Below are 143,871 nucleotides of genomic sequence, written 5' to 3'. Positions count from 1 at the left end.
TCTCTCCACGGGCAATCGGGTTATCTGGAGGGGAAGGAAGCCTGAAAGCTAACTCTGTCCTCCAGGGCCGCTTTCATTCCTCGGCAGCCCCGGGGGACAATTTGGCAGTAAGGAGCATCGCGTAAAGGAATGTCCCGTGATGGATGGGGCTTAACGGGACACCTCCGCATGCACCCCTCAGCAGAGCGGCCGCAGACGCAAACCCCGACCCGTCCCCAGCAGCCTCTCGGTGTGGAGAGATGATGGCGGGGCTGAAGGATGCCGAGGTCGAAGGATGCCCATGCTCACCCTCACGGCAGGGCAGGCACTTTCCCTCCAGACACCTCTGCGCAGGCACTGATACCTCTGGACGCGCGGGCTCTGCAGACTCTAAACATCGAGAAATGTTTGACAGAGCAGCGTACATATTCCAAACATTGTTTGATTCATGTTTTAAAGTCTCACTTGCAAGCGTACTTCCCCAGCTCAGACATCAATCACTGCAAATATGTTCTTATAAACAAAGCAATACAGACTGACTGTCTCTTCCACCCCTACCATATGCAGGTCACCGGGCAGCACCCCAAGGAGAGGCGCTTCCCAGCACATCTGAGCCCCCCCCGCAGGACACCAGCGCAGGTAGCTGGGAAAAAGCAATGGGAAACCTGTCACCAGAGGCACGGTACCAACTAAGGGCATGCATTCCAAAGGAAGGCAGCCGAGTCCTTCATCACTGCGCCGAGGATGAGTCGCTCCTGCTGCACAGCTGGTGCAGAAGGATGGCTGTCCTCAGGGTGACCAGCCGTCCCTTCAGCTCCTCATCTCTACCACTCCGTCCCCCACAAACACACATCCCTGTTGTTAGCGGGATGATGTCCTGCCAGGCAGGGATGGGGGATGCCGCAGTCAGGACAGGGTATTTCCCAGCACCCAGGGTTCCTGTATGCAGCTGCGTGCATACACGGGAAACGAGAGCAGGCACCTAATTTCATTTTATGTTTTAACCCTGACTGCCTGATTACCACGCCTAATACCTGCAAGAGAGCCCCATCCTCAGCATTAGGGACCTGCTGCGCATGGTGTGGGCAGGGGCACATCACAGCTGGATGCTCCCTGCTGTCACTGCACCGTTACCACCAGGGCTTCCCTGCCCGCAGTGCCTGCAGGCATGTGGAGCCGTGCTCCGACACTGAAGTACGTGCTTCCTCCACTGCTGTGGACATCCCAGACCTACAAGCCCCAGCCCTTGCCACCACACAGCAGGGTCCCTGAAGCACACCCAGCTGCGGGGCCACCCCTGCCACTGGCTGAGCACCCCGAGAGTCCTTACAGAAGCTGTGAGACATGACAGGGAGGGGGGTAAAAATGTCTGATCCAGACTCATGGGTTTTGGAGACTTTTTAAAGCAAACTTCCTTTCCTTAGGATGCTCCAGCAAAGTGCAGGATCCTGCCGGTAGGCGACTCTCGCACTCCTCAGCCCTCTGTTTAGGAAAAATAAATAGGAAAGAATCCAGCAGCGGCGCTTTCCTCCTGCTGCATGAGATGGATTGGCGCTCGCCACCGCAGGAAAACTGTCCCACCGTGATCTAACCCAGCACTTTGTCCTGAAATGCTCTGCTACAGCTAAATAAATGACTCCTCTGGAGCAGGGTGACACATTCCAGCCGCAGACAGTGACACTGACGGATGCAATCAGCCTGCAAGTTTTAATGGGAGCATGGCGCTGGCAGAGCTGGCAACGGGAAATTTATGAGGGATTCGGAGAGGATGAGGAAAACCAAGAGCATTTGCTGGTGTGGGAGGGAGGAAGGTCCCCAGCGGGGCAGCAGCCTAGCTATAGCACAGCAGTATTTATTCAGGGCAATTCAGTGGCAGGGGCCTGGCTGTGGGGAGGGGACAGCAGCATGGTGGGACAAAAAAGGGGTCCTGGCTCTTTGTCACCCATGAGAGAGCAAGCGGGAGGTGGTGTTGTGGCCATCTCCTGCATGGGAAATGATTAGCCCTGTAGTCCCACCACGACTCCCGACTTGAGAAAACCCTGTCCTGCCATCGAGCACGCAGCAGTGTTGCATCCCGCCTGGGTTTGAGCAGGCTCAAGCTCTCCCAGGTCAGTGCCGTGCATCAAGCCACGAGCCACGCCTTAGCAGGTGACTTGAGTTCGTACAGCCCAGGGCTGAGCACCAGCCTACTGATGGGAGCCTGCTCACCGCCCAAGATCCCCATTTCAGCCAAAGCACTAAGGCGAGGCAGGCTTTGGACGTGCATACTCCCAGTTTTCCTCCCTCGCTCTTGCCCTGCATCCCTGTTGGTGCTGGGTGGAGGGGCTGTATCAGTCTGCATCTCACCTGAGTCAGCCCGGCACCAGCCGCCATGGCCTGAGATATCAGCAAGTGGTTTGGCCACAGGGCTCCAGGGGGAAGATTAGAGAGGAGACAGCTCCTGCCTGCACCAGCTGCCTTCCTGCACCGCAGGGCAGGGCTCAGGGGCTGCTGGAGCCTGCCGGGATGCTCGGGGAGCTGCACTGCTTTAGGGTATTGCCCCGCAGAGAGGTGAAGAGGGCAGCCCCATTGCGGCTCCTGCAGCCAGCTCCCTCCGAGGCACTGCTGTGAGGGCAGGAGAGGGAAAAAAAAAAAAGTCTCGCTGCTGTAGGGAGATTTACTGGGCTTGTTATCAGCACAGGAAGAGCCGGAGCTTAGGGGCAAATGGGAGATGCTTTGCCTATTGCGGTATTTTTTCCTACCGTGCTCTGACCCTGCCGGCTCGCGCGGCACAGGCAGGCAGCATGTTCAGCTCCGCCGCTCGCTTGCCAGCAAGCTTTGCATGAGCCCCTTCTCCTCCAGCTCTCCACTTGCCAAGGCAAGGGCTGCTCGAGCCCAGAACAACCACATTCATTAAAATAAGCACTTTGTGTTTAAGTGCTGGTGTCCATAAGCCCAGTAGAGCCAGTGGCATGGCCGGCTGGGGGCTGCTCTCCTCATCCAGCGCATTTGGGTCTCAGCAGCTGCTTTTAACTGGGAATGTGGCTTGCAACCACAGCTGGGACGAAGAGATGGGTGGTTCCGGGCTTTTGTGAGTCTTCCCGGTCCCACTGCCCCGCCGCAGCTCGCACCAGCCTCACCACACTACGCCTGGGCTGGGTGCTGGGGCTTATTTCCACGAGATCTCAAGGCTGTGGCCAGCTCGGAAATGAGAGTTTTTCTCCTGTTGAGAAGGGATGCTACCCGAGGGTCATACTTTGTGCTTATTTGAATCCCCTGCAAATACATGGGGGAACACAAGCGTGCTGGGGAGCCAGTGCATTACGGGAGAATATTCACCCACTATGGATGCATGTGAGAGAGAGAGGGAGAAACAACTTCCTCGTCCCCTGTGCTAAATAATAACATCCATACGAAGCAAAACAAGGTCTGAGTGAAGGAAATGCACCCGCAAAGGCCTTTATCTGGCAGAATCAGAGAAAGATCAGCTGCAGCGCGGGAAGCAAGCGCGCTGCACACAGGAGACCCAGCCCAGCTAGGGTTTCGGCTCTGGTTAATGACACTGCAAATTAAGCCTGTCATCTTTAGACATCATGTTTCTTGTCGTTTCGGCTCACGAAAACAACAACCAGCCTCCAAAACTGTGGTTTCACAGCAGCGTGCCCCCTTCTCCCCCCATCCCCTCCCAAGGAAAGGGGGGTGCACCGGCCCTCGGGGCAGTGGGGATGTGGCACTGGGCACTCGCTTCAGAGACCCTCTGCCCTGGGATTTCGGCACCACGCAGAGTGGATGAGGCTGAGACAGCTTCCTCCCGGAGAGCCGCAGTGAGGACGGTCCCAGTTCCCCTTATAGACTGGCAAGTTCTTGCAAACCCATTAGTAATAATTTTTTCCCAATTGCACAGGTGTTGGGCTGAGCACCTCGGCAAGGGTCTCACTGGGCTGGGCTTTCTGCATAAGTGGGGCAGCTGCATGGCAACAATTCATTGCTGAAGACCCTGGGATAGAAATATTTGTGCCTAAATCACAGTCTGATGCTGCTAGCAGAAAAAGCAGCACCATATGTATTTTTAAAATTTTTATTTATATATACGAATAAATATATAATTTTTTATATATATACACATAAAAAATCATATCAGGACTGCCGGTGTGTATATTGCTGGCTTAGGAATTACTGGGATTTTTCTTCTGTGCTTTAGGTGTAACATGGAGTCAGTGGAAAAAAAAAAGACTTTATGAAGGGCCTTGACACCTCACTGCGGAAGGGTTTTCGTTTGTCCTGGGATGAGTTTCCTCATTTTCTGCATGGGATGGGCCCTTTGGAGAGGCCATGGGAGCGCTGGGGCAAGCTCGAAGCGGGGCCAAATGATAATCCAAAACCTTTCCCTGCCAAAACTCGCCCCCTGCAAGCCTTCATCCTGATGGAAAATACACTGTGCTGAAGTCGGAGCTACTCCACTGGCCAGGACAATGGGCCATGAGATGCCGGTGGTGGCCCTCACCTTGCCAGCGCCCGCCGGCTTTGGCCGGCTCCTGCAAAACATCCCCAGAGCTGCTCCACCACCAGTGCCGGTGGGCGGGTTTCACCGCGCTTCCCCGGGAGCTCTTGGGTTTATGGTGTAAAACAAACCTCTTTCTTTTGTCCAAATGAGATGCTTCCTGCAGAAATGGCTATTTTGGGTTGGTGTTTTTTTTATTTTAATGGCTTCTCAAAGGGGAGAACTGGTTTGCACGAAGCTGCTCCAAATGTTTCCAAGCAAAGTTTAAGAGAAAACTGGAGTTTCACTTAAGCATGTTTTAATGGGGAAGGCTTGTTTTTCCTTCATGTTCACTGCTCTTCTTGGAAAACACAGAGCCAAGAGCAGAAATGTCTTCAGCTCAAAGCAAACTATTTTGTTTCAGTTTTGAGAACTGGGGAGGCATCCGCATTTTTATGGGAGAAATTTTTTTCCTTCTAATAAGCTCCATTTCAAACAGTTTTTTTTCTCCAGAGCATGTTAGGAGGAGTCACATATTGACATACAATAAATAAAGTTGTTATTCTCTGCAGGTCTGGATTCACTTTTCACAGCACGTCCCCACCCTGTGACCCCCCAAAAGCAACGCAGCACCACAGACCATGCTGACACGGGACACCCAGCACATCGGGGCATTTCCCCCGGAAACATCCCCACCGTCCCCCTACACCCATGGGTGTCCTGGAGGCATCGGCACGGCTGCGCCAGGTGCTGTGTCCCAGCTCAGGGTGGGGGATAACGAGCCCGGCGGAGGCGAAGGGCTGGCAAAGTGCCACCCTGAACCCCAAAACGGGGGCTGCCTGGATGTTGGGGAGCAGGACAGGTCAGGTTTGAAGATTTCATCAAAAAGATGTTTTCTTGCCCCAAACCACCCGCACTTGGAGCGCTTTGCTGCTGGATAAAAGTACCGAGCGGAGGGTGGCAGGTACTGGGGGGGTGTCCCCCAGCGTGGCGTGGGGCTGGCAGCTCTGCAATGCATTTGCGACGATCGTGTATTTCGGGAGCGCATTCCAGAGCTGGCGGTCGGGCCAGCGCCAGGACGGCAGCGGCTCCCGGTGAAGATCCGGGCGGCCCAACCAGCCCTCCCAGCCCACGCCATCTCCCCCATACAACATAGTCTCGCACAGGCTGTGCTTATAAAAGCTGGTGTGACAAGGCAGAGGGCTGGATACGGCCCGTGGCCGGCTGTGACTTTGCATGTGAAAATGTTTTTAACTAAAGAAGTAGCTGCCTTATGGATCTCCAGATTCCCCCTTCTTCTCCCTGTTTTTTGGGGGGAAAGGCAAAACCTGAGAAAATACACAAATAACTGACCCCCAGCTCCCTGCCATCTCCTCCCCTCAAAACTTGCATCCAAAAAAGGAAACTATTTGCAGCCTGGGTCTGATGCCGGCTTCACTCCTGCTTCTGCTACCTCCCGTTTATAAAACAAGGAAAAAAAGGGTGGAAAAAAGCACTAAAATGATTTAAAATCCCCAACCCCCAAATAATTTTCAGTTGCAAAGAAAGTCTTAACAGATGCTTGTTAATTTTTAAAACCATCCCAATCTGCAGAACACCAACCCAACCTTGAAAAAACCATCTTGCAACTTTTGCCATAACCTGATGGCCGGCCCGGCGGCTGCACAGACCTCTCGGGATGTGGTGGGGGAACTGGGGGAAAACCAGAGCCCCTCTGCTCCCCTGGGAGTGGAGCAGTAACTCCTGCACCTGGAGGAGAGGAGCCCTGGGATTTTGGGAGAGCTGACAATAACCAGGATAAGGCGGCACCACAAATTGTCCTTGTCCTCCTAACCTGGCAGCGCTGGTGTAGCCCGGACCCATCACGAGGCACTGTGTGACGAGAACTGGAATCACCACGAAAAAACTTACAGACAAAAATGAATTAAAAACCCCAGGTGGATCTGCACAGAGAGGAGGGTGGGAAGTACGGATACTGGGAAATGGTCTCACCACAGGGAAACGTGGGTGGGATGCTGCTCCCTGGCTCCGGCTGCTCCCCAGTGCCAGCACACCGCACTGAGCCTGCAGCAGAGCAGAGCCAAGTTAGAGCTTCCCACCCTATTTCGGTGGCCTGTGCTGGTGTCACCAGCCTTCTCCCACCGCAAAACCAAGCACAGCGGCCCCCTTTTACCTGCAATGTCACGCAAACGCAGTGCAAGGCAGGAGGAGCACCCAATGCCCGACTAACCAGCCAGGTGAGTCCCTGCACAAGGTGCGGTGCTGACCGGACAGGAGGGAAGCCCCTCTTTCAAGGAAGGTGGGATGGCGGCGTGACCAGGGACCAGGGAAATCCCTCATGCATGTGGGACATCGTGGTCCCTGGGGTACCTGGGGTGGGAAGGGCCCCGAGCTCAAACCGTGCCTCCTCCTGCCAAACGTCGCAAAGCAAGAGCCGATGGAGCAAAGGGTGTGAGGGCCAGTCCCCACGGTGGCACCGCCAGGACGAGGTGGGGAGCAGAGGGAGAGGGAGAAAAGACACATCTCATGTCATGCCCCACCTCCCTTTTCCCCACCGGCGCGTACGAGATGACCCAAACCTGCAGCCACGTCCGGATGAGGGGAAAGTTGGCAGCAGGGAGCCCAGCTCTACCCCATCCAGATCCAGCAGTTTGTCTCCAGCCATGCCCCAAACCAGATGCTTTGGACGAAGACGCCAGGAGCTGCCTTAATAAGCGCTTATGCAATCCTTCTCGCGCGGAGGAAATGTCTTTCCCAATCCCCAGCCATTAGCAGTTGGCTGATGCCCTGGAGCAGGACATTTTAGAGCCCTTGTAAATTTGCTTCAGGAGAGGAAAGTGGACGGAGGAGGGGAAGGTGCTGGTTTTCGTCAGGGACCTGCATCAGCCGGGAGCTCTTCTCCGCTTCTCCCCGCGAGTGGAGAGGTGCCCCCGTGGGTCAGCACCCAAACCCTGCCCCACGCCAGGGGATCGGGGACAAGGGGTTGATGGTGGCACCTCCTGCCCCGGGGTCAGTACCTGGCCCCGGCGCTTTGGGGGTCTGTGTTGGTCTCAGCAGGGAATTTGAGTGGGGAAAGAAGAGGATTTAGGGCAGAAGCATCACTCCTGCTTCAGTGCCAAAGTTTCTTCTGGATTAAGAGAGGTCAACTGGGGAGCAAGCGGACCAGCTCTGCCTGCACGTGGGTCACCTGGGCTGCCAGTCGGAGCGCGCGGACTCGGGTTTTTTCCATCATCTCCAATTGCGTGTCCATGACGGGTAATGTAATATAAACAGGAATTCCCTTTACGGCAGGTAGAGCCTCCTTCCACTGATTTCCATGGCAATCAGATGGGGGAACAGCACTGTTTTAAGTAAGACTCGGGGCACCCGTGCCAGCCTGGAGTAATGATTTTGGGGCCGGTTCCCGCGGTGAGCTGCGAGGCTGCCGTTACCTTCCCTTTGCCTATTGTTTGCATCCAAACCTAATTGCAAATTGACATGAGCCGTCTTTGGGGAGCGGCTGCTCCGCTCTGCTCCGTCAGCACAATGAGCCGTTGTTGATACGGCCGCAGCAATTTTCCAGGTTAATTTATGGCCGCCACACCCCATTAGCGGCAATAAATGTGGAGCCCGGTTTTGCCGAAATCGTGAGTTACGATTTTTCAAATAAATACATTTTCCTATAAACCAGCACTCTGTTTAGTTTGAATGTTCCTCGCAGACACATCCATCTACATAAAATACACAGGAGAGGAAGCTGAGCTGTGACTTTGCTCTGATGACATAAAAACTTTTGTAAACACAATGTCATTTACAGTACGAGCAAGGAGAGAGGAAAAAAATAAACAGCGAGTGCCTGGCGCATCCCTTCAGGAGCACATGGAAAATGTAATAATCTTTTTTCCATAAAGCTTTGTTTTCCTTTTGATTTATCCAGACAGGGCAGTGGCTGCTTGGCCATAAATAGATTGTATTTCTTGAGAGGCAATGGTTGCAGTCATCCTTTATGTCGCCGGAGGGGCGGTGCGGGAGGTGTGTGTACAGAGAAGATGCCACGGATTGCTGCTGAGAACCGGAGCATCCGGGCTCAGCACAGCACAGCTACCACCGCGGCGGGTGCCCAGCTCACCCCCAATTCCTCCCACTCCTTTGGTGGGGCTTTGACAGCCTGAACCCCACGTGGGGTTGCGTGCGTGATGCTGTTGTAGGATCAAGCAGCCCAGTGATGTAGTTTGGGGGACGCGGGCGGCGTGCGTGCGCAGACAAGCGCTGGCATGCGTGAGCTCCCCTGTGCCCCAGCGCTCCCCCAGCCCCTGCAAGACCCGTGCTGGCACAGCGAGACACGCGTGGCAAACCCTTCTGGGGGGCAGGGGTGCCCTGAGTGGGCTTTCGCAGCTGCGGCACTCATAGCCCGGCCTTGGCCGTGACCCCGCGGCAGGATTCATTGCTGATCAGACTGACTTGATTTCATTCGCTTCCGCAGGTTCTCTCCCTCCTCACATCACCAGGAGGAAAATAATCCCCCCAGAGCAGTGACACGCATGCAGCCAGCCCCACGCACCCCTCCCTGAAGCAGGCTCTGCTCGTGCCTCAGTTTCCCCAAGGCTTTTTGCAACCATTCCCCCAGGCCTCCAGCAGCAGAACTGTTAGCAAGGTGCTGAGTGATTATTGCTGCATTATTTTGGGCGAGTGCTATAAATACCCAGGGGCACCTTCAGACACAACCCAGCTGCCCGGGGGAGCTGGCTCAGCCCCGCTCTGCGCCTGCGGCTGTCAGAGGGGGGGATCGGAGGCAGCGGCTGGGTGCGGAGGTACCTCGGGGCACAACCTGATGGGGGGACACAGGGGGAGGGCTGCAGGGGGTCGGGGCTGGGACCTTCCCGGCTGCGCCGCGGGGCTGCAGCAGAGCCTGGGGCGGGAGGGATGCGGGAGCAGGAAGGTGCCGGGATGCTGCAGGGAGATGCTAGCAGGGAAGACAAGGGGAATATTTTACGTGGCTGCAATGTAAACAGAGCTGGAGCAGAGCCCCTTTTTATGGAGTCCCTGTCCTGCCAGGGCATCTGCCAAGACCCTGATTTACGCTCCTATTTAGATAAGGGAGCCGGAGGGGGGGAGCAGGGCTGGCGTCAAAGTCACAGGACACCCCGGGCTGCCGCTCGCTGGGCGCTGATAAGGAGGTGGCCAAGGGGCCAGGGCCAAAACCGCAGCCCCGGTCCCAGGGCAGGGGACGGGTGCGAAGCTGGGTGGCTCCTGCGGGGGTTGGGGTGCTGGGGGCTGCAGAGACCCGGGATAACCTCACCCCCGACGTGCGGCACCAGCCCTGCCTTGCCATCGCCTGGCTGTGAGGGCAGGAAATCATTCTCTGGGAAGGATTTGAAGGAAAACAGGTGGAGAGAAACGTGGTTCCTCCTGCCATGCCAGCCATAAATCACCTAATCCGAACCGCTCGGCATTTCCCCCCTGCATGAGCGGGGAGACGTGAAATTAAAGAAACTCACCAAAAGTTTGAGAAGTGCTAAATTTGGACGCCATGACAAAGGCAGTCTGGTTTGATTTAGAAGGTGTCGGCGTGAAAAGGGCTCCGGTTTTATTATTTTATTAAAACACGAAAGATTAGAACGATTTTCCAAAGGCAAATCAACCCACCGGACCCACTATTTTCTCAGCTGAGCACTTTCAAAGCGCACAGGGTCCAGGGACCTCCGGCGGGGGGCGGGGGGGTGAAGCAAGATAACGCCGGGGCTTGGGCTGGGCTTACCTGGCTCAGCGGCCGGAGGCTGGACGTGGCTCTGGTGCACGGCTCGAGGCGACGGCTCCGAGCTGGATGTGGCTGTGAGTGGCCTGTGCAATGCAGGACTATGGGGATGGACGGGTTAATTTTTGGGGGGGGTTGTTTTCCAGGGATGGGGTTGGGTGGCACATGCCCCAGCCTGGAGGTTTGCTGGATCAGGGCTTTTACAGGGCTGGGGAGAGGCTCAATGAAGAGTTGGTCGGGGGGAGCAGGGTGCTGCAGGCGATGCTGTGCCAGCATGGGGCGGGGGCAGGCATGAAGCGGGACCCCCACCCCTCTCCAAGGCGGGCACTGGCCCCCGCCGGCTCCGAGCCGGGCAGGGATCCCACCCAGCCACTGGCGTTTTGAAGGAAATCGGGGACATGACGACCTACCCAAGGCCTGACTCTAACGGGAGAGTAATCACTAGCAAATGTTTGCAGGGCGCTCGTTTAAAGGGGGTGGGGAAGGGGGGGCTTTGCAGCAGCTAAGAACAAAGCGGGGGGGAGCGAAGCGGGGCAGATCCGGTACGGCCGTCCCCCCCCAGCCGCCGGGGCCCGGCAGAACTGGAGACCCGCTTGCACCCTGCCCCGGCCCCCCCGGCCTCCTGCCTTTGCAACTCGCCTTGTAACAACTAACGATGGAAAATCCGAGGCATTTAAGTGGCTCCCGAATCCGCCCGGGAACCGTGATTGAGAGAAGTCAAATAAAATTTGTCATCTTTAAAATGCAGGAGGACGTTAATGGTGTGTTAGCCCGGATGATTAATACAAGCGCCTGCAAACAACCCTCCAACGTTTCCACCCTCCACTGCAAGATGAATCGCTGGAAAGCGCCGTTAATCGCTAACATACCTTGGGCCCAAAGCCCCTTCCTGCCCCGCCGCGCCGCGATCGCCACCGCCGTGCCCGGGCTGTCCTCGCTGGGAGGAACTGGAGCAAGAGCAGGGGTCAGCCCCAGCGCCACCCGGTCGGGCTGGGGGCGAAGCGCAGGGTCTGGGAGCCGCTGCCCTGGGGATCTGTCTCGCGTGGGTGCAGAGGCGAGCAGGGACGTACTGTCCACCGCAGGGCCCCACGCTGGCCTTGGGTTTGCGGGCTGCGGTGAAGCACAAGATCCCAGCCCCACGGGATCCCCCCAGCCCTTTCGTGGCCAGACTGGGACAGGGAAACACAGGGCGGGTCCCCACTGCCCTATCGTAAATATCTTTGTGTGTGTGTATAATTTTTATATATTTATGTACGAGTGTGCAGCGTCTGTGCATGGATGTGCAGCATACACGTTTATACACCACACATGCAATGCGTACACATGTATACGCAGTATGCGTGCACAGCACGTGTGTATGTAACATATATGGTGGCATTGTGTGCGTAGCATTTGCGTGCTGCTGGTGCACGTATATGATATACGCGGGTGCAATTAAGTGCGTGTGCGGTATTTGTGGTGTGCACACGTACAGCACAGATAGGCGTGCGGCATGTGGTATATGTAGGCAACGTGTCCGGCGGATTTGCGCGAGCAGCACACGTGCGTGGCGCAACTGCGTACGTACAAAGCGCGCGTGTGCGCAGCGCACGTTTGCGCAACGTGCGTTGCGTGCCGTACACGCGTGCAGCGCACGTCTGCGCGCGGCGTGCAGTCGTGCAACGCACGTGTGTGCGCAGAGCACGCGTGGGCAACGCGCCCCGTGTGCGGGGAGCCCACCCCGCCGCCCCCAGCCCGGGGTCGCCCAGCCCGGGGTCGCCCAGCCCGGCCTCCCTCCAGCGCCTTCGCCTCCCCTCTCCCCACCGCCCGCTGCCCCGGCGGAGGCCGCTCACGCCCCGGCTGCGGCACCGGGCACCCCGCACTGCCCGGCCGGCCCCGCCGCTCCCCGCGCTCCGCTCCCACGGGGCCGAGCCTGCCCCGCGTGGGGACGGGACACGCTGGCCCCGGGGCCGGCCCCCCCCCACCCCGCCAGGGACTCCGGCTCTTGGGGAGCACAAAGCCCCCCCCCCCCGCTCACTGCGCCCCCCGGGGCGCCCCCAGGGCCCGGCCCGGCCCGGCCGTCGGGGGTCCGGGCACCCGCGCCTCCCCCGCACCCGCCGCCTCCGCGGGGCACCGGGCACCCCCGCCCCGGGCGCGGGGAGGCGGTGGGCACCGGAGCGCGACGGGGCGGGGGCCGGGGCCCCCCCTCGGGTCACCCCTCACCCCCTTCTCCCTGCAAGCAAGAAGCAAGCGGGAGGCGAGAGCAAGCGGCGGAGGTGTGAGCCCAAATAAACCGAGGCAGCGGCGCGGCGCACGCCCCCTCCGCCGCCCCGCTCCCCCCGGGGCCCCCAGCACCCTCCCCTGCCCATTGGCTCCGCGGCGGGGGGGGGCCCGGCCCTATATAAAGGCAGGGCTGGGCGGCTCCAGAAGGGGTTAAAAAAAAAAAACCAAACCCAAACCCAAGCAAAGCCAAACCAAAACAACAACCCCCCAAAACCCCCAAGCCCAGCCGCACCAGCCCAAGCCCCAAAGCCAGCCACCACCATCGGCGCCCCACGCCGGAGCCGCGCTCCCCGCCGCCGCTGCCCGCCGCGCCCGCCCGGCGGGGAGCGCTTCCCGGCCGGCCGCCGCGGCCATGGTGCGCTGCTGAGCGCGGCCCCCGGGGCCAGCGGGGCGGACCATGAACCTGGTGGGGGGCTACCAGCACCACCACCACCACCACCACCACCACCACATGCTGCACGACCCCTTCCTCTTCGGGCCGGCGGCGCGGTGCCACCAGGAGCGCGCCTACTTCCCCGGCTGGGTGCTCAACCCGGCCGAGGTGACCCCCGAGCTCGCCGGGCAGAGCCCTAGCTACGGCCCCGCCGAGTACGGCCCGGCCGCCCAGGGCCGGCTGGAGGCTCTCAGCGGCCGCCTGGGCCGGCGGAAAGGGGTCGGGGGACCCAAGAAGGAGCGACGGAGGACGGAGAGCATCAACAGCGCCTTCGCCGAGCTCCGCGAGTGCATCCCCAACGTGCCCGCCGACACCAAGCTCTCCAAGATCAAGACCCTGCGCCTGGCCACCAGCTACATCGCCTACCTGATGGAGGTGCTGGCCAAGGACAGCCAGCCCGGGGACACCGAGGGCTTCAAAGCCGAGCTCAAGAAGGCCGACGGCAGGGAGAACAAGAGGAAACGGGAGACGGTAAGAGGCGGGCCGGGACCCCGCTACCCCCGGGCCGGGAGCGGGCGGGGAAAGCCCCGGGGCTGGGGGAAAAAAAAAAAAAGCAAACCCAAACCAAACCAAACCCTTCCCGGCCCCGCTGGAGCCTTTTTTTTTTTTTTTTTTTTTCCAGCCTAAAAATAAAAAACCACCCGTGGCGGGGTGGACCTCGGTGGAGAAGAGCCCGGCCCCGCTTGCCGGGATGGTTCCCGACGGGCCGGGCGGGCTCCCGGGCGCTTTTCCCGAGGGATGAGCCCCGGGGCCGGCCGCGCCCGCCGTCCCGTCCTTCCCCCCTCCCGGCCGCTTTCCCGGGACGAGCGGGAGCGGGTGCGTTTGGGGGCCAGGGCGGCCGCTTCTCCCCCTGCTGCAGCGGGCGGGGTGAGGGGGGGAACCCCCAAACCCCTCTTTATCCTCGGGCTGATAGAAGCCGCTGGGAGCCGCGGGGCTCGGCTGCAGCCCCGAGGCGGGCGCAAGGGGCGGGCGGCCGTCCCGGCACCGCCGCCCCGCTCCTGACGGCTCCTCTCTCCCCCCGCTCCCCGTCTCCTCCCGCAGCAGCCCGAGGTCTATTCGCAGCCTTTGGGCCACGGCGAGAAGAAGCTGAAGGGCCGGACGGGTTGGCCCCAGCAGGTCTGGGCTCTGGAACTGAACCCCTGAGGGCTGCCCCGACGGCGCTCCCCGCTCGCCCCTCCATGTGCAATGCCCGAGAGAGCCCGGCCCGGCCCCCGGAGCCCATCCAGGCGCAGGATGCGGGCACCGGGCCCGGCTCCCCCCGCCGAGACGGATGCTCCGCGGGAGACAAGCGAAGGGCGCCTTGCGGGGCCGGATCCTGCCCGCCCCGTCGGGGGCCATTTCCCCCCCCTCGCCCCTTCCCCGTTTGCAGTACTCCTTGCTCCTTCCCGTTGCCAGCAGCCATCGGCGGCTCCTGCCCTCCCGGGCCGGGCTGAAACGGTTCGATTCGTTTGCTGTTGTAAATACGAGCCCCGGCCCCGGCCCCGGCCCCGGCCGCTGCCTGACCGATGCGTGGCTGCGGTGAAACTACCTAGAAGTGCATTCGGGAACACTCCTGTGCCGGGTTTTCTACCTCAGATCTGCATGACCACTTCCCGAGGGACCGGGCGCGCCACACCACGTATTTAAAACTGAATAATTAAAAAAAAAAAATTAAATAAAATAAAATTTAAACTTTACGCAAACAGCCTCGGGTCCGACCCCTCCGCCTTCCCCTGCTCCTGAGATCGCGCTGCCGTGAGGGGTGCTGCGGGATTAAGGACTCCCTTTACGTTAGTGCCCTGCCGTGGGGCCGATCCATGCGAGGGAATTCCCTCCCGGGGGGCTTGGGCAGCTCGGTGGGATCCTTTGGGACTTCTTTATGCCGTGCTTGCCCCCCCCAGCAGCCGGCAGGGCTCTGCGAATATGTACCCGCAGTCTACCCCAGGGCACAAACTCTGCCCCTGCCCTACAACCCCTTCCCTCCTGACCCAGGAGACCTGCTAGAGGGACCGGGCTTGGATTTGGCACGGGGCAGGATGGCAGGATCAGGACTTTACGGCAGCTGGGTGGCACGAGCACCGCAGAGCTGTGGAGCCCCAGTTTTAGTGCCGCCACGCAGAGAACCAGGGCTCGGCTCCCCTTCCCTGCCCGGGCAGCTCCCCTGCACGGCTCTGGCACCGGCAGCACTTTCTCAGAGGGATCCCCTCTCAGGCGCTGCCTCGGCCACATTTTGGAAGGAGCAACATCCCCTCCTCACCCCTCACCCTCCGAACCCGACGGGTACCACCAGCCTCAGACACACCAACGCGCAGCAGCCCAAAGTCGTCTCTGCCACCAATCAGGCACGAATCCTTAATAACCCTTAATAACCCTTAATAATTAAAGCCGCGTCCTCGTTCCTTTATTCTGTGCGCCCACAGCTCTGTTACGGACGGGTGGCTTCCAAGATGTGTGCGCACGGGCTCAGGGCCCGATCCTGCATTCCCAGTTTGGCCATGCCGCCATTCCCAGAGACGCCAGGAAAAACCCTAATGCTCAGCTGGGGCAAAGAAAACCGAGCTGGGGAAGAGTTGTACGTTATTGTAGGGTTAATCTGAGGGCTCAGCTGGGAGCATTAAATTTTCTATTTTAAACCAAGCTTTTGCTTGCAACTAAAGGTATAGAAATAATGATGCAACATTCGTAAATCCCTGACATGTCGGTCAATCTGTGCACGTGCAGCCGCACACACCAAAAATCCACCAGCTCACCTGTGGGGAAGCAGCTCGGGTTTTACAGTCACTTTGTGCGCGTGTACAAATACAGACAGACGGACACACCGACACTGGGGGGTATGGCCGGCGTAATTAAAGCTCGCAGAACACTCGGGCTGTGTGAATCAGCCTTCCCTCGCTTCGGAGCCGCTGCACGGCTGCCTTCCCAGCCCCAGATCTGTTTTCTCATCTCTTTGAAAGATGCTGAGATGAAAATTGACTGCCTGAGCAGAGCAATGCCCGCAGCGGTATTGTTTTGTTCAGGCTATAAAAAGTTTAGCACAACATTGAGTCCATGAGTGAAGCTAGAACAGGGCATTTCTAAAATCAAACACATTCAAGGGGAAAAAAAAAAAAAAAAGAAAAAAAGAAAACGTACAGAAAATCAGCCCCAAATATCCTATCCTATGGCTAAGTTTCACAGTCCCCTAAAGGGCTGGTTTTTTACAGAAAAGCTCCGAAGCCACCACTAACGCTGTAATCCAGCGCCCCATAAATGTGTCCAGCCCCAATCCTGTTTCCATGTGCCAGCCCGTATGCCCGGATCCACATCCCCGGATCCACGCAGCATCAGTCGGAGCTGCCCCTCGGCATCGGATGAGCGAAAGGGTTAAGCGGGGCCCTGGGACTTGCTCTGCTGCGTAAGGCGGGGGGACTCTGCACAGGAGTCGGTGCCCTCGGTACACCAGGCTCTACCTGGAACATCGTTTGCAGCCTGGGGACCCTCCCCTACCCCACCAAAAATCTCTGGTGGTTTTTTTCTTACAGGTTTCCAGCTTTGCTCCTGGGAAGCGGGCACCCTGCACTGCCGGGGTGATGCTCTGCCTGCATCCGCAGGATTGTTGCTTTTCTTACCCCAGGTTTCTGGGGGTGGCATCTGCCAGCTGCAAACTTCTAGGAAAGGTGTTCCCAGTGCCAGCCTCCCTTGCTCCTTCGTGATTTTGCAAGTGAAAATGCTCTCCGTTTCCACATTTGCAGAGGGTTTCCCTGCCCAGCATGGGGATTTTTCTGCGAGATTGGCTTAGCATTTTGGGGAAGGGTGGGTGAAAAAAAAGCACTAAACATTTCCTGTACTCCGGGGGCTTCACCGCTCCCCAAAATGCACACTTTGGAAGGGGAGTATTGGGAAGCAGTGAGCTCCATCCCCACCTCAGCACCGCACAGACGGCTCCGCTGCTCCGGGGCTGGGAAGGGGCGTCAATGCTGAGCTCAGCACTGGTTCCAGCCTAGGATGGGGTCACCCCCTTCACCCCCAAAGTGAGAGGAGCCACAGGGGGGGGTGGGAGCCCTGCACAGGGGCTCCTCTTCCTCATGCAGCAAACCTGAGTGGCTGGGAGAGGCGTCCTGGCAGGCAGCGGCCCGGCTCCCGGTGCCGGCTGCACCAAGCCTGGGTGGAAGAAGAACAGTTTGGCCACCAGCTTCGATTTTTTGGCCATCTGACAGCCTAGCTCATCGGCCAGGGGAGGTGGCCCTGCACACACCTACGGCTCGACCCTGCCGTGAACTTGATGCCGTGGGGAAGCGGCATGCTCCCGGCACGCAGGCTTGAGTCTGCAGTTGCCTGGACAGAAGCACACGCACGCAGGGATCGCTTGGCCCCGGGGCAACATCATACGTGCCGTGTCCCCTGCCGCTGGAATCCAGCCATGAGGGGTGGTGGAGGGGACCCGGCTGCCCACCCTGCCTGGCCCCTCGCCCCCCTGCCTGGCCAAGGGGGCAAGTGCTGGGGGCAGAGGGGCTATCGGGCACTTCCCACCCCATGCTCGCACCCCTGGGGTTTGGTGTGCAAAGAATTGGCTCCTTTTTTGCCCTTTTTTTTTTTTCCCCCCCCTCCTGCCAAGCCCAGACCCTGCTTGTTGTTGTTGTAGGTATTTATGGGCCTGTTTATCTGATCTCAGGGGAGCCCGTTCTTATCTCAGAAGCAGCAAGGGAAGGGTTACACTGGACAGCTCGGTAGACAGTATGGAGCCAAATAAAATACCAATCTGACAAAAAAAAAAAGAAAAAAAGAAAAAAAGAAAAAAAAAAAGGGAAAGAAACACTCAGCCCCAACCACCCGTTCACCCAGGAGTGCGAGGGTACCTGGAGCAAACCTGCAAGGCCAGGGGAGCGTCCGATATTTCTGCACAGCTCCACTTCCCTGCTCCCTGGGCTGGATCCTGGAAGGGACCCGGCTCCGTGTGCAGCCGCCACCACCTTCCCCGGCGGGGATGCTCGGGCAGCTGCCCCCAGATGAGCACGGTCCACGCTGCGGGCTGGGACCCAGCTCAGCACCGGTCAGCCCCCAAAACAGCTGCTGGGTTCAGGCGGATGGCACAGCCCTGGGCAAGAAATGCCCCGGCACACAGGAGGGGAGAGCGCGTTTTAATGTTACTGAAAGAGGGGAAGGAAAAGAAGTTTTTTAAGCTTCAGGCCGGTTGTTATGGCAGTTCGGCCGCGATGCTTCTGTTTGCTGTTTCCTTCGGGTGAGCACGGAAATGTCCCCGCTCGGGGTGAGAGGCACCGCCGGTCCCCAGCCCCGCAGGGACTCGCTCAAGGTCGCCCCGAAGGTCACGGCCAGGGCCAGGGCTGCTCCTCCTGTCACGGGGCCTCCCTGGCCTGGCCCCAGCTGGTGACACGGGGCTGGGGGAGGCATGGGGCAGGGGGGAACCCCCCGGACACTGTGCTGGCGGGGGGCAGGGGGGAGCCCCATCTCTGCTCTGGCCTCTCCAGAGCCCAAGGGCGCAGCACGGCTGGGCTGGAGCGGGTAGGGCTGGGTGGGGTGGGATGGGCTGGATGGGATGCCAAGCAGGGGGGTAAGGGCAGCCCCATGCCAGGGGTCCCCCCAGTCCTTGCCCACCTCCCCACCCTGCACCCCACTCTAATTACTTGCTCTTAAGGAAGCGCCTGATAGTTCTGGCCATTTAAGGTAGCCCCAGCCCCTCTCAGTAAGGGTAATTGGGCCATAATTTGTTTTCGGTGTCAAGATGGCGTCAAAGATAAGACAAAAATCTCCAGGTTTGGGGGCTAAAGAGACAGGAGAAATCCTGACCTGGGGCCGACCTCGGAGGAATGGCCACAAGCCCCAGTGAGTAACATGGCAGGTGAAAGATTTACTGCCAGGGGAGCTTTTTGATCCTCTCCCAACACTCGGAGCCTCTCAGCCCAGTTGCTGGTTCCCAAGTCAGACTGTCTCCTGGGAGTACCACTCAGGTGGGAAGGTTTTCTGTCCAACAGAGGCCCCCTGCACTGCAAAGTTCATGACATGCAATAGTTCCTCCTCAAATCTCCATGCCTCTGGAGTCACGTGATTCTGAGACCCATCTAAAAAGAAGATGCATTTCCAATCCATAGCTGTAGAAATGATATCCAAGCATGGGAAGACTGTAGAGCCACAAGGCAGATGAAGGCTCCATTCTTTCATTTTATTTTTTAAAACAAATCCAAACTCTCTGGGTTTTCCCCCCTATGGCTGTCCCTGCTTGGGTCTTCTAGCACTGAGCTGTGCCTGGGGTGTATTTCTCCATGCAGCTGCCTGTGCTGGGGGAAAACCAAGAGCACTGCACCCTGGGCCAACCTTCCCAAGACCATCCTTCAAACAATGGACAAACTCACCATCCACCCCATGCCCCTACCTCTCCAAAGCCAACCTTTGTTGCTCCACTCTGTGAAGGCCCTCTCCGCAGTGTGGGGTGTTGGGAGAAGGGAGTATTTACTCCTCTCACAAGACCCATGTGCTTGGTGTGGGGTTAGCAAAGGTGCTCACCATGGCTTTCTGCAGAATGACCCATCCTTGCCCTGCTTAGTTGTGGAGCAATCCCATTAGCAAGCATCTTCTCTGGCAGCGACGACACTTTGCTGCCAATTTCCCACTGATCTTCTCCCATGACATCTCAGCACAGCCCTCAGGTGAAGCTGGATGGTGTGGGGTGGCACAGCAGCCCACTTGTGTCCCATGCAGCGGCTGGATTTAAGGTCCAGGGTGGAAGCTGGCTGGGAGCTGGGGCTATCTGATGGAGGATCAGTGCTGTACAGCTCAGGGCAGAGGGTAAAAACAGCCGGGCACTTTGCTCAGCAGGGCTCCGTGCCGTTTCCATAGCTGTGTGATGCTGGACAAGCTCCGTCTCTCCTGGTTACTCCAAAGCTAAAGTGCCATAGCAAACCTGGAGCCTTCAGATCAGACGAGCCAAGGAGCCAGATGGACCCGCTGGAGCACATGCGGGAAGCGCAGGCTGGTAGGAGGATATTTACTGTCGAGAGGAGAGTGAGACAGGCAGTTACCCAAGAGGCTTAAGCCAAGGGAGTGCAAGGCAAGAGCACATGCTTGGAGCCTCGCCGATTCCTTGCGATGGATCCTCAAGGTGGGGAAGGTCCTTGCTTGCAAAGTTTCCTTTTTCTCTGCTTGTTCTTTTGCATGAGGAATTCAGGTCCTGACCACCCTGAAAGACTTTACAGTAACCAGAGAAGTAGGGGAATTTATGGCGTCACTAGCGGCTGAAAGCTGAGGAATTGAGAGGAAAAGGGATTTTTTTTCTTTCCCTTAGACTGCAGCTACCTTGACAAAATTCTCATGGCCTGTAACTGACCCGCAGGAGCAGCTGGGGGGAACGTGGGGGCCAGAGCAGGCTGGTTTAATTGCCTCGGCTGGGAGCTCCTTCCCAAACTGAGAAGCTGGAAGGAGTTACGAGTCTGAGCTAGTGCACAAAGCTTGCGTCAACGCCGAAACTCCCTCCTCTGCTCACCTTCATTGTCCAGCTTCCACTATTTTGGTCCTGTGTCTGATGGAGAGTGGAAGGACAGGCTTTGCACTGAAGCTCATCAGCTTGACTCAAACTTGAGCCTGGGCTGCTGTGTTCAACAACTCACCCTACAAAATGTCCAGGAACCAAGCCAGCTGCTTAGGGCTAAACCCACGCAATTCCACACCCAATGCCCTTTTAGGCTCCTTATTTCTTTAGGAGCTCTGATTTCTAGGAACCATAAAGAGGTGGGAAGACCTCTGTTGGCCTGCTTCGGGGAGTACATGAAGGACTTGGAGCAGAGGAGCAGCAGGGAGGAGTGGGGAAAACAGGATCAGGAAAAGGAGAGAAGGGAGGAGGACAAGGAATAACCTGGTGAGGGACAGCAGCTCCCCAGCACTGTAGTTTGTGCTAGTCTAATAGGAAAAGCCCTGTCTGTACCCAGTGCTATCGCGGTGCCAATGAAGAGCCTTCAGCCTGCTTTTTATCCCCAGGAAAATAGAGACACAGAGGGCTGAGGTGAGTCAAGGCCAGCAGCAGTGCACCAAGGGCTCCGCTTTCTGTGTGAGGGTCAGGGTTTATGGCCAGTAAACCATCGGCAATTGCAGGGAAAAATTAAACAACCTGGTTCTGTTGGGAAGGTGGGTGTGGAACAACAAGAGCATCAACTACAGGGGACAGGGTTCCTTCCAGGGCAGACTGGACAGGGAAGAGCTGAACGACTGTTTTGGGACACCTACAGGGATCCTGGTTGCCCTCTGTGGCCGGGCAGAGCTGGGAAGGTGCCAGGCTATTTCCCCCACATCTCCGTGCAGAGGGGCTGGATGTGGCGCCTGCCTTTCCCACCCCAGCCCAATGAAGGGCCTACAATTTGGACGGCAAGCCACCAAACAGGAGATCAGATTGCTCAGGGCTGCCTGCCAGGCCATGGCTGTCGGCCTGCCGTCTGCTCAACAGGCGCGGGAGCTGGCGAAAACCCAGACACCAAACTGAGCTACAAACGAGCTGGCTCCAGGACCACTGGATACAACCCACCACCTTCCCTCTTCTAAAGACCGACTTGCCCACACAGGCGTCAAGACCAGGAAGAGACACAGGCAGCGCTCACACGCCTCTTGGACTCAGAGCCTCCTCTCTGCTTAGCGACCAAAACCTGGGTTAGTGAGCGGTGCCCATCATTGTGCTCTCTGGTCCCTGGCAGACGGTAGGAGAAGCAGAGGAGCCATCTCAGCTGCCCGACACTCATCTCTTCCCCTGTCTTGCAGTCTCTGCTCTTCCCCACAAGCACTTTGGTGCTCCCTGCTAAGGATGCTGCAGCGATCACGGAGTACTTCCTGCAACACGTAAAGGGAACAGATCTTGGAGAAAGTTCCAAAAACAATTAAGTAAAAGCACATTAGAGGGCTTTGAGGTACTTAGGGAAGAAGCCAACACTGCCTGCAAGGATAAGAGATGTGAAATCAGCTCCAGCTCCTGGCAAAGTGAGACTGAGCGCTGGCAGAGCCATGCAGCCATCCCTTATTGCATGCAGGGGAAATAAAAAAAAAGGAAAAAAGAAAAGTAAGCCCTAAGGCTCTCGCCTGCACACTCGGCCTGCTCAACCACAACTCTAAAACATAAAACCATTAAATCCACATTCGCATTTTTCCCCAATCCTCTGGGCTGCCCTTTCTGCTGGGGAGCAGAGAACCGAAGCCTGGTTTCCATCAATGTTGCAAGGAGGCCGTAGGACGGCTCACGCAGAGAATCGGACGTGTTCAATTTCAATGTCCAACCAGGAAAAAAAAAAAAAACCAAAAACCCAAACAAACCATTTTTATGATCTCCACATCCCACTACAGCATAATCCCGCTTCCGGTATCTGACAAGTACAGCCAGCTCCTACCAAGGAGGCATCTTCGGGATGGGAAAATGGCTCTGGTCGCCCCGCCAGCTGCCTGGGCTCAGCGGTGCAGCTGCAGAGCACCCACCGCCCAGGTTACTGAGCTAACACTGCCCTCGCACGGCAGCAGGGAGCGGGGAGAGGGACGTGCGCTTCTAGGCCCATCAGATCAATCTGCTGGCCCCTTAGTTTCTCAGTGTGAATACGTTAAAAAGATCGAGCAGATTCCTCCGTGGTTTTGAGCTTGAGATCTTCTGTGGGTTTCTTGGCAGGGAGCAAACGTGAGATTAAGCAGCATTATTCATTAGCCTGTACAAATAACAGATTAACGAGCAGAGTTTATTTGTGTGATTAACTGGCAGAGTGTATTTGTGTCACCGCAGTTTCCATTATACACTCTCATGCTAAAGACAGCACCTGCACAACAGCTGCCCTCCTTCGGCCCTTCTGCCCTGGGCAGGACACCTCCTCCCTGTGCTGGCAGAAGAGCCCACACTCACCAATTTGGGAATGCAAATGACATGGCTTTTCCCCTTCCACTGGGATGTGCTGCCCTTGTCATCACCTGAAGACTTTTCCCTGATACCTCCATAAAAAAGCTTGACAACACGCAGGTGATGTCCTGTGAAGTGATCCCCCCTTGCTCCTCGTTTCGTGGTGCCCGCCTGGGTCACCTCTGGTCTCGCCTTCTTCAACTGAGAGCTCCCCGAGGCAGGGACAACACTCCTGTAGCATGGCAGCACGCTGCCTCGCACAAAAAGGCCCTGGACCATTGCAAAGGCCTCCAGACAGATCCACAAACGCAGGCACAGAGGACATTGGGATGTGTTTCTGATGGGCCAGCTCAGTCTCCCCCAGCTCTCCCATATATCAAGGTCAGTCTTTAGCTAAGAGAATATTAGGCTGAAATGTAACTACTGATCACTGATTGTTTCTCACAGCTTAGTGAAGCATCAACACGCTCAGCTCTCTAAGGTCTCTTCCCTGCAGTCCCCACTCCCTCGCTACAGGAAGCTGATGCCCTGGGATGTCGGACAGGGGGGAACCAAGTGCCTCCTGCATGCATCGCCGGCAGTACAAATGGGCACGCTCTGCACGGCTGGAAGCCACCATACAGCGGCAACACAACCTGCCGCCCTCCTCCCAGAGGGCATTTCATCCCTTGCCATGAATTGAATGGTGATAAGCAGACAGGTCAGTTGGCTGTGGGACAGCACCACGGAATAAGGATACAGAAGATGTTGTGGGGTTGTTTCAGGGAGAATTATCTGTGCAAATCTTTACGGCACATCAACAGTGCAATTTAATTTGACAGTGATAAATTCAGGTCCTGTATTTTGAGTGTAAAGCTCTCAGTATCCTAGCATCCTCCTTTGTGTGAGCCCAAGTGTCTGAAAAGCTGCACTACAACCTCTTTCCTGGTTAAAAATCAAGGCTAAAGCATGCCTCAGTGCCAGCAGAGCCTTAGGAAATGCCATTCAGGAGAACAAGCGTTCAGGCTCGTTTCTGGCATCACCACTTCCTCACCGCAGCAAAAAAGCGAGGCATCTTTGCCTACACGGCTGATGGTCAGGAGGAAGAGCAATATGGGAAAAAGAAATGAAACAAAGCACTACATGGAAAAGGATCTTGTAGCTTAACTGATTGAACATTGGGATGCTACATGTCAGCATTGCTCTGGAGTAGCACCCACCCTGTCAGCTGGGCATGCAGCTTCGGCTCTGGACAACAGGAGCTACAAGTCATGCTTGAAACATAGCCAAGCGTGTACTTCAGAAGGAAGCAAAGCAGAAGGTTGAACTAGACATAAAGAAGATTAATTAAGAAACATGAATCAAATGAGACACTGCACTTGATTGACACGTTCATGATAGAGGGGGAAAAATATCCCCAGCATAGAAAAGCCCAACACTCTCCAAAATGCAAGGTCACATGGCTCTCCAACAACATCCATCTTGTGAGGTCTTCTTTTTGTTGCATGCAAAAGACTGTGACTTGCATTCATGCAACCCACATAGGTTTGTCACAAAATATCCCATCACCTGAGTTTTCTGCTTCAGGCTTGACATATCCTAGTCAGCAGTGCCATTCTTCCCTCCATGTCTGCAATATTTTCAGCCCTGGGGAGGTGGGTGGGAAATGACAGTGAATCAGAGAAGCCTGGCACAAAACATCCGCGCAAAGCAAAACTCCATTGGCTCTGGAGGCAACAGCGCTAAGGCCAGAAAGGCAAACAGAACAGAGTGTAGGCCTCATTGCTAGATAGATCATTTATTAAAGTGAAATTCAGCATTTTATCTTTGTCAGACAGTACAGAGTTAAAGTCTCATACACAGTGGAAGCAGGACATTTCCTACACCTCAGAGAAATCAGTTCTACAGTTTTTGCTATAAGTTACTAAGTTGCTTTAACAATACACAGCTATATTACACAGTTAAAAATACAAGGTGTCCAAAACATTTGGCATAAGATCAGCACAATACATGGAGGCCAGAAACAGAAGAGGGAACACAGTTTTTCTCTCCCAATAAGCTCGCTAAGGCTCCAAGCCATTCTGCAAGTTACCTGCTATTCCCCTGCCCTGCGCTGTAGCTGCGGAGCTGCGGCTAGGACAGGAGCAAACCCAGCCTTGTCAGGGCTCGGCTAAGTAAGAGGCTCCTGGAGCCTGCCGATGTACACGATGGCCTGCAGAGCTGCTTGCAAGGGAAGTTCAGGTTTAAGGCAGAGCCCCTCTCCCCTCCCCACACTTTCTTCAACCATTTAATTCATTCCAAACATGCGTTCACAGGCAAGTCAAAAACGCGAGACCAGGGATAGCTGTGAAAAGTGCAAGGAGTATCTTACATCCTAACAGTTCATTTGCACTTTGAAAGTGGAAAACTCCCTAACTTGATAAGCTAGAGATGGCTAAAGGGCATCAGTGACAAGAGGAGTCAGGCATCAATAACATTCCTTCACCTTTGGGACTCTTCAGTCAATACTCTGGGCAGTACAAGGGCTCCTTTTGTACAGGAGGCTAGCTTGTATTACCCACTCTTTTAAACTGCAGAGGCAAAGTGACTCTAGTGCTCTGGGGAAGTGTAACGATCCGCAAATTTAAATAAACCGTCCCCCAGCAGACTATTTCTCTGCAGTTACCAATGAAGATCTCCCATTGGTATTTACATTAGGCTCAACCAAAAGACGTAAAGTGCACAGCTCCCCCCTTCTTCCCCTCTCATAAAACATCCATTACAAGAGCTAACACAGAACAAATCTTCCTCTGCGTTCCTAACTGTGGAAGCGTGTTTTGTTCAGTCTCGCTGTGGGCCATGTCCTGTTTCATCTTCTCTGTGCCACCATGACCCGCTTGAAAACTCGCAATTACTGTGGATTATTTTGGCTCTTGATTTCAAAGCCTCTCTGAAGCCAGCTTGCACTTAAGACTAACTGTAAATGCCAGACTTGATATGTTTTGTTCAACTCTTGCACTCCAGGCTATCTGGTGGTTTACAGCCACATTTCTAAGAAAAACTGGGACACCAGAGTACTGGGGACAAGTGGTACAAACCTGCCCGCCCTGCTTTTCTCAGGCTGAGCATCTAAAGTGCCCGGCAAAAGAAAACATTAGCTTTTAATGCAATTGTTTACTTCAGGTTGATATACAATATTCTTTCAGATGCAGAAAGTTTAAGAAAACCTGCATTCTAACACAGCCTCCTTGGGAATATTTGCACTTTTCAGCCATCAGATTGCCACTGACTCAAGTCTTCGCATGCTTCCACCTCCCTTCAGTTGAGCTCAAGCCAATAACTACCAGCAATGATTTCTTCTTCTTCCCTTAAAGTGAGCAGAGGGTCAGCATACAGGATGAAGTTAACCCCGGAAGAGATGTTTCCGCATTATTTGGATTTCATACTAATGGCTTTGGATCTATTCAGAAGTCTAATGAAGTTAATGCAACTCTTCAATGAGAATTGTATTAGGCTATGTAATTGAATTAGGCTATATAATGGCTGGAGGGCTTCAAAGATGATTCCTCTGCCCCAGGGTGAATGTCACCTATGCAGGCTTGTAAGAAATAAGCTTCCACTATTATAAATGGAAGATGACATCTGGTCATCCTCCATGCCCCCAAAGCTTGTGCTCCATGGTTCAAAGCTAGACAGAATTTAAGGCCCATCTGTGAAAAGCAAAATGTAAAAGGCAAAAAAAAAAAAAAAAAAAAAAAATCTTATCATGCCAGCCAAAGCAATTTTGGGTCTTCTACCTTTCCAACAATTCCCATCTAAAAGTGCTGAGAAAATGTCCCACCTCATGGCTTCACAAGTGTGAGGTTCAAACACATTTACTTTGAAGTTTAAAACAAAAAGTTGGAAAGTCTTTTTTAATTGGCATGCAGCATAAGGAATCAAATACACAGAATGGTATTATACAGAATGACAATTGCATTGTTGCGTTTTCTGGTTATTAGACACTAAATGCTTTTCAAGAATCACAGGCACCCTGAACATGGATATTGCTACTGAATTGACGTGTGATTTCAGTTTATAGCATGGGAGCCATAACACGGCTAACCCTTCCAACTAGACATCGGCTTTCTTTTGCTCAAGGCGTTTTGCTCTAGCTAAGTTGAGAACATGATAATAAGGCATTTGCAAGGGTTTACAAGGCCATGGGGTCTGACAGCCAAAGATTCTTCTGTTTCTTTGGTGTCTTGCCTCCAAGCTTTCCACCTTATAAACAACTGCTAATGGCTGGTAAACATCTCTTCATCACACTTCACCAACAATTTTTTCAAAAAAGTATAATTGCTTTAAGAGTGAAACCAACAAGGATCACATTTCACATCAATTGCCTATTTTCAGAAAAAAAAAAAAGTTTCCTGGATACCCTCTGCACAAAAGCATTTCAGTGAATACACCTGAACAGATGGAACCTGCCACCATATTTCCTTGAAAAGAATAATTTTGCTGCTGGCTGCTAACACACCCCAACAGATTTATTTACGCTTAGAAACAAAACAAAACACAACAAAAAAAAAAGTAAACCCCAAACAAACTACATTTTTACAGTTTTGGTCTAGAAGTATACAATGAGGCATAACCCTCTCAACTCAGAAACTCACTTTCCCTTGGTAATATCCTCCAATTACATGAGCACTTTGAAGTCAGAGAACATGCACATGCAGTCAGAGAACGTACCCTTTTAGCTATCTGTTCTGAATGAGAGAAGCCAGATCACGTTGACTGATGTGGGAATTACTCCACCCTTTCAATAAGGAAAGGACCAGCGCAATTAGGAAATTTTTAAACATTCATGAAATACCGACGCAAGACATTCTCCCCTCATTCCTTGAACCTCTCTCCTGGCTGATGCTCTTAAAATCCATACTGAATCAAACAAGGAAATGCCAAAACAACCACACTCCCCAAAACCTCACAAATGGGACGCGTACCATAACAGAGTATTTCTGCCTATGACACAGGACTTAGACATGTTGAAGTTTGTTGAACATGTTTTTGGAGTATTAGCAAACACTTCAGAGCTGATGTGAACAGCTTGCTTTAAATTGTGACTTGATTTTTAAAAAGACCCTGGGATAACTTCAACAAGAGCTTCACTACATGAACCCTTTATGCTTTACGAAACATGATGCAGTACTAAGCTGGGATCGTGATCTGCGTGTTTAGCTCTTCAAGAAAGCTTCATCCAGTTTTGGAATATTAAAACCTGCCATTGACAAAACGCTAGCCAAAGTTTTCTACTGTTTGGTTTGTTGATTAAGGCTCGTTGAGAATATACTCTTTATGTGGAGTCTTGGCATCTTGTAACAGAATGGAGACATTGGTTAGGACACCAAAGAAACAGAGTGGTGCTTTAAATCATGAGATCCCCTTGAATAGAATTTGAGGTCACTGGAGAACAGTCAGTCACAACCAACACTTTTATAGGCTCCTTTTGCCAAAACCACCACTGCGTTACTTGTAAGGACACCTTGGCTTTAAATAACAAAATCAGAGCGATCTCCTCCTACAGCGCCCAGTTAAAGAGCACCAGGATGTCACCCTCCACTCACACAGCTCTTACAAAAGCACATGTAATGCTCACGAAAGGCAAGTGCTTCGATACTTTTTGCCCATTGCAAAGACAGGTGAAATTCATCATGCTCCAGTCAGTTCACTACCCCGGTTATGGTGCTACATCCATCAGCCTAAGTCTGCTTTATACTAAACAGAGACTGCCGAGCCCACTAATCCACACAGCTGTTTTGTGACACCTGCTAAAGACTAGCTTCAGTATAAAATTCACATCACTTGTGATTGATACCTGATCTGACAGAGAGAGATTGAGACAGATGTCTCAAGCCATTGTTTCACCTACCATCACTGAGCCTTGAATACAAGAGAAATACGCGTAAGTGAATTAAACAAGCATTTCAGCCAAGATGATCAAACCCAGCAAATAAACTGTATTTGCCTTAATACCACATTCTGAGCAAATGCAGAAGTTTTAAAATGCTTAGAGACAATTAATTAGTGAGTTCTTAAATAAAAGAAATTAGAAAAAGAGATTGCAGAGAGTTGTTTGGCATCCATGTCAGAAGGAGGTGGGAGGAAAAATGGTTAAAAAAAAAAAATCAATTTCACACTAGTCAACTAGTGTTCACTGGAGCAGATTTGGTGAGCTGGAGCATTTGTAGAAGTTTGGGACTTGAAGCACTGACTCAAGGCAAGACAGAGCATGTGTAGCTGGGGAGCAAGCTTCAGACAAACTTCTGACCCACGCACCTCAATTATGAATTTTATCTCTGCTGCTATTCCAGTCCTGCGTCAAGACAAACTGCACGGTGGTTTGTGATGCAGTCTGAATTCAGTGAAAAAATGCCATCTGTGATCTGAATTGCACTGAGATGCAGATTTCCAGAAATGGTTTAAAACACCGAGTTGACAAACTCCACAGTCCTACAGGTTTACTTGGTTTCCCCATTATCCTCATTTCTTTATTCCAATGTGATTTTGAAATGAGGGGAAGAAGTCTTCAGAAACATGCTGGGCACATGTTTTCAAATACTCCTGATAAGAATGTCTGTATTTTTTTCTGTCATCCAGACTTACTGCATTTAAAAAAAAAAATTTACAATATACTTCAGCAGTTTTTATATACCTAAAATGCACAATACCATCTGTTCCTTCAAGGTGTCTATTATTCCAAGTCTTGTTAATCTTCATTCTAGTTGCTTGCTACCTTCTGATTTCTGGTCGAGCCTGCTCTTGTTGTTCTTCACCATATAGATGAAATACGCAAGCGTCTCTTTCTCATTCACAGGAATATTCCTGAAGTGACGACTGACAGTCTAGAAGGACAACATGTAAAGAGACAGAAATTCTGAAATTAAAAAGTAGAAATAATCAGAACAGGGTTTCTCTTCACTTTCCAAAAACGATTTTATGGCCACTGAGCGTAATATACTTTCAGCCAAACATGCACCAATTCAAACTGTCCGTCCTCATTTACCTCTCTCTCTTTACAGCTGGAATGTGCGTATGAACATAGCACAGTCTTGCTATGTCAGCAGTATTTGCAGCCAACCTACAAGCGGAATTTGGAAGCCAGAACATCCTCCTGCCAAAGCAGCATAGCCTCTCCTAATCTCGGCGTCAGATGCCGCTTATTTGGAGAGCAAGTTTTCCCTGCATCTCAGTATTTTAAAGGAGAGTGTCAGAAATACTGAAACACTTTGCTGTGTGAACCAGATGTAGCAAAGTTTTAGAGTCCAAAGGGAAACACACTGGATAAGTTTTCACTGGAAGGAACACCAGGGGATTTGTAATAGGAGGGTTAGGATTTGGTTAGGGCTACCCCTCTCTGACACTAGCATCAGCCCTGAACCATTAGCTGCTTTTTCCTCAGAAAATGAACGTAGAAAATGTGTTGGAGCAGGATGAGATCTGCTTCTCATATGGAAGAAGCTCTTTTTTGGTATCCAACACAACTCCAGAACTGGATGTTGATGCAGGCTGAGCAATAAGTCACTCCAAGAAGATTTATGGAAGTTTGAGTTTTCCTTACGGTGGGGTAGCAGCAGTAGTCTAAGAGCCTCAGGCAGCAGTGATTCAAGCATGGGAGCTGGACGAGGATCCAGCGTAGGGTCAAAGCTGCTCAGACTTCACAGGAAATCTGGGAAGTGTGTGACAACTTTAAGTTAGGCTCCCTTTATTTTCCGCTTGCATAGTAGTTTTTTTTTTTTTTTTTTTTTTTCCTCCTGGGCACATTCATGGTAAATTGCCTAAGTAAGTAGTCCTTCACGGCAGGAGGTAGCTGAGAGACTACGAACTGGTTAGTTAGAACATGACAAATCAGAACTACTAATGAGGACATACACCCACCCTGCTTCATTCACCTTACTCCTACATGCACTACACTACACTACACATTCGCCGTATTCTTTCCTATATTCGTTCCCTCGTTGACTTTGAAAGAGAGCAAAACAGTCTCTTGCTCTCTTTTTTGGTCTGCCGGTTGTTGTTCTTTAAAGCAAAAGCAAAACAGCCAGTTTTGGGCAGACAGTTGTGAAAGCCTCAGCTTACAAAAACAACCTCGTTACCATTCAGTAACTGCTACAGTTTTTTTCAAGTTTAGAGAAGACTTTTCCCACAGAATGCCTTCAGACCAGGTCAGGAAAGAGAGCAGAGCAGATGCACACCAAGCACAACTAGCCCAAATAACAAAGAGTAACAGAGTTCTTTCTTAACAAGTACCCCATATAGTGAGGAAGCAGCAGTAGAGGCCCTTAAGGAAAGAGCCTTTTATTGACTTAATACAGAATCATAGGACAAGAGAGGGAAATAAGAAATCTGAAGTTGTGGTCAGTGATTTTGCCTTTAATAAGAAGCAATTCCAACCAGTTGAAGTGCTTGTGAGGAAAGAAAAACTAACATGGGCACTTAAGGTGACTAGTAGTGTGTAAGTCTGAGTTTCAGTACAACAGCCATCTTCAGTTAACACCTAAGCTGCTGGAAACTACCTTCTGTTTCTGTTCCCTAAAGGTAACAGATTGTGACTGTGAGCAAGGAGGGAAAGGAAGCAGAGAAAAGCAAGTTACTAAAACATGCTTTCAAGAGCCAGCTTCCATGTATTCCATGACTGTCTCAGGTGAAAGAAAGCACGCAGCTTTCTGTTGGCATCATCCCCCGAAACCTTTTGCAGAGCACATGGTACATACTAGCGAGAGAGTCACTACAGGTATTAGTGTCCAAGAAATGCGCACTTCAGCAGAGGAGATAAAAAGTTTTTTAATAACGGAGACGGGAACTACCTCTGTCGTCACTTACCTCTGCTAGCTGAGCCTTGTTGAGTCCAGGCCTAGTCTGCAACTTATAATGTCTCTTGTAACGTCGCAGAGTGTTTACTTGGAGCTGGAACAAGTCAACCTGGAAGTGATGCAGAGAAGAGGGGATGAGCACTACCTTTAGCTTCTATTAGGCAGAAATGTAGAGTTATCTAAAAATAACTATTTCTTCCTCAACAGCACTGCTCCCTGCCTGCATTCAGAACCACACTGGCTTGCCTTACTGACAAATCTAAGTATATTTTGTATTTGTTAATGCTAAAGGACCAAAATAGCCTCAGGGAAATACAAAATTTTGTTCTGGTTCACATGCTGTCAACAGAATTGCTGGCCAATTTCTGCTCTCAATTACACCTCTGCAACCTCCAAGCAAAAGGGAACCTTTTGTTCCCACAAGGTTTAAAAAGCTCACACATGAAATATCAATTTAGCAGGCACTGAACAAATGGCTTGTGACATAAAACAGAGTACAGAGGCAGAGAAGAAATGAAATTCAAATACTTAAATTGGATGTGCACAGTTTAAAAGCAAGGGGGGTGGTGGGGGAGGTTACAGGAAGGAAGATGAAGATCATGTGGGAAATGCCATGTTTCAAAGACAAAGGGAATCTCTGCTGAAAAGCAAGAAGAAAATTACATTAAAACTGACACACTACAGAGTTCCCTATTCAGTTAGGTGACGTGCATCCCTCGGTTTTTAACCACCAAATACCCTGCATGCTCTACAGCACTAACATTTTTAGATGCCAGCTGGGTCTTCACCAATCATCCGGGCAACTAATGTAAAGCCTGTATAGGAAAGTTTTGACAGAGAACCTTGTAGAATGGAAACACAAACAGCTACAACAAAAGGTCAGGTATCCTTAAAAACAAAACAAACCAAAAACTTGCTACTCTTTCAACACCTCCACACAGGAGGTGTGTGGACACGGCTTTGCAGTCAAGACACAGCTTTGCTGGCAAAACGATTCTTGGTGGCCTTTTTTTCAGAAATAAAATGCTTTTTGCCAATACGGGTGGTATTTCCAGCAGAGGGCTCTGCTGACGTGGCCAGAGCTCAGCTCCTCCATGAACATCACCTCTGCACAACTTTTTGCAGCGTCAACAGTACCAGAAACATCACCAAAGCAAATACAGAACACAATGGCACAGAGAAGAGATTATTCTAGAGTTCTGTAACACAGAGAAAAAAAAAAAACAAACCCAAGAAAAGGCCTATTTCCTGAAAATAAAAAGATGTTACGAATTATTTGAAGGTAGTTTTAAATAGTGCCAAAAGTACCGTAAATGTGAATGTCTGGAGAAGCTTAATATCCCTGGATATCATATAGCCAAACAGAGACTGACCTATTGGATTCTCTAGTGTATTTGCAAAATGATGCATGCTAGGTAACAAAGAACCATCTCAGGGCCTCAGTCACCACTGAAAATAGCTTATTTTTACCTCTGAAAAAGAATTAGTATCAAATACTGTTTTAACAGCTCTCTGTTTGGAAGCAGTACATACATGAAGCTGTGCAGTTACCTTATCACACCCCTTTTTATAGAAAACTTTACATGGGGAAAGAACTCATACAGGGATGAAGAAGAAAATTAGGATACTACACATCAGGAAAAAAAGTCTTCCTGAAAAATGAGAGTAACTCCATAGCAGTTTCAGTGGAGTTGCAATTCAAAATTTAATTATTTCCCAATACGTGAAAACATCCAAGTCAAAATTCAACACATTCAAAATTGATAAAGCATCTTACACCCACTTGGCACCTACTAACCTCCGGGACATCCGTTTCATGCTCAGGAGAGTCACCTCCATCATCACTTGTCTTCCTCTTTCTTTTGTTTCTGACACTTTGAATGAAGTTCTTGTGAAAATCACAAATATACAGATGTCTCACCTAAGAATCAGAAGTGGTGAAAAAGCAATCAAAACAGGTACTGTAGAAACAGCATTCAAGAGCAGCCACTTAGACACCAGTATTAGAGCGCATCCCTCATGACTGGCATGACTGACTGCCTCATGACACTAAGGAATTTCTAATCTTAAACTCCAGGACTGATATTGTACGCTTGCGTTAGAGATAATTTACATTACAAAGACTAAAGGCAAGGAAAATGAAGGACTCGAGAGCTCCAGCTGAATCTGAACCTCTGCAGATAATATATTTCTTTTTTATGGTTGCAATCACACGTCAGAAAAAAATAGGTAATTGTCTGCAGGAAGTGCATTTGCTTCAGGACTTACTACCAGGTAACTACCAAGAAAAACATAATTCTGTTCCACTCTTGTGAGCTTTCTGGTTTAAATAGTACATGAGATTATTAATGCAAGCATTTCAAAATCTAGATCAAATAAAAGTTGGCTAATTACCTCAATTTAAGCAAACCAAAAGCAAAAATCTCTTTCCTATAGCTTATCCTGCCATGGAACGCCCTTCTTAACAGATATTCTCTCACTAGAATTAGCATGCATACGTACAACAAAGGACCACAAATGATCAAAATTATTTGGTACCTGTAAGTAAAAAATGTCTTCAGATAACACAGACACCCTACATTGAAATGAAAGAAACGACTCTACCACTAGACAAATCTGCTGAGGACTACAACCAGGAGAATATACTCTGTTTTTTAAGAATAAGATTGTATTTTAAATTGAGTCACTCTCTTCCCGTGACATGATGTTATTTCGGCTGTGCAGAAGGGACCTGACCAACTGGGGAAGCTGCCAAACAGACTGACTCAAAACTTCACCTTTTTTTTGTTTGTTTGTTTGTTCTTAATGGTTTTAATCTTTAAAGATCAGGTAAGAAAAGCACGCGGAGCAGAATTCTGTTAGAACTGAGTCACTTCTGAGAAATTTCTTCTGCAATCTTGACGGGCTGCTCTACCTATTCCGTTACTCGGCGAACGACCCGCTTCTGTCTTGAGCTGACAGCTGTCACTTAATGCCATTAAGCGGTCAGCAGCAAATTGGGCTGTTTAGTGCCGACCAGCGAACAAGCGTGCCAGTGCCCCGTTTAAGAGGCTGCGCACCTCGCGTTCCGAGTTAGGTGCACGAGTTCATTTTTAAGCAGGCTGCTTCGCTAGAACACGAATTCTTGCCAATTAAGAACGTAGCGCCAGTGACACCTAACTGAGATAGCAACCGGTACCGCTGGTTTCAGCCGGGAGCATCGGCGGTTTTCAATACCCGACTGCAATCACGATGGCACCGTCGCCTCCGGAGCGAAGGCGGCCGGCTCCTTCGCTCCCCCCGAACATCACCTGCTCCCCACCGCATGCGAGCTCTCCCCCCAGGCACGGGTTTTAGCGCTGCTCCATGAAGCCTCACGAGATAATCGGCGCCGAGAGGAAAAGCCGTATCCTCACCCGTATCCTCACCCGGGCGCGTTCTTCCCTCACCCGAGCGCGGAGCACAGGTCCGGAGGCAGGGAGTTTGCGGCGCAAGCCGCCGCACCTCGCCCCCCCCGGCCCCCCCCAGCTCGGAGGGGCTCAGCGCACCCCCCCGCCCGACCGGGAAGCTCAAGTTGCCGGGCGGATGAGCAACTTTCCGCCGGCCGGCCGGGGCGCGGGGAGCGCGGCCTCCCCGGGAGGCACCGCACTGCGGTGCGGGCTGGGGACGGCAAGGCGCGGCCGGCCGGCCCCTCGGGGGGGCTCGGCGGCGGCGGGCGGGACCGGCCGAGGCCGCAACTCACACTTTTGTCGATGTCCAGCTTCAGCTTCTTCTGCGAGATGCTCTTCTGGATCCTCTTGCTGAAGGACGCGTTGCCGGCGGGGCGCACGCAGCGGTCCCCGTCGTCGATGAGGCAGCAGCTCTGGCCGTAAAAGGGGGCGGCGGGAGGCCCATCCCGGCTGTCCTCCTCGGTGCTGAAACCATTCATCGCCCACCTGCCCGCCCCTCACCCCGCCCGGGGAGCCGAGAACCGGCGAAACAGCCGTCGCCGCCGCCGCCGGGCCGCCCCACGCCCTCGGGGGGACCCCGCCGCCCGGCGCCCCCGCGGGGGCCCCCCACTCTTGCAGGGGCCCCCTCAAGGGGGGACCCCCCTCAGCGCCGGCGGAAGGGGCCGCGCCGCCGGGAGGGAGGGAGGGAGGGAGGGAGGGCCGCCCGCCGCCGCCCCTCAGCGGAGGCCGCGGAGGCCGGGCCAGGCCCCCCAAGCGCCGCCGCCCGCGGGGGAGCCGGGACCCCGCAGGCACCGCTCGCGCACACACTCACACACAAAACCGCCTCCCCGGCAGCGGAAGTCCCGCCCCCCGCCATGCAGACGGGGCGCTGGTTGGGCGGCGCGGCTGGCGGGGCGGGGCGCGCCTCCGCCGCTCCGCGCGTCTATTGGCGGGAAGCGCTGGCAGTCTGGCGACACCACCCGGCCCCGGCCCGCCTCCGCGTTCGCACGGCAGCCGGAAGGTCGCCGGGAGAGAGGCGCGGGAGCGCGGCGGGGGGAGGCCGCGCGCCGTTGCCAGGGCACCGCAGCGGCTCCCCCCCCCCCCCCCGCCGTGACCGGCGCTGACGGGGAGCGGCGAGCCCCGGCGCCCCACAGCCGCCCCCGAGCCGGCACTCGCTCTCTTCCCGTGAGGAGGGCGCAGGAAGCTCGCCGTCTCCCTTCGCGCCGGGGCGGGTGCCCGGCCTCGCCCCTCGGAGCCTCCCCGGCCCCGCCGGCCTTCGGCCTTCCGCTCCTCCCCAGGGACCCGCACGGCGAAACGCCCGCCTCGGCCTGCGGACCGCGGGCGCCTGGCCCGGGCCCCTGCAGCCGACCGAAGCTGAACAGCACCGCCCCAACGACAGCGCGAAAGCCAGCGACCGGCCCGCCTGAACCGGCGGCTGAAGCCCGTCCCGGGGCGCGGCTCATGCCGGCACACGCCACAAATGCCCGCTCCTGGCTGCATCGGCACTAAGGCTCCTGCTGTGTAGGTACGAGTTCCTGGCTGAAATATTATTAAAGAAGATGGATTTTTTTACCAATTACAAGGCAGGGATAGTGAAAAGATTGGACCTGGGAAAGTGTTTCCCAAAGCAATCTGACTTGAAGCTTTGCATTTCTGTCATATTCCAGGGGAAAAAAAAATAAAAGGTAAAATTGGAGGGGGGGGGGGCAGGGTAAAGGGGGGAAAAAAGAAATAAATTCCAACTGATCTGTAGAGAAAAGATGTTCCTTCTGGAAATGCTGTCACCTCTGTAATACCAGACAGCATATGCTATTGTCAAAGGTGCGTGGGCAGCTGTAAATGGAAAAGGATTTAATCTTCCTGAAGAAAAGACTTTTTGCACAAACAGAAAAAAAAAGTTCTATAGACTAAAATTACTTCAAAGTCTGAAATCCCACACGTGGAACAATGTGCGTTAGCACGGGATGAACTGTGCTGAATCACACACACAAATACCTTTGGAAGAAAGAGGCTCCTCGAAGCCCTTGGCCATCAGATCGGCCTGCTCACGGTAACGCTGACACAGGCGTCTCGCAGCCTGCTCTGCCTGCGCCACACCAGAAGACTGACAAATGCTAAAATATGTATTTTCCAGGCACTTCTTGCAATACCAATCGTGTCTTAGAATAAATCTGGAGGGCAGGGACTTAATGCTCTTCCTCAACAGTTCTGCCCCTTGTCTTAGTTTTTATTGCTGATGCACTTGGGCAATTACTAATTCCTGTTTGTCCATGTGACTGCTAGAGAACCACAGTGCACTCCCTGGGAACACCGCTCCCAGAAGCCAGCCACTCCAATGGGAAGGTGGTAGAAACAAGTGACTTTACCCGCAGACCAACAAGCAGTTAGTGAAGAGCAAAGAGATTTAAAAAAAGCAAGATGCTGCCGCTTATAAAAGCCCCTTGCCAAATTGCCTGGGATCTGCCTGCCTGAAGTAATACCCTCCTGGCAAAAACCATACAGATATTCCCTTGTTTTGGGCAAAGGGAAAACACCAGAAGGCTGACAGTGATCTTAGCGCTCCCGATAGCAAGCTTTCTAGGTCTATCTCAACATTACAAACGAAAATCAAATGGCAGGCTGAGGAAATGTTGCAGAAGGACATTTGGGAAGCTGATAGCAGACTGTAGGGACAGATGATAATAGCAGCAAGCAAGTAGATAAAAGGGAACACGATCATTACAGGCAGGACTTCCTCCTGTCCCCGTGCGGAGGAGATTCTGCAGGCGCTCCCTGGACTATTCTATGCGAAGCTGGGAGTGGCCGAGGAAACAGGCACCGTCAGTGCCAGAACAGGTTGGTACTTGCCATCAGATTGTATTTCATCTTTGGCTGCGAACCCTCATCCCATGCAACTGAAAAGATTTTTAAGTTGTTTTGTAATGCCTACTAAGAGGAAAAAAACCCCTGCTTTTGTCACTGTCTGTTTGCTAATTCAATGCTAAGTACCTCCAGCTCAGGCTAACACAATGACACCCTTTTTTCAGTTTTTAAAGAAAAAAAAAAGCACATGGAGGTGTTCATATAATCGCAGTTTATTTCAGCATATTTATCCTCATGGGAACCTCAAGATTTCACAGTCTGCTAGTCCGGAACTAGCTTGCTGTGAAATAAACTGCCTCATACAGACATTCTTTATTAGGTATCTATTACTAACCTGATCTAATAATTCTTTGTGGGAGCTGCAATGAAGTGAGAAACAATGTTTCATAAACCCATCAGCACCCAGGCAGCTTTAGTGCCTTTGAAGCTGTAATAGCCTGCCCATCCAAGCCAGCCCTCTAATCAAATTAGGGGAACCTGCACAGGCCTTTAAATCTCAGCTGTAGCAGCACTACCCTCTAAAGATAAGTCTGCAATGTAGCTGTCATCGGGAACTTACTGTTTTAATGGAGCCATTCGGGGTTCTTGGGACAGAAATGGTACTCTCCAAAAGGTCTGTGCTGCCAAAGATGTCCTGGGAAGAAGCCCTTTTTATTTTTTTGTATACCTCAGTCAGAAATCAGACCGTTCCCATTTTCTGTAGCTTGGGGGCCAGTGGAGACTGCCCTAGCGCCTTTCAACAGACTCGCACTCTCCTCAGCATTTTTCTAGGGTGGCACATATTGAATGTGCTAAAATGCTTAAACTGTCACAGCTTTTGGCACATACTCCCCCCAGGAAATGTTCCTGTGGCCAAGAATCACGGCACAGTCTTCCCTTAGGAGCACGCCTCACAGTTATCTGCTGGTCCCCCAAGAAAGAGCCTTTCTATTCCTTCACACATGCAGATTTTCACACATGCTATTGTTTGTCTCCCCTCCGTTTATTTCACTGTTTTTCACCCCATGGAGTTAAGTAAAAAGGAGTGTTGGGAAAGCCACAAAAGAAATGAAGTGGTGACAGTAGAAAGTGCGGAGGGTCCTAAATGGGAACACGGGATAGAGCCCTGAGCAATGCCTATAAACTTATTGTGGGCTGAAAGACTGCTCTCCCTGCCCATGGACTAGAACACAAGAAGGGCAGCGAGCTGTTAAAATCCCCTGGAAAACCAAGGCGTAGGATGGATCTACCAGCGGTTGCTCTCAAGGCAGATACGCAGAGAAAGGAGAGTGACAGCTTCATCCTGCCCTAAGCTGGGCAACAGTTGTGTGACACCGAGCTCCCTCAAACCACGGGAAAAGGTAGTTCAGACAAGATGCATGCATAGCAAGATGTATAGGCTTGGATGATTTTAACATTTTATTCTCACGGCCGTATGTATCTCAGCAGTAAACACACAAACTGCCTTTGAGAAAAGCTTTTTGTGTTGCTTTGAACACGTGGCTGGTGGCAGACTGAGGGAGGGAAGTGTCCCAGGCATGGTGGCTGCTGCCCAGATGTCAGCTCTCAGAGGGCCTCACCCGCAAGGCTCTGTTCTTCAGAGGACAGCAAGGCCCGTGCTCCAAGGAGGACCGCGAAGGGCCACCATCTAGGCATGACAGGAAGGAGGACGGCAGGGGGGTCACCATCCACACATGAGAGCACTGCAGCGTTTGGTCAGGGGGACAAGAGGGGGACAAGAGTCCCACCCCAGCCCCTCTGCCGAAGTACGCACCCACGCAGCGTAGCAGCCAACCGCACTCAAAAGCTCGTCCCTACAGAAGGCCAGCCGTAGCTTGAGCATGAGGCGGTCACTGCAGTAAAGGATGCTCCAATACCGTGTTGTCCGCAACCACATCAACCTGGGGAATTTTTACTCACTTAGTTGCCAGTTAACACAAACTTCTAATCACTGATTTGGGCATTGAGAAAAAAAGATAACACACGCTGAAGTAAACACCTTTCCTTCTCCTTCCTTTGGCTAAATTTCACCCAAACACCTGTCCTCCACTGTTCCTACTTTCACCTCCCCTTTGCCACCGTTCATACGCCATTCTCTCCCAATTCATTCAGTGAGGTGACGGGTGGTGCAGGAGGTCAGGGTCAAGTGCGTAACTGTTTGTCTTCACTTCTCCATGCTGGGTTTTCTCTGCTCCTCTGTGCTTCCCCGTGTGCCCTACTAACAAGGATTGCCCAGGGCCACTATCCCTCAGGGGGTGTCCTACCTTGGCACAAGTCATCCACCACGGCCATGGTCCCTCCAGGATTGCACCCTTGGGCACGGAGCGCTTCCTTGCATGAACACGTCTCCTTCCACGTCTCCTCCAGCTTTGTCCACATCTCCTTATGTTCCTCCTCATGTGTCTCCTCCCCTCGTGGCTGCCGCTCTTCCTTAAACTTGCCTGAGCTGAAGTGCTGCAGGGTGCCCTGATGGGCTGGAGCTTTGGGGCATGGTGGATGTTCCCACTGATTTCAGAGCTGGCTGGAAGCCGCTGTGAGGGGCAGACGGGGGTTCACAGCTCCTGCCCCACAGGCATCTCTGCAGCCCCCAGCTGCCTGAACCTCCCACGAACGCCCAACACAGCGCTCAGGCGTGAGCTTGTCGGCTGCTCGTGCACAAACGCAGTAAACCCTGCAATTTATACCCAGTACCTTCAAAGGGCAGCGGGGAAGGGTGTTTCCCAAAAGGGGCTGGAGGAGAGCAGTGCGTGACGTGGCAGGAAGCCTATGCTGAGGAAACGCCAGACCAGGGTAACTAAACTTAATTCTGATAAGAAACAGAGAGAACGGAAATCAATCACTGGAGCAAAACAGGCAGGGACAGTCATTTCTGCATACACAATTTCAGAAAACACATTAAAAATTTATTTTAAATATATTATAAAAGGAAGTCCATTCAACTTTAAAAACACTAGGCATTCTATCAATGATTCCCAATTTATGAAAGCTACTACATTAAAGTGCTACAAGTCCTTTACCACCCCCAGATATTAGGCTGTTGGTCCTAATATGCACAGAAATAAATATACACTGATTCAAGAGGCACCATCCAGTTTTACAGATAAAATGCATGCAGTACAAGGAATAGACAAACTTAGACCTTATCATCGAGATCCTGGAGAATGCATTTTGAAACCAATTCCCTTCTCCACCCTAGAGGCTAAAGCTATTTGTTATTGTTGTCGTAAGGGCTAACATTTTAGCCTATTAGCTTGATCGGTTTTTATCTTGCTTTGTGGTTGAATTTCACATTTGCTTGCTCACTCATTGGGATTAGCACTTTTTTTCCTAGAGTTGAACTAGTAGATTTAAGACCACATAGATCTAGTGGCTTTATATAAAACTCCCAAATCCCTCACATCTGCTGGAATCATTGAAGCCTTTTGGGTCATACAGAAGCATCAAGAAAGCTCAAATGCAGCGACTAAAGGAGCATACTGAGCTAGCAGAGGCAGAGTCAAAAAACATAGGATTTTTATTAGGATTTCCATTATCTATCATTGTCTAGTTTCACACGCAGATCTCCAAGTTAAAATGTGACATTACAAAGGAGCAATTGGAGCAGGAGGTGGGTTTATTTCAGTTACACTTGAAATTTATAACATGAATAAATCAATCTGACTGGTTAATGAAGAATATGAAATGAATTGACAACTGTGTGTTGAATGCTGATGGAAATTCCAGATCTCAGCTTTCCCATTCTCAGCCCATTGCATCTCTCCCCTCCACTCAAACCAGGTGAGGACTTGCAGCTTGTTTTAAAATACGGACTCAACACTCAGTAGGTCAGCAAATAAAACACTTAAAGCTAAATCTTACACAGGTTGGGCAATTGCAGCGCACAGACTTGTTAAGATCAAGTAATAGGCCACCGGTAGACTGGGAGCAGGACCAGTGCTCCTGACTCCCAGTCCAGCTCCCCTTTTGCTATGCATCCTGTGAAAGAGCTTTTAATCCTGCCCCCACAGACCCTGACATTAACCTAAAGCTACTCACCATTTTGGCAACAGTTTGCTAACTATTTAAGAAGCTTTTCATGCCAAATGATTGTTAAAATGGAAACCTAGATTGCTGCTTGTCGGACAAGGACCGACTTAGGCACTGCCAGGCTCCTTTGTTGCAAGTGGTTAGAAATACAGTAGGTGAGTAGGAACATGAACCACAGGAGCAGGGGAGTGGATGTGGGATGCAAGGTACAGTTGAATCCCTTGTGCTAGCAGAGCCAGACTGTTTCAGACTTTACTAGGGCTCTTTTGACTGAAAGCATGACAGGCTGACTGCTAAAGTCTGTCTGTTCTCTCCAGTCAAAACCATTCGAGTGTCTGTCCATATCTTGAAAGACAATTTAAAACAAAAGCTGCTCCCGTTTTACCCAGCAGTTACACGATTGCCCAGCGTGACTTTCGGGAGATCTCTCTCCTCTCCCCTCGGCAATATAAGCCAGCATAGCTACTATAATGATCCTGCAGTAGCTGTGAGAGCACTGTGTGCGTGCAGTGCTGGTTGCTGGTGGTGCCTGTTTGACTTTCAGCACATTGATGTCTCAGTGCAGCAGGGAGGAGGAAAGTTTGCTGACGGGAACTCTCCAGTAAAGGAAAGCAAAGCCCTGTGCACAGACTACTGTAAAACAAACCAGAAAGAAAGTTAAGCTGAGAAATTGCTTTCTTGCTACTTCTGTATTAGAGATTTGAACACACCCTTTAAAAGTTTCCCAGTGATGGAAGGCATTGACTTTCTGAAAGACACTCCTGCTACAGATTTGATATCCCTTTGGGACTGTTTGTGATTTCTGATTTGGATACTTAGAAAACAAAATGCAGGATCTTGCATGCTGGTGAAATGCATGAGACTTCACCATGAGGTGAAACATCCAACAGCTAACCAAGACATCCTCTGGTCTAGCTTTAGCTGTTACCGCGTACCAAGAGGAAGCTGCCATCCTTTCCAAGTCTTCCTATTAGGGGTGACACCCCCCCACCCCTGAGTCACGAATGATATTGATGATACTGATGAACGATATTGAAAGCCAGGAGCTTCCAAATTACTGTTGTTCACACAAATTTTGCACTTAAATTCAGACTTTTAAAAAACACACACAAACACAAACACTGCACGGGTCAAGCTTTCTCTTACATCCTTATCTCCCAACCCCTTCCCCTCTTCTCTCTTGTCCAGCAAGGCACTAGGAAATGGTTCAAGTTTAAGCATTTGCTGTACATTTACATTTAAAAAGGCACATCTTTATTTTAATGACGCTGCATTCCCCTTTCAGTAAGGCCCACACATTCTTCTATTATAGTGTAGAAAAGAAAGTTAATTTCCCAGGCATGAAAAAAGACATCTTGCACACATAAGAGCCCCAAACCTATTACTCTGTTTGCAGGCCTTAGAGATTAGCACCAGTATAAATCAACAAGAGATTCAAGAGCAAATCAAAGTATTATTATGCAACATAACACACATCCAGGGATCCCCTGTTGTCTGGGATTCTGATACTTAAAAGCAACAGAATTTATGCAGCCTCGGAAAGAAGGGTTGTTTGAATATTTTGGGGGAAAAATATGAAAACATTTATTTTGCATTAGATAATCACTGGTATTTAATCTCCAGTCTTGACTTGCATGCAGATGTGAAGATTTGCTTATGTATTCATGCTTTAGCAATTTTGCTTACAAATAACCGAAAGTAATTGGAATAATTAACCAGATTGCCCAGCAAAGGCTCAATTAAAGATGTAGATGATGAGATACAGCTCCTATTTCTCAGTCAGTGGATGGTTGGCTATATTAAGTCTTCTCATTAGTCAGCAAAGCCTCTAGGGTATTGAAAATTATAATTGATGTAAATAAATTAATAGCTCAAAGCCCAGTGAGCCAGTCAGAAGTGTACAGAATTTGTGGGGCACTTATCACACTCGGATCCCAAACCTTCAGAAAACAGATCAGATCAACCATACTGACAAGGACCCAGTAGGACCACTCACATTAAAGCTCCATTTTCCATGTACTGGTGGTTGGTAGTCAAACAGGAATTGCCTCAACAATTACCTCATCTTTTGGTGCACACTGCACCAAAATTCTCTCCAAATTAAGATCATTAAGTGGTAAAAGACCTGTTCATTACTGCAGTTCTCTCTGAAGCAAGCATCCAGCAAGCCAAGCAGCTAGGACTCTCTTCACAAGGTGAGCCCAAGTACAAAGCAAGCCATGCATATTAGAAACAGAAGCTAATCCTCTCATTAGAAAACTAAGACACACGAAGTTGCAAGCTGCAAGCAGAATGACCTACGGTCCATTTACATAATTTGCTGATTGTGTCCCAATTATAAAAAACTAGCACTGTTCATGGACAAACAGCTTCTTGTTCCACAGGTATTAAAACATTCATAAAGACATCTAGTCAGGCCATCTAGCGATCCACAGTCAGCACTACTAGACTAATGAGAGCATTAATAACTTAAGGAAAGCAACAGTCAGACACAAAGCACTAGAAAGTGGCTCTGCCTCCCACAGAAATGAAAAGGGATCCTAATGACAGACGTATTGCAGTTACTGAGAACATAAGATGTTCAGCTCTGTTTGACACTGGTCTCACTTCCATAGCAATACTGCTGCAAAACTGTCACAAGGAAAGACACCAACACATTTGGCAAGCCTGGTCCCAGCTGCAATGCAGTGCCCGTGTTTCCCTTGCTTCGTGACTGCATGGGCCAGGTAAGTTGGCAGAACAGGTCAGACATGGCCTCAGCTAAGAGGATGAGAGAGGTGGAAATGATTTTGAGTCTCATAGTCAATACATAGAATCACAGAATCATAGAATCGTTTAGGTTGGAAAGACCTTTAAAATCATCGATCCAGTCTAACTGTTAACCTAATGCTACCAAGTCCACCACTAAACCAATTAAGGGTCGAGTGATAATTATGTTCCTGGCTTGGTGGCTGGATTATTTTTTTAATGAAGTAAAACTAGGGATCACTAAGGTTGGAAAGGACCTCTAAGATCATCAGTCCAAACATCAACCCAACACCACCATGCCCACTAAACCATGTCCCAGACTTGAGAGCCTGAGAGGCAGCTAGTTGTGTCCTAGTCTGCTCCCAGTTGACAGACACAGCACTACGTGGCCTCAAAGATATCTGAAACACGGACAATGATCCTACAATCGGCGACATCAGAAAGGGCTTCTTACTTCTGGAGCTCTGCAGAGGGAGCCAGCCTGCTTGTTTCTTGACACCGGGCAAAAATCTCCTTGCCTTCACAGGAAAGACATCCCACAGCAGAGCTTCCCTGCCCCTCCGAGGAGGGGATGTCCATTAACCGTGCTTATCGAGGGTCCCAGAGGGGTGCCCTGCTCCTACCCTGAGTGTTCCAGCCTTTCACGCTCAGAGCTGGCTGCACACTACCTCCTCAGCTGGACAAACTGCGGAGCTGGGCAACTACTGGAAAAGGGCTAGTTTATTGATTTACGCAGCATCTTTGCAAAAGGTTAACTGCACCATCATTCACAGCTTTTACTAGAAAATGCCACTGCTGCCTTCAGTACAAGACCAAGTGGGCTGAACTATTAAATCTGTTTTTGCAACAACTTAATTTTAAACCACTGTGGGTTTTTTTAAAACACTTGCTTCAGATAGACTTGAAACCAATGGCCCTCCATTTATTCTTTAGTGTCAGTACTTTTTTCCAGCACCTGGGATGAGACAATTCTCGTTCAGTGTCTTGCAGATTCTGCAGCCAAACCAGAAGGGTAATACCTTGCACTGCTAACTGACTACACAAGGGACAGGGTACTAGTGAAATTGGCCCATTAATCCCACATCTCTGGTTAAGCAGATTTCCAGTCGCAGCAAAGTGTGCAGTGCTGTGGATGTTGGGAAAGGAGGAGAGGTTAATAGCATGTTCCCACAACGCTAGAACTGACCGCAGAACCCATGACTGCAACAAACTACAGACTGAAGAATAAATGGATAAAGGCCAATGGCTAATCTCAGCCATGACTTAATTATCCTCAATTAATCTGCTCACACCAACTGTGAATTAAGTTAGCCTTCAAACCTCTAGAAGAAAAATGGAAGTTGCCTTCATGTAGTAGATTTAACTCTGACAAACCCTAGACGTGTCTGTGCTAAAAAGATTCTGAAAAAGAGGCAAATTTGGAACCTGATATCCAAAGGCTCTTAGCAAAAATCTTTACCTGTAAGAACTGTGCTTACTTAAAAACCCTCTGCTAATCTTTCACCTTGAAGATTCAACAGTGAGTGACAAACTGACTGCAAAGTGAGTGGACCAGAAATCCAGATTCCCCATCGCTAATAACTAGAGCGATATTCCCAACACTTGGCTGCACTTCCACTAGAGCTCATTCTTTTATGAGAGCTATGATTTGGAAAGTAATAATACTCAACCTGTCCGAAATATATTTTGGTTTAGGGCAAAAAAAAAAAAAAAGTTTTACTTTTTGATGGCTCTTTTTTTATGTCTATGACGTCAGCGGATTAAACCTTGTGTTCAAGATTTTACTTAGATGGACTTTGGAAGATAAAGCACCTATGTGGGAACGCTTCAGCGGGTAGTATAGCAGCTACAAAAAGTCCTGGAGGGTCCTGGGTAACAAAATCATTTAACACCAGACCCAGGTGAGAAATAAAACAAAACAAAACAAAAAAAAGCAAAAAGCAAAGAAAAAGCAGTTTGAATCACATTCAGACTCCTCTAAAAACAGAGTTTCTGTTCAGTCTCAGTACAGAAGTGGCTCTGGCAAAGCCTTTAAAATTCCACCATCCCCAGAAGAGAAGGATGCAGCATCTTCACAATAAAGACTGGCCTGCTAGTTAACCTTCTCCTGAGATTCTCCCTTTTACCTTCATTAACTGTTTAAAAAAAAGTATTCTTAAAAAAATTTTTTGTAACCCTCCCCAGTAAAAACTATAATTGTAAAATATATATATATATATTTTCTCAGTCTTTCAAAGATCAAGATTTCTGTTAAATTTTTCCAAGACGGTTGAGTTTGTATGTTCAAATATCCACTGCTGTGTCGGAGATGAAGGATTGCAGCTACTCATAAAGATCTTTCGGTCACTCTCACTGCAGTCCATACAGCTGCTGCTTACTGGATGGTAGAGGGTCTTGTCCTGCAGAAGAGAAATTTGATGTGAGGTTGCTAAGCAGAGAAACAAAGCTGTTTCAAAGCCAACAGAAAGAAGTCTTAAAAACCAAGGCAAGCTATTTTGTCACTTGGATGTACTGGAAGAAGTTGTTCCATACTTAACCGGTTAGCAAGTGTCAGGGTCCATTCCCACCCCTTGCAGCAGTATCCAGCCCAATCCTCACATCTGCACTGGGAAGCTCTAAAGCTATGTCTGAAGCCAGGTTCTCCAGCCCACAGGCTCACATCCTGCTGCAGTCGCTCCGCGCACTGTGCACGCAAGATTGCAAGGACTAGGACAGGACGTTTAGTGAAGAATTTACTTACCTGTTGGCCACAAAAGCATTGCTTATTAGGAGGATGAATAAATCCTTACCTACTTTTGGCATGATCTTCTACTATTCAGAACAAACCAATAAATACAGCACACCTCTTTGCAAACAGGTTTTGCAAGCGCGTTACATCACCTCACTGCCAGCTATGGACAGAACTGCAAGGAGAGCGTCCTTCTGCTCAGCAAGCCCTGGAAGAAGCAGTCCTCACCATTTCTAAGCAGTGGAACAGGGGAGTCACCTCTTTCTAATCAAGGCTAATTAATGGCACAATGGCAACAGATTGTCTGCAGATTCTCTTATCACAGCTACATGAAGAGAAGGAATAAAACATGTGTGGTGACATTTTAAGTGCCTACAGGCAATTTGACAACTTAAATGAGAATATGGATACGCGCACACACTCACTTTTCGGTATCTCCAGAGCTGGTTCCCCTTCATTCCATGACAGTCATAGAGAGTTACAGGGCTGCTGTGGGAAATGGCATCAAAACAAAACTTCTTGGTATGCTGAGGATCCCCAGGACGGATGTCTTCTCTCCAGCTGAACGTGAACACCTGCCAGGACAAACAGGACCCTCAGGATGGCTGGTACTGGGCACGGTGCTTTCACCAGCAGAACGACGTTCCCTTCTTTGCCCACAGGGTGGGGATGGCTTCAGGGAAAGGACAGTATCTTCCAGAGAAAAACTACTTCCACTTCTGGGGACAGTGACTGCTGACTAGGGGAGGCTGTAACAGCTACCCCGTGGACTGCCACACAGCATGCTAAATGAGACTGTGCTACTGCAAACAGCCATGCTAGTTAGCTTGGGTACTAATAGCAGCTTTGAATGTCTCTGCAATGCAGACATACATCATGGATTAAGTGAGCAGCTGACCAATTACAGCACTTCACAGCTAGCAAAAAAGGCAGAGAGCTACAGGAGCCCAGAGTTAAAGCTGGCAGTAAATACCCGAGTCTGCACAGGCAGCCTGCAGTCACCTTGAGAAAGGTCTGTCCCATGCCTTCTGGGACAAGAGACCAGGAGGCCCGCAGCTCCCTACCCCGCTCCACAGGAGTGTCAGAAGGGCAATCACCAGGGCAATGCTGCCTGGTGCTCTCTTCTACTGACCCTGCAATGATCTCTCAGCACTTTTGGGTGAAATGAAAGGAGGGATACTACAGAAAAGAAGAGAAAGGGTTTTAGTTCTAGTAACTAGGCACAACCTATCAATGCCTGGCAATGCTGTGGCTTTGATGGAAGTTGCTGGACGCCAGCATACGTGGCCTGGAAAGCCCTGAGATTGGACCACAGGAGAACAGTTGGTGGAAGTACCACCACATGCATGCTCTGTTCCTTGCGCTGCCCCTGTGGCATTTGCTTTTGGCCACGGCTTGAGACAGTAACATGGTCAAGCTGCATCTTCAGGCTGATGATCATGGCTTGGCTTATAGACATGTTTTAAGCATCGTAGGACTGAATCCCACAGAAGATAAACTTGTTTAAAGGCAGGCACTGCTGTCAAGCTTTTGCTTTCTGCTTTGACAAGGACAGCATCTCTGGCAAGGGTGCAAGTGTCCTCTATGACCAGCACTAGCCAATGTGGTTCTGCAGGGCTACTAGCCAGCACAGCTCCCTCAGTCCCCAAGGGGAAAGGCTGTTCTGGGGGCTCCTTTTGGAGCCAGGTGGAGGAATGGTCCTCTCTTCAGAGAGATCTCATGGGGCAATAAGAAAGACCAGTAACAAAAGCAGGGTGCTACTTTGAAGCAGTGTGGCCAAACACTTTTGCACAAAGAAGCTACTTTGTTTCTGTCTCCCTTTTAAACCTCTCTTGGGAGAGAAATTACCACAATCATTTAGGCTCAACGCTACACAGTTGTTCAAAACACATTCTCCTCCCAAACATAAGCCAACACTAATTGTTCAAGATCCTCCTGACACAACAGAAGCTTAGTTTTGGACTGTGCCTGCGTAAATTGGTTTCGTGTCTAGTTTTCATGCATCAAAATTGATATGCAACAACCCTCTGTCTCCTACTACTGAAGCCATTCCCCTGAAGAGTTATGCATGGCTCTGTAATAAAGGCATTGTTTTCTTGATCTTTTCGCAGCTCAGCTGCTACAGTTTAGACAAACTAATATTTCCTTCCCTTCTGTTACAATAAAGCTGTCGTTTCTGGCACCTTATATGTTGAGAGGGTGAATCTATAGCCTGGCCGGTTTCATCTCTCTCCAGCAATGGTTGGGTGTTTATAATGCATTTGCCTCCTGTCAGAAGGATGATAGTAAGCGGTTATTGAATGCTCCTGCAGGTTCATTAATATGCATGATGCTCCTCCATCACTTCTTTCAGCACAACCTTTGAAGTTAATATTCACTTTGTTACATATTACAGCTGCCTTGTTACTGGTTTCTTTTATTATTTTGGCATATTGTTTTCTTGTGCTTTCTTTTGTTCACTCTGAGAACTTCAAAGCGGAGGTAAAAGCTCTGCACAAAGTCTGCCAGGCTCCAGACCCCGCCACAAGCACAAGCCACATCCTGCTACAAGCCCATCAAGTATAATTAGCATATGAGCCTTGGGGTGCACAGCACCCTCTGTTCACCTGACAGAGTTCTGCAATGGCTTTCCTTCTCAAACATTTGTTCTTACAACTTCTCCCTCCCCAAATTTATTTAGGGGCCGATGAATTATCAGAGGGACTGTTACCTGCACATTGTTCCATGCTGCCTCTCCTCTGTCCTTCACACAGTTTTCCAGCCTCAGTGGGGATCCCAGGGCTCCATGCTTAGTATCCACACACAGTCCAGTTCCTACATTGCGTATCTGAAATAGTAAATTAGTCACTGAATCGCCTACTCTTACCAAGTGACAGGAAAAAAGGTTTAAATTGCCTCAAATAGTAGCACTATTTGTATGAAGACAGTTTTAAGATTCCTCACTTAACTATTGTCCCGGTTTCAGCTGGGATAGAGTTAATTTTCTTCCTAGTAGCTGGTATAGTGCTGTGTTTCGGATTTAGTATGACAATAATGTTGATAACACACTGACGTTTTACTTGTTGCTAAGCAGTGTTTATACTAGTCAAGGACTTTTCAGCTTCCCATGCTCTGCCAGATGCACAAGAAGCTGGGAGGGGGCACAGCCAGGACAGCTCTGGCCCAAGGGCTATTCCATACCATATGGTGTCATGCTCAGTATAGAAACTGGGGGAGAGTTGGCTGGGGGTGGCAACTGCTGCATGGGAACTGGCTGGGCATTGGTCAGCGGGTGGTGAGCAATTGCATTGTGCAGCATTTGTTTTGTGTATTCTTTTATCATCATCACTATTATTACTACTTTCTCTTCCTCTGCTGTCCTATTAAACTGCCTTCATCTCAACCCACGGGTTTTACTTTTTTTTTTTTTTCTCCGATTCTCTCCCCCATCCCACTGGGGGTGGGGAGGGTAAGTGAGCGGCTGTGTGGTGCTTGGTTGCCGACTGGGGTTAAACCACAACAACTATGTATCTGAGCTGGCAGTAACAGCTAGAAGAAAGCGCAGGAACTCAAAATGGGACACATCTTCAGCTGTAGAATAACCTCCAGGACACAGCAAAAGCCATTAGCCACAGGACTGCAGAGCCCACTATGTTGCTGCATGTAACAATCCACAACTTCAGTCCTGGGGTGATTCTTTTCCCGCAACACAGGTGACTTCCAAAACCAGCGATAGTTTTCCTGGCTTTCAGATGGGAAAGCTAAGGAGCAGAGTAGCTCAACACAGCTGTGTAGCCCTTTGGAAATACAAGATTCCTACTATAGCTCAGCTGCCACCTCCCCCTAAGTTCTCCCTGTTGGCATGTTCTGCTTTCTACTAAATACGCAACATGCAGAACAAGCCAACTCTCTATTCTCTTTGTAGCTGTGCACTAATAGAAATGGCTGCCTAACTGCCTTCTTTGATCAGGCCAACATAATGGTAGAGGAGTTCTGGTCTTTGAAACATATCAAACAGGATCTCTAAACACTCACTTGCCACCTTACTCACAGCAAACTGGTACTGGAGCACATGGGTAAGGCAACTTTAAAAAACCAAACCACAGCCTGTTTTCCCACTGCAGATTTCAGAGCATGAACTTGCCTCTCCCCAAGCAGCTGCTGGAGGCTCCACTGGTGGGTAAAACTTTGGCAAGTCCCATGCGACCTCGTTCATGAACCACTTGAAGCTTTTGCAGTTGAGGTTGTTGCGAAGTTCCTTCTGAGCTGCGACGTCCCCTGCAGAAAGATGCCGGTACTCTGGTCTACGCTGGTATATGAACTCTGCGTATTCATCCATCCACACCTCAGCCACCCGCTTCAAGTTCTGCGTGGGTAACAGCCACGTGTGAAAATGAGAGGGAAAAACACCTGAGAACATTCTGCACAAACTACTGGCATTAGCATTCAGAACAGCTCTCATGGTTTTGCTCAGAAAGGATTTTCATTCACATCCACTCTTTCTCTCCAGCTTCAGAACAAAGATTATTTTTATTATTCTCTAGTTCCAAGGGACTTTTAGAAAGATATTGTCAGCTGAGGTCAAAACAGAATCCTGGCACTTGGCCATTATATCTAGTTCCTTGTGGCTAAGAAAAACAACATTAATCAAAAGTTGGGTTTTTTTTCCCTTTTCTTCTGTAAAGAAGCTAGTCAGAAAGTGATGCCGGTAAATACCCCTGGACATTCAAAGGTCCCTGACAAAAAGCTGCTTTCTTAAATCCTTCTTATTGCATCTTTTATATCCATCTAGGAATGGGATTTGCAGTACTCCCTTCTGGAAAGCTTCAGTTCACAATATTCTTTCTTACCACTATTTTTCCATTTTCTTGGGTAAAAAGCTGTTTAAGAGAAACTCTGAGATACTGCAGGAATGTGGAACTTTCAGGTGATGACCCTTCAGAATAGAAGCAAAGGATTTACCTGCTGGCAGCAGTATATTTCACGTATCGCTGTAAAGTTTAATCCGCTGTGTAATTCCAAGACAGCAATGAACACCACCCTCTCGAGATATCCGCCCTACTGCTTGTCACAACACACTCAAGAAACTGTTGGACCTTGGACTGTCCTCTGGCAACATCAGGTACATTCGTGGTGCCACATAGTAATGTGCCATGGCCAGTCATGATTTCAGTGACCCAGCAGCACTGCCCACCTTGCATGAAGGTGGTCAGTCCAGCAGTTGTCATTTACTACCAAAAAAATTAGGCCTTTAAGAATGATCAGTGTGCCAACCCTGCCCCAAATGCAGCCTATACAAAACAAGAGCAGGTGTTCATCTCAAGGTGTCTGTACGAACTTAGATGCCAAGAAACAGCCTTTCCTACACCTGTCCACCAGCTCATTCCAGCACGGTGGGAGTATGCAAGAGCCAAACACCTAATCAAAAGAAATATAGCTCCTTCCTGAAGAGATGGCACAGACAGGAGAGCACTCTATCGCTCTGACAGGTCATTGCTGGGCTGAGTAATAAATCCAAATCTATAACTAGGGCGATGCTATTAAACTGGGAAACATTTTAACACTGTGCAAGCCATAAGACTGCAGAACAGCAGGGTACCTTTTTGTGGTTTTTTTTAGTTTTGCAGCCTTCCTGCTCCCATGACTTTTTCTCCCACCAGAGGGCAATACAATCCCTTCTCAATTTGGAAATTAACTGGAGAAAGCTAGTGCATGATAGGCAAAAGCTCTTTCCTCTTTGGGCTACACTAGATTAAGAAATAAGATGGCACAGAACGCTCCGTCATGGAAAATTACAGCTTGCCCATTCAGTGGTCTGTGATGCTTGAGGTTGAGAGGTCTTTCAATCACCAAAACACAATCACCACACTGAAGCCTGCTGCTCTTGGAGAGCACAGCTATAAAATGACTGAAGTGTTATACAAATAAAGCCATATCTTGTTTTTATTGGTGATTCCACAGCCACTGCCTGATCACAAATCCCTTCCCAACACCTAGCAATGGCTGATGTCTGGAGCTTGGCAGCTGTCTGCACATGAGCCTGCAGCTCCCCTAGGCTCTCCTCCCTTTGTGCTACACATCTACCACTGCAAAACTGCTCAATTTGACCACAGGACAAGCACAATTTATGGACTACAAAGCCTACATTTGCCTCCCATTGTGGGGTGAGAGGAGACAACAGCACGGTCACATTTCAGTCAGACATCTGTCATGGGGAATGCCACTGCCACTTACTCTTGCCAGGCTGACTCCTGTTGGAACCTTGTATGGAACATATTTTCTGTAGATATGACCAACTCTAGAGCAAGGGATGTCCTCCATGCGACCCCCACACATCCATACCTGTGAAACAGCAGAGGTACAGATTCATTCTTGGTTATATGGAGAAAAATGAAGAAGAAAAAAAAGAAAGGCTTTCAAGCCATGAAAAAGCTTAACCCAGATTTTTTACTTTGAAGTACACTCTCTCCCAAATACCCTCCCCTCCTTGACTTAGTCTCAAATCCTATAACTACCCGCTTAGAGCCATGCAGCAAGCCTTGATTTAGCGCAAGTGCTATCAAGCCCAATGGATAAACAGTTCAGTTTTGCATTCTTTAGAGAAAAGAACAGGAAAAATATCCAAGCACCCAGAGAACAGCACACAGCACACTCTAAATTGATATATGTTATTACAGCAATAGTAACCACAATAGTTAAACTGGACCGCCATATAAAACCTGGGTGTAGGTTGTGTAACGTTGCTGTAGAAGGGAGGCCATCTCTGTAGTACAGGTCATGTATTATGCAAAACACTCCAGGGAATTCACGAGCCTGTTCAAGTGCCAGAAACCAGAAGAAAGTGCTACTTTTTTTCCTGTGGTTATCACTGCTTTCATATGGTTTCATTGCTGACATGCACTCATTGCTTTTGCAGCTTTACAATTAAGTAGAAATCCCTGCCTGGTGAAAACATAATTAGCTTTAAAAAAAGCCCTCAGAAAGTCACTGTAACACACTGCTAGTTGAAGAACACTACCTTGATGATTGGTTAATGTCTAGATTAGGCCCAGAAGTTTCTTTCCCCATCTGGGAAGATTTCACTCTGTGTCAACACTCTGCAACAACTTTCTTTTATTCCTTACTTATAGCATGGATGTAATAATTTTGTCCAAATGAAACCGAAGGAGATGTGTTCTGAACCAGCCAATCTACTTCATTAGGTTTAAGAAATATATTTATATGTGCTTCCCAGAGATATCTGATCAATACTTAAAGAAAAAGTATCCTTCAGTATGTAAAACAAATGACTTTCTTAATTCTTGAAGCACGACACCGTCTTGCCCTTCATTTTGTTGTTAATGCCCCGAAGGCAGCAGTATTTAAGAAGGTCCGCTGGTGCTGCTGGCTGATGCAGTGTTCTTGATCTCTCCATTCACTGTGGCTAATTTGAGCCACCGCAGTTCACTGTACAATGAGCTTAGTCAACAGCTTCACACATAGCAGGCAATTCCATTAATATTCTACAGTGACAATATTAAATACTTAGCTTGGAAGAGAAATATTTGGCCAAGGCTGCTGCATAATTATTAGCTCTGACACTAAAGTCCTCTGGAGTTTCAGCTCTGTCTACTGGCCCTAATAATTACAGTCATTTGCTGACTGCGTATAACTTAATGGAGGTTCATTGCTCTCAGTTAGAAGACTATTTTTCACAGGCAACTTTTAAAGTTCAAGGTACTTAATTACATGTCGTTACAGTGAGAGAGACAAGAAGAAAGTTGACAAACACTCCTTCTACAGAATTTCATTCCTTTTGTCCCTGCTGTGTCTTGAGAGCTGGTACAGAAGAGATGAAGATGAAAAAAGAAACTAGCGCTCAGCTTCTGTGAAGTTTCTAGTGGAATTAGAAATGCTTCTGATTCTGTAGCTGCTGTGCTTTTTGCTGCAGAGGGCCACAGTGAGATTTATCTGCTAGGAAATTAACAGGTAGACTGAGAAAACAAGAATTTGGGGATGTTTTGTGTTTCTATGATAGAAATTGTTTGTGCAAGGCTGTAAGAGCTGCAACAGATCTGGGAACTATAAAAAAACTGCAGGAACAGCTGAAGAAGCCTAGAGCTCAGTTGCACAGACACACACGCTCCTCAACAACCCGTATTCTTACCCTGTGCACTGCACACTGCATCGTGAAAGCCCTATCGGTTCACAAGCAGCTGCATTTTGGTGTAACACAAGCGTGAATGAAAACACCAGCTTGTTATCCTTGCTGCCTGCCCACAGCATGCCTTACCTGCCCTTGATCTCTAAGGAAAGGCGTTCAGTCAGACCACTGTGAATATGCATCTCCTCTGAAAACACGACTTCCCTAAGTAATGTGAGAAACAGACCCCTGCAGTCAGTATGCAGCTAGAGAGGAGAGCACTGTCCTTGCACTGCAGATCTTGTGAAGCAATAATACAGACAGCACTTATTTACCAAGTGGTACGTTGGAGAGGCAGGGGGTACAGGAAGCTAGACAGAACTGATGATATGTTGGGCCAAGAGCTCCAAGCTGGTACAAGACTCCAGGCACAGAAGACAGCATTACATGAGCACATGTAATGACATAAGAAAAGCTGCTTAACTGAGTCACTGAGCAAGTAACGAGTACTGATCAGTTTTACGTGCTCTTTTCCTAATCATGCTTTAAAATATTTACTCCCAAATGACGCTGCGTGGAGGCAATGGAAAGCTTCCTAATTCCTGCTTGAAGAGCTCAGTGACCCTTTCAAGGTACTTTGCCAACCCAGTGCCTTTTTAACATTGTCTCATGCTGCAAGTGACAGTGTGGCACTTGCAGTACAAATCTAATTTTAAAAGCATGCTTTCCATTCATTCATTGCTGCTTTGATTTATTTTATTAGTGAGCTTCTTTGTGTGGTGACAGAACTCATTACAACCTCCATAAAGACAATTACCAGTCCTTATCTATAAAACTGGAAGAAGGGGGAGAGGGAAAGAGCGTGACATGCATTGGTAAAACAGAGCTAACAAAAGCATTAGAAAGCTAGAGTTAAAGGTCAGGGGAATCACGTCCAAGGGTCTGTCAAGGAATAACTGCAAGTGAAGCAAACCCAAAATAGCTGCGTGCTAGCTGAGAGAACGCTTCCAGTTAGCGATATTTGGTTGTCTGTAAACTAGGGTACAGTTCACAGGCGTGACACACCAGAACTTACACTCCTAAAACCACAGCGCTGTCAAACAGCTGAAACAGCGTGGTTCTGTGGAGCAGCACCTTGTGACACTGACTGCCACTTACTGTGTTCTCCTTAGGCCAGGGGAGCCAGTTTCTTCTTCTTCTTGTTTTACAGAAGGGTGAGATGGTGCCTCATCTCCCTGGCTGACACGGCAGTAAACATCAGAGCCTGAACTTGACGCACTTAATTTCAATCAGTCATCTACTAGAATGCCGTAAGAACAAGAATTAAAGCTGGTCAGACAGCAGTGCTTTATACAACGATCTAATCAGATCTCATTAGGAGAGAACAGGAAATTTCTCTTCCTCCTCAGGCAGAATTTTACCAATCTACATTTTGAACTAGGGATCTAGCAGCTGACAGATCTGCTGGAATTAAGAGAAAACCTGGCTACCCCGAGGCCAATGGGCATACTGCAACAGATTTTTCTAAGGCCACAATCTCACCCTGATAATAAAACCATATACAAGAGAAGTAAGATAACAACACTGGTGATATTGCTTCCATCTTCTCAGTGGCCTGGAGAGCTGTAACTCCATATTCATAAACCGACTCAAGAGCTTTTGACTCAGCTAGTATGCTATGAAAGCACAAGACAATATGCCACCTATTCTCTACATGGGAATGCTATGCTGATCCAATTCCCTTTCTGCTATTTCAGAAAACAATGTCACGTAAGACAGCTGAACCTCTCCTCTCAAACACACAATACAATACCACAGTTGGTGTGCGAACACAAATTATCTGGGTATACAAGGTTTACGGCTTCCAAAGATTGTACCACAATGAACCAATACCTCCCAAGAGAGGAAAAAAACACAAAGGAAGGAGTCAAGCCTTGAAAAGAAAGCTGCTTCTGCAAGCCACAACAGAAATAAAGACCATGGGATGGACCAACAGAGAGAAGCTAGCTGGTTGTCTGAGCACACACTGAAAGGTGGGAAGAAAAGGACACAGTGGATAAGTCAAGGGGGATCTCTGCATAACAAGGTAGGTGAGAGGTGAGATGAAAGCAAGGGCAACCAGTAATTCAGGAAAATCGTAATCGTCTGTATTCTAAGCATCAGCTGCTGTTGCAGCTGGGACTTACTGCTCTATAAAAGATTACGGTAGCTGAAAAGGCGCTGGGATCTATGTGTTTGCACAATGCCTTCTCTCACACAACATACACCAGGACAGCCCCTCCTTATCATCTGGAGCGTTTCAGAATAACAACAGCACTTTCCAATAATCATGTTTCAGAGTGTGTGGGGGTCCATTTTCCTGCTGCTGCTTGGTGGGACACTACTCTGGAACCTGAACCAAGCACACAGGATGAATTAGAGGCCAAAAATTAAGTCAATGGTCTGAAACTGATCTCTGCATCACCAGATAGGAAGGGAGAAAGAAGCCACCCTGTACTGCAGCTGAGAGCCTTAGAATTAAGCAGCATGTGCTGGCTTAAAAAAAAAAAGCAGCAGAATGCCCGGCCTGTTTCAGTGTGGGCAAACGTGAGCTGCTGGAAAGTGGTGTGAGTATGTGCCTGGAATAAGCAGCGGAGGCTCACAATCAGCACTAACTTCACCCATACAACTAGAAATGCTGTTAGAAGTGATCCCTTGGCAGCTGCACTCTAACTATGCACCTGCCAGGAGGCCAGTGGCAAAATGTGAATCAGAAATGTGCTGCTGACATGGGACAAAGGAGATAGATGCATGCATTAGATATGCGAACAGAAGCTATGGAGCACTTGGATTTGTTGGAAAACATGCAACATGTTTTATGCTGTGGAAATCGGGAGAAGCAATCCCTGTTGATGCTTTGGGAAAAGGATCTATGATCACCAGAATAAGTGAAGTGGACATTTCCTATTGCTGAAGCAAGGAGAGAAGACCATGAGTACCACCACACATCTCTTTTGTCTCCCCTTAATAGTTCTTTTCAGGGCAACTGTCCCTATGGCTTGTTTGCACCAGTACAAGACAAAGAGTTCTAAAACTGATGTGATCTATTACCTAGTGAGGGACATTCCAGATTCTCATTCTCTGCTCTTGAAATACAACGTACAAATTAAAGGATTGAGAACCACGCCACTCAAGACCCGAGGTACAAAGTACATCTATATTTATGCCTATACAAGTCAGAGACATCACTTCTTCCTATTCTGTTTCCCCATACCCAAAAATCAGAGACTGTATATTTATGGAAGAGAGGCGTGAAGCAGTTTAGTGAGGATTACGTAAGCCAAACAGAAGCCACAAAAATACTGGAAAAGAGGCAACACGATCGCAAGTAAAACTGAGTGTAGATAAGTACTGTACAAAGTAGCATTTGCAGAAAGGAATGGTATGAATGCTTCATATATACCACTCTGAATGAAATACATTGATCTCAAAGAAAATGAAGTGGTTACGTAGGCAGCAGAATATAGGTATTTGTAGAGAATGCAGGAGCATTCAGAAAATCAGAGCTATTAAGTTGTGTTTAGAAGAGGAAAGACAAATTGTCACTTTGGGTATTTGATTTTGAATACTTGAATTGAACTTTCAAGCCTTGCAGAAAGATACAAAAGACTAGGAAAAACTCTAAAGGAGAGGGGTATGGAAGTGACTCCCAAAAAGAAAAAAAAGCCCTCAAGAAAGTCCACTGAACAGAGAAACTAGGGCTGTAGAGCCAGGAGCAGCAGAAAGGAAAGGTAACAAGTGCTGCACAGAAATAGCTGAACACGCTTGTTTCCCTTTCTCCGAAATACAAGAATGTACTCAAAGGTCAGCATTCTGGTAATCCACTGAGATAGAGGAGAACAGTTCTTACACCATGCAGGTCCGCAGAATAGTTTGCCTGGAGCATTCTGCAAGCCAGGTTCACGAAAAAATGAGGCTCATTTGAACAGGTATAATGCCTGCAACTAAAATTCAAGACTGCAATTTTCCTGTTGCATCTGATGATGACCTGAAATAGGAAGCCCTCTGACCTGTAGAAGTACCGGGTTATAGGCACTGAGGTATTCTGCATACACACAGGTCAAGAGAAGGAAGAAATGCATGTTTTCTGCTTCAATATTGAATGGATAGATCAACTCCTTCATTTCTAATCTAGAAATTTCTCTTTTAAGGGATTGAGAAGACCCAGAAAACCGCAAACCAGCAGTTAGGGTTAGAAAGGTTGTTTCTAATTTAAAGGTCACCTAAATTTTTTTGTCACCCCAGCATGCTTTGTTTTCTAGTGATGTTTGGTATACACATTTCATCCAAGGAGCAAGGCTTCTATTAACAGAGGTTGATCCATCCCCTGGCTAAATGTTTTCTGACCTGCTAAACACTGACGGTTTCTCTGCTGGCTTGCCTACAGCCTGGAAGTCTCTTCTCAGAAGGAAGCAGAGCCAGCTGATGACAGAAACACATATGATCTCAAAACAGAAAGGCAAGAGGCTCCTAAATAAACTTGTTTATTCACAGTCTCTCAGCAACGGAGCCCTGGATTTTAAAATAAAGGCAAAAAACTGTAAAGTACAGTCCATACATGGCCAAAAAAGAATATGCTTAAGGGGTGGGGGGGGGTGGGGGAATCTATTCCTGGTGTGGCTTGAGAAGGTCAGATTTGATGGAATGGATCAAAGACCAGCAGTACAGAAGAGTACCTGCACCCACAACTCCCAGGCACAGGAATGGATACTTTGTTAAAGCTGGGCTGTAAATTTGGCACACTTAGAATCTGAATTCCCATCAGATAATAAATAATGTGAAAGCAGGTATCCCACGCTTAAACCCAGAGCTTTAAATTATTTGACAGTGCTCCTTTAACTAAAAAATCTCAGTCTGCTTCTAAAGGTAAAAACATAGCTCTAAGCTCGCCAGGAAATGTCATAGCTTCATAAATTCTATGAACAAACCTTTTATTCTTGCAATTCCAGCAGAATTATTAAATCTATCAGCCACAGATGAATGTATCAATTTATCTTAATTTCTGAAAATACACTGAGCCTCTTTCAGTTAAAACTTCATTTTTCTGTTGCACAATGAAAGAAAAAAGGGGGTCTTTGCAGAGATTGATTAAAGCAAATTTATCCCTCCATAAATTACCATCTCTGGACTGAAATAAAACACAGCGTGTTTCAGAGAGGATAAGCAAACAGATGAATGAAGTAGTCTTATTTCCTGCAGATCAAGCAGTGTGACTGTCTGCTGTGGCATTAGAAACAAAGGGCTTGCCCAGCCACTGTCATCACTCTTGGAAACCAGCATTTTCAAAAAGGGCCAAGGAAAAGAGGCTGAATACTGCCACTGCCCCTCCTGCAGAGAATGACATTGTTACATGATTTCATTACATGCAACAAAAAGAAAAAAATGGCTCTAACCGTAATGACATCTCCAAAGAGGGTGCCCCCCTCCATCCTTCCTGCTACTGTTACGGAGGACAAGGGACCTCCGATGTGACTTTATTACTTAGTTTTGTTTGTGAGAAAACAATGGAAGAAAAGACACCGTCTTGAAAACAATGTCTTTTCTTGCACTGTTTGCTGTACAGTAGTACATGGTACGTACGTATGGTAATAACAGCTGGCTGAATACAGTTTGATATGCCTTTGAATTGCATAGCGGCATCAAGAAAAAGGAAACTGTTTTGCGAGAGATCAGCCATGACTTGTTTGTCAGGGAGACAGATGAGGAATTTTAGCCGCCAAAGCTAAATTGTGCACTATGTCAGCATCACTACCATCTTCTAGCCTCGTGCCGAGGTCAACTAGCTTAGTTTAGTGGCATTCAGACACCTATAAAATTCTATATTCAACCTCTGAAAGAGAAACCACATGTTGGCGCAAACAGAGTTTAATGTAGAAATCTTTACTTGACTTGTTCCAGGCTATGGAAAGGATTCTCACCACTGAAGAGAAGAATAGCCACCTGCCTTCGGTGGTCTGGGACATTCTAGTGGGTTTGCTAGAATGGATTTCAGAGTGCCATATTCCAAGATAACACAGGTACCAGCGGTCTTCCTGGGCCACAGCGACTCGTTACTATTAGTATGCATTTCTGGTCAGCTGGCTAACTCTTATGTTAAAGCCCTCAATCGAACAGCTTGGTCAATCAGTAAGTAACAGAATTGTCCCCAAGCCAGGCAGATAATGATCTGAAGTCATTGCCAGCAACAGCGTTATTATTCCAACTGTTGAGCATTTCTTACAGGGTAATTAATAGTCTCAGTTCCTTGCAGCCAGGAGTCAGATGGATTGACTACAGACAGTAAGTTACTCTCATCTCTGGGAACTCAAGCTCAGGACTGAGGTACTCATCTGGGCAAACACTGAGCTGCCTGAACCTTCCTTCCCTCAAGAAGGAGAGTATTTCATCTTCTTGCCAGGGTGAGTACTAAGAAGCCTAACAAGTCAGAGCAAGCTCCATGCAAGCGGACTTACCCTTGCGGGAAGAGCACATGCGTCTGAAGCTGTGATCACAGAACAGGGGACGCCCCAGCTAATCATGCTCAAAAACTGACCCTCACAAATGACTGGTCACACCATTGCTGTTTCTTCTGTGTACTATCTTACTACTCCCAGCTCTTTCACCTTTAGTCACACGCAAAAGCAAGGACAAGATAGATCATTCACATTCTGTGCCTCAGAACAATTCTTACTTTTCAAAACAAAAGTAATTTCCAGAGAACATAGCTCACCTTAAAGGATATTTCATACTGCTCTCCTCCCCATATCTCCAGACCTGCATCATACCCTCCCAGCTCCCAGAACCACTTTCTATCGACTGCAAACAGTCCTCCAGCCATTACAGGAGACCTTAAGGAAAAACCAGACTCCATATTACAAACACATTCAAAGATACAGATCTCTAGCTAAACATTTAAAAAACAAAGCAAGAGTTGACAAACATTCTTTTCACCACCCCCTGTAGGGTGCCTTTGTAGCCCTGTCGGAGCATCAAACAGTTGGTTTTGCATTATCTACTAATTTCCCACTTGCAGATGAGGACCACCAGACTAGGCTCCCTTCAGAACCAGTCAGTGCCTCTCCTCCAAACAGGCAAAAGAGTTCACCATTAAGTGACAAGACATAATCTCTCCCAGCGGGACCCACATGCTGCACACTTGGTGCTCTGTCTCAGTAGTACGATCAAGGCATTGAGCTTGACCTCAAGGAGTGTTTTGCGGGGGTTTTTTGGAACACTGCAGAAGTATAAAGGACAGCAGAACTGTCTCAACGCTGGCAAGCACAGCAACAGCAGAACATAACTTGATCACAGATTTACTTCTGCAATGCACTGCAATCATCAAAATTGCTGTAATTATTCCACTAGGTTTTCTTCTTCCCCCACCTGGGAATGACATATAAGCCGCCATTGGTTTGTTGTTTTTGGCAGAGCATTAGGGATACTAAGTTATGTTTGAAAGACTTCAGTAATAAATGACCACATTAAATGTTACACATTACAGTTTTAAATGAAATGTTAACTTCTCCGGGAATTAGGGTGGCAAAAAATAGCAACAAAAAGGAGTGTTCACAGCTACTACACAATGCATTTCTTTTAAACCAACAAAGCAAACAGCTGCCAAAAAGCAAGTAGCTTAACACCAGCTTCTGACTTTTACTACATGGAGGTGTAAACCAGCTCTGTAACAGGGTGTTATTTTGTTAGCCAGCTCTTAGCACACTGCATTTCAGTAACTTACTCAAAGGGATCACTGGGATCAGGTTTCTGTAACTCGGGAGGAATAGGGATCCTCTTGTAATACATCTCCCAGTCAAATGCGCCTCGCATTGCATCTCCAGCCTGAGTCTCATATCCAAAGTGGTCATGATCAATAACATCAATCATGGGACAAACAATAGTCTTGCGATTTCGGGCAATGCGATCTGCAGATTGGAGAAACATGTTAGAAAACCTGCACCACTTGGTTCCTTTGACCATGAAATTACAGAAAAAGAGCATCAAAATATGAAAGTTGTTCAAGAACGACATAGCTTTCTTCCCGTTTGTTCTCTTTTGGGCAGATGCTCCAATTTCTATCAATTTATCTGGTATTTTTGCAATAATTGAGATATTCAAGCTAGAACTATTGAGGTAAGAACACCAGGCACTCATGCTACAGTGACTATCACCCAGAAGGAGAATAGAAGGACACAGCCACACTACCACAGATACCTAAACCGCCAGGCTAAAAACAGGCTTGTACTTAGCGAACAGTCCTCATTTTAACAAGCGACCGGGATGTGAACCCTTTCTGCACTGATTCAAAGCCAGGGCAATAACCCATTGTACCACCTAGCTCTAATTGCTATGCCAGAATCTGGCAGGAAGCGATTCAGACTAATGGCATAACTACTCTCTGGAGGCTCAAGAAATGCAAGTGTACCTCCTCCCCTCAACCTTTTCTTCCAACCAAATAATACAAGACAGGATTAATTCCTGCATAAACATCTGGAACTTCTTAAATACTTTATTACTGAGACGGTCTCTTGTTGGAAGTTAACTTTCAGAGCAGAGGCGACAAATGATGTTTCAGCTTCTAATGCATGTCTAACAGAAATCCTTTCTGTGCTTTAAAATTAAAGCATACTCTACATGTTCTCATTTACATGGCATTTGAGCTAATTCTGTCCTCCTTCCCTGGGGCTCACGAAACTGCAAATGTTTTACACTATCGCCAGATACAAACTGTAGTGAAAGCAACAGTATTACCATCCAACACTCCTGCTGACAAATCTGACTAGTTTTTCTTAAACCTCCACTTGACTATTGTGACACAGTTTATTTGACAAAGTCACACCTCAGAGACAGCTTTGACAGGTCACTTGCAATAGGGTTGTGAAGGAGTTTGGTACTGGCCAGAGGCATACAGGTACCAGAAACAGAAGGCACTGTCTTTTCAATTAGTCATCCTTGAAAAGAACTGACATTGTAAAACTGATGCCTCCTTGAAGATGAAGCACTGCCTTGGAAAGGACTGTACGTGTTCTACAAATACATACTAGCAGCTACCATTCACAAGAAGTATTTTCCACAGGGTTGCAGACTATGAAGTTAAATATAGTTATATAGGAGAAAAAACCCCTAAAAGCTACTTAAAAACTGTATGTAAAGACCTTTTCTGCATCATAAAGCCATTCCTGTCTGCAAGCTGCTGAATGACCATGCGATAGTTTACTCTTCCAGCAACTTGTAAATTATTTAAGATTTCATTTAGTGAGGAAACAGAAGAGTACAGTCTCTGCTCTTTAATTAAGCAAAGCACATGATAGGGTTATTGTACAATGCAGGACTCTAGAGCAGAAAAAGATTATTGTATTAAAGGCTACAAGTTGCCAACAGTTCACCTGAGTCTTGTGGTTGGTTGTTTTTTTGGGGTTTTTTTTTGTTTTTGTTTGTTTGTTTTCCCTTTTAAGAGTTTTAATTTTTCTTTTGTCCACTTACAGCACAAGGAGAAAGCAGCAGGTGGAAATAAAACAAATTCAACACCAACATCTGTTGTCAGCTCTTTAGCAGTTCAGTCTTCAGCCAAGCACCACACGCTTACCCAACAGAGGTGGCAGCCAGTTCACGTTGGCCTCGCAATGGGAATCCAAGAAGGTGATGACATCCCCTATCGCCACAGAGGCCCCCAGCATTCGAGTTCTTATCAGCCCTTCTCTCTTTTTGGTTCGGAGGATTCTCACATTTGGGAACTGAGCCATATAATCTTCCAGGCGTTTCTTCAGGTGTTCTGTTTGAAAATGAGAAATTTAAACACTGTAACAACTGATTTCTTAAAAATGCAGTTCCTTCTTTACCAGAAGGAGATGTCTTCGGAAGTATGTCCTGAACAGTTAACAAATGCAATAACAGGAAAAAGGAAATAAGAATAATTTATTTTAAATCCAGGGCTTAAACATAAGTGCTTAACCAAGACTTCTGAAGATGTTCCAAAACCTTAGAAGCAATTAAAAAAGAGGAACTAAAAGATGGAGGAGTGCAGGATGAGAAAAGCAGCAGAGAAAAAGAAATAAAAAGGGGGCTGGCAGACCTCTGGGAGAACTTTATCAGACCAGGGATTCTTGGACACTTTTGTGGAAAACCAGTGTAGCTTAGAAGAGACACAGAACAATTTACTTTCAGAAGTAAACTGCGCTCAGTGCATTTAAGTTGCATTTGGTTTCTTCAAAACACACAACATGACCATTCACTCATGCATAAATAAAAAACAGCAAAAAGCCTAGTCAGACATCCTTCCAAGCTGGCAAGGCAGGCATAGCCGCTGTATATATTTAGATGGTTACATTAAATACTTATCAGTGGAGATATTTGCATTTAAATATGGAAATATTTACGCTACTGAATATGGACTGGAGCCACATCTGAATTAGCACAGACACTTGCAGTCACCACGATTAACAAGAATTTAAACAGGAGAGCTGCAGAAAAAGATTACTGAGTGATCAAAACAATGGACGGCTTGTTTAGACGTGGAAATAAAAAGCTTGGTCTACATAAAGAGTGAGGGGCACACAGCTGTCTTTACATCAAAGAGTGAAGCACCAAAGAAAAACCTAAAAATAGGCTAAGAGCTGATGCTGGCCTAATCACTAATGGGTTGATCTTTAGGCATCTGAAGTCTTGGCTTACTTGACAGCAAACCCCATTCACAGTGTGCCAGGGACTGTTCATTAATGCACCATACTATCCGCTGCCATCAGCGACTGATCAAGGAAACAAGCCTTGCTAGGCAAAAGCTAGTTTGTCACATCTAAGCAATTAACCAATCTTAAAATCTCACACAACAAAACTTGAATAGAGGCAATCATTCAAATACAAATAACCTCACAGGTTTATTTGCCTTGACTATAGGGAACAAATCCATTCCATTCTGTATAGCAGAGTCTTCCTTGGCTTCCAAAGCAGGCATGAAAGGCTGGGGCTGAAAAGGCAGACAGTGTGAAAGCGCCCCTGAACAGGGCACCAGGGAAGCCGGGTACTGGAATAGCTCTCTAAAAAGAGCAAAGGGGCAAATAAACTTAAGTAAGTTATGAGCTCTCCCACATGGTGCTGACCCAGCAATTATGCTTTAGGGTTTTAGCTACTGGAGGAAAAAAAACGGGCAAAATCCCTGCGACTAACAGACATTCTGCACCTTCTCTTTGAAGCAGTCATCACCTGCCTTCCTTCAAAGATCACCTGAATACAACTTCTTTGCTTTTGAGTTATTGCGAGCAAGCTCTTTACCTATTTCAAAGCTTGCTTTAACACTCCCCAGGATTTTTTGCTCACAAATGCATTTTAGTGTTTTGCCTGACAAGTCTAATTGTCCCACAATATCTACATAGGTTTCCCTGCTCAATAGAGCCTTTAGTACTTCTTGCTGTCTAGCACGCTTTTCCCTCATCCTTTTCAAATCTTTTCTGAATAGATCCTCTCAAGCAACCAGAAATTTTGTCCACTCAATTACAGATTTATCAAATAAGGGCCTTCCATAGAGACTAGATATATTATTAGTGCAGCTGCCTTCCTCCTGAGGCAGTGGGTAGACTTAAAAAGACAAAAAAAAAAAAAAAAAAAAGAAAAAGAAAAGAAAAGAAAAGCCACTACCACTGTTCTTTAACATCACAGCTCATCCCTTGCTGTTGTTAGTTTATCACAAAAGATTAGTTCATCGGAAAAGAGAAGAACAATTCTCACTTCAAGCATAAATCAGCTAGGCCCAAGCCAGGAGATACACCTTAGTTAATCTACCCCAAGGAAGATAAACAGGAGAGTGGCTGCCAGTGCTCATTATAATAAAGGAGGGAACCATCACACAGAAGCTCTGGGTCCAATTCCCCTAACAGTAGCCACAGATACTGTAGCACTTGCAACATCAGACCCCACAATATTTACGTTATCTAAACCAGACCTACAAAGCACTGGAAAGTCTTAAAAAATCCAAAGCTCCAAAACAATGGAAAAGTAATACAGACTTTCTGCGACTCTTTATTTTGACAGAAACAAGAAAATGAGACCATGAAAGATCCTAGAGGTTTGTCTTCCACCTGTGTGCTGGTCATTTTATGTTTTGGCATCATATATCTTTCTGAACTGTCCTGGTTTGTGGTGCAATTTCATCTGTGGTGACACCTGAAGGCAGCCTAACCGATTCCTGAGCATGGCACAGCTGAGCCTGCTACCAAGAAACACTAGCATGATTTTGGATCTGGTCTCACACAGGAAGATACACACCAGCAAGTGAACAAAACATCACTGGACTTGGCCATATTTGTAGTGATGATGATGGCTGCTCTGCTACAGCCTACCTGAAGGCAGGCTGATTTACATCTATTAACGAACAAGCAGCCAAGAACGGAGAGATTTCCCCATTTCTGTAGTGTAACAGGAGAACAGAAGGCATAGGAGCCACAGAGTTTTCTTAGGCGAGTACTCTGCAAAGAGACAGCAGAAGTCTAATCCATTGACTTCTCATTCCACTCCCAAATGCTGGGTTTGGTTCTTCAGCACTTCTTTATTAGGTTTCCATAGTAAAAAAATACCAAGAATTTCATGCTTGCAGCAAGTAGCCTGCTCTATGCTGCATTGGTAAGAAGCGTCTCACACATTAGGAATCTTCTTATGTCTCTGATGGCTGGAAGAAGCAAGGAAAAGCCACAGGTACTCCATCAGCACCCATGCGTTCTCACTGACGCAGGGGACACGTACACCAAGTGCTGCCCTTGTAGCCAGGAGGGATGATGCTCAGCTAAGCTGTTCCCAATTGCTGCAGAAAAATCCATGCTCGATCACTGCATTTTGTCAGGTTAAGACTTATGTATCGTGAACTGCAAGCAAGCAGACTTTACTGTATCTACTTTGCTTGGAAGTCGGTGAGTCTTTAGTAAGGGAATCTCACAAACAATGTACAAACCACAGTGAAACATACTTTTCAAAGACAATGTTTTCTTATTTCCTTATCCCTGCACTATTCCTGCCCCTCAGCCTGGCCTCCACACACCCAGACAGAAAATATTTATTTCACTCTATTACAAATATTGCCACAATTAAGTCAATTTTTGCTTTTAAAAGAAAATCTCAAAAAAACAAACAAGTGGCATTAACTGCTACAAAATTTTATGAGGCTTTAAAAATATATTATGGAATCTTGTCACACTGAGTAATTTTTATTACAAGGGCAATTTTCTTTAATGAAAGTTGTTAGGTGAACTGGATGGATTCCAATGGCTGCGTCTACTCTGAGCAAAGTAATAACAGCCCAAACATATAAATGAGAGTAAGATTATCTGCAGATTAAAAACTAGGCTGGTAGCTTGCTAACAGACTTCGCAATAAACTTGATATAGGGTGTATACATTAACAGTACCAGTCAAGAACTACTGCTTGCTTTATTTTGAGCTGTAAATAAAACTGCGAAGATAGAGGAGAAGTATCACTAGCATGTCTGCTTAAGTCCCAAAGCTCTCCAAAGAAAGACTTTTTTTTCCTAGGTCAAATTCCTGTGGTGGCCTTACTACACTTCTTCCTCCTGGCCTCACCCTTGAAGCAGAGCTTCCCTCAGACACCATTAGCCTGGTGACTGACCACTTGCAGCATGGCAAGGACTTTCCAGGCTAGGAATTTCTTCCATCCAGCTGAGTTTTCATTCCAGCCGCTGCACGCCTGCCAATTGAACAGGCACCTAAGAAATGTTACCACTTCAAAACCAAACATACGCAGAAGCCAGAGGAGGACAGAGGAACCCAAGGATTTTTGTTTTTTTTACAGCTTAAAGAGGCAAATGCATGAGAAACAAGGCAACTTGGACATGGACCTGCAAGACTGGAACAGCTTAAATAGAACTGCAGTCGCAGGGTCCATGGGACTCAACTGTTACAGTCCAAGCAGAAGTCACCTCAGTACATCCCTTCACAGCAAACCATGCAGCCTGCCTCCACTCAGCAGTGTCTGGATCCTCCCTGTCTCTTTCACATCCCATGGGCTCAGCCGTGTTTGCTTGTGCAAAATCATCAGTAGGTTTGTAGCCTATTTTGAATTGATTTGGCTCCGACCAAAGTAATTTTCCCATAGAAGTCAGTGGAAGTGATACAGCAAGTCTCACGTTTCTAACGTTTTTAAATAATGTCTTGCCTGCATGCTTTAAGTTCAACGGCTGTTCCCCTCAAGAGCTGCTCTGCAGTACAAAGAAACCTCATTCCCTCCAGCTCAGTTTTGCAGACAGCAGCAGGCCACTGTAATCACAGCTCACAGATGAAGCCTGGCCTGGTTTGTGTCCTTTTCCCTCCCCCAAATCACACACCAAGACCTGAAGCACCTGCTTAGAGGTAACTGCATATGGGGTGGTTACTTTCCCCATAGACACCTACAAAACCCACTGCTACACGCAACCAGAGCGTACCTCCCTCACTAGGCAAACCGGATGCATGTGCTAGGCTGCTTCCCAGTAGGCTGGGTGAGTTAAAGTAGCAGCATCAGGCCTGCTGAGAACTTGAGAGCTTGTTTTGTTCTTAAGCAGGAGATGCTGCTTAAAAGATGTGGAGCTGCAGCTCATTCTCTCCTGAGATGCACAGATTGGTGGTGTTTTGAGGAAGTCACTGGGCTCTCTTAGAGCAGACTCATGTTGTACGGGCACTCGGGGACTCTCCAGAGCTCAAAGATTAAGACAACCTCCACCTCTGACTGCAGCGATTTGTGGGCAGCTGCAACTGAGAGGTGCTCAACACACGAATCCTTCAGAGTACAGAAAGCAAACAAGTTGAGCGTTTTGAATAATGTGGCCATCGCTCGGGCTTTTGAACTGTCAAGGTCATCAATTGATCCCAGGGGTGAAAAGACAACAGATTTTTTTGGTCCCATCCCATGAAACCTTTATTTTCACAGATGTTTGAACTCAAAGGAGCTGCAAGCAAACCCCTTACTTTCACTCAGGCAAACTGTCATCTGCAGAGGAGGATGGGATACGGCTTTTAGGATTCAACAGTTTGTTGGGCAATAACATGGTTGGCAGAAAGTCTTTTAATATATGTCCCTGTAACATCTCTGCAGTATTTGGTAGGGAAGGGAGTACCAACATTTGTGATCTTGGGATAGAAAAAAATGAACTCAGTTTAAGTACCAGTCAGGACTTGAAACTATGATACAGATTTATGTCCAGAGAAAGAATTAGGAGGGAAACATTTCCCCTGTCCTACTAGTGCAACGCTCCATGGTTCATATGTTACCACAGACCCTATCAGCTTTGGTTTCTGAATTTTACACTGTACAGCACATCTGCAATTCTACTGCCTTTGCTCGTATGAGTACCACCAACCCAATCCTGAATGAGCAGCACTGCAGAAATCAGAAACATTCACAGACACCTTCCCACGTTACTTAGATGCCACCAGTGAAACCGAAGCTCCCTCTGCCCTACAGTATCCCACCTCCTGCCGAGGTGCTTTCCTTCAGTTTACACACAGAAGGTTGAAGACATTGTGAACACGGGAGAGCCATTGCACTCTGGAAATTCAGGGAACTTTCCCCCTCCTGCTGAAGGGCACATGGCACGGGAGGAGAGCACTGGAGGATCTGCAGAATTCCATTTTAAGCAGATAGGGCTTGTTTCCCTTCCCTGCAGGTTATTTTGGCTAGTGTCCAACCACCAATACCCAAAGTGCAACTGTTCGTCTGGCATTTGTTTACAGGTTATCCCAGCCTCACACCCCTACCCTCCCACATACAGACATGCTTGTTTAAGATTACAAATGAATCCATTCATCTTTACTTAGATACTTGGCCCTAACGTGCTGTTTAACAATTTAAGAATGAATTATACTTCTCATGAATCTATCACAATGTGCAAGCCAGGCCTCCCTGAAATAGAAAGCTCTACATCATTGAAATTAACTTCTCTCCCTGTTTTGGTGCAGATGAGTAATCTTTTTAAATAGCAAAATGTGCTGTTATCCAAAGAGGCAGCACTTACACTAGTTTTAATTTTTTGTCAATGTTTTCACCCTCTGATCACTGAAGTTGGTTGGGAGGATAAACTGATTTAATAAATTGTACTATGAACACCAGTCCCAATAATAGGAAACTGATTAAGCTGATCACAGCCTTCCAAGCTGAATCTTCTTACAAACAAAGAAGGGATGGCCTGGGAAGGGAGAAAATTAGTGTATGTTGCTTCACTGATTACAGTTCTGTGGTAGACTCTTAAAGGGAAGGGGGCTCAGTTTCCACTGCCCATTCTGCATCAGTGTTGGGTCTCAGCATATCTTTACAAACAAAAACTGGGCGGGGAAAAAAGGGTTTCTGTGCATGGGACAATAGCTGAAAGTGTACCACCCCACTTGCTAATACAGCAATCATAACTGTTTATATTGTAACAAAGATTAAAAGAATTAGGATTCTGGAAATCTTACTGACTTTGTTTTCTTTCTCAATGTTTTAAAACCAAGCTTCCATTTTAGGTACAATAAAGGGCACAAAAGCGGAAGTGTGGGACCTAAGAAATAAGCCAGACTGCAAGTTGCTGGGTCAAAGACCACTTGTGCGAGCCTGTGCTGTGTGCTTCGATAAATTCAAGTGCATAAACTTCTGCTATCTTGCCTGTATTATCAATTACTTCCTGAATTTGCAAAGGGAACTTTCTCATAGCTTCCTCCACCCTGCAGCAGACGTGCAAACCCTGCTCAGTTATGGCTTCACAAGATAGTAGTACTGAACACAGAGACAAAGGTGTAATCTTAAAATGAGAAAATTCACATTTACTGGTATTAGCATATAAATACACCCAGACCCTAGGGAAAGTTTAGTAGGCTGCATTTCCAAGCAGGGAAATACACAGGGAATAATCATCTTAGCTACAGCATAACCTCTTAATCTCTCAGGAAAGTTTCATTTGTAAAGGAAGTCTAATTCCAACTGCTTCTTCCTGAGGGAATCCAGAAAAATCCATTTACTCATCCTTCCTTCATGCTGTAAGGATTAAGAACCTTTTGTTCATTAGGAATAGTGAAGCCAACCTATGGTGTATGCATCAGTTCTTCACTCCTGCATACTGACTCCCTCATCAACTCACAATATCAATTTTTCCTCCTGTGCCATAACCCATCTTTCCCAGAGGGAACAGTCATTCTAGTTTACTCTTCTCCCTTCCCATTTCATTAAATATGTATCAAGATTAAAGCACCCACTTAGGTTTTTTCCTCTTCTGTTGACTACATTTGATCTGAAGAGGTGATTTTCTGACTCTCAGTCATTTCCTTGTTGACTGCTTTTAACATCAGAGAGACTGGTTTGCTGACATACAAACCAGATAGCTGCAGGTTTTGGCCTATGTAGCCTTTGTAGCAGCTGAAACAGGAGCGAACTCCTTGCAGCACACTTAATATTCAGCTCAAGTTTGAGGTAGCCATGGTGACTAGCAGGAAGGGCATTAATGTCCCAAATACTGCCTTCAACCTGGAGAATCCATGCCCTCATCTTAAGGCCAAACAAGTGCTTCTGAATACCCAGTTGTTTAACCAAGGGAATGTCTGCACTCCTGCTCAATGCTAACACACTTCTAAACTGACAAACACTGCATGGGCAGGTGAAAACACTGAAAAACATTAAGACAAGCCACCATACCAATGGCATCACCGCTTCTAGCAGTCTGGGGCACCACACACTGGTTCAGGACCCTGCAAATTTATAGTCCACTTTCTGTACTAGAGTTAAAAATCGTGAGAGACCAGATTAGTCTTTAATTGCCTTTCATCTACATCATCGACTGCTTTCTGAGCACTGGAGAGACAAGGAAGGGTGCAAAAGCATTTCAGAAGTTTGCTCATCGGACAGAACAAACCCAATTGAACATGACTCTTCTGCAACCCGCAGGCTTCAGAACCAAGCGGGTGCACAGTGACTGAGTCAGAACAAGCTTCTGTGCTAGAGGGGTTAGCTGCATCTACATCTGGTGAGCATGTTAGTATACATTCACTGTTGATAGCGATGTACTGGATAGCATATCATGACATGAACCTAAAGTCTGTGACCAACAGCAAGAACAAAACTTGCCACCAGTTGGAGAGATCCAGGCAAATGAAGTGTTAAGACATTTCATGCTGAAACATTTTGGAACATATCAAAGCTGTAAGATTAAAGCCTTAGAAGTCACTGAGTTTTGCTGGGGAAAAAAAAAGCAAAAAAATAAAAAAAAAACCCAAAACAAACCAGTCCTCAGAGATTCAGCTTTGCCTTTATCAGCAGTATTCATGTACAAAGAACTTCTTGGCCTGAAAGTATTTGCTCTGTGCAAAACAACAAAAAAGGAAAGATTCCAGAAAGAGCACAAGAATTAACAGAAAATTCTACTCCAGACTTTTGTCTTGTTAGAGAATACGCCATTAGGTCCAAGATGTAACCCACTTGAAAGTTGCTTTGATTTGGTGGGAATGCATCTCTTTGGAGTCCAAAGGCTTTGATCTCAAGTGTCTAAGTGAGGAAGAACAACTATGAAGCCTAAAGTTAATAGCACAGACCTACAAAATTTTTGCTTTGGGGTTGCAGACAAACGGAATATTAGAAAACTAACAGATAATCCTTCATTCCTACAATAATATAGTAGGAATAACGTTAATAACCATGAATGACAAAGCAAAACCACGTTTGTCTTGTAGTCTGTATGTCAGAGAACAGAAAATGAAGTATTTGGCAAACGAACATTACCCATAGAGCTGCAGGAAAAAGAGAAACACATTTGACTTGTAGTAACAAACTTTGGCATGTCAAAAACATATTTTACAAATCACAATTTACTACTTTTTCCTAGACCTCTTTGGCACCAGTTCCTAATGCTCTTATTTACGTTATTGGCAAGAAATACAACTATTACAGTAAGTTACTGACATCTGCCAGAGAGGTCAGTAAATTTATTGAATCCTGAAGCGCAAATCAGGACTGTTCATAGCTGTGCTGATACCAAAACTAAAACATCTCATGGACAATATTGTTCTCACCTGACACATTCATTTTAGCTGGATGACTGAGGGGAGAGGGTAGTACCGACAGCTGAAGGTACCCTGCTTTTAAATCTTGAGCCTTGGCTTCCACCATTCAGCATGGTAAACTACCATGTTCCAATGAAGACATCAGCGCATACTTAGCTTATGGGTAATAGGCAACAGTGGTCCTCATGGCATTTATGAATAGATGCTATACTGAGCGAATGAGTGTGGCATTTCTTTACTAAGAAGATAACACTGCAATTAAAACTATGCAGAAAAGGAATGTGTTTTAGATTATCCACTTTTATTTTTAAATTGCAGGAGCATTACCTTCCAATCTTCTCAAAGTGGAGAAGTTTCCACCTTTATCAAAGTCCCTATGTAGGAACAGCGGCTTTGTCGATACCACCCAAAATGCATGCTTACATAGCAACAACTATGATTACCAATAATAGACATCATACATGAGTACTGGCAGGGGGTGTTTGAATCCCATTTCTAATTAACTTCTATAGAGAAGCAGCTGTAAAGCATTAAAATGCTGATTTGCACTGCAGCTGACAGATATCTAGATTTTTGACTCCTAGCAGGTGAGGACATGTACTTCAAGGTGAGGAGAATAAAATGAAAGCTGTTTTCCTGCAAGCTTCCACTAATAGAAGCTACATGCATAAGGTTTCTTAGCAGCAAGCAATGCAGTTAGATTTATTTAATGAGCTGTAATGGAAACTCTGCTCCTCAATTATTTATGTTTTTTAAACCTTAGTTTGCCAGACATCCTTCACTACACAATAATTAGTTTAGAAAGAGGTCATAGTGAACTGGACCTTTTTAAACCACCTCATCTCTTTTCTAGAAGAATCCTTCAGCCATAGCAACTGATCTTAAAGTAATAAATACAAGATGATGAAAAGTAAACTGGTTAGTTTATTTAGGCTGTCACAAAAAAAGCTGAAGTAAACAAATACAATGGGCCCTTAGGTCCCTTAAAACACTAGAAAATAAATTTTTAATAGTCTCCAGCCATTGCCTAATGAACAATGCAGCTTTTAGATATCCCTTTATGAAGGGTATACACAAGTACAGAAATGGTGTTTAAAGACACATTAAAAATGAACACTCAAAAAAGGAAAACAAAGTGAAACCTGTCCACATTTCACTATGGATCTAAAGCAAGCTCTGTCACTAAGAGTTGTCTAAAGTATCCCACGTCCACAAGCCTTGGCCAGAAATGGAGAATAACAAATTACTCTCTTTACGTAAACTAAAATTGGACATCTGTATCAGGTTTTATTTTATTGCTGCACTCCATTTGGTGCTCACTACGGAACAGAGTATTGGCAAGTTCACAAATTCAGTCCTACACCAGTATAAATGCTCTGCTGTTCTACCTGTAAGTCACACTAGAGTTTGGGTAACAAACATCACATCTAGACTGTGGGTCACAACCACTTAAATGATTTTGAAGCCTGTTTCACTTTGTAGTATTTGTGCCACTACCAGCATCAGTGATATTCACCATAGTCAACCCACTTTCTACTTGGAAAAGTGACATTGGTATTGGCTTCCATCAGAAGCATTTTAAAAGTGAAAGTCTTATAACTTGGCCGTAGCCTGAGAACTGCTCACTGTGACTTTATGCATGTGGTAGTGTCAAACCACAAGACAAATGACCAGGCCCACCAACTGAGCATCATCAAGAGCCTGAGATTTGATGAGATACAGATATCAAAATGAGTATGTTTCATGACAGAGGGAAATAAAGATTGTGTTTATTTTCTCAGACTTCTAAGTCTCTCCACCTATAAGAACCAACTTTCTCCCACTTACCCAAGAGGAGGTCTTGCTGACAGTTATTTCAAAGCTGTCATTTGCGAGAGTCTAAACAGACCTGAGATAGCCCACAATGAATTCTAACATCAAACTCTTTATTCTGTGACTTAATTTACAAAAATAATATTTTTATCCGTTTGAGACAATAGTTGTCACCACTTCTGCAGGAGACCTTGAAAGCAACATTTAAGAAAAGGTTGTGAAAAAGCATAGTTGCCTAAGAAAAGCTTGGCTTTTTCTTTTTTTAAATACATTAAGGTGAAATGCTTTAAAAGAATCATATTCAAAATTCAGTAAGAAAGACTGTCACCACTTTGTCCTAAGCACAGTCACTCCATATTCAGAGATGTACTAACCACATGCACTTTAGCACATTCAAGAGAAAAAAAAAAAAAAAGACTTTTACAATGCATGTGCCTAAAGATGAAAAGATAATCTCTTTAGCTGCATAAATCCTTTACTGTTCCATTTAAAGATCAAAAAGAATTCAAGTATTAAACCCTTTTCTATTTCAGATACTAAGAACATGATTTTTTTCAATTAAGTCCTGGCAGATGTGGTTAATGGAACAGAGTTGTATTTGCTACATACCTGATGCTGTACCAAGTGACACATTAATTACCCCATGCCTTCTCCCTTCAGTACACTACTTAGTGACTTCTGCCCTTCACACCAAATTATGCTGCTTGTGGATCAGCCAGGTAACCTTACCCACATTTGTTTTTCCATTCAGATTGTCCCATATGGCTACCTCCAGAATTACTTGTGCTGCAATATAAAGAGAGATTTTAAAAGTCACCAGGATTTATCGTTAAAGGGGAAAAAGGGGATTTGGCTGTGGCTCCCTCTGACACTCAGTGAATGGATGGGTTCCGAGACTCCCCTGCCGGTAAACTTTCAAGCAAGCTACAGGACAGTGTGGAGAGAGCACAACGGTGCAAAGCAAAGGAATATGACTGGCCCTACACGAGGGGAGGGGGCAAACGAAGGGGAAAATGTTGGTCAAAACCAAGGGCTGAGATGACACTGCTTGGGGAAAACACTCCTTGGACTCCTTTACTAAAAAGCCTAAAAGCCTCTTGCTGCCTTTCAAAGATGAGCAGCGGCCATGCGCCAGAGTCTGGCCTCACAATGATTTGCTGTCTCCCAAACGTCAAAGAGCAGCTCGAATTCTTATTGCACTAAGTCCTGCTGAAAACACACAACCAAGAAAAAAGGGAGTAGAAGTGGGGAAAGAATAAGAAAAATTTAAAAATGGTTGAACAAATACATATTTTCAGGACTCTTAAATAGGTATAATTTTCACAAATTAAAATAAGGCTCAAGGAAACAGGGTAGTCTTGAAGAAAGATGAAGCTGAAATCCGGAACCTCCCTAACAACCCCCCAGGGGAAAATGAGATCCCATACACCTTGCTTATAACAAAATTTTCTCCTCAAAATCAAATATAGCCAAATATGCATGCCTCTTGAATAACCACATCCTAAAATATACTGTGTTTAACCTAAAAGCCAGAAGGTTGACTTTGCAAATGTCATTGTCATATTGGGTTAAATATATTCAAGTACTTCAGCTGGAACTGTTACAGCCTCCCAGTCACAGGTGCAGATTTTGACTGGTTACTGTAAGAAGGACGTTAAGTCTTCATGTATTGCCACTGTACAGACATACAATGCCGTAAGGCAGACAGCCCAGCTGGGTTAACACTTCCAGAACAGTCCTGATGTTTGGAGACTGCAGTATTTTCAGTGCTGCCACAACTTCATTACTGCATCAGCATAGTGCTTTGCACATAACGCATGCTTTAGAGATGACTGATGCGGCAGTTTGCATTCTTCAACAAGGGACAACACTTGTTCTAAAACACTGTCTTTTATACAAAAGTAGTCTTAAAATGAGTAAGAACAGGCTGTCAGTCAATATGCAAATAACTGAATGCTGAAATGTGACTTTTATACAAAATTTAAGCACTTCGCCACAGTCACTGATTTCTGTCAAGCTAAGCCATAAAATAAGATATACCCAAAGTACTTCTGAACCACCTGTGTGGCGTGTACATTTTCCTCTCTGCACATAGTTAGCCCCAAGTACATGGCAAGATGTTTCTTTTAAATGACATCCAGCAATTAAGTCACAGCCTTCTAGCACACAGTAAGTTTATAATGTCTTGAATAATTTAAAATAATCGATTGCTGCAAAGGGTGAAAAGGTAAAAACCCTACCACATTTTACATTAAAGGAAGGGCTGAAAAATACATGACACCAGTTTGTTCCAGATAAACACACAAATGCAAAAAAATTAGTCTAAGTTTTAGAGGTATTAAGTGTTCCCTAGATAGTTATACCTTTTGGTGACTTGACAAGGGAACGAGGGCATCGGGGCATACAGGATGCTTGCGCAGCCCATTTTATTAGGTCTACTCTTCCGATATGTTTGGATTCCCTCATTAAGTTTTTCTTGCCTATAAAAGGCATCTTGACTATCAACACTGCCTCCCCTTAACATCCTGGTGGACAAACTGATGAAATCTGGGCTAGATAAGCAGACAGTGAGGTGGATAGAAAACGAGCTGAGCTCCAAGGGTTGTAAGCAGCAGCACAAAGCAGAGCTGGAGGCCTGGACTGTCACTAGCTGTGCACCCCAGGGCCCAACCAGTATCAGGGCTAATACCATCGCACGTCTTCACTCAAGACCTGGACGATGGGACAGAGTGCACCCTCAGAAGGTTTGTGGACGATAGGAGCCTGGGAGGCATGGCTGACGTGCCACTCGGAGGGACTTTGACAGGTGAGAGAAATGGGCCAACAGGAACCTGGTGAAGTTCAAAGGGAAATGCAAATTCCTGCCCCTGGGGAGCAGTAACCCCATGCACCTGTACTGACTGGGGATCCAGCAGCTGGAAAGGAGCTTTGCAAAAGAGGACCTGGGAGTCCTTGGGCACAAACTGAAGTACAGGAAATACTGCTTAAACATAAGATTTTTTTTTTTTTTTTAAACTAAGGTTCCCCAGAGACATTATGGAGTTTTGATCCTTGGTGATTTTCAAAACTTGAGTGAATAAGATCGAGAAACCTGCTGTAGCTGAGCACAAGGGTTGGGTTACATCATCTCCAGACATCCTTTCCAACCTCAGCTATTTGTGATTCTGTACGTGTTCCAGTCCAGCCTCCACCTGAAAGAGATCTCTTCTCCAAAACAGACAGAAGAGAGTTTGACTTCTGCCTTGCACCCAGTACCCAGCAGTAGTATATACTTGATGTTCCACTGCTGTACAGAGCTACCAAATATGTATCGGGTGAAAAGCAAAGAACATTTAGACAAGTGTCCTGCAAAGAAAAAATGTGCCATCCTCTGCCCTCTGTTCCTTCGGCTTAAGACTGTTCATTTGTCTAGCGAGAGACAGAGGACAGCTTTACATTTGTTCACGCAAACTTAGAGATAGCTTATACAGCAGAGGTGTCCACAAGCTACAAGAATTAGATGGAGACCAACAATCCCTTTTGTACAAGGCAGACACTAGAGGTGAATGGCTCGATTTCTCACAGCCAGATTCAGATTTTAGGTCTAAGGACTGAAGCAGACCCTGAAGAATCGTGAACTGCCTGCCTGTTATTTGTTGCCTGCTATCAGTAATAAAATGCCATCAGAGCCAACACAAAAACCTGCCGTTTTACAAACTGACCTGCATTTCAACTTCTCTTCCCCTCCTCCCATTTCTATGATATAATGGAACCCACTTACCACTCAGCAGCATTGTAATTAAACAATCAAAAAGCAAACAAATTTCACATCTGACAGTCCCCAGGAGAAAACTGATATACATGAAAAAAGCATTTTAGTTTACTTAGGGCCATTCTGGTAACAACAAGCTCAGAGGGATATAATTAGTACCCTGCAAGCCAGCATATGAAAAGGCTTAATTTAACTGAGTTCAGAACTAAAGAATAGCTACAGAAATTAAAAGTGAAGCCACAAATCCACACAGGACTGCCACAGCTAAGCGTTTTTATGATCAGGAATTCTAAAATCGTAATTCACATGTACCGCACTCTGATTTCCACTTATCCAGAAGGGTAGGCATTATTTTGGACCACCCTGAAACAGCTGAGGTTAATCCGAGGAGGTCAGTCTGTGGGTCTTTAGGAGTTCTCAGCAGCATCCAGGAAGAGGCACACAGCACTGGGCAGGTTAATTCTTATTCTCCAAGTCTGCTGAACGGGTGCCTCCCTCTTCAATATAGCCTATATTCTTCTGCACATTAAATCTATACAATTGTTTTGAAATGCTTACAGTCAAGAGAAGAAAGTCCTTATATCACAGACATCCCAACTAAGTTTGTGGGGAAAAAAGGATAAGCTCTCATACTCTTACTTGGAATGCTACATTGATATTAGTGACTACTATTAGAGAAAGTAGAAAATAGCCCCACAATATTTACTCTGTTGTGACCAATGGCACATGCTGGAAAGCAGCTTCTTTTAAGCTAACTCAACCTAACAAGGGAATCCCTGCAAAGAAAGATTCAAGTGCTGGCAAAGACAGCTGCTGGAGGTGACAACATGGACCACAGCTCAAGGCAAACTGGATGCTACCACTGTATTAGATTGACCCCACCGACAGCTAGCCTTTCCCAGAGAGCTGTGGCTGACGTGGAATTCAGCACTAAATTTATTTGAAGTAAGGCTAGATTTTGATCATTTGCATTATATTACAGGCATGCAAAAAAAATTCCAGACAGCAAGATGTTCCAGCACATTTCAATTTTTCAAATACAAAGCAAAGGAAACATTTCAAAAACATGACTTGTAAAGCTTTTGCTGCTTGCTGTTAAGTTTTGCTGTCATCAGGACAGCCTTTTTTGGTTGAAAAATGTTTATTGCTAAAGGTCACAGAATTGTCTCTCAAACAAATTAAGAAACAAATGGCTGTCGACACTTCCAGATGATGATTCATCTGTCCAAGAGCTCCAATAATGCAAAGCAACACAGCTGCCTCTCAGGTTATGCTGCAGACCACAGCAGCCACCAACTAACCCAGAAATCTGTCTTCACTCTCCTATCACTTTGTTAGCCAACTTCTTAACCCTCTTCGTAGTCACACCAAAACACTGATGTGTGCAGTAGCCAGGTTTCCATACTGACTACTTCTATTACTAGCAAAGTCCTCTTTATTTCATGTGAAGCAAAGATTCTCTGTGTACGAGACACACAGATGAAAGAGGCTGATGGACTGGCACTAACATCACCACCTACAGAAACCAGTGCAATAGCAGAGCGAGAGCGCAACGCTAACAGAACCTCAAGGGCAGCTCGGCAAAGCCCAGTATGTTCAACCCCAGCACAGGTCAGTACACAAGAAATGCTAGCAAGAGGGATATAGTCTCCTTGCCAGGGAAAGCCAAGTTCTTGAAGGTTAGTCTTTTTAAAGAGTTATTAAAGTGCTAGAGGTCTGTTTAGACAGCCCTCAAGTGAAAGGCCATCATGAGGTACAGCAGAGTATATCTGATATTTTATCTTGTCAGGGTAACCTCTCGATAAAAAAAATTAATAATAGATTTTTATTGAGCGATTATCCTTTTCATCTTTTGCTTTTCACTGGAGTTTATGATGACTATTTACTCATCTCTTCAGGGAAGAAGCTGACATTTACTGTTCATACTATGCCTCTCTGATCTCAAATGTGGCCTCTACTATCGCTACATCCAACAGTGATTCTATAATTTTAGAAGAAAGATGCTGTTACAAATTTGTGGGACTAGCATTTGAAACAGAAGCACAGCATTCCACCTTGCAGACAATGCAGAGGACTAATCTTTTATGATTTTCAAAGAAAATCAAGAAATCGCTCCTCATTCTCTTTACTGCTCACTGGTTCTGTGGCACAGCGGTGTTGATCATCAGCTCGGACACAGGGTTTTTATCAACTACCCAGTTTAATAATGAGAAACAGATAACTGGAGCAGTGGCCTAACAGTACAAATCCAAGAATGTGCCCTTTTCAAACATACAACATGCAAAGTAAAAGTTTTCCTGGAGCCTCCACTCCTTCCTGCAGTTCAGTTTGATGCGTTAAATTATCAGTTCTCAGGTATTGGGTTGAAGTGATTTTGTTTTGTTTTTTTTTTAAATACATACAATGGATAAATTAAAACCAGAAATTTGTAACCAGCAGCCTTTCAAGTCAAGATCATGTGTTTAGGACTTAACAGCCTCCTGAAGACTAAGGATCTATTTAAACTCAGGGAGGTATGTGGAAGCCACCCCCAGTGTGGTTAAGGAAGAATGCTGACTGCTGGAAAAGGAGCAGCAGCCAGCAGGAAACGTTACAGTGCAGACACAGAACTGACAGCAGTGAAGGAAAAATGTTTCATCTTAACCAGTAATTGTCCCAACATGCATAGATCAACTGAGCTAGCAGGAAACCACTGTTTTTTAACAAAGAAAAAAAAAAAAAAAGGGTTTTATTAGCACTCTCTTTGCCTGTGTGTCGTTCTCTTCCCTTGACAATTTAGCTCACTGTCCAACACCAGTAGTCTTTTATATCCATCTATAAATAGATGCTGCACACAAATTAATCTCAGCTACTTCTTGCAACCTCTGTATGAAAGATGGATGACTGACAGAGAAAAGCTTGCATCTTATCAGAGGCAGGTGGAACAGAGCAAGAGCGAGCTGGACGAACAGCACGTGTACAGACTGACAAGGAGCAGGGGTAGGAGAGCCAGGAGTGTTCTCTTTCGCCTGGTCAGAAGGGCACATCTAGAGAACAAGGAAAATAGAGCCACAGGAAACCAGATTTCATTACTTCCACTTCTCTAAAAAGAAACTCGTTTGTACAATTCAGCTGTGGTTACAGCATGAGCTTGCCTAATTTGCTTCTAGACTGAGTAGCAATAAAAAGACCTTGTTGGAAGGGTGGGGGTTTTTTTTCTCTCCCCAGCTTAGTATGAAAATCCTCTAAAGAAATACTTATTTCATGTAACATTGATTTGTTCAAACCAGCATGCCTTGCTTGCAAACTAATTAGAAACACACTTTAGAACAAATACTATAGCTGCTGGATAGAGCTTATTTGAAAGTCAGTATAGGTCAGAACACTAAATACTCATGAGCTTGTTTCCAAGCTCATTTTAGGAGCTTCCTACTTGTCAAATTTTTGGAGGTGTATCCTTTAGTATCCATGTAGAGAGCTCTTTTCCCCCAGTTGAGTAATTTCAGTGGCAGGACTCTTGAACTCTGCAGCTGATAAAGCTAAATAGTCCTAGTAATTTTAAAGGAGAAAATAGAGTTGCTGGATCTGTTCATAACACTTTAAAGTCACTGTACCCTCTTCAACACAGGAGAACACCAGCTACTTCAGAGGACTTCCCATGTGATCTTTCTAGCTATGCAATGTCTACATGACAGAGGCATTCACTCCTCCTTCACTTGACTGCCTTTTCCACCATAGCAAGGGTGCAAACTACAAGACAAAGTAAACTCTAGCTTAATTTATGTCACGTAGCATTTAAATGGTTCAGAGAGAAAGATCCCTTGCCTTTCTGCTACAGAAAAGTAAATTCAGCAACTACATCTACACATTGCTGCTGCAATTACAAGTTATTGTTCCATTTGTGGTGATGCATTATGCCAGTGACTACATGTCTTTGCATGTAGCACTTAAACCTAATCCCAAATGACTACTCCTGGCAATGCAGTACAAAATAAAGAGTGTAGTTGCAAGCAAGTCAGCAAGCGAGAGCAGTCAAAGTTTTGGATGTTGCAAATTTACTTTTCAGGAGCACAACATTCAGGAGAAAAGTAAGCTAAATCATAGGCAGTCCCAGGTGGAAACCTTTTATCAAGGCTTCTTTTACCATTTTCTGTGTCTAGAAAAAAAAAATGCAGAATGTGAAGAGTGAGCTATTCTCCCCACTCCCTTTTTTTTTTTTTTTAATTCCAAGCATCAAACATTTAACCCTGGGGTTAAATGTTAAGGGCTACACAGGCCCTTAGCAGAATATTAAAACCAGCTTCCCTGTTTATTCACATTGTCCAAAACGCAGGGCAGCCCATGCCATCAGCAGCTAAACCAGCACAAACTGAATACGGAACGTGAGATTTTTGCTAGACTTTTGGTCTTTCAAATGTACTGGAGCAAGGTTCACCTGAACTCTGCTCTTGGCAAGTAAAAAAACCTCAAGTCATTATACAGGTATTTGCAAGTTCATTGATCCCTTAGGTAAGTAAGCATAGGTAGGTAAACATAGGTGGAGATGTTACATACGAATTATCATACCTCTGTCACTGAAGTCATCCACCAGCACTATCTCTGCTATCAGCTCAGGAGGGGAGCGGTTTAGGACACTGTGCACTGTCCGGAGGAGAGAGGACCATCCTTCATTGTGGAATGGTATTATCACGCTAGTGTTCGGAAGCTTCTCCAGGTACAGCTTATTCTTGCAGCTGGACACAGATAGAGTAAGTCAAAAGGCGGTGCCAAAAACCACCAGCATTTCCATATTAATTACCATCAAGTAACTTAGTTTATTTTTTACTCCTCAAATTGATGCAAAGTGCCTGAAAAAACCCCACCAACTTTCAGGCTTTATCAAGCCAGTGTTGACCTGATCTAGTCTACCTGGCAAAAAAAAAAAAAAAAAATTCCATATGAAGTGGGGACTGTGACACTTAGAAACACAGAAAGTCAGAGGGATCTATTAGGTGCTGAGGCTGCTTTTAAAGGAAACTCTGGTTATAGCTTAACATACAAAAGTCTCTAAGATACTTGTTTTCCCCGTCCTTATACTCAAATATCACTGGGAAGAGGAATTTCTACAAAGTTGTTGCAGAAGTTGAATGTATCTCTTCTAGGCATTATCAGTACATTGGTTTAGCTCACTTATTCCCAGTTTTCAGAGAAGCAAACCACTCTAATCACATGTATAACTGTCATCCAAATTTTTCAAACAAAATGTGCAGGAAGTAAGGATTTTGTGTGACAGCACCTTCCCTAAACAGTCCCAGAATTTCAAGACATGGTGAACAATACACAGAAGAGACAGGATAATTGCACAGTAAGAACTGCTCAATAAGGAAACCCACCTCTCTCAGTAATAGATCAACCTCCAACCTCTACCAAAGGCTTCCTTTGTCATGCTGGACATTTGTTCAAATCATACTTTTCCTAAAGAATCAGTCTTGTCTTCCCCATTTTTCAGCAGGTCTATTTTGACACCTGGGATCAGTTCTGCAGACAGAAGTGAAGAAGGCTGGGCTTTGAACACAAAGCACTGCAGAACTTGGATAACGCTGGAGAGTCAGGCCTGCAGAGACCCCATATGGACCCCTTGAATTTGGGGGTATTTCCCCACAGCATTAATCTTCCTGATTTTGAAATAGCGGTAACACCCTCTTGCCTTGTAGGGGTGTTTTCAAGGTAGCTTCATGAAGAAAATTCAAACTGCAGCAGTAAGTGCAGTGTTTATTTTCCTGCAGGTGTGGTCCTAAGTGGAGTTTGAACCGTGTTAAACAGGCCATGCAGCAAACAACTGTAGTTCAAATAATAACTACGATTATTAATAACCCAGTAGCTGTTGTCTCGGGGACAAAGATCTATTACATTCCTAGAACCCCACGTGTCCAATGCAAAACAAAGGCGGCTACGTGAATAGAGATTTTTAGAATATATTAACGACATTGCCAGCAGGGCAGGCTGCCGTCTTCCCACTAGCAGGGGAGGGAGGTCATAGCCAACTCCCTGCCCTACCACAACACTGGACCTCTTGCATAGCCTGCACCAGAGCTGATTTGCAGGCTCTCTCCTGACAGGCACTCAACGAGGCTTTTACTACGTGCACAATGCAGTGCATGCATGCACGCAGTAATTCCCTCCCTGTTCCCCGGAAGGGTAGATGGGAATGAAAGTGGCTCTGGCAGTGGCAGCTTTTTCCTGGTACCTTTCCCAGGGAATGGAGAAGAACGCACCTACATTATACAAGCTCAATAAATCTGTGCTTACAGGAAGTTACTCTGGTGCCTGCGCGAAAGAACAGTAGCTTATTCTGGGTCTAATGAATTGTCTTGGGGTCCTGCCAAGAGCTTGCAGGCTATGGCTGCAATGCACAGATGCAAGATGCAAAATAGAGCTGCATGGACTGCTTTCATCCAGCCCTTGGCATTGCAATCTTAATCTTCTTCTGACATAGCTACCAGCTATAACTCCATTCCAATATGAAGCAAGAGCCCACAAATCTCTTCTAACTCTTCTTAAACTGGAATTCTCATTTTCTGACTAACTTCAACAAGTGGGAAACTTTAGCTGTTAAGTTTAACCATTGAGCATGGAGAGAAATTGTTTCCCTCCAGCTACCACATCTACAATTGCTTTACAAGACCTGCAAAATTAGTATTTAATATTAAAAAACCCAGAAGTACTTAAAGGAAATGTTAGCAGGGGAAGACACGACTGTTGAAACAAACAATTGTATGTGTGCACCAGGTAGGTCCAGTACATGCCCTCCCCTAGCCCCACGATTCCCACGACTAACAGAACGCAGAGGTGACACGCTATTTGGTACATAAAGGTCCACACAAACCATCTCAGAAGTGAGCAACATTGGCTGCTGCTTTGACCTTCCTCACCCAGGCCAGCTCCTGGGGAGAATCCCAACTGTGGCCCCAAAGCTTAGGACAGGCCAGATGCCGCATTTTTCCCCAGTTCACCTTCTCCTTACACTCCCTGCTGTCTGTGGTCACAGCTCCAAATGACAAGTCTCTATTATCTCTTACCATATGTAAAAGGCTAGGTAATGTAAGTGCTCTAAAACACAGTTCCCTTCTTTCTAGAATGCTCTTTATGGACTTCATCTCAGCCTAATTTCATTATAAATTGCCCTCATCAACCTCCCAAATAACACAAACCATACCATTTCAAGTGTGTCTTTTTTTAATGGGTCCAGGGAAAGCACAACAGACCTTTTCAGTCATGAATTCCTTTACTGCAAATCTCCATTATACGTATCCCCACTCCCTGCCTAGCTAATCCGAGCATCCATTATACGCAGGCTGTTTATCCTCTCCTTGAGACCTCCACAATTATAACTCGCTACATTGGGGGAAAGGATGTGTCGAGCAACAAGCAAACCAGCTGCGGCAGCATCATTAATCACAGCTTAAGTTGTTGGTGACCCAGACGCTTCACTTATTAATTTTAACTGGGGACTGGAGTTAGAAGTTTCACATTTTAAAAAAGTTTAAATAGCAGAATTAGCAACAAGGAGTCAGCAACTTTGGGTAACAATGGGGAATGTGAAGTAATATATTAAATCCTCAGATGAGGAAGTACTGGCATTGTCTGATGCTTAAATTCTCAGAGCCCATGGCAGCCGCTGTAAATGGAGGCCAGGTGTAATTTAGGTTAGCAAACTCAAACTGTATTTCCTAGAACTTGAATATGGGCTGATCAACAAGCATCTTCAGTTACCTGATTTATCTCTACATTTAAACATTTCAGCTGCATGCCTAAAATATTTATGGAGCTATACTCACTACTCTGGTTTATGAGTATATATTGAGAAAGGGTGTCAAGCCAGCGTATTTGATTAGTTTGCTGTGACAGCTGAAAAGGTAATCTCTCAAATGTGCAGCTAATAAATTATAAAACCTGGCTTCTGGAAATTATATCTCATGAATACAGTAGATGTTGAATTCAGATTCACTAAATTGTGATAAAAATGGCTTTACACAAAATGAACTTCCATTCAAACGTCTAACAGTGCTTTCAGATTAAGAACCACACAAATAGTACTTAAAAACCTCTCAGCTTTGTATAAACAAGGGTTAAGTCCTAACCGAAGCACTTCTGCTAATGAAAAACTCCTTCTGGCTTGCACAAAATCCAGTTTAACACCATCCTAAGTGATAATGTCCAAAAATAGATGAATTCAAAAGCCAGCATTCAATTGGAACTAGTTTCTACTTGTAAACCCTGATGAGTTTTTTATGAGGAAGATGTCTAAGAAACGAATCCATAAATAAGAAGGAATTCTGATAAAACTCTTCATACAGAGTTGAGTGGAGCTACTCAAATCTTGTTCTGCTCCTGAGCATTTCATGGTCAGTTCCAGCTAGTGTCCAACATAAGAACTGGAGTGTTTCAGTCATCACCTGACTACACTTAGGGCACTTCTCCACTGGGTCAGACATTTGCATCAGTTTCCAATACAGAAAGAAATAGCTCCACCTTATTAGTTGCTAAAAGTTGTTGGCCATGTCAGTGGGCTCAGGAACTGAGCTGTCAAGTTGTGAGAGGTGAAGGAAGTAGCCACATCTGGGTTAAGTTCAAGACCTCTTCTGTGCAGGGCTGCAAGTTTTTGGTAATTTTAAGTCTTTTGGAATCAAAAGGGGATTTTTTCCCCCAGATTTGGTCTCCTCTATCTCCTGTTTCAATTAGTATACACTGTCCTTTATTAAGGAGACAGCAGGACCCAGCTGTGAAAGGACTGTATTTGATGAACAAAGGTAGAAGAGTCCATAATAAAAAAACCATCACACTCCTGCAGTTGTAGTAATTTAGGGCTTGTAAACTTTCACTCATAAAAATGCAAACTATATACTCACTTTGGATGTCTGATGTCTGGAAGGGAACGATTCAGAGAAATTTTATCACTCACAAAGATATTAAAGCCATTTTCCCTGTATGCCTGGTCCACTCGCTCTGCATCAGTCATTGGGTAAGGTTTTCCCTGTTCTCCAGGTCCTACAGATAGACAGAAAGTAAACATGCATCATTACTACTAATTGGTGCATAACTGGCCAGAAACTAATCCATATATCAAAAGAAGAGCAGTCATAGTCCTTTGAAAATTCCTTCATTAGTTTTGTGCTCTATGTCATATTTAGCACAGGGTCAACCATATCAACCTAACAATTTTATTTGATAAGCATTTTGCTACAAACCACTCAAACTGTAGAAGTTAAGAGTCTTCCTTCCAACATCAGAAACAGATGAAGGGGCTATGGCAACGCTGTGGAGGATCTATAGAATGTTTTTCGTTTCACTGCAGGAAGAATACATATGGTTCAAATACCTCATCACTGTTGCTTTTTTCAGCACAGATGGGTATGTATATTTAACAACCTGAACTCTTGCACAGAGGAGGCAAAGCCCTTGCAGACACACCAGTGTAAAGCTGTGACGTTCAAAATGGGCCCTTTTATGCAATGCAAGACAAAAGCCAGAACTATGGAATAAAACTTGCATGAATGTTATAATCTAGAACATTTTTCTTATCCCTCTTCTTCCTTTTTGGATCTCCCATTTTTCGGAGAGGTACAGACACACATTTTTTGTTAAGTTTTTTAAAAATCAATACTTCATCTATCCTAAAAACACCAAGATGTTACCAACATATTTTCACTGCAGAACAGTTATTGTGGAGTTGGGGGAAAAGGCTTTAACTGGGATTAACACACAGTAACTGTTGCATCATGTCAAGAACATCATCTTGACCCTGAAGTTGAACGTGCTGTTCTGCACTCAGCCTACTAAATAAAATCAAACTAAATTACAATTTGTATTAAAACATTTTTATAGTAACCTTACATACCTACACGCTCAGAGTCCCTCCTTATAGCTTCTTTGTTATGCCAGTCCTTTTTCCTTTGTCCATCACCAAAGTAAAGGTCTTTCTTTTGCCTCACGTATGATGCCTTTTAAATAAAAGATTGGATATATTAAATATACAACATGTGAAACCTTTCCTTAACAGCCTCCCCTTCCTGTAAGGGGAGATTAAATATCTTTGTTAAGATAAGACCGTCACAAGCAAGCAGTTTTTACCCTGAAAGGGGTAAGGGAGGAAGCAAGTTTTGCTTGCCTCGGAACAGTATTTTATCTATAGCTGTTCGGTGATATTTTTTCAGGGCACCATCATGTATGCGGACCAGTATTCTTAATCAGGGAATCTATTAAAAATTCCCATTTTCATTTTGAAAACATCCAATACATCTTACATCCCATTTAATTAACAATAAAGCTGTAATGGGAGACCTATTGCAGGATCATTATTAAAAAGCACACTACTATACCTGAATAAAATCAAAATAAGATTTAAAAGATCATTTATTAAGACTCTTGCTGCTCAACTTAAAAGCAGATTTTACACAAGGCATGAGCCTGCACTAAACCCAATTAGAGCTCCTCTTTTCATGATGTTGTTCCTGAAATTCAAAAGCAATGGGTGCTTTGGGAACAAGTTAGCAAGTGAAAGATGGGATGAATTCAGGATCAAAGAGACTATGGTGCGTGGAAAGAAAACCATCATACATCTCAAACACAGACACCCCAAAATCCAAGGGAAATAAATATATATATATATATATAAACCCCCCATATTTAAGTAGGTTTTAGGGTCAAGAAGAGAACATCTTCTCTGAGAATTAGTTTTCAATTATGTTGTAATATGCTGGCATAGATGCAAGTCATTTGTAGCATCATTACTGTGGAAGTAGTTACACAAAGAACTTAAGAGTTTTTTTCCCTTTTAATTCCTCATGACCTGCAGAGAGAAATCCACAGGCTAGAACTTCCTAGAAAGAAAAAAAGCTTCCCTCCTTGGAGGGCAAGAGGTTTAAAGTCTCACTAATGGGTCAATCAAACCAAACAACCACCAAATAGCAATGGTTGGCATAGTAACCTTGCGGGGTTATCAGGCATCTTTGGTATCTGGGACACAGACATCATTTGCCTGACTAGTTAAATTACAAATTCTTCATTTTCATGCCTAGATTTGTCTTGGGAAAATAGGACATTTGGACATTTTACTTGTTATTCCAAGGCACTAGACTTCAGCCTGATGCAGTTCACCTCACTGCAGTCTGACAGATGAGCTCTGGTGAACCCTGCTGTGAAGTTTTTGCAGATTGTCCCCACTGCATCACCCCTCTTCTGCGACAGTCAGCAGGAAGGTAGCCCTGTGTATTAGCTTACAAAACCATCAGTGAAGACAGGTTTCAGCTAAGATGTGAAGTAGAGTGGCTGAATGCAGGTACGTGCTCTGCCTGCTCTGTTATGGGTGGTAACCCTTAGCAAAGGAACAGCATGAAAACCCTGAGTTGTGCTGGTTGTATTACCATACCAAAGGGTAATAAACCAGTGGTCTAAAAGTAATAGAGCTCAATCTGATTAAAAGCTGGCCTGTGAAATATTAGAACTCTGCCCACCCCCCCCCCGGGGGGATCAGTCTAGATCCTTTCAATCACAGAATGATAGAATGGTTTGGATTGGGTTGGAAGGGACCTTAAAGATCATCTAGTTCCAACCCCCCTGCCATGGGCAGAGACACCTTCCACTAGACCAGGTTGCTTAAAGCCCCATCCAACCTGGCCTTGAACGCTTCCAGGGAGGGGGCATCCACAACTTCTTTGGGCAACCTGGCCCAGTGCCTCTCCACCTCATAGTGAAGAATTTCTTCCTTATACCCAATCTAAATCTACCCTCTTTCAGTTTAAAGCCATTACCCCTTGTCCTAACTTCTGCTAGCTCGTGCCAGCTAATGTGAGCAGGTCTGGATGACAGCTGTGTGACTGACAGACAGTTGAAGCGTCAGCTTGGTTATTTTTGGTGTAAAATGGAACAAATTTTCAGCACCATGGAGCAGCCACCCTGTGCTACTGCTGCAACAGTCCAGCACGTCTACTTGTCTGGTGACCACAGTGCTTTCTAATTTTTCAGACAACATGCCACCCTCCTGATCATCCCCACTAAATAACCTGCAGAGCACACTACCATTCTGTGAGATTTTTGCTTTGCCAGGCCTGCTCACCAGCCAGTTTCCTCTCCAGGATACTCCTCTGCCAGGAAAAGTCCTGGAAAGCTCTCGCAGACCGGAGCACCTCCTTGGCAGGAGAGTTTTCCCAACTTCTGAGCACTAGGCTTGTGCACAAGTGTCATACTGGGCACAGGAACAACTGGCAAGTCTGAAACCTCAATATTTTAAGTCTCTTTTGTCTCTTGTTTATAACACTCTGGACTGAATGAGCACACCAGGAGAATTGTTTACAATGCTACTATCCCTTCTGCCTTTTGCTGTGATTCAGCACGTGTAAACCCCTTACCAGCAGTTACTCTAGAAATCCTACCCACCACTGAAGAGGAGAGCAGTGTAAGAGTGTCTAGGGACTAGATCTAAAAGGAGATATACACAGTGCGACTCTGAGCCCCACAACACCCACTGTGCACATGGTAACTCAGCGCCCTATGCCAAGCCCCTATGAAGTGACCAGAGGGAGTCAGGCACCCTGGAGAAAAAGAGGAAAAAAGAGACCCAACAGCAAAAAGACATCCAAGCTGCCTAACAGGGCACTGGTAAGATTGTTTTAAATCCCACCTCTTTCCTGGGACTCGGGCAACTTAAAGTAGAATTGCAGAGGCATCCTCCTTCCCTCTGAACTCTAGTCCAAAAACGTCCCTTAGAAGATACCTGTCCACTGCTGCACGTACCAGTGTAGATTGTTCTCCTTTTGAAACACGCTAACGGGATGGATCTTGAGCTGCCCTCCACAACAGCTCTCAGGAGATGGGAGACAAGTTCAAAGTATACCCCAAAGAATTCACACCAACATCTCCAGCATCCTCTGGAGGGGAGCCACACCACTGGGCTATCGGCTGTTTCAGGAGGGGCATCTCACGCCATTACAAAGCTATCCCACCAAAGCAGCCAACACTCATCAGGCCAAGCAGCAACTTAAAAGCCATTAAAAAGTAGTTGCAACCATCCCTGCTCAGGGTGAGCACTCCCAGGCTCTGGGCTGGAGTCATCCTTGTGTTTGTGCGCTCAATATAGGATAATGTGAAAAGGGAAGTAAATTTTCTGCACAGCTTCAAGCCATTCTTCAGAGAGGTCAGCAACATGCATCTAAATACCCTCAGAGCAAGCAACAACCTGACGCAAGCAATTTAAACACTGCGATACTGAGTGAAAGCAGGCAGTAGCGCACCATCCTCCACCGCTGTTAAAAAAAAGGAAAAAAAGAAGTCACAGAGACTGCCACTGTATTACGTACAGAGCCCAAACCAGGCAGGGGGACAGCAGAAAGTCTAGTAGATAGATGCATTACTTCTCTCCATCCCAAATAAATTTACGCACAAAAATGTCTTTGAGCTGGGCTAAGCTAACCCCTGTCAAGGCCACACATGTCAAGAAAAAAACTTCAGCAATTTGTAAACTTTAAATTAAGCAAGAGGAGAAACTAGGCAGTACACGGATCCATTATTCAGACATTTCTGAACCGTAGTGTTGGACTTTGGAGGCACACGGAATAAGAGTTATTGATCGTTAAGTCCTGAGGAACAGGTTCTGTACAGCTCAGTCTTGGAGACTACAAGGACCGACTTTTCTTCATGTTGGCACTGGCAAAGTAAAATGAGGACTGTGTAGGGTGACTCATTATCTGCTCCTCTGCCTGCAGTGCTCATGATGTTACTGCCCTCTACAACTAAAGCCAAACGAGATTCACACAAGATAAACACAACATTAATCTCTGTTGGATCAACATACCTCTCTTTAAGCAGCTTTTAAAATCATGAACAGTAGACATAGCTGCAGATGGTCATGACAGACATGCTGCATTCTGGAGCTTTTTTGGTCTTGGGCAGAGAAGTTACATTAGTCAATCCAATTCAGAAATGCTCCATTAAATTTAATCCAACTTGGGTAAATGTTAAGAGGTTAGAATATTCCTACTGCATCCCTTGCAAGCAAACATATAATGCTTACATTGGTTTTGCAGGTCGCTATTAAAACACTGTATCTGAAAAGTCTGCTGTGAGTCACTGACAAGTTCTGTCAACAATGTCTGAACATTAATTTTGAAGTGACTTTCAGCACTAGAAAATGAGTATCAGTGTCTTTGCTTCAGTGACCTTGCCAGCACCCGCAATCCGCATAGCCCCGAAGGGAAGGTGTAGCTGCAGCAGGCTGATTAGCATTGTATTTCTTGTTAAGAATCACACTTTCAAGGCCAACTTAATTTCAGCAGACTACCAAAAAAAGTCAGTGTGAATGATGAAACATTGCCTTCCCCGCCTTGACTGCAATTTTTATGTTCATGTCATCACTATTAGTAGAGCAGTGTGTAAAGTTGCAGGCAGCATACCATCATGGGCAGAGGGAAGATAGGTATATATGTGCTCGAAGTCTCTCTCTCAGTGAGAAAATGAGCAGGTTGTGACATTTATATTATTTTGGAAGCTCCTTCCCCCCCGCCCCCCCCCCCTTTTTTTTTTCTCTTTGTAGAAGATATCTGAGCTCTAGAAATCTAGACACAGCACACAGGGACCAGAATGTTGCTTTTTTTAGTGGTTTCCTTCAGGGATGCTGCATGGGATTTGACTCAATTATGCAAATTACATAACTCGATGATACCCCTTCAACAGACGCTCTAGACTGCGACATCTAAGCAATCTGCAAAACACAGCAAGTTTCCTAGGACTGACTTTTGCTTTAACTATTAAACAAGCATCTCATTTGCAGGGAGCTATGTCTTACCTGTAATGCTGTATTTCATGTCAATTTTCACTTTCTTCCTAATTTCTCATTAATTCTACCTGCATAGCAGGAGGCATAACATTTTTGTCCAAACCCCACCAGCACATCCCCCTTATCTGTGTTTTACCTGTGGAATACAGCGACCGTTGTTTGAACATTGCAGTTATCAATGCTGCATGGTTAGGGTAAATTGGCATTACAGATCTGGATTACTGTCCCTATAAAACAGGTCAGCAAGGCTATAGCCTTTGCAATTTTCTGTTTTGCTCTACCTTAGCTTCGCATTTTGCAAAAATCTCTTTGTTTTTGAAATGGCCAGTTGGAAACAGCAATGCAAAAAGGAGATTTCAGAGCATGAAGGGTTCATTATGATCATCTAGTCAAGCTATGTAAGTGCACAAGCCATTGAATTTTACCCATTAACTCCTACAGCAAGCCCGTAAGTTCTACTTCAGCTCAAGCACATTTTCTTCTCCTTAAGAACTGAAAGTTGTTTACCACTAAGGAGTGATTACTTCTCCAGCAGTATCTTAAACTAATCTCCTGCCTGTTTCCATCCTTCATTTTTTAAAAAATGAAAATGAATTAAAGTAGAAAGGCATATTAAGCAATACATTGAAAATGGATTTAGACAGATTGCTGTAAATAAGCCCCTTCTGTTGTCTACCATGCTGTTACTTAACACGCTGCCAAAGCAATTGATATGCATTCAAACGCCAAATGCACAAAAGTGGAATTTTAATCTGTTGTTTAATCACTATTTAGTGTGCCTGGCTCCAGCCAGAATAAAAGAAGGGTGGATGGAGATGTAAGCCAAGAGTTTTCTGTACACAAGGAAAAAAAGATTTGCTGAAGTACATACACTAATCATAATGCTGTACAGATCTCAAACCCTGTTCAAACATTTTTTTTGTTGATTTATTGGTTTGTTTTTTTTTTTAAAACAAGGAGCTATGATCAGACCCAAGAAGCTATGATCTTTGGAGACAGTGTTAAAAGGGGGCATCTGTTCCATCCTAGCTCTCTTCATTTATCCCAGCACTTCAGCAAGTATAAAATACCTTGCATTTATATCCTACAACAAGATGCTGAAGATGATAAAACAATCCAGAAAACAACAGGAAGAGACAGAGCAAATAGAAACCATTCCTCTATTTATTAGGTAGACTCAGTGGAAGACTCGAAAGCGTACAGTTTGGGTACAACCTAGTTGTCATGATCTGTGCCACAGCAAAGCAGAAATAAGAAACACCTATAGCCAGCTTCTCTTCAGTCTTCCAAAACCTAGATTACATGAGGGGTTTCAGAAGGCAGGAAACGTGAAAGAAGCCAGGTCTGGCAGAAACAAGGAGGAATCCTCCCTCTCACTGCAGCAAGAAGCCCAGGCTTTAATGATCATGGGACCACCCATGCTAAATGTAGGTAACCCTTTCATAAATAAATAGATATCAAGTCTTATTGCACCATGAAGTAATAAACCTCTTTTTGGTTTATCAGAGATCTATTAGCATGTGTTGAACAACAAATTGGTACAACACCCACATAGCACAAACAGCATCCATCCTTCGTACTGGCATGAAAACAGCTGAGCATTTCCAACGATCTAATGAAAAGATCTCCAACATCAGCTGAAGGCATTCGTCCTAGGTCAAGAAGCTGAGCATAACCTTGGTCAGTCAAAGCTCTTCATTTACTGGAACAGGAGATAGCATACTGCTAGAAGAAGAACGTTGCTAAAAGCCTGTCATGTAATCTACCCAAGTGTTTTCAAAAGGTTAATTTTTGAAGCTATTTCAGTCCATCAAAAATTTAAAAGCTACATTAACATAATCCATACCTTTAGCATTTCAGGAACTATTAAAAGACAATGCAGGACTAAATGGCAGCACATCATGTGGAATGATTAAGTGCTTTCAAAGACAAAAAAGCCAAGTACCTCTTCACAGCTGTGTTGCAACTCAGATTCAAGCAACAGGTTCAAACCGGACCTAAAAGTTTCCTGCACAATGCCATGATGCTACCACTTGGCCATCGTCCTCTTCTCTCCCACCTGAAACACCAGTAACACTGAAATCCACATGTTCAGATCTGTGCTTTTCTTTGAGCAAGCCACGCTTTGGGGTATGGAAATAACCTGCCTACTTCCTTCAGAAAGTAGAGCCACAAATACTGTGGGCACTCCTGGACCAGTCCTGACCCCATGTCAGCTAATTAAACCACAGCTGGACCAGAAACAGCTGAACAGATCAGTGCATACAGACCCAGGGCAGAGCCTTTTCTGCAGAATACCCAAGGACACTCGGTAGCTGACTGTAGGGCTATTAAAGAAATACGTTCCTTGCAGGACGCCAGGCATGCAGCTCCTTGGTGGACAGGACAGCCTACTGCTTAAGCATTACGCAATTTTAACTTACTCTGTACTTTTTAATGCAGAAAGCTTCTTGTATCAAGTGCTAGAACAGTACTTGCTTGAACTGAAACTTCCCCCCCCCATCTTTAAATTCCTTCAGTTAACAAGTTTTATTCAACCTCAATTGCTGAAAATCCTTAGCACAAACAAAATTTTATCTAGCAAGAAGTCCTGGTTCATCAGCCGATTAAAGTCTAAAGACATCAGCTGAGGACAGCGATATGACATCCAGCTTAGTCATCTATCTCTACCAAACACCTTATATTTTGTTCTTCACTTACCTTTAGAAGTAAAATTATGGTCTTGCAATGTTTGCTGTTCTAAACTTACTGTTTGATCAATTCAATCCAGGCCTCCAAATGCACAGTGCCTTTCTGAAGTCAGCACAGAACACCAAGCAGTGACTTCTTCCCTCAGCACACCTTGTGATAGCACAGTGGTTTCAGTCTCAGGCTTTCCTTTCAGCTGTCAAAAACCCAGCTGGCCTAGTTTTAGACTTCAGAACAAGACTCATTGCTTTAATATGCTCACAAAAGCTTTCTCATCTTTTCTGTTCACTAAAATGCTTAAAGCCCTTCCCATCTACAGAAATGCTCCATTTCCCACATAGTAGCATGTCTCAGGGATCTTCTCCAAACTGTGCAATAAGCTCCTGCAGGCATTTAGTTGCATCAGAAACCTCCCCATTCTCCCCCTCAAGCAAAAAGCACATTTCTTTGACCTTGCTTTAACATACAGCAACACATTATAAAATTCCCAAACAAGATGTCACTCCCTGGGCTACCCTCCAGTTGAGATGGGAGACACAACCCGTTACCCACCCTGTCTGAGGTACGACAGCCTGGAGGGACTTTGACAGCGAATAAATGAAGTATGAAGATGTAGACAAAAGTCATCTCTGAACTGCCATTCCAAATGAGATTAAAGACTTCCCACCCCTCCCACCTCCCCTTTCTGCTTTACATGCTTTCTGGAAACTTAAAACTAGGTGAGCTCTCCCAAGGAACCAACATACATATAGTATTTCATCATGTGTCCAAGAGCTGGTTTTTGATCGTAACTCCTGGCAGAAGCTACAAGGATGAAATCCAGAGATGTATGTCATTTTCCACAGCATTCAGTGCTACCTGAAGCTGTCTTAAGTACAACAAGCCTTATATTCACAGAAAGAAGAGTGAACAAACTGGTTTGGAGATCAATTTGAAAAACAGACATTTGAAGCAGAACCCTCCAGATGTCTGCATATATCCATGCTACACTTAACAGCAGCAAACAGCACACAAGCTGTAGTGGTTTCCTATAAGGACATACTTCGGAGCACCGTTTCTGAAATCTGACTTACCAGTTAGATTTACAGATTATGCTGCATATGCAGAAACACTTGAATAATCTGCATTAGGATTTAATAAAAAAGCAGGATACAAAACCTATTAATTCCATTATTTCCATGAAATCCCTGTACTTGAGCTGTATACGCTTGATCAGATTATGGGAATGTTAAACCAATCAAGGATTGCTCAGCTGAACACAACTTCCAAATATTTTGAATATGAGCAGAGAATTGCACCATATATGATACTAGCAGAAATTCAGAAATCTCACTAAAGATACACCATAATGAACATCCCATATATCCTCAACACAGAAATACTACACAGAAGTGAAATTCATAGCACTCAGACAACCAATACAAGATTACAACTAAGCTTGGTGCTGCACATAGGTGGACCTGGCAAACATGTGACTGCAAATTTGACTTTGTTCAGTTTACAAAAAAAACTACAGCATTTGTAACGATTTGAATGACAAAAGAAATAAGACAATTTTCACCTTTCATAAAATGGAATCTACCTGGATGGGCACCGGGACCTTGGGAAACCCTGGTATAAGCTGGTATAACTGGTACAAAATAGGAGACGGCTGCTAATGCTCCAACAATCTTTGAAGTGAGGACAGGACAAAGCCTACCTGCTAGACACCCAGAGGAAGAAGTCTAAATATTTTCTGTAAGACTAACAAATCAAGAGAAAACCACTGAATTTTGGGACTTTCCAACATGCAAGCTATACTGCCTTGCACTTTGTGATGTAGAAAGGCACAAGTAAGACAAGAGACTGCATTATAACATGGTTTCTGAGGTAGGATGAGCAAGGCAGTTTGAAAGGTTGCCAACAGTTATAGTTCATAATAGTAAAGAGAAGTGATCTGGGTTTTGCCTGGAAAAGCAGGCAGAGCACTTTAAGGTATCCATAAGCAGAGCTGCAGCAGTCTTTCGAACAGCTGATAGCGCAGATCAGATATTTACCCTTCTTTATGGAAACTGGGCTGATGCCAAACTTATTCAAGCAAAATTCAAGGGCACATTACAGAAGTTTGATGCCTTGGTGAGGGGCAAAGATTTGTCAGCATGTGGAATACACTGGCTTCAGAAATGTTAATACTACTATTCTGAAATGCTCAAAAAATGTAAAAATAACCTTCAACATTTACACTAGTGAACACTATATACAACCCATACAAAAGCTATGTGACACATATGACTCAAAAACTGGAGTAAGAACCATAATTTCCATTTAGTTGTGTGTCAGGTACTGAGATTTTGTGTTTTATGTCAGCAGACAGAGTGCTTCCCATGGCAAGCTGCATATCAAGCTTAGAAATTGCTTTTTCCCTATTGAATTTTGAAAGGTACTGGAAAAAAGTCTGTATTTTAGCTTTCTTCTTCAGCCCTTATCCATCCTTAGGATTTACACATAAAGTTTTAGAAATATCTCCTCAGAAATTTGAAAGGAGGCACAATCTGACCAAAAATGACAACGCTATCTGCTGAAAACTCAGACTCAAACCCAGAGAATGTCAAATCGTCTACTGGCAGCATTCACCTGCTAGTACAGGAAATAATCTCCAGACACACTGTGCCAGCTCATCTTGCTCAGTGGATCACAGTTGCAGTTTCTGTTCCTGGAAATGTGGCTGGGTGACACAGGACCCCCCACCATGCCTCCCCTGCTGAATAAAGAGCCAGGCCAAAAGGATTCTAGAGAGAACTTAAGACATCAAGAGGCTTACAGGTATTTTCAGAGAGTACTTTCCCCCCAGTTATGTCCTGCCGCCTGGAACAATACTCACGTAATAATTAAACATCACTTGAACAAAATAGTTTCCACTAACTCCAATAAAGCAAAGAGAATCACAAGCATTTTTCTATTTTATTTTCCACACTCTTCACTCCATACCTTCAGTGCTGACACTGCTCGCTTGCCTTCCAGTCACTGGGCAACCAACAGTACCCGTAACAATCACCCTGAGAACTCTGGTTTAGGGGAAAAAAAAAAAAAAAAAGAAATCACTGTTTTCAATTAAACATTTACTGTTAATTCAGGTGGTGCTCTGAAGGAGTCTATCTTTTGCTTTGCTTCCTGGTTCACACTGTTAGCATCAGTCTCAGCACAGCTTTTTGCTAGCAGCAATGCAGCAAACCCACATTTTTCTGTTTTTCAGCAACAGAATAGCACTATTTTCCTTTTAGCTATTTTAAGGATTTTAAAGTAAATTCTCTACCAACTTCCTGGCAGACTTGATGCTTCTTGACAGTGTTATGTTAAACTGAAAACACCAGCTCTGAAAAGCAACATTTAACACGCCTCTTCTTCCCAAGAAGTTATTTAGCTGCTGCTCAGACAACTGGTACATGGCACCCAGCAATAGCAAGTGCACAGATCTATGCCAGGACTAATCACACTCCTCTCAGAATCAGACTTACTGCTATTACCCCAGTTACTCAAAAACATTTGAGCCATACTACCTCCATTTTCCCCTTGTTTATGCTGTAGGTGCATTTGATGTATTTGTGCTCTGTTTGCGTCTCCAGATTCTTGTACAAGATTCCTTGTACAGAAGGCAGCACACAGAATTACTGCCCACAATGGTGAGGAGGAGTCCTGCTGCACACTGCAGTGCAAAGCAGCTGGGCAACAGCTGTAGGAGACTCTTGTACCATTACAGTGTTCCTGTAAGCAGTTCTTCTCATCAGGAAGCACGAGTCATTCCTTGAGACCACGCACAAGCTGCATTATTCCACTGGGAACAAAAAGCTGAGCACAAAGATCCCAACTTCAGACTTCAATCTCTTCTAGAAAACCAAGCCACCAGCAATGGGTTGCAAAGATGATTTGCAGAACATGCACATCACATGATTAAAGACTAAAACCCCACCATGAACCATATGGGGAAGGTTATCCCATGGAAAGTTCTAGGAACCCTAAAAATAAATAGCGTTTACAATAATGGATAGAGAATTCTCACCAGTTAAAAGCTGAAGTGCCAAGTACGCGTACCCAGCAAGAGAGCGTCTACCACCCTTTCGCCACTCCTCCCTCCACAAGGAAAGCGCTGGCAGAACTCCCTGCAGTACTCGTGTGTACTGTGTGTGCCATCTGCTCACGCTTCCCAGGTTTAATACTTCTCTTCTAAGCAAGCTGCTCAAGAGATCTGCCTCTACCCCTTTAAATACAGCATGAAACTGTGAACACACACCTTTATGCCATCCCAAGGCTTTTAATTGTCCATGCCTCCACCCTGGGCTGAGATGAGGCTGACCCAAGGCCAGGGAAGTATCAAGTAATCTACACTGAAATGGTGAATCTAGAGGCTAGATCCTCCATAGGTACGTTGGTCCTTCCTTGAGATGCTCTCTAGTAGCAATCACCACTTGACATGTGCAGCTGCAAGTTGTAATATGGCAAGAAACTACCTGATTGCTCATAGTGCCAGCGTAGCAAGAGGGCACACTAAGCCTGCTTAGGGTACAACAGGGAAGAAATAGAAACTGGCAAGATAAATTGGTTGGGTCAGGGAAGAAGCTGGTTGACAGTCTCAGGGCCATTACTTCTGAGTGCCTGTGGAAGATGGATGAGATTTCCAATAACTGAAAGATGATAAACACTTCTGGGGAACTGAGGAAAAGCAGGACTGGGAATGCAGGTACCAAAACATTGTGCATGCCTAAAAGGTGACTAATCGCTTTTAGCTGTCACCTTAAGAGTGACAAACTGCTACTAACTACAGCAGTGTCAGGATTAAAAACTAAGAAATAAGCAGCTTCTTTCTGGGACAGGTAAGAACTGGGCAGACAGGAGAGAAGAGATGCATCAGTCCACTCAATGACGCAAACCTGAGAATACCGAGTCTTGTTATTGTTAATATCCAAATTGGAATTCACTCAAATCTAATCAACACTTACACATTTTGATGCAAACATTCAGGCCATGTGTCAAAACGATCTTTGCCAGAATCCTTCTAGACCCTGTAAAATTATCTATCGATTTCAATCCTGGAATGAAAAGCATGCTTGTTAAATCTGCTGATGTTGCCAGCTAAGTGGAGAACAGGATTAAAATTGAAAAGTGGTTCTGACAAGAGAACAACGCATCAAAAAATTCAGGATACAATTCAAAGGGTGAGTAAAGAAGGCATTAACTGTACAAACACAAGACTTGAGTGACTTCTTATGCAGCTGTTCAGCAGCTGTTTTATCATTTCTGGGTGATTACAGATCACAGACTGTATGAACCTGTATGCTACTGTTTGAAAAAAAAAGCAAGTTTTATCCCGAGATATTTACAGAAACAATATACATGGAAAAATGCAAAATAATGGGTGCTGACTACGGTAGAGATGACTGTGCAGAAAGGAAGGGCAAGTATTACAAACAGTCCTCACACTTTTCCAAGCTGCTGCAAAGAAGAAAATGGAAAGATGTGAAATTAAAAGCACAACACATGAAATTATGGAAGAGACTTTTTAACTACATGAGAAATTAATATGTTCCATCTTGGGCCAAGAGGCAATTACACTTTGAGGATTCTCATTTTATCACAAGGGTCTTAAGGGAGGTCTCTCCCTTGAGACTACACCGAAAACATCTTCGCTGTCCACTTTCTAGAAGCTTAAAATAAACGAGAGCTATGGCAGCTGAACAGTCTCACAAGCATCCAGTAGGAATCACATTAAAATATAAAATATACCACAATATTTTCTATTTTCCTAGATCTACTCTAGCTCCTATAGCACAGTAGAACTATACTCCAAAGAAACTGAGTTATTTGGAGCATTTACTGTTCTTCAGGGTCATTACAAGTGCATAGCAGTTAGCCCTATGATAAAATATAAATTCTCTTCTCTACGGTGCATAGTCTGACCTCGCTATAATGAAGCTCCATGGGACTGAGAAAAATTGCTGTATAGCAGGACATTCTCTGAAATAGAGATTTTGTAGCTTGTCGTACCAGAATAAAGTAGTACCCAATTTGACTCAAACATGTTATATCTAGTATTTTTATGAGTCTCACTTCATTTTGAAAGAATACTGTTTAAGCATCAACAAAAAGAAAAATCAATAAAGAAATAAAACGCATGGTTGTACATAAGATACAGCAGAGAATGACCGATACAAACTCCTCACATTTGCGTAGGTGTTTGTTCTACCAAGTATTATTAAACAGGCAAAAAAAAAAGTTTGCACTGCTAGGACTATTTCAAAGAGTGTAGGCTATTAGCAGGTCTCATTACAGAGCATCCAAGTAATTCATTGTATGCATGATCTCTCTCGTGTCCTCTGAAAATTTATGGTGTAACACTTCATGGCAAAAACAGTGCTGGCAAAACAGTGCTATCGCACAGCTTACACAAAGTGCGCAGAAACACTGAGCTCCCTTTCACTTGTTCGGAGGAATTCTGAAGGTGAATCTCTGTTCAGTCTTGTATAGAAGAGGCTTAAACTATTTTAAAGCCTTCTTTTAATGGGAACAGGGCGCAAGACATATCCTGTATGCTAGATTTTGGGTATTCCTAGAACAAAAGGACAGTTGTTTTGGGGAGTATTCATGTGACACTTGAAATGTTCCTTTTAAGAGCCACATTCACTGGCTTTCAGTACAGACAAGGATAACTCTGCTGAAAGGGGTTATGGTTAGGGCTGTTCAGCACAATGCAAACAACGCAGTAAGTCCCACTGCTGCTGAAGAATGATGTCCTACAGAAAAACAACGGGAAGATCATGGGTGTAACATGCAGGATTTTAAAAAGGTTTTCAGAACAGCCTTTGTGATGTTGGTTATGTTTTTATTTTTCTCTTCCTGAAGAAGCATGGACGCTTTGAAAATTCGGTGCTCCAAGCCTTAAGCACCATTTACAACTGTGGCGTGCCGAGAGGAAAAGCTACCTCCACTTTGAAGTTTGACACTTACGTTTAACAGTAGTCAGACTTACTAAATTCTGTGACATGGTTAATTGCAATGGAAGATAATTTCTTTTACAATAAGTTCATCTACTTCATGCTCAGTGGTTTTTAAACATTCTGTCAGACATGCACATCTGTTGAGCGGGGAAGACACCTTGAGGGAGTGTTGTGGTTTAACCTGGCAGGCAGCTAAACACCACACAGCCATTCACTCACTCCCTTCCCCCATGGCATGGGGGAAGAGAATCAGGAGGAAAAAAAAAAGTAAAATTCGTGGGTTAATATAAAGACAGTTCAACAGGATGAAAAAGGAAGGGATAATGATAAAAGAATATACAAAATAAGCGATGCACAATGCAAGTGCTCACCACCTGCTGACCAATGCCCAGTCATTCCAGAGCAGAAGTCACCACTCCCCGGCCAACTCCCCCCAGTTTCTATACTAAGCATGACATCATATGGTATGGAATAGCCCTTTGGCCAGTTGGGGTGAGCTGTCCTGGCTGTGCTCCCTCCCAGCTTCTTGCTGGCAGGGCCCAAGAAGCTAAAAAGTCCCTGACTAGTGTAAGCACTACTTAGCAACAACTAAAGCATCAGTGTGCTATGAATATTATTCTCTTACTAAATCCAAAACACAGCACTATGCCAGCTATTAGAAGGAAAAAAAAAAATTAACTCTATCCCAGCCAAAATCAGGACAGCAGGCTGAGGAAACTGGGAATGAAGAGACAGAATTAGTGATGATGAACTGGTCTTATTACCATAGAAGACTGAAGTTCAAGACTTGATCTGTGTCATAAGTGAAGAATCAATCTGATTAATTTTGCCAATATCCATTCTTCGGAAACAGTTTTTCATCACTGCTCAAGAAAAGGCCCTGACCTGACGAGTGAGAGCATTAACCAGAGCAGCTTAGAACAGCCAACACTACTGAGACCTATTGGCCCTTTAGACCCATCTCCTGACCACAGAAAGCTTTCAGAGATCCCTTTTGTTCGTGACAAAGGCCTGTTTCACAGACACTTCCTGCAAAGTCTCTTTAAAAACCCCGCCAGAGTACTACTAGGCCATAATTTCAGACTAAGATAACAGGAACGGGGGCTTCCTCCCCTCTTTCTGCAAGTCAAAAAAATAGTTTTCCATTCAAGAATGATTTTGAAGGAACCATACCACATATACAGATATGGCAACACAGTCTATTACAAGCTCTTATCAAAAGTGACAAGCTCAAGGCATGAACATTATACCATCTTAAAACCTTTCAGCATAAGTGAACAGCTAAAAAGTTCTGAATGACTTTGCTCAGGAGGTGGACATCACTATGTGCTGCATCTGACCTTACTAATAATCATTCAAGCTTCAAATCTGCTACTAAAGTCTCCGTTGTAAGCAATTATTTGCCTCTGTGCAAAAATGTTAATTTCATGCTCTGTAAACACATCTCCTTGTGAAAGACCAGCCTGCCCATAAAGATTGGTTTTGACAGCCTGGTGACCATCTCCTGCAGCAAGTGCCTGAAGCATATTTCCGTAGGTAGCAACATCTGTTCTACCCTCCATAAAAGAGAGGACATACAGGGACAACACATTTACAGGTGAGCCACATATAATGACCTCTATAAAAGGGAGATGGAGAGTTTTGGCACTTACTTAAAACAGAGTAACTTGAGACTGTAAGATTAAAGACAACAGCAACTGCTTTCAAATAGATGTAATTTATCATAACATTTAATCAACTAACCTGCTGTGGAAAACATCATCTCTGCAGTGCTACTCTTAGGGAGAAGATGCATGGAAGATAAAGGCTGTGGTAAGAAAGATGGCTTTTTAAGCAAAAATGGAACCGCAAGAGGAAGGCTGGTTGTCAAGCTTCAGGAAGAAAACCCACCATGCTGTTTACCAAAACTAGCAGTAAAGAGTAGGCAGATTATTTAGCCAAAACCAAAGTCAGCCACACCTAAACCTGTGAGCAATCTCTCCCCACGAGATCACGGAACGTGATGCTACACGGCAAGCTTTTTTTTGCCCAAGAATGTTAGCCTGGATCACAAACTAAATCCATTAAATACATGCAGTTCTAGTTTTGGATGTCAACACATGCAAGACTGCTGGGAGACAAGCTACATATTTTAAGGCAGTATAAAATGCAAGTAAAATGCTACATATGAAAGTTACCACCTTTGCTAGAAAGGCAAGAGAATCATAAATATGCCAGGCGTTTAATGCTAGGAAACAACTCAACTTTGAATAATTTTATACTATTAAGAGATGCACACTGAATATGGACTCAGATCACTTCATAATTCATATCCAACACATACTGAAAGTCAGCCTTGGTATTGCATAGCAATAGAGTGGTCTTTCAGATGCACCTAAATTCACTTCAACATGTATACAGAGCAATGAAATACTTTCACCCCTCCTCAAGCTTTTACTTCTCTCTCAGCATCGCTCCACAGATGCCTTCAACTAGACCTATTTTCCCATGCCTCATGTTGTAGAATGCTCTAGGGGCCACTTGTTAAAGTGAACTAATCCTTTTTACTTCTAAGAACATCTCTTGAAACTTGAAGTAACAAGCAAAGAGACATCAGGATTTAAATGTCCATATGATGCTCCCAGATTAGGAAATATTTATGTATTTCCATAAATTTACCACTGCGCAAAGAGGCAAGACAAGTTCACCATCCCAAAAAGCATAAGCCAGAGCAGTTGGCTATTATGAATTATAAAAGTAAAAAGCTCAGATAAGTGTCAACGTTTCAGTAAACCCCTTTAGGACAGCTGCTCAGAAGCAGCCTACATAGGACTGGATTTTCACAAATTACATTAGGAGGAGGAAGGACCATAACACTTACTGTAACAATGAGATGTCAATCTTGCCAAAAGTGAAAAATAAGGTTCTTATTGCATGCAATTTAGCTAAATTATTTTCCAATTCGCGTAACAAAACAAACAAAATCAAGGCTGCTATGTACTTTCAAGTAAAACTCATCTTAGATTGATAAATCCTAACACTTTTGTCCGTGGTCTTAAGTAAAGCCTTGCAAATTCTTTGAGCAGGTGAGACCAACAGTCTCTTTCCTCTATACAGCTCAGCAAAAACTGTTTGCCAAACTACACTGCTATTCTATACTTGTCATCTTCGGGAGCAAAGCTCAGTTAAAAGGCTTTTTTCTTGTTTCAAATCCAGCTTGTCTCATTGATCTAGTTTACAGCAGGTCCCCATTCAGAGATGCACCAGCACAACAGAGCGGGAAGTGAGCTACAAAATGGGGACAAGATCATCAAATCGCCTCTATCGCTGAGACAACTCGTGTCAAAGCCCTCCTTAACACACACTGGTTACTGGATCATTATTCATCAGGCAGGAGAGCATATTCAGGCAATTAATTTACTATTCTTCCTGCTATCTCTACCACTTACAAAGTCAAATTCACACTTTCATACTCCCTCATACAGGAACACATATCAATCTCCACTTTCCCCCAACTTTCAGGCTTATTGAACAAAAGATGTTAAAAACCTTTCAAAGCAGAAAGCCACTTACGTAAAAAAAGAAGGGAAACCTCAGCGCCATCCTTAAGGGAATCAATAAATGCTTATCAGTAGGTGGGAAATTCAACACATTTTTGGCTGCTTGGTACACCTAGTTTTAACATCTCCAGGCAGCTGAATTTAATCGGTTGCTGCAATTTAAACCACCTTCCCTATATAAAACTTTAACCAGGCACTTGCTTTAGTTTTCAGAACTAACCATACTAACATTTTAATCTCAGTGATAGCCAGAGAAGATCCCAATTAAACGATGATGACACCACAGCAACACTGTTCTATTTAAGTAATCTCCTTTGCAAGCTTCAGAAAGATCCCTGCATGCAAAAAAAACCCCCCCAATACTCATGTAGTTAAAAGCCTTCATCACTTAATCCCCCACCCTCAGGAAGAACTATTCTGACTGTCTGGAACAACTTATATAGCAGCTCTCAGTACATTAAGCTAAACATTTCATCCAAGAAGGGAAAGTATGAAGAAACTATAGTACATGGCGGTGATCTGGGAAAATCAAATACTTTAACCTCCAAAATACCTTTAAATGCATTTTCAAAAAGCAGCAGTTGTTTTGGACAAGCCAAGATATTCCACTTAGACCACAGGGAGGAGAAACCACCCAAAATTCCTTAAAGTTAAATAGAAGCCAACTTTCTGCTAGTTTCCATTAAAGGTAGGATCATTTTCTTTTCCTTACAAGAAGGTGCAAGCCAAAGTTCATAGCTACTACAGATTTCAAAGTATTCAGATCAATCTTCCAAATGCTGCGTAAAAATACTGCATGCTTTTGATTGATGTTTTGGAAAATGAACTGTGGCTTGTCTTTTAATCAGAAATGCAAGGACTTTGGGCTCTGTGTACAGTATGGAGAAGGGACCTCTGAGCGTAAGTATGTTAAGATGGCTGCAGCTGAGGGGCACATACTATCTTTGAGATTTTTCTGATGAAGTCATGGCAAGAAACCAGAGCAAGCTCTAGAGATAGTGAACCATCCTGGGTGACTGAGGAAAAAACTTCTTTGTGGTTCAGGTGAGCAAGCACTAAGAAAAAATTCAGATTATGAATAGCAACCTTCAACATAAACTTTCTTAATTACTTAGAATCATAGAATCCTTTAGGTTGGAAAAGACCTTTAAGATCATCAAGTCCAGCTGTTAACCTAGCACTGCCAAGTCCCACTAAACCATGTCCCTAAGCACCACATCTACACATCTTTTAAATACCTCCAGGGATGGTGACTCAACTGCTTCCCTGGGCAGCCTGTTCCAATGCTTGAAAACCCTTTCCGTGAAGAAATTTTTCCTAATATCCAATCTAAACCTCCCCTGGCACAACTTGAGCCCATTTCCTCTCATCCTATCGCTTGTTACGTGGGAGATGAGACCAACACCCACCTCACTACAACCTCATTTCAGGTAGTTGTAGAGAGCAATAAGGTCTCCCCTCAGCCTCCTTCTCTCTAGGCTAAACAATCCCAGTTCCCTCAGCTGCTCCTCATAAGACCTGTGCTCCAGACCCTTCACCAGCTTCGTTGCCCTGCTCTGGACACACTCCAGCACCTCAATGACTTTCTTGTATTGAGGGGCCCAAAACTGAACACAGTATTCCAGGTGTGGCCTCACCAGTGCTGAGTACAGGGGGACAATCACCTCCCTGCTCCTGCTGGCCACACTATTCCTAATACAAGCCAGGATGCTGTTGGCCTTCTTGGCCACCTGGGCACACTGCTGGCTCACATTCAGTTGGCTGTTGACCAACACCCCCAGGTCCTTTTCTGCTGGGCAGCTTTCCAGCCACTCTTCCCCAACCCTGTAGTGTTGCATGGGGTGGTTGTGACCGAAGTGCAGGACCTGGCACTTAGCATTGTTGATCATCATACAACTGGCCTCGGCCCATTGATCCAGCCTGTCCAGATCCCTCTGTAGAGCCTTCCTACCCTCGAGCAGAGCAACACCCCCACCCAACTTGATGTCATCTACAAACTTACTGAGGGTGTACTCGATCCCCTCGTCCAGATCATTGATAAAGATATTAAACAGAACTGGTCCCAGTACTGAGCCCTGGGGAACACCACTTGTGACCAGCCACCACAATGTTTTGGGCCTGGCCAGCCAGCCAGCTTTTTACCCAGCGAAGAGTACACCTGTCCAAACCATGAGCAGCCAGTTTCTCCAAGAGGATGCTGTGGGAAATGGTGTCAAAGGCTTTACTAAAGTCTAGGTAGACAACATCCACAGCCTTTTCATCATCCACCAGGTGGGCCACCAGGTCATAAAAGGAGATCAGGTTAGTCAAGCAGGACCTGCCTTTCATAAACCCATGCTGACTGGGCCTGATTGCCTGGTTGTCCTGTACATGCCGCATGATGGCACTCATGATGACTTGCTCCATAACCTTCCCCACCACTGGGGTCAGACCGACAGGCCTGTAGCTCCCCGGATCCTCCTTCTGGCCTGTGTTGTAGATGGGCGTCACATTTGCTAACCTCCAGTCAACTGGGACCTCCCTGGTTAGCCAGGGCTTGCCGATAAATGACTGAAAGTGGCTTGGTGAGCACTTCTGCGAGCTTCCGCATTATCCTTGGGTGGATCCCATCTGGCCCCATAGGCTTCTGTGCGTCTAAGCGGTGCAGCAGGTGACTGACTAACCATTTCCCCTTGGATTATGGGGGCTTCATTCTGCTCCCCATCCCTGCCTTCCAGCTCAGGGGGCTGGGTACCTGGAGGACAACTGGTCTTACTATTAAAGACCGAGGCAAAGAAGGCATTAAGTACCTCAGCCTTTCCTTCATCCTTTGTCACTATTTCCCCCCGGCCCCGCATCCAGTAAAGGATGGAGATTCTCCTTAGCCCTCCTTTTGTTGCTGATGTATTTACAGAAACATTTTTATTGTCTTTTACAGCAGTAGCCAGATTAAGCTCTAGTTGGCTTTGGCCCTTCTAATTTTCTCCCTGCATAACCTCATGACATCTTTTTAGTCCTCCTGAGTTGCCCGCCCCTTCTTCCAAAGGTCATAAGACATTTGTGAGACAAGAAAACATGTCCAGCTAAACACATGCAATCAGTAGCTCTACAGCAACTTAGCAGAATTCCCCCCCCCAGGTATGTGATATATACATTTTCCAGAGTCACTACACAACTGGGAAGTATCAAAACCAAGCCTTTGGCTGAATGTTTCATTTGTTATAGCCCATCGATACAAAGAACCATTTTATGCTCCTGTACAAACAGAATCAAACATGAAAACTTCTCTTCGCCAGGCGTCAGTGAGAGCCTTTGTTCAGCTGCACAAGAATTCAGTATAACCAGTTCATACTTAAAAATCAGTGTGCAGCAGTGAATGTTCGCCATCTCAAAGCATGGAGAGATTTGCTAGGAGGATTATATCTAAGCAGTTTTAAACACTAATGTGAAGTAGCAAAATCCAAATCATTAGACTTGCATTTACTTGATTTGGCTCCCTGCTGCAGGGCAGTGTGCCATGTCCCTTGAAGCAAAGCAGGCAGGTCCCTGCTCAAGTAGTTACCCATTGATGCTTGCCATCTCTAATCTTCTCTTGGAATTGCTCCCCAGTGCCAGGCAGACTCTAGGGATTTCAACGAGCACAAGCTGGCTTATATCTAAACTGGTCCAAAGCTGGAGAAAGGCTCTTTAGGGGTAACACAGACAGGCAAGGAGATTCCCTTTGGTTACCCTGTGTGGTACTAATTAGATGCATTGTTAGCCTTCATATATAAAAGGTACATATCCGATTCTGAAATACCTTTTTACCAAAAAAAATCCTTGCACATAAAGCTACTGATAACACTTAAGCAATCCCCATTTCCCTTTACAACTCTCTATATTTTGGCAAAACCCCCAAACAATTAGGACCACCATTACTTGATGAACTGCTAACTATAATATAAACAGTCTTTATCAGATGTATTGCCTGTTTGGCACATCCCTGCCTAAGGGGGTATTTCCACTACCTAGTTTTACGCATTCAGCCTTTAGGCACTCAGCCCATCTTCTCAGGATGCCTCCTTTCTCTCCTCCTGCGTTGACCAGACTGAGAACTCAGGGTGCTGCATTACTGAATCACATTTTAATGAGGTGTCTACAGCAAAGCACAGGTATTTTCCCAACCTCTCTCAGGGTACAGAAAAATGAGTGAATGGTTTATATAGTGATGAATCAAGCTGTCTGAATTTTCAAAGTCAAGGACACTTGATGTAATTCCCATACCAATAATCATATAGTCCCTCTCCACTCCAAAGCCATACATTTGAACAGACAAGCAACATTCTGTACCCCACATACATATGAAGAAGCCCTTCTGGGCAAAATTCAAAGCTATGCAGCAAAGAAAAAAAAGCACAAAAAGATCTTTATTTAAAGTCCTTTACTTCAGTCCTGAACAGAGTAATTGAAATATCACAAAAGTTTCTGTAGTAGAGGGCCATGCCATTGTCCCTGGTGCACAAACACAACGTTTCCATATGTTCAAACACATCCTTCAATTTTTTTTTGCCTTAATGCTGAAAAGTTGCATACCTGTTATAAATTTCAGTTCAGCATTTAGATATTTGTTGAAGTACCCTTTCAAGCAAGTGTCCACCTTGCAGTATTAGAGATAGAGGGCCAGTAAATAACATATCATGCAAAACCATCCAGGATGGTATTTGTTCCAGTCTCTGTATGTGTCCCAACTAACATCTGTGCATGTCTTCCAAAGAATGTCTGCACCTAGCAAATCCCCTGACAAGGGCAGAAAGTAAATTTTCTTGATTCAGACACTGAATGTTTAATTCCTAAAACTTTATTTTCAACATTTCCTCAGAATACACTGCATGTAATATTTAGAGCTGCTGGCTTCCAGGAGACATTTGTCAAAGCCCTTTTAGAAGCGATAATGTCTAAAACATCTGCAGCTGGTTATAATGCATCAGGAAAATAAAGTTGTCTGGCCTCAGTACCATGCCAGTATTTGAAGGGGAAAAAAAAAAAATTAAAACCATATGCCTGCTCTTAGTTTAGTCTCAAGTGATCTATATTTTATAAGGTAACTTACCATTAATTTTTAAACTCCTATGAATTGAATGCTACTAATTGGACTTCTTGGGCTTTTTAAAAAATGCTTTTTAAAAAACCCTTCAAATTCCCATAATCCAGCTGGTTTTGATTGTACCAGTCAAACATTCAAAATCTTTCTGGTAAGAGGCGTAAGTTCCAGAAGTTACCATAGAAGTGCCATGTCCAGAATACCTCCCTTCACTTCTCCCTTAGAAATGTTTCCTGCAATTGTTTTATGCAGGTTATCACCATAATGGGTACACAACATGACATCCCTTCCCAACTAATTTACATTGTGTTTTTAAAGTTTAAAGTCCATCTCAAATAAACAGTGGCTTACTGCTTCAAATGAAGTGAATGAGAGAAGGGATTTTAATCCAGTCAAACTCAATTTTGACCCAGGTCTTCCATTCCCTCTGAATAAAAGCCATTCAAATAAGGTGGCAGTGTTTTCCTGCTCCAAAGGTTCTTGAGCTATATAAATCAGCACAGATATAAGGTATACAAGGACTGAGGCTGGAAAAGCACAGCAACTTGCATCACAGGTATAGCTAAGACTTCCAGGGCTGTGGGCTCACTCCCAGCAATACGACACAGACAAAGTTCCACTGCTGTGCATGCAACCAGCCGCTGACAGGGCACTCTGGAAAGCCTCTCCCTTCCTTTAGGGAGTGCTTCTATACAAGCCTTCAGCTGCCACCAGCTCAACATGCTTTGCCTAACTTTGCATTTGCTCATGCCAAATTACTGTATTAAAAAGCCTTCCATGGCTTTGGCCTTAAAGTCAACTCAAGCAAAACATTCTGGAAAACCAGCTATTTCAGCTGTTCCAATGGCCCAAACATGCATTCCTGTATGGAAGGGTTGAAGCCAACTGAAACAACTTGCCCAACAGGCAGGCAAGCATGTCCAGCCCAAAACAAATAGCATACATTCAGCACAACCTCACGGTCTGTGAGCAAAGAGGCCCACACCCCTGAGGACAGTCTACCATCCAGATCCAGCGAGAACTGGGAGAATGATATACTGCAAGTGGAAATCCCCTGAATAAACACATTAACTTGTGCTTCAGATTGCAGTGAAGCGGTCCAAACACCATGTTAACCTTCCCCAACTGTACCTTCCCAATACACGTTGTTTTGTGGGTCAGAGAAAAACAACTGTCACACAACTATGCTATCGCCGTGTCTTTTTAATGCAAGCAGCTCAACCTCTTTTTATCCATGCTGCTCTGGAGGAAGCACCTCTCTCAAACAAGGCAAATCTGCAAAATGCTTTCAAGAACAGAGCAGGAACAGAGGAGCAAGGCTTGTGCTAGAAAACTGACCTCTCTAGGTAAGATGTTTTACAAAGAAATTATCTAGCACAGTGATAGAAGAGGCCGAGCGCAACGTATTTTGGATTCACATCTCCTGGGAAACTTAAGGGAGATAAACAGCCCTGTCATACTTTGTTCTCTTAGGAAAGAAATGTTTTTTGCAACCCCATAGATTAATGCACTCACTGCCTTCAGTGCTTAGTCTCTGATCTCGGTGCAAAGTTCGTAAGAACTGCCTCCCACCCTTCTTTCAGAACACAAAACACTTCAAAATTTGTCTTCAGCTTTTAAGTGCTCAATAGCCACATAGTTTCCCAGTAATGCTTTTGCTGACTGACCACTTAGCAGGCTTTCCTGTTACTTAACAGTAATTGCACAGCAAATACGGAAACAGTCATCCATTCCCACTGCAGAACCTTTAATAAGGATAGATAATTACACAGCTTTTGATACATCAGAAGATTGCAAAGCAAGCAGAAAACAATTAACATTTCACTTATTGTAAAAAAATTTGTGATGATGTACATGACAATAGTGCTCTCTATAACCACACATTTGTTTTCAGGCTGAGTTGTAGTCTGACACGCTCTTGCAATTTCCAGTCAGAATCTGAACATCAACTTGATAAGCAGTTTCACAGCTGCTCATGGGTCCCAGCAGAAGCAACATAAACTGACAAGGTTCTGATTTTATTTTTTTTAAACCTTTTGCAGCTTTATAGAACTGAGCACCAAAATGTCAAAGGCCGACTGCAAGCTCAGAAAAATACCTCTGCACTGACTTCGTCTTCGAACCAGCAGCCAAGTTTTCCTAACACTGGTTGAGTAAGGGAAGATTGAATATAATCTTCTGCAAAAGTTAACTGCACTCACCACGAAAAGGTGACAACTCTACTGAAGCCACCAGCTCCTCCAAACTACCCGTAAAATGCAAGAAAGAACATAATCTATGTAGAACATGGATTTGGAAAGAGAGCACACCCAGAGCTTTCTTACAAACACATCTTTTAAGCTAAGAACTCTGCTTTACTGTTACACAAATTCACTTCTTTCCAATACACAGCCTTTTCAGTTAGATACACAGAATACAGCTAGTTGGAGCGTGCCTTTAAAATCCTAAAGCCCTAACTAAAAACCCAAACCAACACCACAGTCCGATAGAAGCACTCAATCCATGTTGGCACGCATAGCTGAGAGAGTCATGACACTCTTTAGGTTTGAGGCTGTAATCACTGTTTAATGGCAGAGAACCACCTCTTCTCACAGATCTTGGTAGGGACAGACCCAGGACAGTGGAACTTCTCTTTAAAAGCACATCTCTTAAGCACTTGTTATGTTCAAATCACCTGAAGAGCATATTAAATACTTGCAGCACCGCAGGTGTGTGAGCTGCCAACAACTCCACACAATGCAATTTTTCTGTAAAGTACAAATCCTATCATGTATGATCACCCAGTATTTTAGAAGCACTCACAGGTTCTGCAAAACAAACCAAAAGCATTTTACATGGCTATTGGACTATTGTCTTATGCAGCACTACCTAGTCTGACATACCCAGGGATTTTGGAAATGCTCTCCGAGGAACACAGACTTTTTTTTTTGTTACTGCTGAAGGACCACAACTACACAATCGCAAAACCCTAAAGAGTGACTCAGTGGCAGCATCAGTTCACAAAAAGGAAAACTGCTGCTGCTGCAAAAAAAGTCATACATTTACTTGAACTTATCTGTAACCCACAAGCAGCACAATATTACTTTGTAACCCACAACAGGCAGTACATCAACTTTGAAAGGAATGTAGAGTCAGCTTTCAAAGACTTCTAGAAAATGCCTGGAACATTTTAATAACTTAATTCTGACTTAAAGAAATCTTTAATTAAGACAGCATTTAGAAAGTATTTTCAGAACAATCTGGAATCCTGTGGAATGTGTTAAGGCCTCCAAGGAAGCTTGCTGTGGCTAAGAGCTGAGATCAGTTGTGACTTGGAGAAGGAAAGCAGCAGTCAGAAGTAGCCAGCTCCATTCAAGTCTTAACACACAATTTGCAATACGTCAGTATTTGGCACCAGGATCACCCCTGCCTATCCTTTATCACGTTCATCCGAAGCGTTTGCCACACGTTTTCCAAAAACACGGCATTACCCAAATCACAGTTATACCGGACTTGACTTATAAGAATTAACTGCTGCTTACTTTTATACTAGCAAGCCACTGCTAATCAGTGCTCCAGTAAAAAAAGCAAGCAAATTAGGTCAGGGGAGCTTAAGTGCTACTAAAATATGTTGCACAGTACCTTATATCCACAGCTCAGACAGCACTTCCTCACTCACAAGAAAGCAGCAGACAACATCTAAAGTCAGATGGCCAAAGGCTCTTTGTCTGGATACCAATAAACTTTCCTTTACTCTTTAGAGAAGGCTTATGCCTTGAAATGTCTATCAAGTACGTGCAGTTCCCAAGAGATTACTTTGAGGAGATTATACCCTGCTGGGGTGCTGTTTTGTAACTTCTTTCAACTACAACCTTTCCAAAGTAGAGCAGGTCTCCTTCTAGCAATTGAAACTCAAAGATGGAGCAGCAAAAGCCACAGCAGAGACATGTTTCTTTCTGAAAGCTGCCCATCCAACCAATTCCACTCTGTTTCTAGATGGTACATGACACTGCAAGATGCCAAAACAGCTTAATGTTTACAGTTTCTGTTATATACACACAAAAGAAAAGTGTTTACATGAGAGACATTTTCTTTCAATCCCAAGCTGTAGACCACTGGAGAAACCAGAGCTATTCTGACACATGAAAGCAAGAGAGGACATGCAATCCATCACCTCCAAGACTGCTGCTTTAGTGCAAGCACTTCCTGCGCCAGCTGCACATCAACCTCCTGCACCAGAACGCAGTTCCCACCTTTGAGCTGGGTGGGCGCCTCGGAAGCACATATTCAGTCCCACGGACTTGAAACATCCACCTTGCTGACTCCACAATGAAAAACTAAGGCCACTCAGGCAATCCCATTAATACAGATTAATAGTTATGTCAAGCACTGTGTCAGATCCACGGGATGCCAGCTACCTAGTACTACGAAACCGCCAGCCTTGCTAGATTTAGTGCCAAGTGTTTTGCCCAATGCAGCCCATTCTGCGAGCTGGGTTTGGGATAGGATATTGTCTGAGGACAAGATGAAGAAATGGACATTTACTTCCTCTTCTCCTTGAAGTCCACTGGTCTAGAGAAGTGCATTCAGTCTCATTCCTACATCAGCCTATGCAGTTGGAAACAGGCAGTTACTGACCCTCCTGTGGTCAGCGAACATGAAACTGGCAAGAACTGTATCAGTTCTCTTACTGGCCTACATTGGGCTTGATTGTAAACCACCATGAAGAGCAAGAATCGCTAGAGTAGCATCCCATTTCAGACTGGGCACACAGCTATACACCAAAGGTATAGGAGAAAAACCTGTAACAGTTTGACTATCCAAGGAATAAACGCAACCTTCCCTGCCCACCCTTTCAACCCCAAACAGATGAACTATGAAGATCTCGTGTGCAGTCAGAGGATAAAAGACTCAGCAGCATTCCTTGTGTTCTCTTATTGTCACTTCTCAGGAAAGGCAGAGCCGGTAAGCAGAAGCCAACAGCAAAGAAGCAAAAACTTGTAATACTGCAGGACTGACTGAAGTGATGGTACAGCATTATGTGAAAGGGAGGTACCTAAACTAACTCCTGACTAACTCCTGCTGCAAGCTGTGCCATTTGATTCTATGATTTCTCAAACATACAGCTTTCCAGGGACACAAGCCAGAATTTGTGGCTACTGGTTGAGCTACAATAAATCCCTTCAGAAAGCTGTTCTGCAGCTCCTTTGCTAAAAAGCATTGTTTAATGCTTCCACCATTTTCGCTGCAGATCACAGTAATCTCTTGCATACTCGCTGTAGGTTGTCCAAGCCAGTCTGCAGACTAGTAAGGAGGAAATTTTCATAACGTAAGCTAAAGCAGAAATTGCTTTGAACCGCAAAAGACACTTAAAACTTGAGGAGCCTCAAGAAACCAGCAACTGCTGCCTCTCTCCCTCCCCACTTTTTCAAGTATTACTATTTCTTAAGATTAAGATCTTTTGGAGGAGATTCATTATTACACAAAGAGTTTAGCCCCATTAGGTACTAAGCAGAATTGCTAAAGTCAGCATTAAATTCATAAGCCCAGACATGCAATTAAAATGTTGGATTATATTTCATTAAATTTTAAGAGTACTCTATAACCAAACAGCTTTCAGGGTCTTCTCTGCCAACCAGCTTCTGCTTTTGAGGAGCTGCTGAGAGTTTTTAGAGGCTTTAGAAGCTTTGTATCCTTTGATTTCAAACAAGATCCAGGTGCATGAACTGATCTGTTCTTTATTTAATTCCTGACCCTTTTTGCTGACTGTACACAGCACAGAACCAAGAACAGATTACACACACGCTGAATGGTGATGTGTTACACATTGTTCTTGTTTAGGAAGCCAGAATAGAATTCTAACTGCATAATCCAGCAGCACTGAACATATGCCCAAACTCATTCATGGTAAGCTGACAAAGTTTATAAATAGGATGGAAGAAAGTTTTCTTTGGTATTCTTTTCCAACTCCTGAACGGAAGAGATCACCTGAGTCTACGCACAAGTTTACCTTAACAGTGCATCACGACACTTCACCAGCAAGATACACAGATAGTTTGACAAGCTTCCACCAGAAGAGGAGGGATGAACACAGTGCCTCCCTGCTGATCTTCCAGTCAGAGCCATTGCCTTTCCTTTGCTACCCAGAAATAGCAGCCTTTCAAAGAGTCACCTGTATGCATATTTCTGCTAAGAAACCCAGACTGTACCTGCAGATACATCCAAAAGCCCATGTGAACCCATTACTAATGGAGCCAACTTCAATGAGCTTGGAAACATTTTGCTGAGGACATCCTGTTGTTGTGAAGGTGTGACTCACAAATGAGGTAAGCCGATCTCCTCTTAAACGTTTAGACCTTTAACAACTGTAGTAAGGAATTAAAAAGAGATTAAAAATAATTAAGGTGTCAAAGTCAGATCCTTTCACAGCTGTGACAAGCTAAGGAAGAAGAAACCCGGTCCAGAAATCTCATGCCTGAGCCAGCAGATTCAAGTATGAAGCAATTACAAAACCTAGAGACACCACACACCAGAAGACTGAAAATGCCCAAGACCTTTAAACACCGGATTCAGTCACCAGTGAAAATCTGTCTGTCCCTTTTCAGAAAGCTCTGCAGTACTTGTGGCACAGTATAAAACCAAATTATTGCACTGCTGAGAAGCTGCTTTTTTTTGGAACAAGTTCCAGCAAACAATCTAATTTTTAAGGCATTTTCTATAGATCAACTTTAGGGAAGGAAAAATAAATATACCTTCAGTTGATGTTACTTTATGGGAAGCAGTCTTCCTTTGCGTGTTTTACTTTCTCCTTGCAGATTTCTGACTGGGCCTCCTGTGTGCTATAGAAATACAAATCAATCCTCATGAAGCCATCACTTTTCCCTAAAGGGCCCAAAGAATTTAATTCTGTTTTTCTAATTATCTCAGGAGTTACCCAAAAGCAAGAACTTCACAGGCTACCAAAAAACAGACCTAAAATAGCTTTAAAAACTCTTAATGTGAGGAAAAATTCTACACAAAAAAAAGCATAAGACAGGTAAGTCACAGATGCAGTGAGCTCAAGACACTTATTTCATAACTGGGATTTAACTGGAAATAACTTGGCTTCTTGCATTATTTCTTTAAATATTAATAGCCAAATGTCTACTCTACAAAAAGTAGCAGTCTAATTTTGATAGTAGCAGGTTAATGCTATGCAGCAGTATAATACATTCTTTTTCTAGTTTTCAGGGATTCTCTAACCTCTTGCGACTTCCCTTAATCCAAGTTGTATTGAGCTGCTCTGACAAAAAGATTTCAGAGGGGAAAACAAGCAGTTTTCATAAATAAATACTGGCAAAGTTCAAATACAGACATCAATTGTGATAAAGGGAGCAGGGCATTTTCATTGTGCTCCCATTTATATTGAATAGAAAAATTTTGGCGTACTCCAACATAACTGACAAGATATGAAAAATAGCGTAAGGCAGGAGAACATCTTTTACAGCACTTGAGTGATGGCTACATCTATGATCTAGAGGGCTAAATCCACAAGAAACTTTGATATCACAGTCCTGTGCATCTCGCAGCTCAACTTCCAGCTTTGCGATTCCCACACTGGGGTCTGTGTCCTTAAGGAAGGTCTGTAGGAACCCGCAGGATCAAATTCAAAACAACTGGGCAAGACCGGCTTTTGACCTCTGGTTTCTCCAGGTCTTAGGCACATGGCCCTTACATACAGGGTGGCCTCTATATCGCAGAAGAATCAAACACTCATACCTATTTGCATGCTTTGATGCCTGAGCTGTTCCTCGCAAACACAGAGCAGGGGTTATTTGTTATTTTGCACAGTCAAAGCAGGGGGGCAAAGCTGATTGAGAGCTGTAGCTACTGCACCGCAACTCTTGAGTAAAAGCCATCAAGGAAGTGTAGCAGGGCACCGTCCTCCTCTCCTCTCCACCCCAGGGCTTTGAATGCCAGTACCCCGAGTCCCACACGGCTCGTGCAGAACTTGGGTCCAATGAGCTATGCTCTGAACTCAGCGTCCTTGACAAGAGGCGGATGACAGCTGGGCTTCAGGGAGGAGGAGGAGGCACCAAGAGCTACGCAGAAGCAAAATGTGAGCATGTACCTCAGGCGCTTGACTCACAAGAACTCTGGATCCAGGATGTCAGGTCTGGAGAGGATCGGCTGGTTTCTGAGGATCACTCTCTGCCTGAGCCCTTAAAGCCACTTAGGCCTAAATCCACAAAAAGAGTTGGGTACCAAAGTCTCTCACTTCCTAGGGCTTTCAGTTCACTCTGGCATAACCAAAGCATACAAATACCTGCATTACATAAACAGTGATAGATTCAAACACAAACAGTTTTCTAAATGAAGAAGAAATTAAGGGAAACACACAGAGAAAGGCACCAGTTGTCCTCCCAGTTAAACCTTAACTGATTTGGAAGACAGCATGTCAGTTACACACAGATAACCCTAAAAATAACTATTTTCCATTCCTACCATAAAACCAATCCATAAACCACTGCATTTCTCATGTTCTGTCCATTCAGCTTTTTCTACACACAACCACGTTTCTCCCACTTCATCCTGCAGCACTGGTCCCACTAATCGCTGACATATGCTCCGGCACAGAGCATTTCCTCTGGCATGCTTTAAAAAGAAGCACTGTCACCAGAGCAATGTAAGTGCTGGCAAATATGGTCTGTCAGGTTTTGTTTTCAAGGACTATAAAAATAGACTTCACTGCATTAGGCTTGAAAACTCATACCCTCTAGAAATAATTTTAACAAACAAGTTTTCAGATGACTTGTTATTGTTTTGAAATATCCAGAGAGAAAATCTGTAGTTTTATATTTCATTTAACATTTTCAGGGTAATATTTGAGTTTTTACATGACTGACAATTCCCAGGTAATTTATCGGCAATGCCAGTGCTCTCTGCTCACGTGCATCAATTCACAGCTTCTCAGATGTATTTCTACTATGAGCAGCCTCTTATAAAAATATCAGCACTTGGAAAGCCACAAGACATCACTTGTTTCCAGAGCTCAGGCCTTTCACCCATGGTAACCAGTATTATTTTATGCTGATAACAGCTTTGGCCAAAACGCAAGGAAAAGGGTCTTGGCACAGATTGAGGTTCAAGACACTTTCTCGCTAGCTTGTAATTACTTTGCCAAGGACTCTTTTTCTGTAATCAGCTGGCACGAGTTCCTATTTGCAGAAAATATGCAACTATGGTGAAAGAAAACCTATTATCTTTTATACACAGATACTCTGCAGCAATCAAAAATCAAGGACAACACAAGCAGGACCTTTGCATGTTGTAGATAATACTTTTCCAATCGTCCACATCCCCATTTGCAGAGTACACAACCTGTTTCTGATCTTCAGATGCAAGCTGGGGCAGAACGGGGAAAGAACCACATTTCCAAAGAATCAGCAGCAATAGCAGGAAAATGGCAACAATGATAACTTGCATAGTCCTCTGGTCTCTGTACGTATACCCAAATACACTTCTGCCAGTTTCTACATCAAAATCCCCGGTCTTGCAATACTCGCAGATGTTTTTGCAGCTTACTTCCATGTTCTCAGAACCAGGCAAGCAAAATAATTTTGAGAAGTCTCATTCCAAACACTGTAATTGTACCAATATAACTTCTTTGCTCTTGTGAACAAGAGCTGGGAACAGATGCCGGTTTTCTGAAGGGAGGTTTGGGTTTGTTTTTTTTTTGTTTGTTTGTTTTGGGGTTTGGGGTTTTTTTTTTTTCAGGCTAAATTAGTACCTTGAATCAGATTCCAAAACAGCCACAAAAAAAATTAGGCAGCATGCAACAGCAAAACATCAATAGGAGTTTTAGAAACTTCCAACACAGTAAGCTGCAGCCTGAGAATCAAAGTGAAGTGGCAGTCCAGAGCATATTTGGTGAATCAGCAAAACTAACATGCACACACGTGGAAAAAAAGGGTTATTCCTTATTACTTGGCTATCACACACTACACCCTGGCAACCTGGAAGATATATGAGAAGACAGAAGATAATCACAGGGTTCACTTTTTTGAGATCCAGCACAATCCTGTTATGTAGTGGCTAACATGAACTCACAGTTGGGCTAAATTTAAGTGACCTTCTGTAATGTTTCAGAAAATAACTTATTTGCCTAACTGAAGCCCTTTACAACACAGTTATGGCTGTATCTATCTAGCTTTTGGGGTTCTGATTTTCTTTAGTGAGGGAATATATTTTGCTTTTAGTTACCTGAGCTGAAAGTACAGTCTCTAAAGAGAGCCAGTTTCAAGGAAGCAGAGTTAAGATTAAAGTCAGTCTGAGCAGAAGTGAAAGAGCTGCTCGCTCTTTTAAAAATAATAACATAAAAAAAGGAGAAAACCAAAAAAATCTTACAGGATGCCAGACCTGGTTATGTGGTTATTTTTGTATCATACCCTAGATCAAAGTCACTAAGACTCTTCTTTTTCAAAGGAACATCACACTCTAAGACATCTTTGAAAACTTTGGTCTAAACATTAAGAACACTCAAACTCTGTATTACCTGTTTTATTTATTAAGCAACAGCTCATGCTTACTAGTCCCTGTGAAAATTTCTTCTTTGGACTTCATCTGAAGGCTGAGAAATGTTAGGTAAGCTCAAGAAAGAAAGAAAAAAAAAATCTACCTCTTTTCCATCATGGAGAAAAAAATGTTTTGTTGCTAGTGTCATGAACTAGGTAAAAGTAACTTCCCAAATTTGAACAGTAGTAAGGTAATTTGCAAAGACAAGCCTACACAATCTTCCACTGAGAAAAAACAAGACTGGCTACTAGAGGTTTTAGAAGTTACATCTTCCAAATAACCATAAGCAAAGATGGAGAAGAGGATGACTTTCCTTTGAAAAGTCACCTTAGCTTGCACATGTAACTGCAAGCAAAGGATTTCAGGCTTTAGAGATCAAGCAGAGCAGAACTTTTCATAACAACTTAATCTTGTAAAAACAGTTGTTCAAGAGGGCAGAAGCAAAGCAGCTCTGCATGTAGGAGGGACAGCTGACAGTGTTTCCAGATAAGATTTGATAAAGCCCTAAAATATCACGAGAGTTTGACTAACAAAGACAAAATGTCACTCTAATCAGATTTTTGGAAAGGAAGAGTAGTCAAACAAGAAGGTAGAGTTCATTCATCCAGGAAGTTCTTGCAGCAGACAGACTGATGTAATGTTATTCTGTAAATCCTTTATTTTTATGACCAAACAGCTCTACAGCAAGAAGACAGAGACCTCCAAGTTAAGACACAAGTTCAAATATTTGGACCTGGAAAAACACCCTTCAACATTTGTTAACCCCTTGGTTGGCCATTATTTCAGTAAACAGCTCCAGTTTCTGTGCATTTAAAAAAATACTCTGAAATACCTTTTGAAAGTTTGACTTCAGCAGTAAAGTGAACCACAACCACACAGAAGAGGCCAAGTTCTCTATTTGAAAGCTACATCAGGGAAACATGTCAGGTCACTGCGACATCAGCTACACATGACATACATGCGAGAAATACATACTAGTGTTGAGGGGAGACATTCTGAAGAGAAATTAGTTACCTTGCTGCAGAGGCAATGCTCAGCTTAACATGGAGGAATGCCAGCATTCACTACTTTGAAAGACAGTTTTTAGAAGTTGCTTTCTGCTACTTGTTGGGCTAATTGGGAAGAAAAAAGTATTACAGTTGAAATTACTAAGGAGTTGAGACTGGAAGACACAGTCACTGAATAAACTTTAAGAATGACTTCACCAGGTTGGGCAGCACTACACAGTCAAGCCATCGCTGACTCCGTTCTCCTCCCCTTCCTTTGCTTTCTATTTCTGGCTGAGGAAAAAATCATAATACCCACAGGAGTTACACCAACTCACTTAAAATAGGGCTTCCATTTTAAACCCTTAATATGTTTAAACTGCTTATCATTTCAGTTTGACTCACTAATACAGAAAAGCAAAGGATACAGTAATATAAACCAAGTTTTGTAGGGTGCAAATATTAAGCAGTCAGCTACTGTTTAGTAATTACCTCTAAGTGTGCTCTTGCCCACTATAGTTGTAAGACCTCCGAGAGCACCTAGACTAAGTGAGTAATTTCTTCCTTGACTCACACTGGTGGCAACATGTTCCTGTGTTTATATCATGACCTCCAAAAGAGGAAAGTCTGCTGAATGCCACCAACCATCGGTAAAGTTAATGAAAGCTGTGGTTTAGTTCAGATGCCTGGACAGAGTTGCAGTAAGACCCAAAGAAGTCAGACCTTAGAAACAAGCTGGATGACATTTCCTCAAACTTTCTGAATATACTCATGAGGGACACTACTCGCAATAGCTGGCAGTCTGTGTTTCCAAGAAAGTGACAGGCAGAATAAATAAAATATTTTTATATTTTTATTCTTGTGAGCTACAGAAGATAAGACATTAATGGTCATCAACCTTAGAAAGATAACATCAAAGTGGGAAGGCATGAAGCTGTAAGAGAGGAAACTCCGTGACTGGGATAGCAGAGAGTTCAGTTGTAACATCAGCAGCAGCTTTTCTACTGAAGTAAGTTTCTTCCCTGGGTATCAGCAACACTGGAACATTGCTTATACTCCACTGTAACTGTAGTTAAAAAGCCTTAATTATAGATATATGCTCTAGAGAGCTCTCTTTTAACCCTGGAGCTCAGATTAGAGAAAATGGAGGAACTGCAAAAGGGCAGAGAGAAGAGCTAATTATTTAGACAGAAAAGCAAGCTTAAGAACCAAGAAATGGTAGACCTCCCTTCTTTGAAGCCGCAATTTAAAGCTTCATCAAGTTTATGAACAATAAGGAGACACATCAAGCGACATATCTCTTTTATTTTAGGGGGTGCACAGGACCTTGATTGTAGAGCTGCCAGCAGATCTCAGACACAGTAGAAGTTACTTTTCTACCCAGGCACTTGAAAAGGAGGGACTGCCTGCAACTTATTGTGGTACATATTGATTTACTTATCTGTAGCTTTCTCCAATCGTTTGCCAGACCCTTTAAATCTAATAAAAGAGGCATAGTCTGACAAGTCAGACATAATTTGATATCCAGTACTACTTGTATTCTTAACAAAGCTGTGTAGATAAACACTCCCATCCTTGTTACCTATCCATCATCTAGCCAGGGTAACACAAAATGCAAGAAATATCACCACAAGTGTTGGTTACGCTGATAGAAAAGATACCATTACCACTGAGAGGTTGCACTTCATGTTGAATAAAGCGGGACCGGTAACACCGGGTTGTAAGAAGTGATAAGCAGCATGCCAGATCTGAAGGTAAAACCACAAGTAGACTCTTAAAGAGATAACGGAGAATTTGAAAATTTATTCACTACAAACAAGACAAAGGGCAGTCCAAAAGTAGAACATAAAAATTTAAAATTAGAAAGGGGGGGGCTATTATCCCTGGATTTGGAAATGAAGCATCATGCTGTTATACTCCTGAAAGTGACTCCAGCATCAGGATTTGTGCAGGAGTCTCTGAAATCGGATATTTGCACTTTCTGTTAACTGCTAAAAAACCCCACCAACAGCTATCGGTTTTACAAACAGTCTGGGACCTAAACTCAAGTCAGAGTGTCTTTTATCCTTCTCTCTAGAAGCAGAGGAATCCCAGGCCAAGCTGTATCTAGAAAGAACACATGGGTGGCCAAACTGCACTAGGACTGACCAAAATCATTCTGTCCAGGGACATTAGCTCAGGTTAAGACAAAGTGCAGATGTAGGGCAGAAAGGCTGTTCCCAATTTGATTACAGAATAGGAACAGATAGATAGAAAGTTAACAAAAAGTAACTATTCAGCTTTAACCCAATCTACTTCAGCCTGATTTAAGTAACATTTAAATATTATTTTAAATGAATGATTATTTAAATAATCATTAATGGCTGGTTGCCATCGCAGTATATCCCATCAGAATAGCCAGTTTTTAATCCATTCAGCTATGGAAAAATTCCTTTCCAGTTCTCTAGTAAAGGTGATCCAGAAGAAAATCTATGCATATACTCAGGTCACTTAACCTGAGAGTACCTGTTACTACTAAAAGATTTCATATGCACAAAGGCACTGAAGCTACCTCTCTCCCTGTGTCTACACAGTATCATGCATTATTCATGCTACTATCAAACAATTCAAAGCAGCGTAACTTAGAGGTTACTCTACGGAGTGAACAGGATGGAAAACATCAAGCGTGATGGACACTAGAGAGAGAGTCCTCTGATATCACAGTAGTTTTGTTTACATAAGCATTTACACCATCCTGAAGTGCCATGAAACTCAGCACAGTGCACTCCAGTTAAGGTTCACTCCGTAACAGCCTACCAACGACAGCTCTGCTAAAGTCAACATGATACCAAGCTAGCAGGTTGAAACGCCTGCCTCCATAGCGGATCAAAATGAATTTCTGTAGCACAATTTTTTTTCTAGTGATATTTCAAGCACACAGTAGAATACCACCTACAGACTCCTAATGCACCCCATCAGCTCTTTACTTTCCAGAAGGAAGCTGAAGGCTACCTGCCTGTGTCGCCTGGTACAGGAAATGGATGCAAAGAAACAGCGTGCAGATCACTTTTACACCTGGATAACAATTTCCTCAAAGTTTAAGTTAGACAGGATCTGTTCCTACCCAATGGAACGAAGGTTACAGTTGGCTCCACAGGGAAGCAAATACTAGAGTGACAGGAAGGTTAACTGCAGGTCTTCATCTTTTTATAGTGACGCCTGTAACTGTATTTAAACAGGGAGCAGGAAAGGATTCTATATAACTGAAAGTCTGGTCGATAGCATTGTTCTGCCCAATTTCACCAACACTCCTCACTGGCGGTAAGAAACTTTGCATTAGTTTATCAGTCCACTTAATCAAATGCATGGCAATTATCTGCCAGGAAATTTATAACTATAGTTGCTCTTAAATCCTGCTGTCTCTCATGATTTGATCCATACTCATACAGGAAAAAAACACACAGCTTTGGAGATCCCTGTATGATTACAGTTTGCACTGGTAACCTAAAAAGTAGTCCAGATGCCAGGAGCCAAACAGTTTTGCTGCTGAAATCTTCCTTCCATGAAGAAAGGTAACCATTGCAGCTATTAAAAACTGCATTACGGAGCATGTTTGCATGACGAAACACAGAATGACTAGTCCAGTAACAGGAGCACCTGCTCCATGATAGAGATAACCTCCCCTAAAGAACAGCAAGTATAATAAACCTTTTATTTTCACACAGCATTGGAGACCTAGAACACAGCCCATTTGTTCATTCAGCTCTGTGTTGCCATTACAGTGAAGATCACCAGAAGGAATAATGAGACCCTGAGTGAAGACCACTGAAAGCTCCAGTTTCCTAATAAACATCTCTTCCAAATTTTACTTTGCACTTCTCAGCTGTGAGATGGTTTAGACACTTCATGTTCACTTCAGCTCACGTTGCTAATCAGAAGTGCGGTCCACACTTATCTAGTCCAGGAAAACCTGCTTGCTTCACAAATGCACTGATCAACTGTAGAGTAGCCCATACTGGAAATCAGACACTGTTACATTAAAACATGCTCATTCAGCTCTAGCACTTGCTTTTCAGTCCTTAGATGCCAATTGTTTTACACTATGCTTTCCAAAACAAGCTTTTCAAAGTTTGCTTTTGTATCAGCTGATGAGTGACTAGCAAATACAACTGCCAATGCGGCAGTCTCCAAGAGGTCTGTGAGGAGCCAAACCCCAGAGCTCAACAGCAGTAGCAAGGTCTAGGGCACAACCAGTCTAGCTGCCAAAGGAATCTGCCTAGGAAGTACGGTAAGTCAGTTTTTCTATTTACCTCTGACTGGCAGAGAGCAGAAAGGTTTTCCTCTCACTTTTCCCAAGCCCTTCTCCTCCCTCCCCAGCCTTGGCAGCACAGAGTCTGCTAAACCACCCGATTCCTTATTAGCTTTCGCCAGCCACAACACGAAGCTGACAATCCTTGACAGCTTCATAGCTGCCCCCAGGTCAGAATGGCAAAGCCGATCATCTTCCTCTGCTGAGGAGGACACGAGCAGCAGCAGCAGTCTGGAAGGCAGCACAGCATCGCTCCCCACTCAGCTCATTATTAGGGCTACATTTTCAGCAGTACTGGCTGGGAACTTAAGCTTTGCCTTTAGTGCAATTAAGCTTAAAGACCCCAAACTCTCCAAGAGGACCATTCTTGCTTTTCAATCACAAGTTTGCAGCTGGTTTCTCACTCACAACCTACCAGCAGGCAGGTACATCCCACTTCAGCCAGCTGGCAGCAGAGGGCACCACACAATCACCTATGTGATTTATATACTTCCATCATGCTCGTGACTGAATTTATAGAGCACAAATTACTACTACAACAAGCTACAGGGTGAACCCATAAAGCATGCATCATATCAGATAAAAACGCATGCAATGAAAGGCAGCTAATTTGCTACAATTCTTTTAGCCAGCAATTCAAAGGAAGAGATGTTGAAGCTTAGTATCTCCGAGTTCAAATGCCACATTCCCATAGCAGCAGGTATCACGCAGAGCGTGGATCTCCAGCCTGACCAGACAGCTACGGAGTAATATCTCTGCAGAGCATTAGAAGTCACGTAACTACTTGTATTAGCCAAGCACAAACCACTTGTCCACAAACTAACTCATCTGTGTTTTACATACTGCAGGACTATGTATCAGTTGAACATTTCAGCTGGGGATGTCCAACAGCCTCCGAGGCAGACAGTGGAGATTCACGAGACAAAACAAATAGCTGCATTTCTCTTCTTTTTCCTACCCCTACACCTACAGATCATATGTTTTTACCTATGGACTACTTGTTAAGAAGAAAGGAAAAGATTAAAAGACAGTAAAGTCAATCTGCATTACATGAGCATACTGATAAACCACATACTGGTGAGCAAAAAAAGTATATTGATGGAGAAGTTACTAAGCTCATACTTTTGCTGTCAGCAGAAACACTTTAGTACCTCGATACCATCATCCCCATTTAAAGCCATGACACTAGCCAAACCTGTTAAATGCCATGAAAAAAGGACTTCCTAGTTCCTGTCATCTGCTGAGTGACTGTACATACACACTGATAAAGGACACTTCTGAGCATGCAGCTATGGCATAGAGTAACTCAATGCATCAGCTTTTCTAAAGAGGTCTGCAGCATGACCTTGAGGCCAAGACCTCGATGACTTAAGGCCATCCCTACTCTGCAGAGCAAGAAGCACCCAACAGAGTTGCAGAAGAATAAACCCAAAGGCATAAGGAAAGAATACAAAGAATACAGACCTAATCTACCTTATTAAAGGAATATGTTATTTTCAGCCACCATAATGTTTCCCCTGAACATGTAAATACAGAAGCAATTAGCTGCCTAGGCACTTCTGCAGAGACCATTTAGCATAATCTTTCCTAGAATATATTTACATGGCTTCCGATTGCTTAATTTTCTGACATGTTTGTTTCAGGCACTAGAAAGATTAAATAAGGCAAAATCGCCTACGCTGATATATTGCCATTTTGAAGGTAACATGCAGCATAAGATAGACAACAAAACAAACTCCTGGCAGGTTTTAAACTTCAAAATTTTAGCATCACAACTCTGTGTTCTAGGGATTGCTTTATAGCTTTAATTCAACTGTTTCTTAAAACCTTTTTCCCCCTTTTGCTGTTACTCTAAAAGATAAAATTACTGACTGAAAAAGCAGACACCATTTAAAGAGAAAGAATGAGCCTGGACAGAGATTTCATTGAAAAGCTCAATTCTGTATCACATCCAAAATGTCCTCAATTCAAAGATTAGCCTGCAAAAAAAGGCAAATTAAAGCCAGAAACATAAGAAAATCTTTTCTGACAGCTAAGAATATAATTTTTTATGATATAGCCTCCTATCATCTAGAGTTTTTGTACTGAGAAATCAGCTCTTCTGAACAGCTTCATGAACAAGCAGACAAACAGCATATTCATTTACAAGCTGGAAGTTGATTAGTAAGTACAAAAACCATGAATGCTTGTCAGGACCAAGGAAGAAAGGCTGTAACCATTGAATCTGAGGATGCCCAAAAAACTCTCTGCAGTCAGCTGGCAGATAACTCTATGACAACAGTAAAAAAAAAAAAAAAAACTAAAAACAAAAAAACAAAACACATTTGGTTTGTCTTTATTCTGCTTCATCTAAAATTATTTTTACCAAGACAGCCAGTTGTCCTTTAGGTATGTTTTTCCTTGCTCAGTGTAACAGGAGCTTTCGTTTCAGGGGCCAATCCTTCAAAAAAAATGGGCATACAATACAAGTATATCTTCACTCACAGACCCACTGCAGCCCATAACTCCACGTTAATTAGACTGGAAGATGAAGCCTTCAGCCTAAAACCCAGTAACTCTGATTTACACAAGCGCAGAGAGGTTTTATTGCAAATTCTCCTGTAAGCTGCACAGACGTTTCCTGCCCAGCTCAACACACCATCAAAACAAAAGCAGATCTCAATTTACTGACAGCTGCCATACTTACACAGACATAAAGAAAAATGGAGTCAACATTCTGTACAACGCAGGCAATACAGGATATCTAAATACCGAGAACACTGAACATACACAGAAATCAACAGTCATGTACTGCACCATAGGAACTGCCTGGCTTACAGCTACCCAAAGCCCACAGTAGGAGGACAGTTTTGGAAGACCAAAAATAAAAAGTCAGCCTGTCACTGTTTTTTTTCTTCCCTTATAGATTTAACCAGAATTAACTGCTACCTCCAACAAGGAACTTTGAAGCCTCCTAAGAATAATTACCAGCTTTCTCCTCATAACCTCTGGAAGACATGTGATTTTTACAATGGTCTTCATTTTGCTATAACACCATACCACGTGAAGCTATGGAGCAGTGGACTACAGGGCTTGATTTTTATCAGTCAGGCAAAACAGATTCCCTGCATCCAACAGAAATACAAGCATAAGGCAGTGACATCAGGAACTCCAGGCACGTAATGATCACCATGTACATTAAAGGGATTTCTGTGCAGGTTTGAGGGTCTGCTACAAATGTATGTGTTATGGCAGGTAACAGCTGACCCCTTTCCCTACCAGCACAGGACACTACAAGGATATGACCGTGCTTATCCTTAGACCTGCACTAAATGCTTGAATCTGAAAAAAACATTCCTTCTGGGAAGGAAGAGCTCAGCCTCTGTTTGACGACACCTCTTTTTGAGAGCCTTCTCTCCCTCAGAGCAGAAATTGCCACAGTAGGTTTCTCTACCTTTACGGTGCAGTCATATCAGCAAATCTCCAAGGAGGGAAAGATTTAGACAACTAAGAGTTTTAAGTGGTTTTCAACAAGCAGAGCCTTGCAGAGTGGGAGCTGAACTGATAGCTACACACTGACATTTCAAGCTTTCAAGTCCCAATCATTCTTAATGGTACAAAGCCAAACCCAGAAGGGGATAAAGCAATTACACAGCCAAAACTAAACGCAGCTAAACTGAGCTTCCAAACGTCTAATTTGGGTGATCTAGCCTTCCTGTCTCGCACACTAAGCAGAAGGATTTGTCTGTTAAATTTACTACTACACCAGTGGGACAAGAAAGGAATGCAGTCATGTGCTGCAATATCGGCAGGCCACGTATCCAGCAAGCATCCTCTGCCTCTCTCAGGAAGAGTTATCCACTCCTCTTTTCCCAAAGGAGGATCAGTACACAGACATAATCTTCAAGCTCCACCCGGTAGTTTCTGCTAGCCCTTGCCTTAAGCTCTGCGGGGACCCAGAGCTAACGGGTGATGCTCGTTCCCTGTACCTTTCCAAGGCAGGCGAAGAGAAATAGCACAGAAGGTGCACCCTCGAGAGACAGAATTATTGTCCTTTTCTTTACAAGGATGGGACAAGCTCCCCTTCCTCACTCCTTGGAGCAAGGAGCAAAGACTTCGCTTTATCCCCTTATCAAGCCCAGCCAAAAAAAGGCAAGCAGACCCTCCAGTCCCCGCATCCGCGAACTGGCGAGAAAGTACTCGCGTTCCCCCTCCAACCCGGACATATGCTACAGAGAAGCAGCTCCTTCCTCAGGGGCACAGGAGCCCCCCCCCCCCCCCGCACTTCTCTCCCTCGCCCCCTCCTCCATAACGGGGCGGCTGCTGCTTCTGGCCCCCGCCCCCCCGAGGTCCCCTCCTGCGCCAGGGGAGAAGGACGCACGCCGCCCCTACGCAAACGCTTCTGCCCCCAGCTCAGGCGAAGGCGGCTGCTCCCGCTCCCGCTCCCGCTCCCACGGGAGCCCCCCCCGCCCCTCACCCAGCCCCTCCCGCCTCCCCCGCCACGCACACGGGGGGCCGCTCAGCCCCCCCGCCACCCCCGCGCTCCCCCCGCCGCCACTCACCGGCGCTTCGCCGGCCGCTGCCCCCGGCGGCCCCGCGGCGGCGGCCCCCTCCCCGCCGGCCGCCCCGCCGCCCTCCAGCTGCCGCTCGCGGTAGAGGGACCAGAGCCCCACGTTGGGCAAGAAGACGAGGGCGGTCAGCGCCAGCCCCACCGCCTGCAGCAGCCGCTTCTGCTTCCGCCGCATCGGAGCCGCTGCCGGGGAGGAAGAGGAGGAGGAAGCAGGGAGGGAGCGCAGCGCGGCCCGGCCGCCCCCGCCGCCGCCCTGAGGGAGCCCAACTTTCCCCCGCGCGCGCGGCGGCAGCGGCGGGCGGCAACTCCGGCACTTCCGCTCTGCTCGGCGCGCGGGGGGGGGGCGTGGCCTCTGAGGCCCCGCCCACCGCCGGCGGCGGCCCCGCCCCGCCCCGCCGAGCCCGCGCCCGTTCCCGCCCCGCTAATGACTCCCCCTTGACGGTGTCCCTGTAACGACCCTCCAACAACGACTCCCGGAGGAGGCCGTGGCACCGGCGGGTGCCTGGGTGGGCGCCGCGGGAGCGGGCTCGGAACCGGCCGTCGGCTGGGGCAAATGAGGGCGGTTAATTGCTCCGGAGCGGCTCCGCAATTAGCGGCCCGGCGGCAACACCCGCGGCCGCGAAGCGACGGCCCCTGCGGCAGAAGCTGGCCGGGCGCTGCGGGGTGAGCCGGGGCTCAGCGCTGGTTTGTGCTCTCCCTAAAAAATAGAAGCGGTTTGCAAGGCATGGAGCACGGTGGGATGGGGCCGGCACCGGCGAGACCGGCGGGGGGGAAGCGGTGGGAAGGAATCGGCCCCGGGGTTTAAGCGGGGCCCAGGGCCCGGGCTGGGCTCTGCGGGGCGGGCAGAGCAGCCTGAAGGGGTGCGGGTGCTCCCCAAAGGGGTGCGGGTGCTGCCCAGAGGGGTGTGGGTGCTCCCCAAGGGACTGCGGGTGCTCCCCAGAGGGGTGCGGGTGCTCCCCAGAGGGGTGCGGGTGCTGCCCAGAGGGGTGCGGGTGCTCCCCAGAGGGGTGTGGGTGCTCCCCAAGGGACTGCGGGTGCTCCCCAGAGGGGTGCGGGTGCTCCCCAAGGGACTGCGGGTGCTGCCCAGAGGGGTGCGGGTGCTCCCCGAAGGGGTGCGGGTGCTGCCCAGAGGGGTGCGGATGCTCCCCGAAGGGGTGCGGGTGCTCCCCAGAGGGGTGTGGGTGCTCCCCAAGGGACTGCGGGTGCTCCCCAGAGGGGTGCGGGTGCTCCCCAAGGGACTGCAGCTCGCCCCACGGACACATGGCAGCGGGGGGACACGGCTGCCGTCCACAGTGCTCCATGGATGGAGGTGCCCTCGGCCATCGGCCAGCCTCACCGAGCGGGATTGCTCCAGATCAATTCCCCAGCGATGGCTCCCATTAAAAGGAACGCTGTTCAGTCGGGTACCAGTTAAGCAGCTTCTACTGTACCGTAAACTAGGTAATTTATAGACATGGGATGGTGGGCTTTTTTAAGAAGAAAACAACAGCGCTACACCTTTTCCAAAAATGAGGAGTGGATTCACTTCTTAAACGAAGAGCAAACAGCCCTCGTGATTAGGAAGATGCCCTGCCAGCGGAACAGCCGTGCGGCTCGGCTAATGTCAATAGCAAAGCTGTGACAATCCAGTGCCCCGCTGGGGCGACTGGCAAAATAAATATTAGGTCTCTTCCAATGCAAACCCCCCGCAGGGAAATTTTTATTTCCTAGAACAACAACAGAGAGTCTACAAAAACCATTACACACCCCAGCATTTGCAGTTCTTGTCACCCTCGCCCCACACCAGCAAGTGGATTTAAACTTAAATAAACTTCCATAACCCACTAGATGGCATCTTCCAGCAGATTTCAGTGCCTGCTGCGACAGCCAAATTATCAATGAAAGCATTTAATTTAGAGAGCAGGTTACAGTTCCTAAGTCTAACTACATGCTAAGGCAGCTTGTACTTTCATTTTAATTATCGATGAGAATTTGTCGCCAGCCCATTTCTTTACTAGAAATGTTAATGCTACCGTTGTTCCTCCATGGGTGGAGAAGATACCGACCTGTGAAATCCCTTTGCTCCTGCCTTTAGAGCAAAACATATTCCCTTTATCGTCACTGAATCACCTCCGGCAGCGCAGAGACTTTGGCCGCTGTTGAATAATGCATAGCTGCTAAAATTGTGAAACAATAAAGCTATATATACGTTATCTGGTACTGTGAGAATCTAGGCTGGAAAGCTACAATACCTCTGATTTAATACTGCAGTGCCATCGTACTGCCATATGGACCCTTATAATAACATCCACATCCCCTTGCCTCTGCAAGAGCTCTTTGAAAAGCGGTTGTGAAATAGCAGGCGGTTTTGTAGGTATGCACATAGGATTACAGTCTGCCCTTGGCAGAACATCCTCATTTATATAAAGAAATGACAGGCACAAAGTTTGAGAGTTAATTAAAACAAAGCTACTAGCTGGCTTGACATATGTTTAAATTTAGGATTGTGAGCCTGCTTGCTAAATTAAATGTTTGCCTCATAAATTGACTTCAGCAGAGTTGCACAAGTTTTAACTGGGAACAGAATATGGCTGGTGCTGCAGGTAGATCAGAACACCATGAATGATCAAACCTTCTGAAGAGCCTCGTAGGCACTGAAGTCTGGCTGCTCCTCGGTGGTCACACTGGAAATGGATGCTCCAGGTCTTTCCTTCCCACTTTAAGACAGAATGAATCCCGTTGAGGTTACCAAGTAAAATCATTTACACCCCATGAGCTGCCTCGGTCCCAAATGAATAGATGTGTTTCTTCTACTAAAGGTTCAGTATTTCTCCCTCTCCTCTTTCTCCTGAAGTGTTTTGGTGGAGACAGAGTTCTGATTTTGGCCTGTTGGATGCCATGCCTCGGGGATTAATTGGGTACATGCAAAATAAATATGGGTTTATGTTTCTGAGAAAGAAGAAAGCCTGTGGCTATTAAGCCTCTAACTGTAAAGGGAAATGGTGCACCTTTCCAAGGCATCTTTTCAAAACAAATATAAGATAAATTTATAGCAGTTCAATCCCTGTTTGGAAGCCCTCTTTGCTAGTGAGCTGGGTTGCCTGGTTTGCAGCTCATGTGTTGAGATGCTGCAGGGCAGAGTGCAGCAAAAGTGGGTAGTGGCACGGTGAAGCCTTGGATGAAGGATGAGGAGCAGGGGTGACCGGAGGGGCTTGATCAGCAGATGCTGGGAGAGGGCAAGAGAGCACTGCAAAATGCTAACGGGAGTAGATGGGACAGGAGCTCCTGGGATAAAGCCCACAGATGGCATGACAGCATGGAAACGAGATGGCAAAGACATAGGGAATCAGTGCTCTCCTGCCTTCTGGTCTCCTCTGGCTGCAGCTCCTCAGGGCCAGGACTGACTCACGTGAAGGGCCAGATTCTGACCTTGGGACTCCTGCAAGGGTGGGTAATGGAAAGCAGTGGGTCCTTTGCATCCCTGCAAGAGAGCAGCACAGTTATGGGATCCCCTTTCCTGATGAGGGGGCATGAGTGAGACAAGACCTGGCTTTCTGTGCCCCTAGCTGCTGTGCCAGCCTCATGGCATGGGTTAGAGGGAGAAAAAACTGCCAGAGGGATGGCATAGCTGCCTCTAATAGCAAGGGGGAAATGGGGACCAAAATACCATGCAAGAGCCTGTTAGGTTTTTTTCCTCGGGTTCACAGATGCTGCAGGTACATGTTGCCACTACAAGGGATGGAGTGGGAAACTCCGGTCCAGGTCTCCGTGTCTGCACTGTGCCCTGTGTCAGATGGCTGCAGCTGTAGGGGAAGTCCACTCTTCCACTTATCCTTTGGGTGGGTTTTTGGATAGATGTTTTAATGCTGGGTGATGCTTTCGCTTTTCTGTGAATCTTGTTTTTAACCAGGAGGAGAAAAGAAAAAAATGTTTAAAAATTAATGAATCTCAGCCATGGCTGTGTCACAACAGGACTTTTTTTTCCATGGCATTTCTTTATCCTTTCAGCTCAAATCTCATGTGAACAAAATTGATTTGTTGGGGTTTTTTCCCCCCTTTTTCTTTCCCGATAAAAGGCAATGCCCAGGAACCCACTCACCTGTTGGCAGGAGCACAGCCCTCCTCTGCTGCTCAGCGGGGAGTGCCTGCCGGTACGGCCCCCTCAGTGATCCTGCTGGGCTCCCCTGCAACCTGGGGCTGCTTCCAGCCAGCACTGGAGAAGCTGTGAAACAATGCAAATGCTTGAATATCTCACAGAAGTGATGATTACAGGCTTTTAAAAATAAATTGCAAGCCCTGGCACTGCAGGGGGGCATCCAACCCCCTCCCCATCCCTCCCAGGGTGGAGAGACAACACCAACATCCATGAATCTTTGTCTCCTGGCTGGGAAGCAAGGTAGGCAGTTATCTGTGGCATGACTGACCTGGGGATTTATCTGCATAGGACAGACCTATGCACAGCTTTTAGCAGAAAAATAAATAAAATAAAAATGCTGATATTCCCAGTGGATCCATCTGAGCAAGCAAAATCCCTGTGGTCAACACGGAAATCTGCCTGCATTTACTTTGGACAAACAGAGCCCAGCAGCATGGGGCAGAAGAAGGCAGCTGAAGCTGGATGCTGGTGAAGGATGCTCAGGGTCTTGCTTGGAAAGCAGTGCCATAGCCAGTGGTGGCTCCTCCAGCGTGGTGCAAAGTGGAAGGAGCGGCCGGGTCCATCTGCAGCCTGGAGAGGTGCAAAAGCAACCAAACTGTTGGAAGAATTTGCTGGAGTGTAACACTCTCTTAACTCCCCTGGCCTTAAATCAGGTGGGTAATTTCACTGATCGCCTGTGGCAGGGGAAATTGCTGATGTCTAAGTTGAAGCACAGTCCTGGAGGACGAGGCGGTGATGGCTTGCTGGGAGGATAAACACTGGAACAGAGCGTGAAGCAAGGAGGGATGTGAGCCTCATGCATTCCACATTGCAAACAGTTGCACCAGCATATCCAGAGATTTACTTTGCATGGGAACATGCTTTTCCCCAGGAGTAACCTGAATCCCTTGCCCACCTCTGGGCAAGCCTGCCCAACTGGCAGGACCATCAGTGGTTGAGGAGAAAAAGCCCTTGCTGCACTTCAGTCCCTGCTCTCCCCTCCGGGCTTTGGTGGTTGGTGAGGACCCCAGTTCTCCAGGCAAAGCCTTGGCACAAAACCACATCAGGCTGCTTTAGTTCTAGCACTGTTTTCCCAAAGCAGGCCTGACAGTTTGTGCTTAATTATCAGTGGGACTCAGTTTGGGGATGAGGAGACAGAAGGACTATTCCTGGCCATCTACTCAAGTAACCTTATTTTAAAAAAAATGAAAACCACAACCATTGTTGCAGTCTTTCTGGCTGGAATAGGCAATGAGCCTTGTCTGCTCCCTCTGCTCTGAATTCCGAGCTGCTGCAATGAATCGGACTGATTCCAAGTCCGGCGGAGCCAGCCAGGCAGACTGCAGTCAAGATGTCCCCAATACTCCCTGGCTCTCGCTTCTCTGAGCACACCGTGAATTTTGAGGCCAACATTTTCTGCTCTTCTCGAGGGATTTGGAAGCTCACGCTCTAATAATTAAGGCAACTTTGAACATCTTAGCCTTCAGCCTCACTTTTCTGACTGCTTCCCGTAGCAGCCGTTAGTGCTTGGAACAGGTACCAGCTTTCAAAATGTGCTCACCATGGGCTCGCATGGTTTTAGCAAGGAGGAACTTAAAACAGATTCTCCAATGCATATGAGAGCAACACTGTTGATTTCAAGGGAGGTTTGCAGCTTTCCTGTGAACATGAGTAGTTTGTGCATCACTGAGCTGAACCTGGAGGAGAGGTCTGCTCTTCTGTCAGCTTGCTGGATGCACTCTGGGATAAGAGGAACATCGCTTGGGTCTGGGTCTTTTTCAGGGTGGATCTGCAATGGATCAAGAACACTTATGTGCTCAAGCTCTCCTTTAACAGGTTATTTGTTAAGTGTGATAAACTCTGCATACGCCATTAAAACATAACCTTATGGAAAGGGGAAAGAAGGATAAAGATGCTTAACCCAGCACTAAAATATCTAGTGCTGAAGATAGCCAGAAGAAAGGGAAAAATAAAGCTCGTTATGAGAAAATTTAAGTGAAGAGCATAAAAACTTAAGCGATATGGATAATATCATCTTGAGTTACTGCACTCAGCCCCACCAAGGGGAGAGGAGCAAGGGCTATAAAATGTAAATAGAGGAGAATCAAATTCAGAACAGATGTCAAGAAGCACCTTCCCAAGCAGAGAATCAAAAACACAGGGAATGACCTGCCAGGCAGGGCTGGAGCGGACACACTGGGGCTTTCCAAGGTGAGACATGAGCCCGGAGCACAAGCCTGGGGCTAAGCACAGAGCGAGATATGCCAAAAGGCCATTGTGGGATCCTGCCCTGCCTTCTGCATCTGACATAAAATCAGCTTCAGGATTTTTCATACCGAAAAAAAAAAATTACTGCCATCAGTGAGGGGAGCCAGGGCAGCCCTTCTCATGGGAACCTCCTGCTTCTTCAGCCCCATGGATTGAAGGTGTGAGATGTTCAGCCTTGGAGGGGATCCAAGCCACCCAGCAGGTGCCCTTGCCCATCGCCCATGGGGTGCCCACCCTGGGGAGAAGGTGGCATTGCTGCCACCCAAGCAGGGAGCAGGGGCAGAGGGCGTGCAGCGGGGGCTTCTCCCCAGGACACGAATCTCCTCATCTTCCCCATGAATCTTGCTGGAGCACGTCTTGCAGACGTTGATTTCTGCCACTGCCGGATAAGCATTTGGCGGCTGAAGTGGCTGCTAGCAAGTGTCTCAAGTACCCGACTGGAGGGCACGGCACTGAGCCTGTCCTTGCTGAGCTGCTTTTCCAGCAGGGGGAAGGTTCTCCTTTCTTAAAATAGGTCCTCTCCAAGGGCTCTTGTGTTCAAGAGCCAGAAGGAAACCAGGTCCTTTGTCCTTTATTTTCTGCCTCTAAAAAGAAAGGCGGAAAAAACAGCATTTGAGAAGCAGAAAAGCAAGGCAGATGTGGTTTGGGATGGGACAAGAGGATGAGATTGGAAAAGCAGGTGCTTGCTAGTGTTGCGGTGCTGACCTGTGGTGACGCACCGGGAGAGCCAAGAGCTCTGTGCCACTGAGAACTCGGTGCTCAGGCCTGTGGGATGAGTTGTGCTGGGTCAGGTCAGCACTTCTGCTGTGTCTCAAAGACATTGCCCTCCGCATCTTCAAGGAACTTCACAGCTCCGGGCTGCTGTGTGGCTCCAGTCAGTGATGGAGTTGCTCAGCCACTTGATGCATTTTCCCAGTTTTTTATCTTTTAAAGATGAACTCATAGCATAAAGCTGAAGGTTTGGATACCCTCCCATTTCCTTTCTCCTGCCTAGTGTCCCCAGGGTTCTTTCTATCAATATCACTGATTGCTTCAGAGGCTGCTAACACTTCTGGCCTCTGAGACACACAAAGATATTGTGTAAGGAATTGTACAGCTCCCCTCCCATCAGCTGAACCTTGTAGTTCAACCAAAATTCCATTATTCTTTAATATATGGAATCCAGAGGTCAGTGAAGAGGCAGTCGCCTCTCCAGAAGGCCCCATCCTGACAGACGTTTCTAACAGGCAGACGCTCCTCTGGAGGTCTCTTCTTTGACTACAGAAGATGCTGCAGTGACTCGCTTGGACCAGACATTTGCACTTAGAGAGCTGAAGCTCAGCCTGCGGAATGCTGCCCTTGCCCTGAAGGTCCCAAACATCCTTCCTTCTCCTTCCCCTGCCGTCTGCAGTCCATCCCTCCCACCCCCCTCCTCCTCGTTCCTCTCCTCCTGCCCTGTGAGGCAGCCCAGCTGGTCAGGGATCTCGTGGGGCAGCGAAGAACAACCTTAAATGGCTGCGTGTGTGAGAGGCGGTGATTAACCTGGGACCATCAGGAAAACTCGCTGTGACAAGCTCTCAGTGCTGGCAATCTGCCTGCACTCCTCAGGCTCCTTCTGCAGGGGGGAGGACACGGAGGCACCAGCGTTGGGCTGGGGTGGGGGTAGGAAGGGAGGAGGGATGATGTTCCCTCTGGAGGAAGGCTGGGAAGCAAAACTTTGTGTGTTCCATACCTGTGTTGCTTAGAAGGTGAGTCTGCAGGGCTGACACGAGACACCAGAGATATCCCAGGCTATGGTTGTCGTATCACTTCGCTGTTGCTGAGGATTTGCAATTGAGCAGCCCCATGGTTAATTTGTGATTCAGCAGCCCAAAGGAACCCTAGTTAAGACTCAAGCCTACTGAGCAAGGCGCTGTACTGAGGTTTCTGCCTTATTCCCAGGGGATACAGCAGCATGAGAGATAACTGGCAGCTTCTTCGAGTGTGCTAATAAACATCATCTTGTAGTACCTAGCACTGTAAGACAAAGCACTTGCCATGGGGTTCCCCCAGACTCTCCCTCCTGGGAAACACACCTAAAAGCTTCAGAGGAGTCAGGAAAATTCATCCTCCCAGGGAGACCTGGGGCTGAGCCCTGTCTGTACCACAGAGAAGCAGCAGAGGGGAAATAAAAGCCACAAAAGTCCCTGAAAAAAGTCCTGAGCTGTGTAGTCACTGTCACAGCTGACCAGGGTCAGAAGGGTGGTATCAGGGTTTTTTTACTTATTACTAAGGCAGCGGCAAAGGAGAGGCATTCATGGTCTGCTGTGCCCCAGCATGCCCAGCTGCAGGTCTGGTGCTTGCTTGCTTAATTTGTTGGAAACTTGAAAAAGAAAAAAGGTCAGTTCTGGGAGTCCCAGGTTTCAGCCTGGCGCTGACCTGTGGATTTGCCAGGGAGAGTGAGCAAGGGAGGAACCCGGTGAACCAGAGTTCAGAGAGCAGTGTCTTGCTTTGCTGCTGGGCTGTCCAAGGAGAGAAGAACTGCTGTGATTTATCAAGGTTTGAGAGCCACCCTGGGTCCCTGCCAGCTCCTGGCAGAGCCCAGCACTGCTCGCTCCCGCTGATGCAGAGCCAGAGAGATCTGCCCTTCCTTCCTCTGGAGGGTGTTTTACCCGCTGCTGACAAAGCAGGACCTCACAAACTCACAGTAAATGTGTCCAGCACCAGAGAAGAGGTGCTTTCAGCTGAGAAATTGTATTTCCCTGCTCCTCATGCAGGGATTGCAGCAACATGGACTATCCTATGGATTTACATGGGCTGTTTCTCCAGCCACCATCATGTCCAGCTCCTTATTCCCTCCCAGAAATAAAGACAGACCGAGAAAGAGCAGTGCGACTGCAAATCTTGCTAGAGAGCTGTGTCAGAGCCACTTGCTCTCATAACTGTGTCTAACGGGGTATGCAATAAGCCTGATGAATCTCCATCATGAACTCATGTGCGTGTCCTGGCTGAATACATCGTCCTCCAGCACCCTGAAGGCAAATAACCGAATTAGGACAACACCCGATCGGTTGGTGGTGGTCTGCCAGTTCCCGGCACAGTGGCTGCCGGGGTGGGCAAGCCCTCCCCACGCTACCCCACTCCCTGTGGGACCCCGTCCCTCCCCGGGCTGGGATAGGGCCAGTCCCTGCCACCAGCATCAGGGACCGTGTAGGAAAGGCTGCCTGCTTGCACATTCCTGGAAATGCTGACTGTCGGAGTAACTAACCACTGGAGCAATGGTAATGGACCGCAGCGGGAAGTAATGATGGAAATGAGTTGGAGAGGAGGGAGAGATGTGGGAGAGACAGGCCACCCCAGAGGACCATGCATGGGGTGTGCATCTCTGCCAATACATCAGTTCTTGAAAGAAAAATACGGTGACCACAGAACTGGTTGGAAATGCTTCAACAGAACATTTTTTTTTCCCCATGGAGATTGCCAATTTGTTAAATCCCAGTCATTTTGCACAAGCACATTTCAAGGACGCTGTGACAAACCTCAGGCAGGGTGATGGGCCCCAGCTCTCCCCCCAGCTCTGAGCCTGGCAGACCTCAGACCTCACATATGAGCTCAATCCTGGGGTTGTTCCTATGGGAAAGAGGGGATGGCAAAGTAAATGTGATACACTGAAGCTGCAAAACCCACCACTACTGTTGAGAGCTGAGTACAGAGCCAGGAGGCATTCCCGGTGTCACACAACTGATATGTTCAAGACGCACTGATAAACCCCCCAGACCCACAACCACCTCTGCCCCCAAGATGTTCTGGGGGAAGCACTCAATTATTTTACTGTTGCTGTTCTCTGATGGCTTTCTAGGATTCCCTGTGTGCTCTGCTGCAAATGGGGCAGAGCGTGGGAGACGTTGGCTGTCTGGTTACAGCAGGCTCTGTCTGACCTCCGGTTGGGGACCATGGGGACTCTCAGTACAGAAAGCCACCCCTGCCTGTGATATTTTCCCACGGGTAGCACATATTCCAGGTTGGACCATCATGCCAAAGATGGCTTTTGAGCTTGCTAAAACCATGCACCTTCCCATCCCGCCTGCCTGCTGGAAAAATCACCCACCCAACCATGGGGTCCCATGTTGGGGGAGGACAGGACACCCCAGGACACAGGCAGACAGCATGGGGAGCAGCTTTTTTGCTTATGTAGAGCCTTTG

General features: G+C 45.8%; 3 protein-coding genes across 8 annotated transcripts; 1 reads left to right on the top strand and 2 right to left on the bottom strand.

The window, feature by feature from the left end:
* Nucleotides 1-12,831: 12,831 nt before the first annotated feature.
* Nucleotides 12,832-14,010, top strand: HAND1 (heart and neural crest derivatives expressed 1). The gene is made up of 2 exons (XM_075715730.1): nt 12,832-13,338; nt 13,909-14,010. The coding sequence occupies exons 1-2, from the start codon at nt 12,832-12,834 to the stop codon at nt 14,008-14,010; spliced, it is 609 nt and encodes a 202-aa protein (XP_075571845.1).
* Nucleotides 14,011-26,431: 12,421 nt separating this feature from the next.
* SAP30L (SAP30 like) lies at nt 26,432-35,410 on the bottom strand. Of its 3 annotated transcripts, XM_075715476.1 has the most exons (4): nt 35,225-35,410; nt 33,302-33,424; nt 31,514-31,612; nt 26,432-29,535 (listed from the first exon to the last, which is right to left on the bottom strand). In XM_075715476.1, exons 1-4 carry the CDS (start codon nt 35,408-35,410, stop codon nt 29,407-29,409), a joined length of 537 nt encoding a protein of 178 aa, XP_075571591.1. In that variant the 3' UTR covers nt 26,432-29,406. The 3 variants fall into 3 exon arrangements, with proteins under 3 accessions (XP_075571591.1, XP_075571592.1, XP_075571593.1); XM_075715477.1 differs by lacking the exon at nt 33,302-33,424; XM_075715478.1 differs by lacking the exon at nt 33,302-33,424 and having other exon boundaries at nt 31,514-31,597.
* Nucleotides 35,411-46,756: 11,346 nt separating this feature from the next.
* GALNT10 (polypeptide N-acetylgalactosaminyltransferase 10) lies at nt 46,757-133,503 on the bottom strand. Of its 4 annotated transcripts, XM_075715109.1 has the most exons (16): nt 133,400-133,503; nt 103,790-103,807; nt 102,094-102,108; nt 99,115-99,130; nt 91,699-91,710; nt 89,787-89,868; nt 88,798-88,936; nt 84,476-84,642; nt 64,956-65,141; nt 63,111-63,294; nt 62,103-62,220; nt 53,467-53,574; nt 51,377-51,598; nt 49,964-50,080; nt 47,679-47,828; nt 46,757-46,924 (listed from the first exon to the last, which is right to left on the bottom strand). In XM_075715109.1, the coding sequence occupies exons 1-16, from the start codon at nt 133,501-133,503 to the stop codon at nt 46,757-46,759; spliced, it is 1,806 nt and encodes a 601-aa protein (XP_075571224.1). The 4 variants fall into 4 exon arrangements, with proteins under 4 accessions (XP_075571224.1, XP_075571222.1, XP_075571223.1 ...); XM_075715107.1 differs by lacking the exons at nt 91,699-91,710; nt 99,115-99,130; nt 102,094-102,108; nt 103,790-103,807 and adding an exon at nt 120,618-120,630 and having other exon boundaries at nt 89,787-89,875; nt 133,332-133,503; XM_075715108.1 differs by lacking the exons at nt 91,699-91,710; nt 99,115-99,130; nt 102,094-102,108; nt 103,790-103,807 and adding an exon at nt 118,319-118,336 and having other exon boundaries at nt 89,787-89,889; nt 133,357-133,503.
* Between the last annotated feature and the right edge of the window lie 10,368 nt (nt 133,504-143,871).

This window comes from Pelecanus crispus, chromosome 8, assembly GCF_030463565.1.
Source record: "Pelecanus crispus isolate bPelCri1 chromosome 8, bPelCri1.pri, whole genome shotgun sequence".
Lineage (NCBI taxonomy): Eukaryota > Metazoa > Chordata > Aves > Pelecaniformes > Pelecanidae > Pelecanus > Pelecanus crispus.
This window is presented reverse-complemented; position numbering and strand designations above follow the sequence as displayed.

Bases quoted from the DNA above. Each gene is read 5' to 3' on its own strand.
- SAP30L (XM_075715476.1), bottom strand. From the start codon at position 35,410: ATGAATGGTTTCAGCACCGAGGAGGACAGCCGGGATGGGCCTCCCGCC. The intron at 33,425-35,224 runs GTGAGTTGCGGC...TCTGATTCTTAG, and splicing joins AGCTGGACATCGACAAAAGT to GTGAGACATCTGTATATTTG. The intron at 31,613-33,301 runs GTTAGTAGGTGC...CATCACTTCCAG, and splicing joins ATGAAACGGATGTCCCGGAG to GTTGACTTGTTCCAGCTCCA.
- GALNT10 (XM_075715106.1), bottom strand. From the start codon at position 133,503: ATGCGGCGGAAGCAGAAGCGGCTGCTGCAGGCGGTGGGGCTGGCGCTG. The intron at 62,221-63,110 runs GTAAGTTACTGA...TTTTTCCTTAAG, and splicing joins GATCCCAGTGATCCCTTTGA to GTCTCCTGTAATGGCTGGAG. The intron at 47,829-49,963 runs GTAACAGTCCCT...TTGTCCTGGCAG, and splicing joins CAGCATGGAACAATGTGCAG to GTGTTCACGTTCAGCTGGAG.
- HAND1 (XM_075715730.1), top strand. From the start codon at position 12,832: ATGAACCTGGTGGGGGGCTACCAGCACCACCACCACCACCACCACCAC. The intron at 13,339-13,908 runs GTAAGAGGCGGG...CTCCTCCCGCAG, and splicing joins ACAAGAGGAAACGGGAGACG to CAGCCCGAGGTCTATTCGCA.